Source organism: Hylobates moloch, unplaced genomic scaffold, assembly GCF_009828535.3.
Source record: "Hylobates moloch isolate HMO894 unplaced genomic scaffold, HMol_V3 SCAFFOLD_5, whole genome shotgun sequence".
Lineage (NCBI taxonomy): Eukaryota > Metazoa > Chordata > Mammalia > Primates > Hylobatidae > Hylobates > Hylobates moloch.
In genome coordinates, this window is record NW_026652280.1 from 103,191,503 (window position 1) to 103,329,139 (window position 137,637).

Here is a 137,637-nt window from a genome sequence, read left to right on the forward strand (position 1 = left end):
CGCCCGGCCTTAATTTTTGTATTTTTAGCAGAGACGGGGTTTCACCATGTTGGCCCGGCTGGTCTCAAACTCCTGACCTCGGTGATCCACCCACCTCAGCCTCCCAAAGTGCTGGGATTACAGGTATGAGCCACTGTGCCCATCCTATGTCAACTACACCTCAATAAAGCTGTCTACAAAATTAAAGAATGGTGAGAAGACTATTAAGTTTCATATCATTGGCTTATTCAAAGGCTAGTTCTATCAAGATTGAACATTTGTTCCTTGCCTAAACCATACAAGCTTCAAACTCCTCCACTTCCATAGACTATCAATCCTATTTCTAGACTGTAACCTGCCCTTCCTCTTCCAAATCTGACCAGACATTTTATATGCGCTGTCAACACGAATATCCCAGAGTAAGCCATGCAAGAATGTGGATGACCTAGCTAAATGTGCTGCCGCTACTTGAAAAATTTAGAGTTAAAATTTAATGAAGTTTAAACTCAGTGTAACTGACCTATAATTGCCCTAAGTCTAAGGTCTTTTAAGAAGCTGACAGGTGCCGAGTGCAGTGGCTCATGCTGGTAATCCCAGCACTTTGGGAGGCAGGCAGATCACTTGAGGTCAGGAGTTCGAGACCAGCCTGGCCAACATCGTGACACCCCGTCTCTACCAAAAATATAAAAATTAGCCAGATGCGGTGGCACGCGCCTGTAATCCCACCTATTCGGCATGCACAACATGGGAAGACAACAGACACCAAAGATACTTTGGATTCTTGCTGCTAAGTATTCAAGCACTACGTGCGCGTTGTTACAATTAATAAGGCAATCTGACCCCATCCCTGCCACCAGGAAACTGCAATACTATTAATATATTAAAAAGGAAGACAACTGAGATAAAGGGAATGTGGGAGGTGGGGGGGGGTGCTTAGGAGATATCAGAATACAACCTCTTAGAATTACAGAATCTCAACAACCATCCTTTATGCCTGATCTTCGGTTCAGTAGCTCTAGGATTCCAAGGGACCCCTCCTAACTGCATTGCCTTCTCTCTCCAATTCCCTTTGTCTCAGAATGTTACACCCTCCCCCAGTTAATAGTGTGGGCTTAAAATGTATCTATGTGTTCTTACCTACTGACAAACTGCTGGAGTTTTTCATGGGAAAGGAATCAAGGCAAAATATCTAATGCATTCAGTTCGTTGGAGTTTTCTTTTTAATTTATTGCTTTTTTGAGATTGGGCATCAGTATGTTGCCCAGGCTGAAGTGCAATAGCAATATCTCTGCGAGACTCTGTCTCAAAAAAAAACCATTAGAGTCTTCACCTTAGGATGGACTAGGGCTATGGCATACTGGTAAGCATTTAAAAATAAAGGGGTAAGGTGGCCCGGATTTGCAGTATCTGAGTAAAGGGAATACTCCAACCCAGTCCGATTTCAAGGTCCCAGTGAGGTTACTGAATTCGAAGCTCAGAAGGTATGCGCCTAGTATTCCCACCATACGAATATAAGACAGGTAAGTAACCTCAAAAGCATTGATAACAGTAAAATAGTTACAATACCTCTATTGCCCCTTTAGTATCCATTACCTTCGTTTGTAATATAATTTAACTGTCAGTTTACATAACAAAAGAGTCTTTAAAGGCGCAAGCGCGCTCCTGGGGAGAATATGGGGCTGTTGGCAGGGAAAGCAGCTTTTCGATCCTATAAATGCTCTTTGTGCCCAGACTGCCCTCTATAAATCAGCACTATCAACCCTGTCCAGAGACTTGTCCACGACCTCCAAGAAAACACTTTATTCATACTACTCCTAGCGTGCGCTCCTACCCGCCCCAGGGACTTCAGTCTTCCGGGGGAGGGATAACTACTTGGGGACACGGAGCACTGCCTTCGTCCCGGGTCACGCGGGAAGGATGACCGCAAAGCCTCCAGTCGGCGCCGGGTTCCGGGGCTGAGGGGCTGAGGGGCCCAAGACGATAACTGGGATCCGCTCCGGCCGCGCTCCTCTTGCCTTTGAGAAGCCCCGGAAGTGGCCCGGCGCTTGGCCGCAGCGGGAAGTCTTCGGAAAGAAAAGGCCGGAACCAGAAGATAGACTCACAGCAATGCCTTACCCGGACCCCGCCCGCCTCACACCCGGGCCAGCCAGCAGCCAGTAGTGCGCACCGCCTCCTCGCCAAGCTCCGCCCTGCGTCCTCCCCAGGGGTTAACTCGCAATGCGCGGTCTTGTGGCGGAGGTAGTGTGGACCGTCCAGGGCTAGAGTAAGCGGAGCCCCGCGGCCCGGAGCCATGCTGAGGAGCTGCGCGGCGTGCCTCCGCACGCCGGGGGCCCTGCGCCGGCCGCCAGTAGGCCGGCGCCTGCCGGGTAGTGAGCCGCGACCCGCGCTGGTGAGTCTGGGCACCCTCGGGCATGGGGCGGGAGCAGGACTCACAGTCAGAAACACGCCTGCGGTAGCAGAGCCTTCGATTGTTATCCATACCCCAACCAGCCGATCTCAGAATAAAAGCTCACTTGGGCACCACACGGCAGCATAAGCAACAGGGGCCTAGGAATACTCAGTCCTGAGATTCAAACCGTTAGAAAATGGATGGAAAGGTGACCCCGTTTTTTTGTTTTTTAAGAGACAGGGTCGGCAGGGCGCTACCTGAACTGCATAATTTAGGCCATCTATTTATATTTTGACAACATCTATATTTTACCAATAATCTTTGAGGCTGTTTTTATTTTTCAAAGATTAAAGTCACGTGAACTAAAAGGTACCACAGCTTTTATCTTCCCTTTAAAAAAATACTTGATCCAAGCGCTTATCTTCCTTTAGGTCAATTAATTAGAGCGCTTTTTATAGACATCACACACAACACATATATAACTACACAGACAGGCAGAAGAAAACCCAGTTGCCATAAGATCTTTCATCACAGGGAGAGGGATCTATCTGCTTTTAATTCTTAGGGTTCCATGAGGAAAACAAAGGTCTCCCCTCTCATGCGGGCATTAAAAGTGGCAAGGCAAAATGGAGAACAATAACTCAGTTGACCGAAAAGAAACACTTTTTCCAGCAAAACAAGGTCCAAGAAAAGGAAAACATAAAGGCCTTATAAATATAATTACAACTTAGATATCCACTTTTAATTAAGCCGAGCACTCCTTAAGAAAATTCTTTTAACTCCCTTATTATCTAACTTTAGCTCCACCAAGCGGCCAATATTTCTGGCTTTCAAACTTTACTTAAAGGCTCAGAGAAAGGAAAATCCAAGGTGGTTGGTAGAGGGCAGGGGAATCGACAAATAGCGAAAGGGTATACAGATACCAAACCAGAAAGGACTCATTCCCTAAGCCAGGATGAATCTGGGCCACGCCAGGCTAAAGGAAGCTATGCTATGGGGTTACAGGCCATGCCCCCAAGGACGTAAAACAAGATGGAGGCCTGCAGCGAAGTTTGCTCTGGAGCATACAGAAAGACATGCAAAACACACAGATTGGCTACAGCTTAAGACTAACCTCACAAATCCTTTCTCACAAAACTCTACAGAAAATATAAACAATAATCCTCATCATTCCCAACAGAGCAAAACGTCTTCCAAAAGAAAAAGAAAAACCTCCTTTAAAAGTATACTGCTGATGGGGTGGATAGGAGATAAGGATGCCTGGGGGAAGAACTTCTTATTCCTATGCAAATTGTTCCTCCACCAGAGAGAGGAGCTTAATTGCTGTGGGACAGAGCTAGACTCCCTGGAATGGGGAGGGGGAGACTCTGCAGGCACCTGGTAGGGAACGCCAGCCAGCCATGCCGGCGCCTTGGGGCCTGGGCAGTGGCTGTGGCTCATTCCTGCCCTGTGTGGCTATTGGACACCACACACACATGCTGCAGACACCACCATGCACACCAGCCAGTAAAGAAGTGGGGCCAGGAAGCTACTCCACCCAAGTGTCTTGTGAGTGCACCCGTGACCACTGGGGTGGGTGTGGACCACCTCCAGTATTGTAAAAAGAAAAATAGGTGCCGTTGCTGTCCCCCCAAAAAGAAGAGGAATGCCATAAGACCAAAAGGCTCAGAAACGAAAGTGAGAGGTTTTGAGTTCCCATTTCACAAATCCTTCTGTTGCAGAAATGAAGGAGGACTGGAGAGGCCATGGGGTGAGACAGGAGAACTTTATTGAGTGCACTCAGACCCAGCAGACTAACATCCAAAAACTGGGCCCAGAACAAAGACAGCACTTGACTTTTATACACACTTCAAAAAGGGGGTGGGCTAGCTTGAAACAAGCTTACAGTGGCGTGAAGCGTAGTGGAGTGAAAGCAAGGATACAGAGGCAGAACAAAGGCAGTTAATCAAATTGTGACAGGTGCATAATTCAGGATTACATATTGTGTCTGGAATTGGTGGGTTCTTGGTCTCACTGACTTCAAGAATGAAGCCACAGACTCTCGCAGTGAGTGTTACAGTTCTTAAAGGCGGCGTGTCCGGAGTTTGTTCCTTCTAATGTTCGGACGTGTTCAGAGTTTCTTCCTTCTGGTGGGTTCGTGGTCTCGCTGGCTCGAGTGAAGCTGCGGACCTTCGCGGTGAGGGTTACAGCTCTTAAGGCGGCCTGTCTGGAGTTGTTCGTTCCTCCCGGTGGGTTCATAGTCTCGTTGGCTTCAGGAGTGAAGCTGCAGACCTTCGCGGTGAGTGTTACAGCTCATAAAGGCAGTGTGGACCCAAAGAGTGAGCGGCAGCAAGATTTATTGCAAAGAGCGAAAGAACAAAGCTTCCACAGTGTAGAAGGGGACCTGAGCAGGTTGCCACTGCTGGCTCGGGCAGCCTGCTTTTATTCTCTTATCTGGCCCCCACCCACATCCTGCTGATTGGTAGAGCCGAGTGGTCTGTTTTTACAGGGCGCTGATTGGTGCGTTTACAATCCCTGAGCTAGACACAAAAATTCTCCATGTCCCCACCAAATTAGCTAGATACAGAGTGTCAACACAAAGGTTCTCCAAGTCCCCACCAGAGTAGCTAGGTACAGAGTGTCGATTGGTGCATTCACAAACCCTTAGCTAGACATAGGGTGCTGATTGGTGTGTTTACAAACCTTGAGCTAGATACAGAGTGCCGATTGGTGTATTTACAATCCTTTAGCTAGACATAAAGGTTCCCCAAGTTCCCACGAGACTCAGGAGCCCAGCTGGCTTCACCCAGTGATCTCACACTGGGGCTGCATGTGGAGCTGCCTGCCAGTCCTGTGCCATGCGCCCACACTCCTCAGCCCTTGGGTGGTCGATGGGACTGGGTGCCATGGAGCAGGGGGCGGCGCTCATGGGGGAGGCTCAGGCTGCACAGGAGCCCATGGAGGGGGTGGGAGGCTCAGGCATGGCGGGCTGCAGGTCCCGAGACCTGCCCCGCTGGAAGGCAGCTAAGGCCCGGCGAGAAATCAAGTGCAGCGCCAGTGGGCTGGCACTGCTGGGGGACCCAGTACACCCTCCGCAGCTGCTGGCCTGGGTGCTAAGCCCCTCATTGCCCGGGGCTGGCAGGGCCAGCTGGCTGCTCTGAGTGTGGGGCCTGCCAAGCCCATGCCCAGCCGGAACTCCAGCTGGCCCGCAATCGCCGTGCGCAGCCCCGGTTCCCACTCGTGCCTCTCCCTCCACACCTCCCTGCAAGCTGAGGGAGCCGGCTCCAGCCTTGGCCAGCCCAGAAAGGGGCTCCCACAGTGCAGCAGTGGGCTGAAGTGCTCCTCAAGTGCCGCCAAAGTGGGAACCCAGGCAGAGGAGGGGCCGAGAGCGAGTGAGGGCTGTGAGGACTGCCAGCACACTGTCACCTCTCAATATGACCTTTGCTTATGCAGCCCAGGTGGCTGTTATCTAGGCTTGCTCAAAAGAGCCTTGCAAGTGCTTATCTCATAATCTTCGCTATGGTTCCCAGACGGCCGCAGCCTAGGCCTACTCAGGCATGTCTTACAACCTTCACTGTGCTGTTTAGATAAAACAGAATACTTGAAGTTACTAGTTACAGAAAACAGGAATCTATAAACTCATAAAACTTGCAGAGCAAGGTACAATCACACGGAAGAGGGATGGGATTCGAGGGGGACCTTTACTTTTTCTTATCCTTTTGTTGAGGGAGTGCTGGAAGAGTCTCCAGAGCACATCCTTTGAGCCCTGGCTTCTTTGAGAATGTTACCGAGACTACACCCGGGTCCGGGCTTTGCCTGTTACCGCCTTTGGGATGAGTCAGCCTCATATAGAAAGCTCGTTTTTCTCTTTTTTAATTTTATTTTGCTTTCTTTAATTTCCTGCCTCACTTCCTCAGGCCCCACATTTGAGCGCCAAACACAGTATAGGACTTTCTTCTCAATTCATCTAAAAACTAGGTTCTTGTCACACAACAGGAAAGATCAGGCTCATGGACACATAGAAGGGTGAGAATAATGGAATTTATTGGGCAAAAAAGGAAAAAGAGAAAAACCTCAGCAGAGGAAGAGGGAGCTGCTCCTACCTTGCCACACAGGAACCCAAGAGGCCGGGCTCCTTGCCTCTGCCAATGGCATGAACTTCTGTGGCTCCACCCTGTTCTCCCAGTCAAAGGCTGATGGGAGGTTCTCTAGGGAGCTCTTTTTACTTCACTGTCTTACCACTTTATAAATGTATAATCAAAGGTCAAGCAAGACCTTTCCTCTGTTCAGGACAACAAAATATAATCATTGTCCCTAACATTTTTACTTCATGTATAATCTGTGCTTTGTCTTTACTTCAGATATCTTAGTTTTCACCTCCTTGAACTGAACCCTTTATTATTTCTATTTCTACATTATTATAGTGTCCATCTGGAGTAACAAACTCAACCCCTGCCAAACTAAAATTAATAGTTCCATTCCTGTTTTCTCTCTCCTGATCCACATGTGCACACTAAGAAAAACCTTTCTTTTCATTCTATTCACCCTAGTTTTCAAAGCCACAGCTCTAGATAATCATTCAAGACTCTTCTGCTTTCTCTTTCCCAGTCAGTAACTCCCCACATCTCTCAGTTCCAATGTCCTAAATATCTTAAAACTTTACTTTTCATTAGTCAGTACCTAGTTCAGATTCTGACCATATCTGACCTGGGCCTTTGCAGCAGTCTTTTAACTGGTTTCCCTACCATTGCATTTCACTGTTTTAATTCATTTGTTACACCAGATGGAGCTTTCTAAAACCTATGTTCATATTACTCCCTTGCTTAAAACTCCTTAAGTCTCCTCATAAAGGAAAAAGGTGCTGTATCATTCAAGTACTTTCATGATTCTTTAAAGATGCCACTTCTTTAGTTAACTTAATCCTATGTAATAACACTGGTGAAATAATGTGTGAGTTTTCTTTTTTTTTTTTTTTTTTGAGACGGAGTCTCGCTCTGTCGCCCAGGCTGGAGTGCAGTGGCGCGATCTCGGCTCACTGCAAGCTCCGCCTCCCGGGTTCGCGCCATTCTCCTGCCTCAGCCTCCCGAGTAGCTGGGACTACAGGCGCCCGCCACTACGCCCGGCTAATTTTTTTGTATTTTTAGTAGAGACGGGGTTTCACCGTGGTCTCGATCTCCTGACCTCGTGATCCACCCACCTCGGCCTCCCAAAGTGTTGGGATTACAGGCGTGAGCCACCGCGCCCGGCCGTGAGTTTTCTACTTATGTCCTTTTATAATATATGAATATATTTTGTTATATTTTAAAATACATATATTTTTGTCCTTGTGCCACCTAAAATCATTTTTCATGCTGGTCTTTGGAAATGCTGACCTAGAAGATGAAATCTAAGCCCTATGGTGTGATCCCTCTTGTTCTTCACATCTTGCTGCTCTTTTTCTCTTTCCACCTAACATATATGAAGGCTGAAATCCTAGCAGTTCCCCAATGTGATATGATTGTTTCACTCTCCTATGCCTTTGCTTGGAGCAGGCCCCCCTCCTCATTCTCTCCCTAATGAACTTTTTATCCATAGGAAATCACTCCATCATTTCAAAGTTTTCCCTGAAAGTCATCCCTTCTATGCCTGTATCTACTTCTCTTGTAGTATTTTTCACATCCAGGGCTGCTAACACTTGAAGGCAGGGTCTAAGTCTTCTCTCTGTTTTACCTGTCCCTCACATAGAACCAGGGCATATAGTAGGACTCAAAAAAAGTTTCTTGGATTTAACTGAATCCCAGACTTTAAAAGTTAAAATCAGGAGAACTCACAGTTAAGGGAGTCATTCTAATTCCTAAAAGTATTTAATTAGCTCTGTATCACTGGTCCATAAAAGGACAGTGGAACTGATGGATCCTAGAGTTGCTTGTTTGAGACCAGTGGCTAATGAAGTGAGTTCAAATTCATAACTCCAAAGCTTATACATACTATTCTGCCTCTCAGTTGACATGTTTTGGTCAATACATAGTAATCTGTGATGAATTGTCTTTGTTGGGTTCTTCTAGATTCATATTCTTTAAAAGTTACATAATCAAGACTGGATTCTAAGGAAATAATCCAAAATAGAGGAAAAGCTATATTCATAATGTTCCAGTGGGCATTTTCATTTAGAGCAGCAAAAGATGGGAAATAATTTAAATGTCTACCTTAATGGCTAATTATATAGTATATCAGTTTAATGGACTATTTTTCTGCTATTGAAAATGGTGGTGGGTGGAACCCAGATGGCCGAATAGGAACAGCTCCGGTCTACAGCTCCCAGCCTGAGTGACACAGAAGATGGGTGATTTCTGCATTTCTGTTTGAGGTACCAGGTTCATCTCACTAGGGAGTGCCAAACAGTGGGTGCAGGACAGTCGGTGCAGTGCACTGTGCGCGAGCCAAAGCAGGGCGAGGCATTGCCTCACTTGGGAAGCGCAAGGGGTCAGGGAGTTCCCTTTCCTAGTCAAAGAAAGGGATAACAGATGGCACCTGGAAAATCGTGTCAGTCCCACCCTAATACTGTGCTTTTCCAACGGGCCTGGAAAACGGCACATCAGGAGATTGTGTCCCGCACCTGGCTCGGAGGGTCCTATGCCCATGGAGTCTCGCTGATTGCTAGCACAGCAGTCTGAGATCAAGCTGCAAGGCAGCAGCGAGGCTGGGGGAGGGGCGCCCGCCATTGCCCAGGCTTGCATAGGTAAACAAAGCAGCCAGGAAGCTTGAACTGGGTGGAGCCCACCACAGCTCAAGGAGGCCTGCCTGCCTCTGTAGGCTCCACCTCTGGGGGCAGGGCACAGACAAACAAAAATTCAGCAGGAACCTCTGCAGACTTAAATGTCCCTGTCTGACTGACAGCTTTGAAGAGAGTAGTGGTTCTCCCAGCATGCAGTTGGAGATCTGAGAACAGACAGACTGCCTCCTAAAGTGGGTCCCTGACCCCAAGCAGCCTAACTGGGAGGCACCCCCCAGTAAGGACAGACTGACACCTCACTCGACCGGGTACTCCTCTGAGACAAAACTTCCAGAGGAACCATCAGACAGCTGAATTTGTGGTCTCACGAAAATCCGCTGTTCTGCAGCCACCGCTGCTGACACCCAGCCAAATAGGGTCTGGAGTGGACCTCTAGCAAACTCCAACAGACCTACAGCTGAGGGTCCTGTCTGGTAGAAGGAAAACTAACAAACAGAAAGGACATCCACACCAAAAACCCATCTGTACATCACCATCCTCAAAGACCAAAAGTAGATAAAACCACAAAGATAGGGAAAAAACAGAGCAGAAAAACTGGAAACTCTAAAAAGCAGAGCACCTCTCCTCCTCCAAAGGAACGCAGTTCCTCACCAGCAACAGAACAAAGCTGGACGGAGAATGACTTTGACGAGTTGAGAGAAGAGGCTTCAGACGATTAAACTACTCCAAGCTATGGGAGGAAATTCAAAACAATAGCAAAGAAGTTAAAAACTTTGAAAAAAAAATTAGATGAATGGATAACTAGAATAACCAATGGAGAGAAGGGCTTAAAGGAGCTGATGGAGCTGAAAGCCAAGTATCGAGAACTATGTGAAGATTGCAGAAGCCTCGGTAGCCGATGCGATCAACTGGAAGAAAGTGTATCAGTGATGGAAGATGAAATGAATGAAATGAAGCGAGAAGGGAAGTTAAGAGAAAAAAGAATAAAAAGAAACGAACAAAGCCTCCAAGAAATTTGGGACTATGTGAAAAGACCAAATCTACGTCTGATTGGTGTACCTGAAAATGACGAGGAGAATGGAACCAAGTTGTAAAACACTCTGCAAGATATTATCCAGGAGAACTTCCCCAATCTAGCAAGGCAGGCCAACATTCAGATTCAGGAAATACAGAGAATGCCACAAAGATACTCCTCGAGAAGAGCAACTCCAAGACACATAATTGTCAGATTTACCAAAGTTGAAATGGAGGAAAAAATGTTAAGGGCAGCCAGAGAGAAAGGTCCAGTTACCCACAAAGGGAAGCCCATCAGACTAACAGCTGATCTCTCGGCAGAAACTCTACAAGCCAGAAGAGAGTGGGGGCCGATATTCAACATTCTTAAAGAAAAGAATTTTCAACCCAGAATTTCATATCCAGCCAAACTAAGCTTCATAAGTGAAGGAGAAATAAAATACTTTACAGACAAGCAAATGCTGAGTGATTTTGTCACCACCAGGCTTGCCCTAAAAGAGCTCCTGAAGGAAGCACTAAACATGGAAAGGAACAACCGGTACCAGCCCCTGCAAAAACATGCCAAATTGTAAAGACCATCGAGGCTAGGAAGAAACTGCATCAACTAACGAGCAAAATAACCAACTAACATCATAATGACAGGATCAAATTCACACATAACAATATTAACTTTAAATGTAAATGGGCTAAATGCTCCAATTAAAAGACACAGACTGGCAAACTGGATAAGGAGTCAAAACCCATCAGTGTGCTGTATTCAGGAAACCCATCTCACGTGCAGAGACACACATAGACTCAAAATAAAGGGATGGAGGAAGATCTATCAAGCAAATGGAAAACAAAAAAAGGCAGGGGTTGCAATCCTAGTCTCTGATAAAATAGACTTTAAACCAACAAAGATCAAAAGAGACAAAGAAGGCCATTACATAATGGTAAAGGGATCAATTCAACAAGAAGAGCTAACTATCCTAAATATATATGCACCCAACACAGGAGCACCCAGATTCATAAAGCAAGTCCTGAGTGACCTACAAAGGGACTTAAACTCCCACACAATAATAATGGAAGATTTTAACACCCCACTGTCAACATTAGACAGATCAACGAGACAGAAAGTTAATAAGGATATCCAGGAATTGAACTCAGCTCTGCACAAAGTGGACCTAATAGACATCTACAGAACTCTCCACCCCAAATCAACAGAATATACATTTTTTTCAGCACCACACCACACCTATTCCAAAATTCACCACATAGTTGGAAGTAAAGCTCTCCTCAGCAAATGTAAAAGAACAGAAATTATAACAAACTGTCTCTCAGACCACAGTGCAATCAAACTAGAACTCAGGATTAAGAAACTCACTCAAAACCGCTCAACTACATGGAAACTGAACAACCTGCTCCTGAATGACTATTGGGTACATAATGAAATGAAGGCAGAAATAAAGATGTTCTTTGAAACCAACGAGAACAAAGACACAACATACCAGAATCTCTGGGACACGTTCAAAGCAGTGTGTAGAGGGAAATTTATAGCACTAAATGCCCACAAGAGAAAGCAGGAAAGATCCAAAATTGACACCCTAACATCACAATTAAAAGAACTAGAAAAGCAAGAGCAAACACATTCAAAAGCTAGCAGAAGGCTAGAAATAACTAAAATCAGAGCAGAACTGAAGGAAATAGAGACACAAAAAACACTTCAAAAAATTAATGAATCCAGGAGCTGGTTTTTTGAAAAGATCAACAAAATTGATAGACCACTAGCAAGACTAATAAAGAGGAAATGAGAGAAGAATCAAATAGATGCAATAAAAAATGAAAAAGGGGATATCACCACCGATCCCACAGAAATACAATCTACCATCAGAGAATACTACAAACACCTCTATGCAAATAAACTAGAAAATCTAGAAGAAATGGATAAATTCCTTGACAAATACACCCTCCCAAGACTAAACCAGGAAGAAGTTGAATCTCTGAATAGACCAATAACAGGCTCTGAAATTGTGGCAATAATCAATAGCTTACCAACCAAAAAAAGTCCCGGACCTGATGGATTCATGGCCGAATTCTACCAGAGGTACAAGGAGGAACTGGTACCATTCCTTCTGAAACTATTCCAATCGATAGAAAAAGAGGGAATCCTCCCTAACACATTTTATGAGGCCAGCATCATCCTGATACCAAAGCCTGGCAGAGACATAACCAAAAAAGAGAATTTCAGACCAATATTCTTGATGAACATTGATGCAAAAATCCTCAATAAAATACTGGCAAACTGAATCCAGCAGCACATCAAAAAGCTTATCCACCATGATCAAGTGGGCTTCATCCCTGGGATGCAAGGCTGGTTCAACATACACAAATCAATAAATGTAATCCAGCATATAAACAGAACCAAAGACAAAAACCACATGATTATCTCAATAGATGCAGAAAAGGCCTTTGACGAAATTCAACAGCCTTCATGCTAAAAACTCTCAATAAATTAGGTATTGATGGGACGTATCTCAAAATAATAAGAGCTATCTATGACAAGCCCAAAGCCAATATCATACTGAATGGGCAAAAACTGGAAGCATTCCCTTTGAAAATTGGCACAAGACAGGGATGCCCTCTCTCACCACTCCTATTCAACATAGTGCTGGAGGTTCTGGTCAGGGAAATCAGGCAGGAGAAGGAAATAAAGGGTATTCAATTAGGAAAAGAGGAAGTCAAATTGTCCATGTTTGCAGATGACCTGATTGTATATCTAGAAAACCCCATCGTCTCAGCCCAAAATCTCCTTAAGCTGATTAGCAACTTCAGCAAAGTCTCAGGATACAAAATCAATGTACAAAAATCACAAGCATTCTGGTACACCAATCACAGACAAACAGCCAAATCATGAGTGAACTCCCATTCACAATTGCTTCAAAGAGAATAAAATACCTAGGAATCCAACTTACAAGGGATGTGAAGGACCTCTTCAAGGAGAACTACAAACCACTGCTCAATGAAATAAAAGAGGATACAAACAAATGGAAGAACATTCCATGCTCTTGGGTTGGAAGAATCAATATCATGAAAATGGCCATACTGCCCAAGGTAATTTATAGATTCCATGCCATCCCCATCAAGCTATCAATGACTTTCTTCACAGAATTGGAAAAAACTACTTTAAAGTTCATATGGAACCAAAAAAGAGCCTGCATCACTAAGTCAATCCTAAGCCAAAAGAACAAAGCTGGAGGCATCACGCTACCTGACTTCAAACTGTACTACAAGGCTACAGTAACCAAAACAGCATGGTACTGGCACCACAACAGAGACATACATCAATGGAACAGAACAGAGCCCTCAGAAATGATGCCGCACATCTACAACTATCTGATCTTTGACAAACCTGACAAAAACAAGAAATGGGGAACGGATTCCCTATTTAATAAATGGTGCTGGGAAAACTGGCTAGCCATATGTAGAAAGCTGAAACTGGATCCCTTCCTTACACCTTATATAAAAATTAATTCAAGATGGATTAAAGACTTAAATATTGGACTTAAAACCATTAAAATCCTACAAGAAAACCTAGGCAATACCATTCAGGACATAGGCGTGGGCAAGGACTTCATGTCTAAAACACAAAAGCAATGGCAACGAAAGCCAAAATTGACAAATGGGATCTAATTAAACTAAAGAGCTTCTGCACAGCAAAAGAAACTACCATCAGAGTGAACAGGCAACCTACAGAATGGGAGAAAATTTTTGCAACCTACTCATCTGACAAAGGGCTAATATCCAGAATCTACAATGAACTCAAACAAATTTACAAGAAAAAAACAAACAACCCCATCAAAAAGTGGGCGAAGGACATGAACAGACACTTCTCAAAAGAAGACATTTATGCAGCCAAAAAACACATGAAAAAATGCTCATCATCACTGGCCATCAGAGAAATGCAAATCAAAACCACAGTGAGATACCATCTCACACCAGTTAGAATGGCCATCACTAAAAAGTCAGGAAACAACAGGTGCTGGAGAGGATGTGGAGAAATAGGAACACTTTTACACTGTTGGTGGGACTGTAAACTAGTTCAACCATTGTGGAAGTCAGTGTGGCGATTCCTCAGGGATCTAGAACTAGAAATACCATTTGACCCAGCCATCCCATTACTGGGTATATACCCAAAGAACTATAAATCCTGCTGCTATAAAGACACATGCACACATATGTTTATTGCGGCACTATTCACAATAGCAAAGAGTTGGGACCAACCCAAATGTCCAACAACGATAGACTGGATTAAGAAAATGTGGCACATATACACCATGGAATACTATGCAGCCATAAAAAAATGATGAGTTCATGTCCTTTGTAGGGACATGGATGAAACTGGAAAACATCATTCTCAGTAAACTATCTCAAGGACAAAAAACCAAACACCACATGTTCTCACTCATAGGTGGGAATTGAACAATGAGAACTCATGGACACAGGAAGGGGAACATCACACTCCAGGGACTGTTGTGGGGTGGGAGGAGGGGGGAGGGACAGCATTAGGAGATAAACCTAATGCTAAATGACGAGTTAATCGGTGCAGCAAAACAACATGGCACATGGATACATATGTAACAAACCTGCACACTGTGCACATGTACCCTAAAACCTAAAGTATAATAATAAAAATAAATAAATAAAATAAAATTTAAAAAAAAGAAAATGGTGGTAACTGATATTACGGAGAAAGTGAACACTAAATAATTTCAAGTGGTAAAAGCAGAAAGCAAAATTGTGGGATTTTTAAAATTTTGTTTGTTTTTGTTTTTACTGAGATTACAAGTATATTAGGAAAAATTATATTTAAAAAATTTGGAGGAAAGAAAATTTGCCATTAGCTAAATGAAGAGGGAGAGATGGATGGGTTTAAAACTTTTTCTTTTCTTTCTTTCCCAAATTTTCTGAGCTGGGTTCTGAAAGGATGAACCAATAAAAAAATATATATATGGAAAAAGATTACAAATCCTGGGCTAAGGGCAAAGTGGTTTCAACCCTGATCATGTATCCCCAACCCTCTGATACTCCAAAGTCAGGACTTCCTTTTGTTCATCCAGGACGTTTTTATTCTGTAGAGTTTTTTGTTTGTTTGTTTTTGTGACAGAATCTCGCTCTGTTGCCCGGACTGGAGTGCAGTGGTGCAGTCTTGGCTCACTGCAACCTCCACCTCCCCTGTTCAAGCAATTCTCATTCCTCAGCCTCCCAAGTAGCTGAGACCACAGGCACACACCATCAAGCCTGGCTAATTTTTGTGTTTTTTGTAGAGATGGGGTTTCACCATGTTGGCCAGGCTGGTCTCAAACTCCTGACCTCAAGTGATCCACCCACCTTGGCACCCCCAAAGTTCTGGGACTACAAGTGTGCCACCATGCCTCAGCTTCCATAGAGTTTAGTTTTGATTTGTTTTGTTTAATTTTTATTTTTTAATTTTATTTTTCCATAAGTTATTCAGGTACAGGTGGTATTTGGTTACATGAGTAAATTCTTTACACTAGTGATTTGTGAGATATTGGTGCACCCATCACCTAAGCATTATACACTGCACCATATTTATAGTCTTTTATCCCTCATCTCCCTCCCATTCTTCCCCCCAAGTCCCCAAAGTCCATTGTATCATTCTTATGCCTTTGCATCCTCATAGCTTAGCTCTCACATATAATTGAGAACATACAATGTTTGGTTTTCCATTCCTGAGTTACTTCACTTAGAATAATAGTCTCCAGTGTCATCCAGGTCACTGGGAATTTGGGTTGGTTCCATGATTTTGCGTTGGGCATTTGGGTTGGTTCCATGATTTGCAATTGTGAATGATGCTGCTATAAACATGCATGTGCAAGTATCTTTTTCGAATAATGACTTCTTTTCCAAACTGTTTTCCATAGCAGCTGTACTAGTTTACATTCCCACCAGCAGTGTAGAAATGTTCCTTGATCACTGCATCCACGCCAACATCTACTGTTTTTTGATTTTTTTTTATTATGGCCATTCTTGCAGGAGTAAGGTGGTATTGCACTGTGGTTTTGTCTATTTGTGCTCTTTCAGACTTTTTGAGGTAGGCATTTAGGGCTATGAACTTTCCTCTTAGCACTGCCTTAGCTGTATGCCAGAGGTTTTGATAGGTTGTGTCATTATTGTCATTCAGTTTGAAGAATTTTTTAAATTTCCATCTTGATTTTGTTTTTGACCCAATGCTCATTCAGGAGCAGGGTGTTTTTGTTGCTTTGTTGTTTTGTTTTTTTTTTGCTGAGACAGAGTTTCGCTCTTGTTGCCCAGGCTGGAGTGCAGTGGTGCAATCTCAGCTCACTGCAACCTCTGCCTCCTGGGTTCAAGCAGTTCTCCTGCCTCAGTCTCCTGAGTAGCTGGGATTACAGGCGCATGCCACCACTCCTGCCTGATTTTTGTATTTTTAGTAGACACGGGGTTTTGCCGTGTTGGGCAGGCTGGTCTCGAACTCCTGACTTCAGGTGATCCTCCCGCCTCAGCCTCCCAAAGTGCTGGGATTACAGGCGTGAGCCGCAGTGCCTGGCCTATTTGCGTGGTTTTGAAGGTTCTTTTTGGAGTTGATTTCCAGTTTTATTCCACTATGGTCTGAGAGAGTGCTTGATATAATTTCAATTTTCTTAAATTTATGGAGGCTTGTTTACAGCCTATCATGATCTATCTTGGAGAAAGTTCCATGCACTGTTGAATAGAATGTGTATTCTGTGGTTGTCGGATGAAATGTTCTGTATATATCTGTTAAGTCCATTTGTTCCAAAGTACAGTTTAAATCCATTGTTTCTTGGTTGACTTTCTGTCTTGATGACTTGTCTAGTGGTATCTGCCAAGACCAGCTCAGTTATGGAGACCCTAACCCAGCGGTGCTAGAGGAATTAAAGACACACACACAGAAATATAGGGTGTAGAGTGGGAAATCAGGGGTCTCACAGCCTTCAGAGCTGAGAGCCCTTAACAGAGATGTACCCACATATTTATTGACAGCAAGCCAGTGATAAGCATTGTTTCTATAGATTATAGATTTACTAAAAATATTCCTTAGGGGAAACAAAGGGATGGGCCAAAACAAAGGGATGGGCTCTGGCTAGTTATCTGCAGCAGGAACATGTCCTTAAGGCACAGATTGCTCATGCTATTGTTTGTGGCTTAGGAACACCTTTAAGTGGTTTTCCACCCTGGTTGGGCCAGGTGTTCCTTGCCCTTATTCCGGTAAACCCACAACCTTCCACGTGGGTGTCATGGCCATCATGAATATGTCACAGTGCTGCAGAGATTTTGTTTATGGCCAGTTTTGGGGCCAGTTTATGGCCAGATTTGGGGGCCTATCCCCAGCAGCTGTCAGTGGAGTATTGAAGTCCCCCACTATTATTTTGTTGCTATCTATCTCATTTCTTAGGTCTGTTAGTAATTGTTTTATAAATTTGGGAGCTCCAGTGTTAGGTGCATATATGTTTAGGATTGTGATATTTTCCTTTTGGACAAGGCCTTTTACCATTGTATAATGTCCCTCTTTTGTCTTTTTTGACTGCTGTTGCTTTAAAGTTTGTTTTGTCTGATCTAAGAATAGCTACCTATCCTGCTTGCTTTTGGTGTCCATTTGCATGAAACACCTTTTTCCACCCCTTTAAGTTTATTTGAGTCCTTATGTGTTAGGTGAGTCTCTTGAAGATAGCATATAGTTGGTTGGTGAGTTCTTATCCATTCTGCAGTTCTGCATCTTTTAAGTGGAGCACTTAGGCCATTTACATTCAATGTTATTATTGAAATGTGAGGTGCCATTGTGTTCATTGTGCTCTTTGCTGCCTGTGTACTTTGGGGTTTTTTTGTTTGTTTGTTTTTTGGTTTTGCTTTTTAACTTGTATTTTTGTTTTATAGGTCCTGTGTGATTTATGCTTTAAAGAGGTTCTGTTTTGATGTGTTTCTGGGATTTGTTTCAAGATTTAGAGCTCCTTTTAGCAGTTCTTGTAATGGTGGCTTGGTAATGGCAAATTCTCTCAGCATTTGTTTGTCTGAAAAGGACTGTATCTTTTGTTCATATATGATACTTAGTTTCACTGCATACAAAATTCTTGGCTGATAATTGTTTTGTTTGAGGAGGCTGAAGATAGGGCCCCAATCCCTTCTGGCTTGTAGAGTTTCTGCTGAGAAATCTGCTGTTAAGCTGATAGATTTTCCTTTATAGGTTGCCTGGTGCTTCTTTCTCACAGCTCTTAAGATTCTTTCCTTTGTCTTAGCTTTGGATAACCTGATGACAATGTGTCTGGGTGCAGATCTTTTTGTGATGAATTTCCCAGGTGCTCTTTGTGCTTCTTATATTTGCATGTCTAGATCTCTAGCAAGACCAGGGAAGTTTTCCTCGATTATTCCCCCAAATATGTTTTCCAAGCTTTTAGAATTGTCCTCTTCCTCAGGAAGACCAATTATTCCTAGGTTTGGTAGTTTAACAAAATCCCAGACTTCTTGGAGGCTTTGTTCATATTTTCTTGTTCTTTTTTCTTTCTCTTTGTTGGATTAGGTTAATTTGCATTTCTAAAAGTGCGTCCAAAATTTCCTGAATTTTTTACTGTTTTTTCTTTAAGCTATCTATTTTCTTGAATATTTCTCCCTTCTTTTTTTTTTTTTTTTTTTTTTTTTCTGACGAAGTCTCACTCTGTTGCCCAAGCTGGAGTGCAGTGGCACAATCTTGGCTCACTGCAACCTCCGCCTCCCAGGTTCAAGCAATTCTCCTGCCTCAGCCTCCCGAGTAGCTGGGACTACAGGCGTGTGCCACCACACCCAGCTAATTTTTGTATTTTTAGTAGAGATGGGGTTTCACCATGTTGGCCAGGATGGTCTTGATCTCTTGACCTTGTGATCTGCCCGCCTTGGCCTCCCAAAGTGCTGGGATTACAGGTGTGAGCCACCACACCCGGGCCTCCCTTCACTTCTTGTATCATTTTTTGGATTTCCTTGCATTGGGCTTTGCCTTTCTCTGGTATCTCCCTGATTGCCTTAATAGCTAACCTCCTGAATTCTTTTTCAGATAAATCAGGGATTTCTTCTTGGTTTGTATCCATTGCTGGTGAACTAGTGTGATTTTTGGGGGGTGTCGACAAGCCTTGTTTTGTCATATTACCTGGGTGGGTTTTCTGGTTCCTTCTCATTTGGGTAGGTAGACTCTGTCAAAGGGAAGGTCTAGGGCTGAAGGCTGTTGTTCAGATTTTTGTGTTCCACAGGGTGTTCCGCTGATGTAGTACTCTTCCCCCTTTTCCTGTGGATGTGGCTTCCTGTGAGCCGAACTGCAGTGATTGTTATCTCTCTTCTGGGTCTAGCCACCCAGCGAGTCTGCCCAGCTCTGGGTTGGTACTAGGAGTTGTCTGCACAGAGTCCTGTGATGTGAGCTGTCTATGGATACCAATGCCTGTTCCGGTGGAGGTGGCAGAGGGTGCAGTGGACTCTGTGAGGGTTCTTAGCTTTGGTTTAATGCTCTACTTTTGTGCTGGTTGGCCTCCTGCCAAGAGGTGGCACTTTCCAGAAAGCATCAGCTGTAGTAGTATGGTTAGGGACCGGTGGTGGGCGGGGCCCTAGAACTCCCAAGATTATATGCCCTTTGTCTCCTGCTACCAGGGTAGATAGGGAAGGACCATCACGTGGGGCTGGGGCTAGGCACATCTGAGCTCAGACTCTCCTTGGGGGGATCTTGCTGCAGCTTCTGTGGGGGATGGGGGTGAGATTCCCGTGTCACTGGAGTTGTGTACCTAGAAGAATTATGGCTGCCTCTGCTGAGTCATACAGGTTGTCAGGGAAGTTGGGGAAAGCCGGCAGTCACAGGCCTCACCCAGCTCCCATGCAAACTGAAGGGCCGGTCTCACTCCCACTGTGCCCTTCCAACATCCCTGAGTCTGTTTCTAGGTGGAGGGCAAGACGGGATTGAAAACTTGTCTGAGGCTTTCCACCTCCCAGCTGCAAAAGAAAAGGGCTTTAGTTCTTCCCCGACCTGTGAAGTCTGCAAGCTGGGTTCACGCCCTCCCCAAGTTCTGGCCGGGAGGCTTCTCCCCAGTTCAAACTGTTACAAAGTTCAGCTGCAGAATTTCTTCTCCCTGTGGAATTTTACCCCCTGCTCCTTTGGCCACCCACCTGATGGATCCCTGTGGTGCCAGGCAGGTATGGGCTGCTTGGGGACTCAGTGAGCTCTCAGGGCCTTTCTGCTGCTTCCCCTACCCCTGTATTTCGCTCAGCTTAGCTCTCTAACTTGACTCAGGTCCAGGTAAAGTCAGAAATTTCTCCTGCAAACAGACCAGCTTCTCCAGTGGGGGGTGTGTGTTCAGGAGAGGAGGGTCTTTCTTTCCCACTTCCACAGTTGGGGCACTCACAGTATTTGGGATGTCTTCCGGTCCTGCAGGAGTAGTCTGCTTCCTTCAGAGGGTCTGTGGGTCCTCTCAGGATTGCTGGTTCTTGCAGTCAATCTTGAACTAAAATTCACAGTGCAAGCCTCCACATGCTCAGCTAATACAATTTTGAAAAAAGTTAGAGGAATCACTCTGCCCAATCCAACACGTATTATGTTCCTACAATAATTAAGAATGATCACAAGGTCCCACAATAGGCTGTTTGCAAGCTGAAGAGCAAGGAGAGCCAGTCAGAGTCCCAAAACTGAAGAACCTGGAGTCCGATGTTCGAGGGCAGGAAGCATCCAGCATGGAAGAAAGATAAAGATTGGGAGGCCAGGCTGTCTCTTCTTCCATAGAGTTTTTGAGACAGGTTCCCTGTATTCTTCCCACCAAGCCAGCATTGGAGCCAGCCCCTGCCAGCAGAAAGCTGGTTCTCCCATCATACTGTGACCTCCCTGTTTTGGTTTTATGGTGCAGTGTGTGTATTGTAGGTACATTAAATCTGAATGAATTGATAAGGGTGGCTGAAAGTAGAATGCCGTGGAGTTAATAGTTTCTGTGATCCTACATGTTCCAAGATATCTACAGCAGTCCAAAAAGCCAGTTTTCCTTTCTGGTGTCTATGGGCATACACTTTGTTCTGTTCCTTAGTAAGTCACACTTTGTCTTCCAGGTCCTCTAGGATCCCTGCAATGTTCCATTTGTTGCCTGGGCATTGGAATAATAGCAGTGCTTGGTGCTACAGAAATAGATGGATGGAAGCTGTGGTTACTGTGACACCAAAAACTTGTCCCTTGAGCTCCCTACTCCTCTTTCTCCTATATTTTTTGGTAATTGGCTCTGTCATTCACCTCACTGCAGGATTCAGAATCCTGGTACTGGGTCTTATATTTCTTTTTCCCTTACCCTCCTCATCCAAATAGTCACCAGTTCTGCTTCATGCTCTCATGATTTCTCACCTGAGTTACCCTAGTAGCTTCCAAATAGGGCCCTCTGATTTCAATCTTGGACACTCCCACTATCTTTTATATTATGGAAAGATGTAATCATGTTACTCCCCATGTAAAATCCCTCAGAGAGCACTGCAGATACAATTCAAGCCAGTTAGCTTAGTGTTAAGGTTTTACATGCATTTCTGCAGCCATCTGCCCCTACTCTTGCACCCTAATAATGCCAAATTTCTTTTAGGCCATAATTTCATCATCTGCAAAATGAGGATAATAAATAGTACCTACTTCATATGATTGTAATAAGGCCCCTCAAAACTGTTTCATGCCTCTTTTGCCCACTGCATTAGGCTGTTCTCATATTGCTATAAAGAAATACCTGAGACTGCATAATTTATAAAGAAAAGAAGTTTAATTGACTCACATTTCTACAGGCTATATAGGAAGCATGATGGTAGCATCTGCTTGGCTGCTGGGGAGGCCTCAGAAAACTTACAGTCAGCCGGGCACAGTGGCTCACTCCTGTAATCCCAGCACTTGGGGAGGCCGAGGTGGGCAGATCACCTGAGGTCAGAAGTTCGAGACCAGCCTGACCAACATGGTGAAACCTCATCCCTACTAAAAATACAAAAATTAGCCGGGTGTGGTGGGAGGGCACCTGTAACTCCAGCTACTCAGGAGGCTGAGGCAGGAGAATCACTTGAACCCAGGAGGTGGAGGTTGCAGTGAGCCAAGATCGCGCCACTGCACTCCAACCTGGACAACAGAGTGGGACTCTGTCTCAAAAAAAAAAAAAAAAAGGAAGCAAGAAAACTTAGAGTCATGGCAGAAGGCAAAGCAGGAGCAGGCACTTCACATGGACACAGCAAGAGCAAGAGTGCAAGGCACAAGGTACTATACACTTTTAAACAACCAGATCTCATGAGAACTCACTATCATGAGGACAGTACTGAGGAGAATGGTGCTAAACCGTTCATGAGAAATTCACCCCCATGATCCATTCACCTCCCAGCAGGCCCCACCTCCAGCGTTGGGGATTACATTTCAATATGAGATTTGAGCAGGAACACACATCCAAACTATATTCCAGTGTTTGTTTGTTTTTTTTCTTGCCTGTAATACTTTTTCCAGCTGGCTAATTTCTGCTTATCTAATCAATATTCAAGTCAAAGGACCCCTTCCTGAACCCCTAATCCTAGATGAATACTTCTCCTTTATCCCCTAACTTCCTGTGCATAGCCACTGGAAGCGCTTTTAACATAGAAGATAATGCCTGTTCTTCACCTCCATCTCCAGTGTGCTGGGCTTACCTGTGCTTGATTAAAGTTTGGAAAAAAAAGAATGGAATCAGCAGACCTGAGCATAATCCTGGCTCTGTCAATAGCTCGCTGGGTGATGTTGAGCAAATCATTTTCCCTCTCTCAATCTCTCATTTTCCCAAGGAGGTTGGACCAGGTGATCCCTGAAATTCCCTTCCATTTTGAAGTGACAAGCTTATGGGGAGAAGAAAAGCAGCAAGATAATCTTAGAAATTGGGAGAATATGTTATGAAATAGAATGCACCTCCTATTACTTACTTTTCTTTTTCTTCTGTCTTTTAGAGGTCATTTTCTTCTGAGGAAGTCATTCTTAAGGACTATTCTGTCCCCAACCCCGGCTGGAACAAGGACCTAAGACTGCTCTTTGACCAGTTTATGAAGAAATGTGAAGATGGCTCCTGGAAACGTTTGCCTTCATATAAACGTACACCTACTGAAAGGATTCAAGACTTCAAAACCCGTTTTCTTGGTAGAAACAGCCACTTTCCCATTAATATATCTGAGCATCAAATATAAAGCTAAGAACAGATTGAAGTACTAGTTATTACCTGAAAAAAAGAAAGGGTATAATGCAGGATTATGGTTCTATAGTCACCAGTTTTATAGACCAGAAATCACAATAAATTTTGCAGATTGGAGAGCATAAAGCCTATTGCCAAGAATAAGACTGCTTCCACCCTGGCATTCTTATCACCATTAGCAAGAGTGAAGAAAGGGTCCCAGAGAGCTTCCACCCTTTTACAGCCTCATCACCTCTCCGTCTTGAGGCTGTCATCTAATCTCATTTCACCCTTTATCCCATATCTGATTATATCACCCTAAGAAGCTCAGAACACTCAGGTTACACCCACATCTCCCAGTATCTAAATCCCCAGGGCAACCCACCCAACACCCAAAACACACACATGGCAATTCCTATCCTTCCGTGTTTTTTTACTAATATACTTTTTTAGCATTATAATTTTATAGAAAAATTAGCCTAAAGTACAGAGAGTTCCCATATACCCTTTATCCCCTCCCCACCCCTAATTTCTCCTATTATTAACATCTCACATTACTGTGGTGTATTTGTTACAATTGATGAGCCAATATTGATATATTATTCTTAATTAAGGTCCATAGTTTGTTTTAGGGTTCACTCTTTGTGTTGTGTTTTCCGTGGGTTTTAACAACTGTATAACGACAGATGTCTATCATTATAGTATATTGAATCATTCACAGATATTTCTGAGTTACTCATTATCTTTTAATCATCCAAACACATCTTTAGGTGGTGGGTGGTTTTTTTTAACTGACTTTTAAGAAGGCCCTTGGGCTGGGCACCGTGGCTCGTGCCTATAATCCCAGCACTTTGGGAGACTGAGGCAGGCGGATCACTTGAGGTCAGGGGTTTAAGACCAGCCTGGCCAACATGGTGAAACCTCATCTCTACTAAAAATACAAAAAAAGTTAGTTGGGCGTCGAGGCGGGGACCTGTAATCCCAGCTACTTGGGAGGCTGAGGCATAAGAATTACTTGAAAGGCAGAGGTTGCAGTGAGCTGAGATCACGCCACTGTGCTCCATCCTGGGTGATAGAGTGAGACCATCTCCCCCCTACAAAAAAAAAAAAAGAGAAAAAGAAGGCTCTCAATATTGCCCAGCAACCATACTTCATGTTTCCCTAGTTTATTCACTCTCCTCCTTTACTGGATGAGTATTTTCTGCCTTTTTCTTTCTTCTTGTGCCTCTAATACTTTCCCTTCACACCCTCAGTTGGTCTCGCTTCCTATCTCACCAAGAGGAAATAAAAGCAGTCAGAAGAGAACTTCCAGTCTCCCATTGCCTCACATATCCTCCTCCCTGCATCTGTGCCTGATGTTCTGCTTCTTCCTGCTGTGAGTGAACCATCCACACTCTTAGGGAGACCAAGCCTTCCATTTGTGCACTGCATTCCATTTTCTTTGGCCTACTGAAGGACATCCATCTCTGCTAGATGTTTCTTATCAGCATATAAACATGCCACAGCTGCATTTCTCTCTTCCCAGTCTCTCTCTCTCTTTTGTTTTGGGGGTTTTTTTGTTTGTTTTGTTGGTTTTTTTTTTTTCAGTTTTGAGAATGAGTCTCGCTCTGTCACTCAGGCTGGAATGCGGTGGCGTGACCTTGGCTCACTGCAACCTCCTCCTCCCAGGTTTCTCCCACCTCAACCTCTCAAGTATCTGGGATTACAGGTGCATGCCACCACACCCGGCTTATTTTTGTATTTTAGTAGAGACAGGGTTTCACAATGTTGGCCTGGCTGGTCTCGAACTCCTGAATTCAAGTGATCTGCCCCACCTTGGCCTCCAAAAGTGCTGGGATTACAGGCATGAGCCACTGTGCCCAGCCTATCTTGAACCCACTCCCTCAAAACAGCTCTTGCCAAGGGTACCAGTGACCTTCATGTTGCCGAGTCCGCTAACTCTCAGCTTTTGGCACAGCTGGTGACTCCTTTCTATTTGAACGTAACTTCCAGGACACCACATTCTCCACTTTACTGGTCCCTCCTTTTCAATTTCTTGGGCTGGTTCTTCCCCATCCTCAAACCCTTCATATTAGGGCGCCCTCAAGTCTCAGTCCTTAGTACTCCTCTCTTCTCCACACTCCATTGGTAATCTCATGCAGTCTGTCAGCTTTAGAGACCATCCAAAAGTTGACAACTTCTTAATTAAATGGTTGAAATTTAGTGCCTGGGTTCAAATTCTGGTTCCACAATTTAAAGCTGTGGAACTTTGAGCAAGGCACTTTACCTTTCTGTGCCTCAGTTTCCTCATGGTAGATACTTTAGTATTTGCTGAAGGAATGAATAAAAATAAAACTAATCAAGAAAAATTATAGAGTTCTTAAGTTTCTTTGCAGAATCTCTGATATATCTCAAGGGAAGCATTATTCTGTTTTATAAATGAACAGGAAGAATGTGTGGTTTGTATTACTAATTCTTTTCCAACTATTAGCACATCGCACAACTGACTGTCCTTACCCCAGCACAATCTGGCTTCTACCCTAACAGCTCTACTGAAATGTCTTCATTGAAGCCACTAGTGACGGAAGTGCCAAATTCAGTGTGCATTCTTCAGCACTTACCATACTAGACCTCCCTGTCTCATTCTCATTGAAACATTTTCTTTTGGCTTTCATAAACCTTTCAGACCAATCTTCCCTCCTCCTTCTACTTGCTCCTTAAATGTCAATGTTTTCCAGGGTTCCATTCCTACATTTTCTCATTTCTTCATCCAACCCTCATTCGCTCTTGACTAAAATTTGACCCTCTCAGAATCAAGAGGAATTTGAGGTCCTCCTTGCTACCCACACTTGTTTTCAAACCATTACTTCCCCTCATCTTAAAAAGCCCTCTGGGCTGGGCACAGTGGCTCAACACTTTGGGAGGCCAAAGTGGCAGATCACTTGAGGCCAGGAGTTTGAGACCAGCCTGGGTGACAGAGCAAGATTCTGTCTCAAAAAAAAAAAAAAAAAAACCTCTGTTTCTTTCAGTTTATACCATCTAACTTTGTCACCCTCCTCTTCTTCTCCTCCTTGTTGCTGTCATCTGTCAACTTCTCTCTCAGTGTTGAGTATTTCAGCAGCTGGTCTGCTATCTACCCAACTCCATTCAGCATTCTCAGCAACTCGAGCATCCACACAGTGGCTCCTCAGTTTATGTGCTTCCTCATCACTATGAACTTTTCTTATCCCCCAGTCACAGCCACACACTCCCATGAACATCTCGAGCCTTATCTTCATGCAGTACACAGCCTCCAGATGCATACATTTAAACATCCTGTTTTCTGATGACAGCATTTTTCCTTTCAGCAGCTTACTTGTTCAAAGGCCTCTCAGAAACAATTGTTATTTCATTAAGACCTCCTGAGTTCATTGAATCCTTTACTTTCTCATGGTCCCATAGCCCTCATCTATCTGACCTTTTGTAGCCCACCTAACCTAGGAAAACCCCAGCCCTGGATGAATCCAACCATCTGCCATCTTTACTTTGAACAGGCTTTCACATAGTTAAGCATTGCTAGAGAAAATCACCCCATCTAGCAGATAGGTTTGGTGATTGTGACCTTCGTAGTCTCATCTCCTGTCTCCATTCTTATCCTCCTCAAAGCCCTTCTTCCACTCAACTGTCAGAATGATTCAAAATGCAAATCTCATCATGTTATTCCACTGCTATTTTCAGTGCTATCCCATTTCTTAGAATACTATTGCCTTTCAGACTTAAAAATGAATATGAAGCACCTAGGAATCTTGTTAAAATGCAAGTTCTGCTTCAGAAGGTCAGAGGTAGAACCTGAGATTCTGCATTTCCAACAGACTTCTTTCACCATCACAAAGGACAAATGCATCCTCTTGAGAGCAGTAGCTTTTGGTCTTTATTTTGAAATGACCTACATTTTAACTCAACCCAGACCTTATTTTTCTCATTTTTATGAAATAAGCTCAAGGTTTGCCAATCTAGACCAGAAATCTCGAACTCCTAAGTAAAAAAATTATAAGTGCTTGACACCCATCTTATCCTGAAGTCCTGGAATGTCAGAGTTGGAAGAGATCTTAGAGCTCATTTTGTTTTATCTCCTCATTGTATGGATAAAGTGTGCAAAAGAGTGAGTTCTAGGCCAGAGGTAGGCCAATAATTTAATTTTCCCAACTCACGGGCCAAGGTTCTTTCCACTGCACCATAATACTCATCCCCAATTTTAAGTTTCCTTGTCTGTCCTTCTAAACCATCAATTCACTCAACAACTGCTTAAGTGTATATAGTATGTGCACATCTGTGCCATTTGTTGGGTATGCAAAGTCTAAAAGACAGGATGCCTGCCCTGGGATGCTCATGACCTAATTAAAAGGCATCCTTCCTGTCCCTCTCCCCACTTCTCCTGGATCTTCTCATCTGTATCCTTTTCCACGTTTGTAAATATAAATTCAATAGAAACAAAAAAAAACAGTTTTATATATGACAAATCATGATGAGCTATGAAAGAAAGGTGAGTAGGGGGATTAAATTTTAAAATAGATACAAAAGGATAAATGCATTTCTTGAGAGCAATGGCTTTCAATCTTTATTTTGAAGTGACCTATATTTTTATTCAATCCAGTTCCCCCAACTTGCTCACAATTGTGTAAGTGAAAAAAAACTGTGTCTAAACAAGTGCACTATTACTTACCTGTTAACTAAGTGTTCTGTTTCTTTTTAAAGCCTGGTTAATGGCCAGACTCTGTGGCTCACACCTATAATCCCAGCACTTTGGGAGGCCGAGGCAGGCGGATCCCTGAGTTCAGGAGTTCAAGACCAGCCTGACCAACATGGAGAAACCCCGTCTCTACTAAAAATACAGAATTAGTCAGGCGTGGTGGTGGGCGCCTGTAATCCCAGCTACTTGGGAGGCTGAGGCAGGAGAATCGCTTGAACCCGGGAGGCGGAGGTTGCAGTGAGCTGAGATCACGCTATGGCACTACAGCCTGGGCAATAAGAGCGAAACTCTGTCAAAAAAAAAAGAAGCCGGGTTACAACCCACAGTCTGATTTCATGAACCCTAATGGTTCTAACTGCCAGTTTTGGGGGCTTTGAGTATTGGGCAGAACTGATCCTGTTGCTGATTCAGACTAAACTCATGTCTGCCAGGGAAACCTCCTTTCTGTTACATTTTTTATTTTCTGTAAATTGCATTTAAACCACAGTTCTTCCAAGAAGAATTTCCATCTTTACCGTACCATTTTATTCAGTATATTGTTAGCATTTATATACTATATTCCTGATTGCCACATGTAGGTACTTTGTTTTGATTTCATGTCTGTTTACTCTGTCCCCAGTTGAACTGTTAATTCCACAAGGGCAAAGATCCTATTTTCTGTTTCATTGAGACCCTCCCATTCCTTTCAATTTTGCACCCTGTGGACATTTGAGTCAATCATCTATTGACATGTGATTCTAGCAGGGTACAGGTGCTTGGCTCTGCCATGGCATTTCTCTCACCCTTGTTTCTCATTGCCATCCACCTCATTTTCTATAGACCCAAAGCTTATGAAAGAAGAACAAATGTCACAGGCCCAGCTCTTCACCAGAAGCTTTGATGATGGCCTGGGCTTTGAATACGTGATGTTCTACAATGACGTTGAGAAAAGGATGGTTTGCTTATTTCAAGGAGGCCCTTACCTGGAAGGACCACCTGGGTAAGAATGATAGCCTGAAAGTGTGGATCTAAAAGATTTTTATCTTACACTGCCCCCATGTGTTCTGTCCATGGACTACAATTAAGAGTTTCAAATGGTCACATAGATGTATATTTATTGACATGGAATATAATACATTATTAAAGGACATCTTATCTATATTATTAATATTGATTAAATATATATATGAGCATTATAATATTATAGGGCATAGGGCAATAGAGTATAATTTTAGAGCATATCATTAATGTGTTAACAGTGGCTTGTCACTGACTAGGTGGGTAGTATTATGGGTCCTAAATTTTTTTTTCTTTTTTTTCATATTTGCATTACCTAAATTTCTAAACAATGAATATGTATAGTTTGTTTTGTTTTGTGAGACAAGGCCTTGCTCTGTTGCCCAGGCTGAAGTGCAGTGGCATGATCATAGCTCACTGCAGCCTCGAACTCCTGGGCTCAAGCGATCCTCTCACCTTAGTCTCCTGAGTAGCCAGGACTGCAGGCACATGACACCACACTTGACTAATAATAAAAACATAATATAAATTTTCTAAATTATATTTTAGCTTTTTGCTTGCTTGTGATCTGGTTACTATTAAATTCTGGTTTTATTACAAATACTTAAGACTATACTATTATGCTGTGAACAAAGCAAAGTTGGGGACATAGATAGTATTTGGCATTCAGTACACTGAACATGGGCTAAGTGGACCTTTCATAAGTAAATTGTGTGAAGATGCTTGGATAATTTCTCTCTTTCAAGAGGCTATCTTTGAACTTCTGAAAACATTTCTCCTCCACTCCTGTTGTAACTAGATTCGTTCATGGAGGTGCCATTGCAACCATGATTGATGCTACTGTTGGTATGTGTGCAATGATGGCTGGGGGAATCGTCATGACTGCCAATCTCAACATCAATTATAAAAGGTAAATTCACAGTAATTCTCTATTTATCCTTAGGTGTTGTTAAGTCAGGTTCCCAGTTGCAGATCTTGACACCATAATTTGTGTTCAAGTGATTATTAAAGAAGTGCTCCCAGAGGAAACTAGCAAGGGAGTGGGAGAAGCAGGACAGGGAAGATGAAGAAGTCAACCAAGGCTGAACTCTCAAAAGTCCAGCAAAGCATAGCTTTAGCTGGATCATACAAGGGAGCTCTAGAATGAAATTTATGCCTCAGAATTGTCTGTATCTCAGATGAGGGAGCTAGAGTCTTTATACTCTCGCATGTATCAGTCATAGGATCAGGGCCATCCCAAGGACCATAAATTTCCAAGTACTTCTAAGGGTCTCTGTGTTTGAGCAAAGCACACTCTAGGGAAAATAACCAAAACAAGTGAAGAAAGGATCCAAGGGGCTCTGGGTGGAGCACCAACATCTACTACATAACAAAATTAATTTTTTAAAAATTTAGCTGGGCCCAGCAGTGCACATCTGTAGTCCTAGCTTCTTGAGAGGATTGCTTGAGCCCAGGAGTTCAAGGCTACAGTGAGCTAGGATCATGCCACTGCACTCCAGGGTGGGCAACAGAACAAGACCCCAACTGTAAAAAAAAAAAACAAAAAAAACAAACACACACACACACACACACACACACACACACACACAAAACACCAAGTCTTTTCAGTCCACAAGCACAGATGTCTTTCCATTTATTTGTGTCTTTAATTTTTTTCATCAATGTTTTGTAGTTTTCAGTGTATAAGACTTTTGCTCTTTGGTTAAGTTTATTCCTAAGTATTTTATTCTTTTTGATTTTTTTTTAATTTTTAATTTTTTTATTATTATTATTTTTTTGAGACAAAGTCTCACTTTATTGTCCAGGCTGGAGTGTAGTGGCATGATCTCAGCTCATTGCAACATCCACTTCCCAGGTTCAAGCTATTCTCATGCCTCAGCCTCCCAAGTAGCTGGTATTACAGGCATGCACCACCACACCTGGCTAATTTTTTGTATTTTCAGTAGAGACAGTGTTTCACTTTGTTGGCCAGGCTGATCTCAAACTCCTGGCCTCAACTGATCCGCCTGCCTTGGCCTCCCAAAGTGCTGGGATTACAGACGTGAGTCACTGCACCTGGCCTTAATTGTTTTCTTAATTTCCTTTTTGGATTAGTCATTGTTTGTGTATAGAAATGCAACTGATTTTTCTGTGTTGATTTTACATCTTGCAGCTTTGCTGAATTTGTTTATTCATTCTAACAGGTTTTTGTGGAATCTTTAGGATTTTCTATATACAAAGTCATGTCATTTGTAAACAGATCTTTGTACTTCTTCCTTTCCAATTTTAATACCTTTGATTTCTTTTTCTTGCCTAATTGCTCTGGCTAGGACTTCTAGTACCATGTAGAATAGAAGTGGCAAAAGTGGGCATCCTTGTCTTGTTTCTGATCTTAAATGAAAAGGTTTTAGTCTTTTACCATTTAGTATGATGTTAGTTGTAGGGTTTTCATAAATAGCCTTTATTATGTTGAGAGAGTTTCTTTCTATTCCTAGTTGTGCCTTAGATTTTTAACCTTTAAACCCAGATTGTCATTGTACCTCCTTTTAATGATTTTAATGGCAATTACATTGATTCTAGAGATTAATTTGGGGAAAGTTGACATATTTACAGATGGCCAATATTTCATATTACTTATGACTATAAATTAATTTCTAGAAATCTGGGTTTTCTTAACATGATAAAGAATATATTAAAAATTGTTTTTTATATTTTTCCATGTCCTATGTTTTAAAAAATATTTTTCCATGTTCAAATAAAGTTGAATAATGAAGTACAACATCCTTCCTAAAAAATAAATGTAAAAGGTTACTTTGAAAACAAGCTGAAACAAAGTATTTAGATTGCCGTTTATCTCAAAAAGTGTTTGTGTCTTAAGCACATACTCAAATGCAAAATGGGAAACAGAACCTGCCAAACTCTATGCTTAGTGCTTGTCCCACCCAATAAACCATCCACAAAAATCAGTTGCGTTGCTGTTCATTTGTTCCCCACAATTGGAAAACATACTGAAAAGAAATTTTACCTGAAGTCATGTGGATAGAGAGCAATTTAGTCAGAATTAGAACTCACATCTTATGACACCAAATCTGATGCTCTTCACTACAACACACAGCCTCCATTGTCTTCTGTTAGTTGATGACTAAAGACCAGAATAAAGTATTGGATTTTATAAGTAGTTTAGAATTTAATATTTATCAGGCTCTGTTTTTTTGTATACAGTTATTTAGGTTCATAATAATAGTAATAATAACATTAAATTTAATATGATTACTTGATGGCCCTTCAGGATGCTACAGGTAACAACCTGGGATTATATTTTAATTGAAAATAATTTGCGGTGTCAATTAATCATCAGATGCCTTAATCTACTTTGCTTCCTTTAAGAAGCAAGATTATTCCTTAATGATTTCAAATAATTTCCAGCCCTCTGATCCAAATATCCCACTTGATTTATTTCCTTGTGCCTAGCACATTAAGATAAATAGACAAAGCAGGTCTAACTAGTGATGACTAGCCAGCTGAAAGGGTAAGTATCTCAGCATGCCAATGACCCATTCATGACACATGAGTTGAGAAGCTCCGATTCGATTTCTTCATGCAACATGGCAAACAAGAAATGCTAAAGGACATTCCTCCTTCAAAACAAGTAGATCCTGTACCAAATACACAAGGAAAGAAACTACCAAGGGTGACTATCAACAGAAACAATAAATAAGATTTAGACCTCAGGGATTTAAGATATCATGATAATCAAATATACAATATAAATGAAGAAAGTATGAGATGTTTAAAGAAATAAAAGATGAGGCTGGGCACGGTGGCTCACGCCCGTAATCCCAGCACTTTGGGAGGCCAAGGCAGGTGGATCACCTGAGGTCAGGAGTTCAAGACCACCCTGGGCAACATGGCAAAACCCTGACTTTACTAAAAATACAGAAATTACCCAGGTGCAGTGGCATGTGCCTGTAATCCCAGCTATTTGGGGGGCTGAGGCAGAAGAATCACTTGAACCTGGGAGATGGAGGCTGCAGTGAGCCAAGATTGTGCCCCTGCACTGCAGCCTGGGCAACAGAGCGATACTCCCATCAAAAAAAATAAAGAAAGAAATAAAAGATGAAATCACAAAAAGAGAAAACAACGATAAACTATAAAAATTATTATGCAGGTTTGCCACGGAACCTAATAAAACTTTGAGAAATGAGATTGTAGGCCGGGCGCAGTGGCTCACGCCTGTAATGCCAATATTTTGGGAGGCTGAGATGGGCAGATTACGAGGTCAGGAGTTCAAGACTAGCCTGACCAACATGGTGAAACCCCGTCTCTACTGAAAATACAAAAATTAGCTGGGTGTGGTGGTGCCCACCTGTAATCTCAGCTACTTGGGAGGCTGAGGCAGGAGAATCACTTGAACCCCGGAAGCAGAGGTTGCAGTGAGCTGAGATTGCACCATTGTACCCCAGCCTGGGCGACAGAGTGAGACTCCATCTCAAAAAAAAAAAAACAAAAACAAAAAAAAAGGAAATGAAAGTGTAATTGTTTAAAAACAAAAAAATACCTCAGTGAATAGGTTCAAGGACTATTTAAACACAGCTGAAAGTGAACAGAAATATAGAACTGAATAAGTTACCGTGATAAAAAGGTATGCTGGTAAAGGTCAGAACATTTCCTCTGAATTTGCTAGAAACTCAAAAGCTGTGGAATGTCATTTCTTTCTCTCCATTTTCCTATTATAACTACCCCACCTTGTGGGCAGTCTATATAGAAAGGTTTCTTTGATACCTGACTGATGTAAGAACAAGAGGGGTAAATGTGAATTCTTGTGGATAGATAACATAGGAGTTACTTGAGTTACTTCTAAATATCACTCCACTGCAAGAATTTAAAAAGAAAGCTTTAAAAATACACTCAATAGGTTTCTTGAAAAGGGAAAATGACAATCCCTAGGCTTCTGGTTTTTGTTTGCTTTTTAGAGTTTCGATTGCTTTTCATTCTGTAATTTTTTTATCAGAAGCTTAGATCACTTTAATAATCTTGTGGCACTGTGTTTCTAATTTGTAGCCAACATATTCTGGAAGCTTGTTCCTTCCTTCCTTCCTTCCTTTATTTATTTATTTATTTATTATTTTGAGACAGAGTCTCACTCTGCCACCCAGGCTGGAGTGCAGTGGCATAATCTCGGCTCACTGCAACCTCTATCTCCTGGGTTCAAGCGATTCTCCTGCCTTAGCCTCCCAAGTAGCTGGGATTACAGGCATAGGCCACCATACCCGGCTAATTTTCGTATTTTTAGTAGAGACGAGGTTTCACCATGTTGGCCAGGCTGGTCTCAAACTCCTGACCTCAGGTGATCCACCCGCCTCAGCCTCCCAAAGTGCTGAGATTACAGGTTTGAGCCACTGTGCCCAGCATTTGTTCCTTTAAAATGCACAATTAAGGCCAGGCTACTTGGGAGGCTGAGGCAGGAGAATTGCTTGAACCTGGGAGGTTGCAATGAGCCGAGATCGTGCCACTGCACTCCAACCTGGGCAACAGAGCAAGACTCCATCTCAAAAAAAAAAAAAATGCACTATTAAATCCTTTATTTTCACTAAAAATTTCGTTAGACATTTTATAACTGATAATGGTTTGGCTTTGTGTCCCCACCCAAATCTCATCTAGAATTGTAATCCCCATGTGTTAAGGGAGGGACCTGGTGAGAGGTGACTGGATCATGGGGGCAGTTTCCCCCATGCTGTTCTAGTGATAGTGAGTTCTTACAAAATATGATGGTTTAAAAGTGTTTGGCAGGCCAGGCACCATGGCTCACGCCTGTAATCCCAGCATTTTGGGAGGCCAAGGTGAGTGGATCACCTGAGACCAGGAGTTCAAGGCCAGCCTGACCAACATGGTGAAACCCCATCTCTACTAAAAATGCAAAAAAAAATTAGCTGGGCATGGTGGTGTATGCCTATAATCCCAGCTACTCAGGAGGCTGAGGCAGGAGAATCGCTTGAACCTGGGAGTTGCAGTGAGCCGAGATTGTGCCAGTGCACTCCAGCCTGGGCAACAGAGCAAGACTCCATCTCAAAAATAAATAAATAAATAAATAAATAAATAAATAAAAGCATTTGACAGATCCCCCCTTGCTCTCTCTCTCTCTCTCTCCTGCCGCCATGTAAGATGTGCCTTGCTTCCCCTTCCCCTTTCCCTTCACTTTTGCCATGATTGTAAGTCTCTTGAAGCCTCCCCAGCCATGCAGAACTGTGAGTCAATTAAACCTCTTTTCTTTATAAATTACCCAGTCTCAGGTAGTTCTTTAGCAAACTCTCATGATTTTTATAATCTCACAGCCCGGTAAACCTTCAAATCATTTCTCCCTACAAGTTATTTTCCCCTTCCATTGAAATTTAATCAAGAGTTCATTTGTCAGATCCATATGCTCGGTGATGGTGGTGGTGGTTGTATTACTAAAAACACTAAATTAGTCACCAGCTCCATTGTTCTAGTGCAGTATTGAGATATATCCCATAAATACATCAACATGCCCACCTCAACTAAGTCATTTGGCAGATAAGACAAGCTCAAATGCAAAATGGGAAGCAGAACTTTGAATCAGACTGTTGGGGATTTGAATCCCATGTGTGCCACCAAATAGCCATATAGCTTTAGCAAATTACCTAACCTCTCTGGGCCTCAGTTTCCTCATCCATTAACCAAAGACAATAATACTTTTCTTAAAGAGATATTTTGAGGATCACAGTTAATGTGTTTGGAGCCAGCAGTTTAATATGTTAAATGAAGCTTTTTTTTTTTTTTTTTTTTTGTGAGATGGAGTCTCTCTGTCACCCAGGCTGGAGTCAGTGGTGCAATCTTGACTCATTCCAACCTCCGTCTCCTGAGTCACTGACATTACAGGCACATGCCACCATGCCCGGCTAATTCTTGTATTTTTAGTAGACATGGGTTTTTGCCATGTTGGTCAGGCTGGTCTTGAACTCCTGGCCTCATGATCCGTCTGCCTCGGCCTCCCAAAGTGCTGGGATTACAGGTGTGAGCCACCATGCCCAGCCTAAATGAAGCTTTTTAATTATTATTTTCAGATCTAGGTTTAGCAGAGAGAAAGAGAGAAAAAAAAGATTATCCTGAATCCAGCACAGAGAAAAAAGGAAATGGAAAATATAGAGAGCGTAAGCTATAGTGGACAAATAAAAAGATCTAACATGCTCTAATTAGAGTCCTAGAAAAATAGAATAAACAGAATCGAAGAGATCCAGTATTTAAGGAAATAATGGGTCAGCATATTCAAGAGCTAAAGAAAATCATGAATTGACAATATAGGAAGCAATATATATCAAGCTAGGTTTTAAAAGTATATCTAGAGACATTATAGAGAAATTGGAGAATACTTAAGACACAGATCTTAAAAGCAGAGCTAAGATAGAGCAGCCATTACAGAGCAGTCTTGCTTTTTAGAAGCAAGAGGGCACCATTACACTGGCAGTAAACCTCTCAATAGCAACAGTAGAAGCCAGAAGACAATAAAACGTCTGCTGAAAGAAAATGTCAATCTAAAGTCATGCTCTCAGCAAAGCTAAAGTTCAAAAATGAGCGCAAAATGAAGGTGCTGTCATTCAAACAAATGGAAAGAATTTATGGAACAGCAGGACAACACCCAGGGAGCTCTTCAATGGTGGACTTCAGAAAGAAGGAAAGCAATCCCAACAGGCGGGAGGATGAAAGGAGGAATCATGAGCAAATTAATTGGTAAACATGTAGATAACTAAAATCTAAATAGAGTCTATAAGTAATATTGATGTCTAAATTCTGAGGATTGGTGTGTTGCAGTGGCTCATGCCTGTGGTCCTAGCTACTTGGGAGGTTGAGGCAGGAAGATCGCTAGAGCCCAAGAGTTCAAGGTTGCAGTAAGCTATGATTGCGCCACTGCACTCCAGCCTGGGGACAGACTGAGAACCCATCTCTAAAAATAATAAAAATAAAAATTTACAATAAATAAATTATAGTGATTAACAAAAGGACAGCTAAAATACTGGATAACAATAGCATGTAGTTTGGGAGGAGATGAACAGAGTTAATGTTGATACATCCTCATATTTTTCAATGGAGAGAATGATTAAAATAAGAGAAAATGAGTGTATAACTAATATCTGAAACAATACAAGATCAAACAAGTAGTAAAACTCAATTTTTAAAAAGGCAAGGAAAAAAAAGAGGGTCAGAAAAAGGGAGTCAAATAATAAGCCAAAATAAGATGACAGAAATACGTCTAAATAAATCAGTAATGACTCTCTATAAATAGACCAAACTATCAGTTCAAAGACAGATTATAAAATTGAACTTTTAAATGTAAAAAACTAGAAACTGTATGAGACATTTTTGAAATGACACCAAAAGTTTAAAAGGAAGAGAAAATATGCTACACAAAAGTTAACCAGAAGAAAGCAGGGATCAGAAAAAATAATGAACTGTCAAAAAAGTAATATTGGGGATAGAGAAGGCTACTTCATAGTAATAAAAGATTCAGTTCAATAGTAGGTAATAATAACTAAATCAATATGCATCTAATAAACAATATAAATAAAATTGATATAATCATAGGGAGAAGTTGACTAATCCACCTTTATATAGTGGGAGATTCCAACACATTGTTCTCAATTTTCTTTTTCGAGACAAAGTCTCGCTCTGTCACCCAGGCTGGAGTGCAGTGGCGCGAGCTCACCTTACGGCAACCTCCGCCTGCTGGATTCAAGCAATTCTCCTGCCTCAGCCTCCCGAGTAGCTGGGACTACAGGTACCCACCACCATGCCTGGCTAATTTTTTTCTATTTTTATTAGAGACAGGATTTCACCATGCTGGCCAGGCTGCTCTCGAATTCCTGACCTCGTGATCTGCCCACCTCGGCCTCCCAAAGTGCTAGGATTACAGGCGTGAGCCACAACACCCAGCCTGTTCTCAATTGGTAGGTCAAGCAGACAAAAAAAAAAAAAAATCAGAGCCAAGTGAGGTGGTGCACATCTATAGTCCCAGCTATTTGGGAGGCTGAAGCAGGAGGATCGCTTTAGTCCGGGGGTTCAAGGCTGCAGTGTGCTATGATAACTCCTGTGAATAGCCACTGAACTGCAGCCTGAGCAACATACTGAGACCCTGTCTCCAAAAAAATAAAGAACAATTAGAAAATGGAGGATTTAGGCCAGGCACGGTGGCTCAAGCCTGTAATCTCAGCACCTCGGGAGGCCAAGGTGGGTGGATCATGAGGTCAGGAGATTGAGACCATCCTGGCTAACACGGTGAAACCCCGTCTCTACTAAAAATACAAAAAATTAGCTGGGCGTGGTGGCATGCGCCTGTAATCCCAGCTACTTGGGAGGCCAAGGCAGCAGAATCGCTTGAACCCAGGAGGCGGAGGTTGCAATGAACCAAGATCGCGCCACTGCACTCCAGCCTGGGCGACAGAACAAGACTCCATCTCAAAAAAAAAAAAAAAAAAGAAAAGAAAGAAAGAAAATGGAGAATTTAAACACTGCAAGATAACAAGTATGGTTTATTAGACAAACATAGAACTCTGCATCCAATAATTAGAGAACAGCACACTTTCTTTTTCCCAGCACACATTTGCAAAAATTGATCATGTATTGGCTTATAAATTAAGTCTTAATAGATTTTACAGAATCAGAACCTTACAAGCCAATGTTCTGGCCACATTGAATTTGAGGTAAAAAAAAAAAAAAAAAAGAACTTTTTAAAAAAAATCTATAGTAAATTTGAGTAACATTAGCTAGTGTAACTCCTACATTTCACTACTTTAAACTTATAGGCTTTTTTGGTTTACCTAATAGTCCCATGTGGTTATCCTGGTCAGTGAGGGTTTTACCCCCATGAAGTGATTGAGAGACCCAGGCTTGTTTCAGAGTGAGACTCCTCCTTCCTCTTAGTGCCTCAGTGTCTTATTTATTCAACTATTTAGGCTTTCTAATCATTTTATTCTTAGTTTTAATAAATTTTTGAAATTTTTTTCTATTTCATCTGCATTTTCAAATGTATTGACATAAAGTTATTCATAATATTCACAATATTCTCAATTTTTTTAAAATTTCAGCTAAATCTATATCCTTTTTGGCCTCAATAGTATTTATGTATGCTGTCTCTCATTGTCTTGATCTATCTTGCCAGAGATTATTAGTCTTTTCAAAGAGTTATCTTTTGGCTTTGTTATGCCTTTCCAGTGTGTGTGTGTGTGTGTGTGTATGTGTGTGTGTGCATGTGCGCGTGTGTGTATAGACATATAATAAAACAAATTTTTTTCTTTTTAAATGCTGCTTTTATCTTTGTTATCACTTTTCTGCCTCTAATACAAATCTAATTAAGTGTCCTAGCTAAATGAAGGAAAACAAGCTAAAGCCAGTTTCCTGTGCCAACCAAACTGATCTGTGCCTAAATATTAGTTACATTTAGAAAATTATACTCTATAGTTGTTCCATTATTTTGTATTTTCTGAAACATTTTCTGTAGTCTCTTTACTAATCTAGGAGTTTCTGTTACAAGGGCAACTCTTAACTCTCACTAGCTTAAGCAAAAAAGGAAACATATTGGCTTGTATGGTTGAGAAGTCAGGTGTGGCTGAGTGCAGATATTCAGTGATGTCATTAGGAATCTCAGCCACATTTTCTTCTAGATCTGCTTCATCCTTATGTAGCCTTTCCCAGTGTAGTGGCACAATGGACACCAGCCAGGCCAGCCAGGCTTGTGTCTTGTAAGCCTAGCACCTCAGAGAAAAAGAACCCAGCCCCAAGGGCTCCAGCACAAGTTCCAGGATTGACTATTTCAGCCTGTGCCCACCCCCACAACTGGTCACTATGTGTATGTGGAGCAGAGGGATCATTATTCAATGCCAGTCAACCTACATGGGCTAAGAATGAGGGAGACGTGGTTCCCTGACAAAAGGGGTACATGAGTGTATCAAAGAGATATGAAGAGAATGAAGGGAGGGTAGGGGATGGATAAATGAAGAGAGTCATGTTAGTAGAAAAGGGAGTTGCTAGGCAGGCGAGAACACCTAATGTCCCCTGGGTCTTAGTAAATGTTGAATTGGATCAACAAAAGAGCAAAGGAAAAGCTAATGGGAATGGAAGTATTAAAAGGTCATTGAAAGGAAAACTGGGCAGAGAGATCATCACAGTGATAACTTCCTTTCTACCTGGAGTAGTTCCGTCATCTGCTTGGTAGTACCATAGGAGCACAAAACACATTTCCGTGCTCTACCTTCTGTTTCAACCAACTGAAATTTCACCTTTAAAGAGATACCCTTTTCATTGTGATATGTATCTCCAGGATTCCCAGAAACGTCTATAGCCACTAGTCACATGTAGCTATTTAAAGTATAAATTAATTCAAGTTAAATAAATATAAGGACTCAACTTCTCAGTTATGCTAGCCACATTTCAAGTGCTCATTAGGCACATGTGGCTACCATATTGGACAACTCAGATATGGAACATTTGTATCATCACAGAAAGTTCTATTGGACAGTACTGACTTAGAGCAGTAAGCTGTTACCAGCAATTTGTTGTTATTAGGTGTCTTTCTAGTGACCATTACTCAGAATTGAATGAGAAATGTTGATTATGACAGAAGAAATGAGAGCAGCTGCCTGGGACCATCTGTTGGCCCTGTTTTCACTTCTTTAAAGCATTTCAGCTCCCTTAGGACTTTGCAGTGGATCTCCAGATGGGATAGTCTCTGCCATCACAGAGCTGGAATTCCTGATGATCCCTTTGAAACAAGCCCAGAGAGACATCCAGGGACTGTAGCCCAGGAGCCACCTGAGAGCAGTGGTGCTTGGGAGAAGGGGAGCTTGAGAGGCTGTTGGTGTCAGAGTCCTTGAGGAATGTATTGTCTAAGGCAGTCAGTGCTCATTGTTGTCAGGTGTCATAAATTTCTACCGCTTGTCATGTACTTGATCATCTTTTAATGTTATATAAGTCAGATAAAAACTGATTTTTTTCCTTTTTCTTTTTATTCTGCAGACCTATCCCTCTTTGTTCTGTTGTTATGATAAATAGCCAACTTGATAAAGTTGAAGGAAGGAAATTTTTTGTTTCCTGTAATGTTCAGAGTGTTGATGAGAAGACCCTATACTCAGAGGCGACAAGTAAGAAGCTGGTCTTATCTCTTTCTTGGGGTTTAGTTGGGTTGGGTTGGGTTGGGAGTTTTGGTTGGTTGGTTGGTTGATTTGGGTTTTGTGGGGGTCAGAGGGGTGTTTTGGTTTGGTTTGGTTTTTTGCCCTGGTACCCATACATGCCAAAAAATTCTTTTTTTTTTTTTTGAGACGGAGTCTCGCTCTGTCGCCCAGGCTGGAGTGCAGTGGCGCAATCTCGGCTCACTGCAAGCTCCGCCTCCCAGGTTCACGCCATTCTCCTGCCTCAGCCTCTCCGAGTAGCTGGGACTACAGGCGCCCGCCACCACACCCGGCTAATTTTTTGTATTTTTAGTAGAGATGGGGTTTCACCATGGTCTCGATCTCCCGACCTTGTGATCCGCCCGCCTCCGCCTCCCAAAGTGCTGGGATTACAAGCGTGAGCCACCACGCCCAGCCACCAAAAAATTCTTAATTCCCTGTCATGCAAAGAATGAGTTAAAGATATTCTTATACATTGCTAGTAAAGGGCAAGTTGCCAGCATCTATCAAAATTACAGCCCAATGCATAAGCTCATGCCTGTAGTCCCAGCACTTTGGTAGGCTTAGGTGGGAGGATCACTTGAGCCCAGGAGTTCGAGACCAGCCTTGGCAACATGGCAAGACCCCATCTCTACAAAAAATACAAAAAATTAGCTGGGCATGGTGGTGTGCGCCTGTAGTCCCAGCTACTTGGGAGGCTGAGATGGGAGGATCCCTTGAACCCAGGAGACAGAGGTTGCAGTGAGCTGAGATCACACCTCTGCACTCCAGCCTGGGTAACAGAACCAGACCTTGTCTCAAAAAAAAAAAAAAAAAAAAATTTTACAAAGTGATATGCCCTTTGACCCACCTCCAGGACTTTATCTCACAGGTATAATAACTGCAAAATTATAATGTGTTAGATTGCTAGCGGGTTCCAGTGATTGTGTCACTCACGCAACATTATTTGCAATAGCAAGAAAAATGGCAAAACATAGCAAACATAGCTATCCATCAATAGGAGACTGGTTAAAGAACTACAGCTCACCTATAAACTATATTGTATGTGTGTGCCATTACAAAATGGTGAAATATTGTGATACCATAAATAAGAAAAATATGTCTATACTTATGTGTGTGTAGACTGTCTCAGGAAAGTCACACACATGACCTGTTACTTCCCCGGAGTACTGAGGTTCATCCATGTTGTTGGCTGTGTTCACTTGTTTGTACCACTGTGTAATACTCCATGTGTGGCTATCCCACAATGAATGTCTCTCTTCCGATGACAGGCCTCTGACTATTACAAATGGGGCTGCTATAAACATTCTTGTTCATGTCTCCTGGTGGTGTGCATGGGCAAGAGCTTGGCATATACTTAGGAATAGAATTTCTGGGTGGTAGAGTATTGTGAGTATTCAGCTTTACAGAGGGATGCAAAATTGTTTTCTAAGCCTGTACCAAATTAAACTCCCACCAGCAATATATGAGATTCTTTAGATTCCCATCTTCTCTAGCAATTAGTGAGGTCAGACTTCATGATTTTTGCCAGTCAAATGATTATAAAATGACTTTTTGGTGTGATCTTGATTTGCATTTCTCTGATTACCTGTGTGGTTGAGTGTTTCTTCATAGGTTTATTGACCATATTTTTTCCCATTCTGTGAAATTTTTGTTTGTTCAGCTTTTTTTCCATTTGTTCTCATTTTCTTACTGATTTATAGACATTCTTTACATATTTTCTATTAGAACAATTTTTTTATTGGATATATAAGTTGCACATACCTCCTTACAGTGTGTAAGTTGTCTTTTATTTGCTTTAAGGTATCTTCTTTATGAACAGAAATTTTTAATGTCAATTTAGTTGCATTTATTACATTTTTCCCTTTATGGCTAATGTTTTTTGTATCTTGTTTAAGAAATTTATTTTTCCTCTTAAGTATGAAGCATTTGCAGTAATGATGGATATAAGGAGCAGGTAGAAAATAATAACTTAAATCCACAGTCAATTTAAGAACTGCATTCCAGGCTGTGGTTTGTACTTCCTGTCTCACTAAACCTTTCGATATCATAAAGGTGCCAGATGACTCACTTGTAATTTTAGTTCTTTTCATTTCCCTGGCTATCTCTAATGGAAGTAGTAAGGAACCATGAAATGGCCAAGTGGTGAGGACCTGGTTACCCAGGGAGAGGTAATACAGTATCGTGATAGTCAAAAGTTGATTCTTAATTTGGCTGAAAAATGAGAGTGGACAGATAGACTGAAGGTACAAATGTGTATCAAATCCTTCTTTTGTATATGTCTTTCTATTTAGAGTAGTCCATCAGATTGAAGTCAGTTGACATATAATCATCTGCTGTTATTTTGTTTGTTTAGGCTTATTTATAAAGCTGAATCCTGCTAAAAGTCTGACATAAAGAGCTGCTGGTGAGCTCCATTTCATTCTCTCCCCTCCAGAAGAAGCAGTTGTCCCCCAAATACTCTGCTCCCTCACTGCTGAATCCCTGTAGGAGAAGCCTGTCAACAGTGACCTTCCGAAACAGCCTTCTGAATACAAGGAGGATTCAGTTTCCATCTTCTCAACTTTTTAACACAGAAACACTTCCTGCGAGCATATCGACAACTCTCAGGCCAGGCGCTGTGGCTCACGCCTGTAATCCCAGCACTTTAGGAGGCCGAGGCAGGTGGATTGCCTGAGCTCAGGAGTTCAAGATCAGTCTGGGCAACTTGATGAAACCCCGTCTCTACTAAAATACAAAAAATTAGCCAGGCATGGTGGCGTGCACCTGTAGTCCCAGCTACTCAGGAGGCTGAGGCAGGAGAATTGCTTGAACCCAGGAGGCGGAAGTTGCAGTGAGCCAGGATCATGCCACATCACTCCAGCCTGGGCAACAGAACAAGAACCCATCTCAAAACAAACAAACAAACAACAAAAAAAAACTCTGTCTCCTTAGGTACCTGCTCCACTGCGGACTAGAGAAATAAACATGTATTGAAACTTTTACTGCAAACTTGAAAATGCTAGAAAACCAGGCATGAAGAATAAATACATGGCGAGGAACACACAGGCATGTGCATATGCATATACATTGTAAGTAAGTTAGAAAGCTAGCTTTGTTGTATCTGAACACATGAATCTTTTTTGGTCAGTGTAGGAAGCACAGCCAGATCCTATAGGAATGAATACCTCAAATCTGTTGTCTGAGATTCTAGAGCGTAAACCACTGTGCCATTTTTAACCCAGGCTGTACTGTTGTTTCTTACCAACAGCATAGGTTTTCATCACTGGAAGGAGCCTGTGTTCATTTCCTAGGGCTGCTGTAGCAAAGTAGTACAAACTGGGTTGTTTAAACCAACAAAAACTCATTGTCTGTCAGTTCTGGAGGCCAGAAGTTCAAAATCAAGGTGTTGACCAAGGCCATTCTCCTGAAGGTGCTAGGGAAGGAGCTGTCCGTGCCTCCCTCCTGGCTTCTGGGAGCCTCAGGTGTTCCTTGGCTTCTAGATGCATCATTCCAGTCCTCCATCTTCACATGGCATTCCCTCTGTGTGTCTCCACAGTGTCTTCCCTCTGTGCAGATCTATCTATGTGTCAAAATCTCCCCTTTTTATAAGGAAACCAGTCATAATGGGCCCACCTGAATGACCTCATTTTAACTTGATTACCTCTGTAAAAAATGTATTTCCAAATAAAGTGATGTTATGAGGTATTGGAGATTAGGACCACAACACACCTTTTTTGGGAGGACACAATTCAACCTGTAAAAGAGCCTCGACAAGACTAAAAAATGAATGGAGAGACTTGAAGGGGGCCAGCCCCTCCACACCTGTGGGTATTTCTCATCAGGTGGGATGAGAGACTGAGAAAAGAAATAAGGCACAGAGACAAAGTATAAAGAAAGAGCCCTGGGCCCAGGGGACCGGCGCTCAGCATACGGAGGACCCGCACCGGCCCCAGTCTCAGCTCCCTCAGTATTTATTGATTACTATTTTCACTATCTCGGCAAGGGGAATGCAGCAGGAGAACAGAGTGATAGTGGGGAGAAGGTCAGCAGGAAAATATGTGAGCAAAGGAATCCGTGTTACAAATAAGTTCAAGGGAAGGTACTGTGCCCAGATGTGTACGTAGGCCAGATTAATGCTTCTCTCCACCCAAACATCTCAGTGTAGCAAAGAGTAACAGCAGCATTGCCGCCAGCGTATCTCGCCTGCAGCCACAGGGTGGTTTTCTCCTATCTCAGAATGGAACGAACATAGGATCGGGTTTTACACTGAGACATTCCGTTCCCAGGGGCATGCAGGAGACAGAGGCCTTCCTCTTATCAACCACAAGAGGCCTTCCTCTTTTACTAATCCCCCTCAGCACAGACCCTTTACGGGTGTCGGGCTGGGGGACGGTCAGGTCTTTCCCTTCCCTCGAGGCCATATCTCAGGCTGTCTCAGTGGGGGGAACCTTGGACAATACCCAGGCCTTCTTGGGCAGAGGTCCCTGCGGCTTTCCACAGTGCATTGTGCCCCTGGTTAATTGAGAATGGAGAATGACGATGATTTTTACCAAGCATGCTGCCTGTAAACATACTGTCAACGAGGCACATCCTGCACAGTCCTAGATCCCTTAAACCTTGATTTCATACAGCACGTGTTTCTGTAAGCACAAGGTTGGGGCTAAAGTTACAGATTAACAGCATCTCAAGACAAAGCAATTTTCTTAGTGCAGATCAAAATGGAATTTCTTATGTCTTCCTTTTCTACATAGACACAGTAACAGTCTGATCTCTCTTTTCCCTACAGAGACTAATGTTCTGGAAAATATATTCTGCTTCCTAATGCAGGCAATAGATTATTTGGGCTTCCATTTCTTTCCTTTCTTTCCCCTTATTAAAAATTTAAGCTGAACCATATGAAATCACTATTTTGAAGATCAGAATGGTCAAATATTTTTTTTTCTTTTTTTTGAGATGGAGTCTCGCTCTGTCGCCCAGGCTGGAGTGCAGTGGTGCAGTCTCGGCTCACTGCAAGCTCCGCCTCCCGGGTTCACGCCATTCTCCCACCTCAGCCTCTCCAAGTAGCTGGGACTACAGGCGCCCGCCACCACGCCCGATCTGAGATGACAACACCACCATGCCACTGAATGGTCAAATTAAAATTCCTATGGTTCAACTAATTAGGGCACCTTACTTCCACAGCCAAAAGATCAGCTGGAGCCCTCCATTGCCAGAGCTGACTAACCTGGGATGGCCAAGCCAGAAGAAGACCCAGGTCCTGGAAGCTCTGTCTCTAGTGCCCAACTCCAGTTCTCAAGCTGCAAGAAGGGCCCAGCAGACATGGGGGCACTGCAGAGGTGAAGCTGGCAGTTCCTTCTCCCGGAAACTCTGAGAGTGCCTGGGAAAGTGCCCCAGAAGATGGCTGGGCTCACAGCTCTACAAGTTACAGGTCTGGCAACAGCCACCCTCTATTCCCAGTCTTCCAACAAATCCTGAAACTTAACAGAGTGGACTCTTACGATAATTATATTTCACATTTAAAAAATATGATTCCGAAGGAATAAGCCAGCACTGCTCATTTAGCTAGTTTCACTTAACTAGTTGGGAGGAAGTTTAGACAGTGAAGGTACTGTACTCTCATCGTTAGATTTCTCTGGCAGGCTTGCAGAACTGCTATGGCACAACAGACCTCCAGCCAAGTGAAAGAACCTAACTGAAAGAGTGCCAAATGACCAGGTTTTCTTCATGTTAAGTATGCCTGCCTCCCTTCCTATCCACTTTTTTCCCTTTACAGTTTCATTTCTTACACTGGTTTGCTCACATCCAGGTTAGATGCTGCGCAAGATCAACTAAGGAAAAAGCTCAGTCACTGTTAACATAGGGTTCCCCATAGCCAGTGAGGGAAAAATGGCTTCCCTGCTTTGCAGCAGACTATTCCTAGCCTTCACCATGCCCCGGCACTCGCTTTCCACAGGTTGTATTTTGACAAGTATGTAAGATAGCAAAAGGTGGCAGAAGAGGCAGAAAGAAGGAGGGAGATGCCATCAGAATTGCCAGCTCCACTCCATCACTGGCTTGCTGTGTGACCTAATGGAACTATTGCTCATTTCCTGTTTCCTTCTTTTTCCTTTCTTTTTTTTTTTTTTTTTTTTTCAAGACAGGGTCTGGCTGTGTCGCCTGGGCTGGAATGCAGAGACACGATCTCAGCTCAATGCAACCTCCACCTCCCAGGTTCAAGCGATTCTCCTGCCTCAGCCTCCCAAGTAGCTGGGACTATAGGCATGCGCCACCAAACCCAGCTAATTTTTGTGTTGTTTGCAGAGACAGGGTTTTGCCATGTTGCCCAGTCTGGTCTCAAACTCCTGGGCTCACGTGATCTGCCCACCTCAGCCTGCCAAAGCCACCTTGCTCAACCTGTTTCCTTCTTTATACCAAGTGCTAACATTTTGAATGAATATTAGGAATTGATGCTGGTTAGTGCTAAAATATCTTTAAACTATTGGTGTAAACATAATTAGGCCTTGAGTTTTTGCTCTTACTCCCAGGTTTCTAAATGTCTAAGAAACAATAAAATGAGAGTCATGTACAGAAATATATTGTTGGAAGAATTTTTTAAAAAAGCAAAATAAGACTAAGTTTTTTCTCTAATGGGAAGATGGAATGAAATATATAAGTTAAGAAAAATCTTTTCTTCTGTATTAAGGAAGCTCATATCCTACACGTTCCTATGTTCCCTACCCCATTACCTTCTCGGGACCCTTAACCCCTTCTGGGAACTTACTAAGCCAAATTATTGTCTTACCTAATGGATGACCATCATGGAACCCTAGTCAAACATATTTTTCAGGACCAAGTATACAGCATCCTCTGTGATGGAGACAATGAGGCAATCTTTCAAATTTAAGTCACTAAAAATAAGTCATGAATTTTATGTCTCAGAAAAGTTTGAAATTTCACTTGATAGTATTCTTCGTCTGGCACTACTCTGACCAGTTTAGAATTACAGAATTAGTTTATTCCTTCTCTTAAATTATAGATTTAAAATTAAGTGGGCTGCAGACAAAGATACCATAAGAGGGAAAAAAAGTCAAAACTACAGCTCAATATCCCTTACGAGTATAGATGCAAAAATACTCAACAAGATAACAAGCAAATCTAATAGCACATTAAAAAGATTATATGCTATGACCAAGTGAGATTTATCCCAGAAATGCAGAGGTGGTTCAACATAAGAAAATAAATTAATGTAATACACCACATTAATACTTCAAGAGAGTAAAACCACATGATCATCTCAATTGGTGCAAGGAATGGCATTTGACAAAATCCAACACCCTTTCATGACAAAAAGCACTGAGAAAACTAGGAATAGAAAAAGACTACCTGAGCATAATCTAGAAAAATGCACAGCTGGTATCACACTCAGTGATAAAAGACAGAAAGCTTTCCCCTAACATTAGGAACAAGGTAAGGATTTCCATCTTCACTACTGCTATTCAATATAGTACTGGAAGTCTTACCCAGAGGAATTAAGCAAGAAAAACAAAAACAGCTTGCAAATTAGAAAGGAAGATGTAAAATTATCTCTATTTGCAGATGACATGTCTACATATAGAAAATCCCAAAGAATTCACCAAAAAAACAAAACTAGCACTAATAAATAAATTCAGCAAAATTGCAGGGTACAAAACTTCATTGGCTGGGTGCGGTGGCTCAAGCCTGTAATCCCAGCACTTTGGGAGGCCGAGGAGGGCGGATCACAAGGTCAGGAGATTGAGACCATCCTGGCTGACATGGTGAAACCCCATCTCTACTAAAAATACAAAGAATTAGCCAGGCGTGGTGGCGGGCTCCTGTAGTCCTGGCCACCTCAGGAGGCTGAGGCAGGAGAATGGCATGAACCCGGGAGGCGGAGCTTGCAGTGAGCCGAGACTGCACCACTGCACTCCAGCCTGGGCGACAGAGCAAGACTCCGTCTCAAAAAAAAAAAACAACTTCATCTTTTGTGCATTAAAGAATATTATCAGTAAAGTGAAAAAATCCCTACAGAATGGGAAAAAATTTGCAAATTATATATTCAAAAAGGCGTTAGCATTCAGAATATATAAGGAATTCTTACAACTCAACAACAAAGAACCCAGTTTAAAAATGGGCAAAGAACTTGAATGGACATTTCTCCAAAGATATGGAAATGGAAATGGCTAACAAGTATATGAAAAGAGCCTCAACATCACTAATCATTAGAAAAATGCAAATCAAAACCACAATGACCACACCTACTAAAATGCCTATAATTTTTTTATTTTATTATTATTATTATTTTTTTTTGAGATGGAGTTTCACTCTTGTTGCCTAGGTTGGAATGCAATGGCGGGACCTGGGCTCACTGCAACCTCCGCCTCCCAGGTTCAAGTGATTCTCCTGCCTCAGCCTCCCGAGTAACTGAGATTACAGGCACCCACCACCACACCTGGCTAATTTTTTGTGTGTATTTTTAGTAGAGATGGGGTTTCACCATGTTGGCCAGGCTGGTCTATAATTTTTCATTTTTAAAAACAGTGTCAAGGAGGATGTAAAAAAAATAGAAACTTCATACATTGCTGGGTGAATATAAAATAGTGCAGCTGCTACGGAAAATTTGGCAGTTCCCCAAAAAGACATACAATTACCATATGACCCGGCAATTCCACTGCTAGGTATAAATACAAGAGAAATGAAAACATACATCCACACAGAAGCTTGTACACTAGTGTTTATAATAGCATTATTTGTAATAGCCAAAATGTGGAAACAACCCAAAAGGCCATTAATGAATGAATGGATAAACAAATTGTGGTACACACACACATGCACATAATAGATTATTATTCAGCCATACAAAGGAATGAAATACTGAAACATGCTGCAGCTTGGATAAACCTCAAAAGCATCACATTAAGTGAAAGAAAACAATACTATATTTAGAATAGGCAACTCCATAGACACAGAAATGGGTTAGTGATTGATATGGTTTGGCTGTGTCCCCACCCAAAATCTCGTCTTGAATTGTAATCCAAATTGTAATCCCCATGTGTTGGGGGCAGGACCTTGTGGGAGGTGATTAGATCACGGGGGCGGTTCCCCCATGCTGTTCTCATGGTAGTGAGTGCATTCTCATGAGATCTGATGGTTTTATAAAGGGCTTTTCCCCGCTTCGCTCAGCACTTCTCTCTCCTGCTGTCAGGAAGGATGTGTTTTCTTCCCTTTTTGCCATGATTGTAAGTTTCCTGTGTCCTCCCCAGCCATGCAGGACTGTGAGTCAATTAAACCTCTTTCCTTTAGAAATTTACCCAGTCTCAGGCAGTTCATAGCAGTGTGAGAATGGACTAATACAGTGCTTGCTAGGGGAATGAGTGTGGTGGGCATGGAGGAGAGAACAGGAAGTGATTTAAGTGATTACTTACAATACTGTTTTTCTAGGGTGATAAACTTTTAAAACTAGAGAAAGGTGGTAGTTGCACAACATTGTGAATGTACTAAATGCTAATGAGTTGTACATTTTTAAATGATTCGGCTGAGGGTGGTGACTCATGCCTATAATCTTAACGCTTTGGGAGGCCAAGGCGGAGGGATCCCTTGAAACCAGGAGTTCAGGTCCAGCCCGGTCAACATGGCAGACCCCATTTCTACAAAAGAAAAATTTTGAAAATTAGCCAGGCATGGTGACATGCGCCTGTAGTTCCAGCTACTTGGGACGCTGAAGTGGAAGGATTGCTTGAGCCCAGGAGTTCATGGTTGCAGTCAGCTATGAGCATGCCACTGCACTCCAACCTGGGCAACAGAGCAAGACCCTGTCTCAAAAATAATAATAATAATAATAATAATAATCAGAAATTGGAACCCTCATACATTGCTGGTTGGAATGCAAAATGATGCAACCATTCTAGCAGTTCCTCCAAAAGCTAAACAGAATTACCCAGCAATTCTAGTGGTAGGCATATTCAAAGGAATTGAAAAGAGGGATTCAAACAGATCGTTGTACTTCAGTGTTCATTGCAGAATTATTCATAATTGCCAAAAGGTAGAAACAACCCAAATGTCTATCTACAGATGAGCAGATAAACATCATGTGATATATACATACAATAGAATATGATTCAGCCATAAAGAGGAATGAAGTTCTGATACATGCTACAACATGGATTAACCTTGAACACATTATGCTAAGTGAAATAAGATTTTAAAAGGACAAATATTGTATGATTCAATTTATATGAAATATCTAGAATAAGCAAAATTGTAGACAGAAAATATATTAGAGGTTACCAGGGGCAAGGGAGAGGCAGGAATGGGGAGTTATTGTTTAATAGGTACAAAGCTAGGATGATTACGTTTTGGAAATAGATAGTGGTGATAGTTGTACAATATTGTGAATGCAATTCCTGCCACTGAATTGTACACTTAAAAGTGGTTAAAATGGCGAATTTCATGTTACATATATTTTACCACAACGTCAGAAGGCTATTGTAATATACCAAAAACCATTGAATTGTACATTTTAAATGTGTGAATTGTGTATTATATGAATTTTATCTAAACGAAGCTGTTTAAAAAAACAAAAAAGATAATACTAAAACTGCAAGTACAGGCCGGGCACAGTGGCTCACACCTGTAATCCTAGTACTCTGGGAGACCAAGGCAGGTGGATCACTTGAGGCCAGGAGTTTGAGACCAGCCTGGCCAACATGGTGAAACCCTTTCTCTACTAAAACTACAAAAATTAGCCGGGCATGGTGATGGGTGCCTGTGGTCTCAGCTACTCGGGAGGCTGAGGCAGGAGAATCACTTGAACCCAGGAGACGGAGGTTACAGTAAGCCGAGATCATGCCACTGCACCCCAGCCTGGGTGACAGAGTGAGACCTATCTCAAAAAAAAAAAAAAAAAAAAAAGTGCAAGTACAAGCAAACAATAAGAAGATGGCAGAGCTGACACTTGTACTACCAGGAGCCCTTTGCCAGCCATGTTACAAAGATAAAACAGTGACTGACATGCTCAGTTTCACTGATCTCACTTTAAATACTACTGTAAGATTTTTCTATTGAAAGCAAAAATAAGCTGGGCGCGGTGGCTCACGCCTGTAATCCCAGCACTTTGGGAGGCCGAGGCAGGCAGATCACAAGGTCAGGAGATCAAGACCATCCTGGCTAACATGGTGAAACCCCGTCTCTACTAAAAATACCAAAAATTAGCCGAGCATGGTGGCAGGCGCCTGTAGTCCCAGCTACTCAGGAGGCTGAGGCAGGAGAATGGATAGAACCCGGGAGGCGGAGCTTGCAGTGAGCTGAGATCGCGCCACTGCGCTCCAGCCCGGGCGACAGAACGAGAGACTCCGTCTCAAAAAAAAAAAAAAAAAAAAAGAAAGAAAGCAAAAATATTATTTGTATTGATACTAAATACAACTTTTAATTGTTAAAATTAAGTGGTCTGGAAACTATCAATCTCGTGTGTGTGATATTTTGTTTTAAAGTGTTTTGTAGATCTTGTTTATTGCTTAGGAGAAATTAAGATTGCCCAACCAAGGGACCTTGAAAAGATTTCACTTTTTTTTTCCATTTCTGCCTTCTCAGGTCCTTCCTAAACATTCCCTTCACCAACAGAACTTTTTCCAATTCATCCCACTTATCTTTAACTCTCTAAAATCTTACAGTACTATGACCTGAATCTTACTTAATTCTCTAATTTTTTAACAAGCTAATAAACCAAAAAGCTCCTCTGTATGTATGTATGTACGTATGTATGTATGTATTTGAGACAGGGTCACACTGTGTTGCCCAGGCTGGAGTGCTGTGGCACAATCACAGCTCACTGCAGCCTCAACCACTCAGGCTCAAGCGATCCTCCTACCTCAGCCTCCTGAGCAGGGGGAACTACAGGCAGATAGCTTGAGCTCAGGATTTCGAGACTAGCCTGGGCAACATAGTGGCGGCTCCATAGGAGGAGAAAAGATGGCAAAAAGAAGCGATTCAAAGTTTTTGGAACGTGTCTAGAAGCACCTAGGTGGTGTGAGGGAGTTGCAGCAGGAGGGAGGAGGGCAGAAAGAGGCAGGGGCAGGGGACAAGAATTGGAAGGGGAAGGGGTTTGTAGAGTCAGGGCCATGAAGTGGCTCACCTCCAACATGGGCCCCATTCAGCCCCTTTGGGTGGTGGAATCTGAACTGGAAGAAGCGGCCGTGTGTGACCACAACTGAAGAACTGTGTCTGTGTGTTAAGCATCATAGCAATGGGAACCCAGGCCCACCTGATGGGAGCACCCGGAGGTGAGCCTCACTCTTGGGAGAGGAACTTCTTCTTCACCCCATCCTGAGAAAGCAGTGGTGGCTGTCATCATGGAAGCAAGGGTGTGCTTGGGTGGCCATCGCCGTGGAAGAAAGACAGGCTCAGTGGAGGACGTGCCTCAGTCACCACAGGAAACTGTCGGAGACATGGCAGAGGTGACAGCAGCACCAGCATCCACAATGGGCCCCTCGGCAGCCTCCCACCCTGTTTTCCCTGTGAGGAGCTGGGGCTGCCGCCTTGGCCCTAGTGGCTCCTGGCTTCTTGGGCTGCCTACAGGAGGCCAGGAGGAGCAACCCTGAAGCAGGGTAAGAAATGATACATTGCCTGCCTGCACAGGTTGGAGGTGGCTTTGCAGCTCATGCACTAAACTTGGGGCACCTTCTGTTAGACCAGTATTCACACCCCAAATAGTGTATGCACAATTATGAATGACTTCAATGAAAATGAAGGTCCCTGCTGGCTGCCCTGGGAATATGTGCCCAACCTTGAAAGGTGGCAGTTCACTCGCCTCCTGCCAACCCTCCCCAGTCCTCACACTTGTGCTTCCAGAGCACAGCAGTCTGGCCAAGTGCAGACAGGGAGGGACAAAAACCAAGGAATGTCAACTTCCAGGAGCAGCTGACCTTAAAGAACCTTTTCATGAGCATATGTGCAATAGATTTAATGCAAGGCTTTTGCCCTACTTGAGAGAAGCAGTGTTAAAGAAGACATACAGAGGCTGTTTATGAAGAGGCAGTATCCATCTGCAAGTGAAAAAAAAAAGATGAATTGGCCCATAACGCTTCTCTTGAGTTGTTCAAACCTACTGCAATACAAGTAATTAATTGTGGAAAAAAAAAGTGATAGCTATTACTCAGTTACAGTTTGCTAGGCATTGTGTAAGCACATTATTTGTGTCACTTTCTTTACTCCTTAGATACTATTGATAGCCTCAATTTACATGTGAACAAACTTTGTGAGGCTTAAGTAAATTCCCAAAATCACACAGCTACTCCATTAAGTAGGTACTTTTATTATTCCCATTTTACAGATGCAGAAGTTGAAGCAAACCTGGGATTTGTATCTGGGTCCTCCTGGCTTCAGATCCCAAACTTCCAGCATCAGGATTCACTACCCCTCCGTGATGACCAACACAGAAGTGCATAAAGGTGTGATGGTGTAAGTGGAGACAGATCCTGGAGAAGGCAGAGGTGGAAGGGACATTTCCTTTATCACTGCACTTAAGGCCAGAGTTTCCAATTTGCAATTTTGAAAATGTTATATTTTATAAAGAATAATACCCAATCAAGAAATTGATAAAGTTTTAGGCCAGGAGGCCAAGGTGGGAGGACTGCTTGAGCCCAGGAGTTCAAGACCAGCCTGGGCAACACAGCAAGATCTCATCTCTACAAATAATTTTTAAAATTAGCTGAGCATGGTGGCATGCACCTGTGGTCCCAGCTACTCAGGAGGCTGAGGCGGGAGAATCAATTAAGTCCAGGAGGTCAAGGCTGCAGTGAGCCATGATCACACCATTGCACTCTAGCCTTGGTGACAGAGCGAGACCCTGTTTCTAGGAGAAAAAAAAAAAAGAAATTGATAAAGTTTTAATAATAAGGAAAATTTTGATAGTGGCATATCATTAGTGTCAATTTTAGGATCAGAATAAAACTCCTCTAGAATAATAAGGTAATGAGTAAATAAAAGTGTAAAGGACTGGGGTGGATGTTACAGAGTGGTCGCTAATTATACATTAGCCTAATGTACATTAGCCGAATCAGGAATAGAAATGAAATAAGTGTTCTAATTTAGGAGACAACACTTGGGCTGTTGATTGGCTCTGAAAAACCTTATTGTTCTTCAGAAAACAAAAAAACTCATCACAGCAGGTGTAGATAAAGGTGACAAAAGGAAAATATACTAGAAACAAGATTCAGGAATAATATCTACCTCACCCAAATCTAAAATATAAGAAAAATGTTTTCATAAAGTCACCCAAGTCCTCAGTTCATTTATAAAACATGTCCCCCTGCAAACTTTAGCAATTTTCTAAAGAATTCTAGGATTGAAACACTGAACTGTAGCACTTGGAAATGAACCTCAGCCAGAAACACCACCTTCACCCCTCCTCTCTCTTATTTTGTCTCTGTTTCATCCCTTCTCTCCCAAAACACAATGTTCACAATGGGGACTTGCCTCCTCCGTCACCCCCACCCTATCCATCTCTGGGTCAGAAATGTCTAGGCTATTACTAAGATACAATCATGGACACCAGTTGTTTTCTTGTCTATCATCTTCTATCCCTTCCTCCCAGTCTTCTGAAAACAGAACCATGCTGACTTGGCAGAAAGCCCTTAGAGTCAAGCTGGGTGAGAGGACTGCCAATCAAACCTGGCCACTTGACAAGCTTTGATCATCATAGCTCCCCACCCCCTTGACCACAGACATTAGTCCAAGGAGGAGGCACATAACCTAACAATAGAGTCTTCCCTGGGATTTCATATGTGGATGATAGGTGAGGGAGAAAACAGATTGGGATGAATTTTGGAAATGCCATCCATGAGGCTTGATGTGTGGATGGACAAGTCACATAACCTCAATGAACTTGAGTTTTCTTCTCTTTACAACAACAGACTTGAACCAAAGGCTCTTGGAGGCACCTCCAGATTCAGTCTGAGGGTTCTGTGGGGCTTCACCTATGATGAGGTCAGTCTGTCTGGTCCATCCATGCCCTTTCAGGGCCGAGATATCTGGCAAAATTATGCATCCAGGGAAAATCTCTCTTTCATAAGCTTAGATACAGGGTTGTCCCCTTTGCCATCATTTCACCCTTCTCCTTATCAAAATCTACTTTTAAGTTCCCATTTAAACTAAGAAGTAAAATACAATAACTAATTTTATTTTATTATGTAATACAATAAAATAATGTAATATACTCTTACAGTATGACCCTTCACAAGAATATTTATATTTTATTTTATTTATTTATTGTAACAGAGATGGGGGTCTCACTATGTTGCCCAGGCTGATCCTTGAACTCCTGGGCTTGAGCAATTCTCCTGCCTCAGCCTCCCAAAGTGCTGGGATTACAGGTATGAGCCACCCAACCCAGCTAGAATATCTACATTTTAAAAGAAGCAAAACTTTATGAAGAACAATGCATGATGCAATAACTGTCAACATCACAATTTATTAAACTCACTCCAAGCTTCCCCCACATAGAAACATACACACAGTCTTCTTCCCTTCACAGCCTTTGGAAGGTCTGTGTGTGCTTGTGTGTGGTATTACAGAGTCAATGTGTGAGTGAGCATATATATATGTGAATGTGTGTATGTGCATGTATGTGCATTTGTGTTTATGTGTGTAAGTTTATATATGTGTTTGAGTGTGCATGTATTTGTCTGTATTTGAGTGTGTGCACGCACCTGTGTGTATATTGTATAGACATGTGTGAGTATGCATGCATGCATGTATGTGTGTGAGCATGTATATCCACATCTGTGGATGTGTGAGTGTATCTATGTCAGTGTAGGTGACTGCATGTGCCTGTGCATGTACTAAAAGAGCCAGTTAACTTTGGAGCTGCAGTTGCTGAAGGTGGGGGCAGAGAGGAAAGCCCACAGTGCCAAGAAGTCAGGCCAGCTCAGGCTAACAGAGGGTGCTGGGGAGAGCACAAGGCTTTCTTTCTCACCCTGGCACCAATAAACTCTACACTGGAGCAGCTATAGCTGATGGAGCCACCAAGGCACAGTCCATGTGCCCAGTGCCCAGCTGTGGACAGCAGAAGTGCCCCTCCAAGGAGGCCACACCTCCAGAGTTTCCCTGCGCTACTGAAGGCCAGGAGCCACAGTCATAGGAAGGAAAGGACTTCCCAATGAATTCTTTGTATGTCTTCATAGACAGAACCGAAGACAGCCTCAGAGCCAGACACTTGCAGACAGCCCAGCTTCCATGAGGGAAAGCCATGGTCAGGCTGGTTTAGTATGACCCAATCTTTTCAGGGCACTCAAAGAATGGAGTGTCATTGTTTTCCCTCATCCTCCAGAAGCCCAAAGATAGAGCCCTACCAGCCCCCAGGGGAAAAAGAACCTGTTTTTCAGTTGCTAATTATTCCTGTCTGGGCTCAAATGGGAAGAATTCTGAGAAGAAAAGGAGTCTCCCCAGCGCTGACGGAACAGAGGCCTGAGGACTGACTGGGGAGAGGGGAGATAGAGAACCTTGGCTACGGGGGATCTGGCAGGGAAAGGTGCCCAAAGAGGGAAAGGGCTCCTTGTCTGGGGAGCACAGAGATAGGGGTGGCTGGGGGAGAACCTTGGGAGGCTCCCCTGCAGGGACAGTGCTCAAGAGCTCCTTGGGAGCCTCCTGGGGCCTGAGGAGGACTTGCCTGCACCCCACCCTCGTCCCGGCCACTGCTGTGACTATCAGCAAGGACAGTGCCCTACTGGGGCCACGAGACTTGCTCCATAGCCATCTGTTATCCTGTGTGGAACACACTCCACCCCTGGGATGTCCCTGACCTTGAGGGAGGGGGCTGGTTCCTGGGCGTCCTCAGCGGCTGGTGAAGTCCATATCACCTGTACTTGGAAGCCTCAGGAGCTTGGCCATTGAGCTGACTCAAGCACCTAAACACCCCTGCTTCAGAGTTCTCAGAGGAGAAAGGGGCTCCGGATGTCAGGGGTGTCAGTCATTTAATATGCTTCTTAACAGGAAAGTGGCCTTACTTTGTACCCCAAGCTGGTAAAGCAGATATGCCAGTGGCACTGTGTGGCTGTCCCACTGGTTTGAAAGTATCCCCTCTCAAGCTGTGATCTGGATTTGAGGTGGAGGGGATTGCAGTACAGGGCTGGCCAGGGCCTCTGAGCCCCACCTCAGCATGTGCGTGTGCGTTCACACACACACTCCTTCAGGATGTCACCACAGCTTTCTGAGCTTGGAGGTCCTGCCTCGCTGCCCCTTAACATTTCACAAATAGGAACTCAGTTCTAGTTGAGCAGTGGTCAGGGCTCCACATTTGTGGAATGGCCTCGGGCTTCCCCTCAGTCCCAACACAGTTCCTGTTTCTGTTCCCTGCCGAGACCCCCTCATCAGCCCTGTGATCACACCGGCAGCTGCCCACACAGCCAACACCTGCCTACCAGCTGTGTGGCTCCCCTAGGCAAAAGGTCCCTGTGCCATGACCCAGGGGCCCTTCAAGCCCAGCCTCCCAGGGTTCCTCTGGGCAGAGTGCTCAGCAACCATTTATTTTAGCTCCCATCCTGTGCCCCATGTTTTGTCAAGACAGTCTTTTCCCCGGTCGTGGTGAGTCCTCACCAGCCCTGGACTGTCTGAGGGTGGGTTTGTGCCTTTCCCAAAGCTGCCCATTGGCACCTTTCTCCTGTAGCAAAGACCAAACACCTTAGAAACCAGATGAAGCACAAACCCTGAGGCCCCATAGAGCCAGCTGATTCATTCGTTTCAACATGTAACAGTTACTTTCCTTTTCAAAGAGTCCCCTGTGGGTGTCCAGGTGTAAAACAAATCTCAAGAAGGTCCCTCCCAGAGGGAACCAGGAAAAAAATGGCTAATCTGGGAAGAGTCAGAGACTAGATCTGGGGCAGACAGGCAGCAGACTCCTGGAAGGCCTGGGAATGAGCTGAGAACCAGGGGGCAGGACCGGCAGCCCACAGGACAGGATCTAGTCAGAAGCATTTGGTTTGGCTCAGGCAGTATTTTCATAAATTACTATTGCAGCATCTAAAAGTTAGAAGTTTTCACATAAAAGTCTAGATTTGTGCCAGCTTTTCTTGAAAAAGCAGAGGTGCCGGGAGCTGGGCCTATATCATGCTAACTCCCACATGGATTGAGGCCAGGTTTGCCCCCAAGTCCCCTTGGGTCTGCCCACCACCCCTATTATGCACAGCTGCTCCTGCCCAGCTTGCCTCTGACCCTTAGTTCTGCAGATCAAGGAACCCAGTTTTCCTGAGGGCAGGGCAGCCTTGGCGGGAGTTTGACAGGGAGCCTTCCAGAAGTTGCCCGTGGTAAGCCTCCGGGGCTGAATCTTCAGGTGGGATCTGACGTCTAGAGAAGGTCCTTCCTCATCCAGAATGGCCAGATGGGAATCAGCCCAGACAGCACCACTCCAACGTGCTGGGAGTCCCACGATCCCATGGGGAGCCAGCCAGTCCACATCAGGGTAGCTCAGCACATGTCCAAGGTGATCTGAGAAGGGCTCCCAGGGCCACCCAAGACAAGGAGGGATTTGGGAGATTTCTGGGAATGTTAATCATCTTCCTGTTTCCTCTTAGTGGTTAACAGTAAATGTCTTTGAACAAAACATGTCCTATGAATTTGTTTGTGGGGCAACAAAGAGGACAAGGTGGGGAGACTGAGTACTCCATAATCAGCCTTACAAGGGAAGGAAACTTCAACTCCAAAAGGTAGAGAAGTGCGAGTGAGTTTAGATCTGGAAACGAGCTGATCTGCTGAACCTACCAAGGCCTTGGTCACTCCTGCTCTTTCACTGTGAGCCAAAGAGTTTGCTCATGCAGTGGTATGCTGGAGCCGGGTCCTACTGGTTTGCAAAAGCTGATTGGGCTCACCTCCTCCCAACTGCACAGTGACTTCATATGGATAGCTAGAAATCAGCCACCATGGGAATATTTACACTGCAGAAATGGGCAAATGCTACAAATCAGAGCTTCTCCCACCTTACCCCCAGCCCCAGGGCAGACTGTTACATGTTTGACTGCACACCACTGCTGGCTCTGCTGTGGACCACAAGCAGATCAGGCCCAAGACGTGCTTCTGGGCACAGGTCATACCCCAGGAAGAGAAGCTTTCAAACTCAACATGCACCCACATGTCCCAAACTGGAAATGAACCAGGCCAGCAGTAAGCTAAACCAAAACTCAGCAGGAGTTCTCAGTTGTGCTTAACTGGCACTGGCTTCCTCTTTTTTCTGACTGTTTCTCCAGAGACTCCAGGCCTGAGGAGGGCTTTCTTGTCTCTGAGATGAATTTCTTTTTTTTTCTCTGAGCTAAATTCATACAGAAGGAGAAGGGAAAGGTTGGGGCTAAAGTTCATGTTGTCACAAAACCCATTCAAAGTATTAGCTGAGCACCTTTCCACCTCCCTGGAGAGTGGACCACTTGACCCACATCCAGGAAGGGCTCTGCATTGCAGAAAGCATCCACAAGATGTGTGGAATGGTGGGAGGAGAGTTGGAAAGGGAGAAAGGAGCACTTTCTCAATAATCCTAATCTTTCTCTTCCTAGATGGCCTTGGAAACCTCCTTCACTCTCCTCCAGCCAGCCTAATTCGGGGCCACATCCATGGTTGTACCATCAGTTATGGATGTTCTTCTCAGATATCCTAATTTTTTCCATCTGTCATGCCCTTGATCCAACTAGAGCTGCTCTGCAGTATCACAGACAGCGCCCGAGCCTCGTCTCTTTTATTTTCTCCCTCCTAGATGCTCTTCCCTCCTAGCAGAGAAGTGAAAGTTGACCTCGACCAGTTGTCAGCTCCTTCCCTTCCTCCGTTTTCCTCTGGACCACATCATCCAGCTGAACCTTGGTAATTATCCACTCAAGAAAATAAAGTGATACAGGAAACAAATGTAACTGTAGTATGTGGCAAGGCTGACAGCACAAGTTACATAATCATAATTATGTAAATATTTGAAAGTCGATTTAACCAAAAATCGTCAAACAACCAACATAGGAGGCAACAAGAGATTCAGACCCCACTGGGATCACCATGGGAAAATCGCTGAGTGACAACCCAGCTCCCAAGTGGCACTAAGCCAATGAAACAGCAATTTCCTTTCCCAGGTGCACCTATCAACTTTTTTTTCTTTTAATTGAGACAGGGTCTCACTCTGTCACCTAGGCTGCAGTGCAGTGGCACAATCTGGGCTCACTATCGCCTCAAACTCCTGGGCTAAAGTGATCCTCCTGCCTCAGCCTCCTGAGTAGCTGGGACCACAGGCACACACCACCACACCCAGCTAATTTTTTTTTCTTTTTTGTAGAGTCAGGGTCTCACTATGTTGTCCAGGCTGGTCTCGAACTCCTGGGCTCAAGCGATCCTCCCACCTCAGCCTCCCAAAGTGCTGGACTTACAGGCATGAGCCACTGCACCCAGCCACCTACTGACTCTTTATATTTTTTGACACAGAGTTTCACTCTTGCTGCCCAGGCTGGAGTGCAATGGCACAATCTCAGCTCACCACAATATCTGCCTCCTGGCTTCAAACGATTCTCCTGCCTCAGCCTCCCAAGTAGCTAGGATTACAGGCATGTGCCACCATGCCCGGCTAATTCTGTATTTTTAGTAGAGATGAGGTTTCTCCATGTTGGTCAGGCTAGTCTCAATCTCCCAATCTCAGGTGATCCACCCGCCTTGGCCTCCCAAAGTGCTGGGATTATAGGCGTGAGCCACCGCGCCTGGCCCTACTGACTCTTCTTAGGAGGACAGCTCTTTCCGCCTGAGGATCCCCTCTTGCTCCCCACTCACCTGTCCTCTGACTTCTCTCCAGTTCACCTACCCTTCCTAGGATTTTTCTTTTCTATCCTGTCTTCTCAAGTCCATCCTTCCAGATCAAGGATGGACCCAGGGAATGAAGGGACACCAAGTGCCAGGGGAGGCCTGGGCAAGCCACAGGCACAGGGTACCAGCTACAGCTATTGCGGTAAACTGAGGACCAGAGAGACAGATATGGAAAAACAGGACGATGTTTATTTTAAGGTAGGCACTGGCTCAGTGGATTCACATCCAAAAAGCTGAGCATTGAATAAAGACTGAGCAGGATTTTTATAAGCGGGCTTACAGAAGCAAAACAGGCAATTAATCATATAATGACAGGTCACATAATCTATAGCATAACTGATGACTTGGCATAACTTGTGGCTTTGCATAGCTGGTGGCCTTGTAGCTGCATGGAAAGAAAAAAACAAGAACTGGCTAAATACAGACAGACATTTGTCCTTTTTTCTTTTTCCTTCGCCCTTGCTCCAGACGGGGGATGTCTGAAGCCTATTCCTTTGGTTTCAACTTCTCGAACAGCGTTATCTTATAATTGTCTTTGAAGTGAGCTTGCTAGGCAGAGAAAAACTTGTTCTTCCTTTCTTTTTAACCTTTGCCTTGCCACATTCTGGGCCTTGGCTTTTACTTCTCAAACTAGGTCACTATGACCTTCTTATAGCCTTGTCTGTTACTTTTCTTGGAGTGAATGAATGTAGTACTTACTTTTTTTTTTTTTTTTTTTTAATTTCTGCCTCACAGCAATGGCTGCGGCCCAGAGCTGAAAATGAGTGCTGCCAGATATTCTCACTTATCTGGGGATGGCAACCAACTCAAATATCTTTGCTTAGACCCAGAGCCTGAATCAACCAAAAAAACTGGTTCCAGCTGGGTGTGGTGCCTCATGCCTGTAATCCCAGCACTTTGGGAGGCTGAGGCAGGCAGATCAGCCAAGGCCAGGAGTTTGAGACCAGCCTGGCCAACATGATGAAACCCTGTCTCTACTAAAAATATAAAAATTAGCCGGGTGTAGTAGCAAGCGCCTGTAATCCCAGCTACTTGGGAGGCTGAGGCAGGAGAATTGCTTGAACCTGGGAGGCAGAGGTTGCAGTGAGCCGAGATGGTGCCACTGCACTCCTGGGCAACAAGAGTGAGACTGTGACTAAAAAAAACAAACAAAAAAAAAAAACAAAAAAAAAACAAAAAAAACAAACTAGTTCCCCCAGTCCTTGAGGAAGTTTAATTCAAACTTTTGCAGGAGGTGAGGGGAAATATTTATATTCTAGTCTTCTTCTAGGGCAACAAAATACAGAGGGTGAACCAAATCTTTTAAATTTCCGCATTAAATCAGTTTCATCTTTTGGAACCTGCCAAAATGTCATAATCATCACAACTATTATTATCATCATCATCACTGTTAATGATTCCACCTTTGCACAGTTCTGATTTTTTTTTTTTTTTTTTTTTTGAGACAGGGTCTCACTCGGCCTCCCAAAATGCTGAGATTACAGCCATGAGCCACTGCGAGAGGACTGATCTTTAGAACATGCTTTTATTTTAGTCAATTTAAAACTGAGACTTTTCATTGAAAATTGGCAGTTTAAATTCAATAGAAGACACAACGCCACCAAATCCCACTGCCTTGCAGATGTTGGCTGAGTGTCCCTTCCCACTCACAAAGCCTCACTACCGCACCCACCTCACTCCCAGCACTGCCTGCTGACATCAGCCACTCCCTGGGCATGGGGTTCCCAAAACATGAGAGTATCCCTGCCAAGCTGTTTCCTCCCAAATTATTTTCTGCCCTCCCTGTCAAGCCCTCCCCGACCTCCAACTCCTATCCCCAGCCAGAGACCAGCAGGTGAGACTCTCCTGTGCTAACCCTTGTCTGGGATATAAAAAGAGGTGTTGGCCGGGTGCGGTGGCTCATGCCTGTAATCCCAGCACTTTGGGAGGTCACCTGAGGTCAGGAGTTCAAGACCAGCCTGGCTAACATGGCAAAACCCCATCTCTACTAAAAAAAAAATACAAAAATTAGCTGGGTGTGGTGGTGTGTGCCTGTAATCCCAGCTACTCAGGAGGCTGAGGCAGGAGAATCACTTGAACCCAGGAGGCGGAGGTTGCAGTAAGCCGAGATCACACCATTGCACACCAACCTGGGCAACAAGAGCGAAAGTCTGTCTCACCCCCCCCAAAAAAAAGAGGTGTCTAAGGCTGTGAGTTGGTTTTCTTTTTTTTTCTTTTTTCTTTTTTTTTGAGACAGAGTGTCGCTCAGTTGCCCAGGCTGGAGTGCGGTGGCTAGATCTCAGCTCACTGCAAGCTCCGCCTCCCAGGTTCATGCCATTCTCCTGCCTCAGCCCCCTGCGTAGCTGGGACTACAGGCGCCTGCCCCCACGCCCAGCTAATTTTTTGTATTTTTTTTAGTAGAGACGGGGTTTCACCGTGTTAGCCAGGATGGTCTCGATCTCCTGACCTCGTAATCCGCCGCCTCAGCCTCCCAAAGTGCTGGGATTACAGGCGTGAGCCACCGTGCCCAGCCTGTGAGTTGGTTTTCTGAGTCACAAAATCATACCAGAGTTTTCAGAGTCCGGTATACACTGCAGAGCACATACCAAGAACACTCCACCAGCACCCTCCAATCAAGGGACAGGCTTCCCTTATCCTTCTGGAAATATTCTTGGATTCTCCCTCAGAACCCCCAGGCAGCTCTCCAAGGCTCTATATACCCCATACTATTTGTTTATGTACTTGTTTACTCCTTTTGCAACTCAAGCCAGTCCTGCTGCCTTTTCATGCCCAAGCAGCATCTGTCCCTCCCCAAGCACTGGGTGGGGCTCTTAGACCAGCTAAAGGCGCCGAGCATCTGTGGGTGTTGCAGCACACCAGCCCAGCCTTGCCTAGCTCTCTGAAAGAAAGCCTGCAACAGAAGGGAGAGAAGTGGCCCCAAGTGCAGCTGAAAGCACTCCTGGGGAATCAGCCAAGACCCTCCATCCAAGCAGGGCCGGATCCTTGCACTTGGCCATGATAAGGAGAGGCTTCCAGGTGGCAGCAAGACTTGGCCACCACAGAGGCCTTCTTGGGGCCCCCCGTATCCTGCCCAGACTCAACCCTGCCTCAGCATTTGGATCCTCCACAGACTCCATGGTGAGTTCCCAGCTCAGCCAGATGGGCAGTGTTTTCCCAGGAGCCTAGGGCTTAAGGAGCACCCCAAATCTCCTCTTCCCAGCCCACAGCCAGGGCAGGTGGGCAGTGTTCGGAGGAGCTATTTGATTTGGCAAAGAGAAGGTGCTCTGGGATACCAAGTCGCCCCCATTCAAAACTAAAACCTCCAGGAGACCTGCATCTGGCTCTGAATCTTGTGTGGCCACCAACAAATGACTTTCCTCCTGTGGGACTCAGACTATTGCAGCAAAGCTGGGGTGTCCCCAGACAGAGGACCCCATCTGTGGCATTGGCAAGCAGCTCACATGCTGTTTACAGTTGTGACTGGTGTGTGAGCAGGTGACGCTACAGAGGACTTCCTTACGTCACACAGATGGGCACATAGTCTGTGCCCCAGCCATGGCACCACACCTCTGTGGGGGCCCAAATGTGTTTCAAAGGAGCCACCCTGCCCAGGCAGGCCCACAGCAGTGGGCAGAGCTGGAGTAGCCCCTGAGGTGGGGGTTGCTAGAATGGTCCTCAACAACTGTGACCCTGCCCTGTAGAGGAGACAGCGTCTAGTGCGACCACCAGCTCTCACAGTCACACGCTTGGCAACCTTGGCCATATTCCCTGAGTTTCCCCATCTGTACAGTGAGGCTAATATGAGCAGTTGTCAACTTTAAAGAACTGCTCACATGTTTTAAGCAGAACAAGGGTAAAGCACCGCATCGAGCAGAATGCCCATCATCTCTGGCCCCACTCCCTGCCCGCCCTTCCCTTGCTCTTTAGCATCCCTGTGCCCCGTCACCCATAGGGGTCCGCAGCCCCCCTGCAAGGAATATGGGCCCTTTCCCTTGGATCGATATTCTGGCAGAAGGGATTGAGAAGCCCCAGCACCCAGGAACTGCTGTTTAGAGGTCCCGAGCCCAGGCAGCAGCCCCCCTCCAGGATGCTATCTAGTCATTCTGATTTTTCCTGCCCAGTTCTCAAGATTCTTGCCAGAGAAGACAGACTTGAAGGATTATGCTCTTCCCAATGCCAGCTGGTGTTCGGACATGCTGAGCCTGTACCAAGAATTTCTGGAGAAGACCAAGTCTAGCGGCTGGATCAAGCTGCCCTCCTTCAAGTCCAACAGAGACCACATCCAGGGACTCAAGCTCCCATCTGGACTGGCAGTTTCCTCAGGTAAGGACAGGACCATGAGCACACACACCCCAGCCGCCCTTCCCTGTGTTCTAAGACTGAGAAGCAACTTCACAGACCGCCTTCCAGTTCTCAGCCAAGTTCTTCCTGCTGTCCAACTCCGCCCCTGATGCTGCAGCCCCAGGCAATAGGCGGCGGGTGTCCTCTCAGGTCTCCAGCTCCCCTCCTCCCATCTGAAGCAGCACACCCTGGTGGGCCCACCTTTGCTCCCAGCCAAGCATGTCCCCACTGGAGGACAGCCAGCCCAGCTCCTGCCCTGACTTCTCACTGACTGCCCCTCCCTAACTATCAAGCCTCATCCCAAGCCTTCCACCCCAACCCCATGAAAGCCCTTGGACCCCACACCCCTTCCACTGGAGGCCCCTACACATCATCCCTGCTGTGCGGGGTCTGGAGCAGCACCCCTGAAACACCTAATGATCCTAATGGATCCTAATGATAGAGCTTCCACCTTCTTGTGTGTGTGTGTGTGTGTGTGTGCGCGCTCGCGTGTGCACGCACGTGTATCTTCCTGTCTCTCTCATTCATATATGTGGTCTTCCTGCCTAGTGATGAAGGAGTGGTACAGGGGACAGACTACCCTTGGGTTTATGGCACAAACAAAGCAGGAATACCAACATAATTTTTTTTCAACGAATTTGGTACTTCCAAAAAAGGATGTAGTAGTGGTAGCTGTCTTGGAAAAAAAAAAATCAGAACTTCGATGGACTTTTCTGCTCTTATTTTACTGTTTAGTATTATTCTTTTGAATTATATGTGAGTTACATGAGTAATTACATTTTCAATTTTCAATGCTTATGGTCTCTTAAAGTCTTGCCCTGGCCCTGATCCTATCTCCATTCTCAGCCAGGGCACTTCCTGCATGTTTCTCCCCTAGACAGAAAGGCTGTGTGAGGACAGCAACTGTGCCTCTGCTCCCAGAGGGAAGGCTCCCTGGGGGTGGACCTGGTGTCCTCTGGTTTTCTCTCCTTAATCTTGTACCAGAGGCAAGACTCAACCAAATGGTGCTGCATCCTGACCATACCCTCCCTTCTCCGGCTGCGACACTGTCTATCTCTCCCCAGACAAAGGTGACTGTCGCATCTTCACCAGGTGCATGCAAGTGGAAGGACAAGGCTTTGAGTATGTCATCTTTTTCCAGCCATCCCAGAAGAAGTCGGTCTGTCTTTTCCAACCAGGTCCCTACCTGGAGGGGCCCCCAGGGTAAGGTCACTGGTAGGACTTTGGCTGCCTCCTGGGCTTGGCTCAGCAGGGCAGGTTCAGCACCCACCAGGCTGGCCCTGGAATCTCTATCTTTCTCTAAGGGGTGAGGATGGGAGTGTGGGGCACTGGGCTTCAGCCTCATAATACCAGGCCTGGAAGGACACACAGGGTTATCTGGCCTAATCCCCAGTGTGCAGATATGGGCTTCTCATCAAAGTCTCAAAATTTTCTAGACAAAAGACCTGAGAGACCACTTTGAGAAGAATGTGGTACACTTGGAGGAGGGCAAGATCTGGAATCTAGACTCTGACTTGGTGTCCTGCCTGGCTGCTGCTGGCTGTGGGACTCTGAGCAAGCAATTTGACCCCTGGTCTTTAGTCTTCTTACCTGACACCTGGGGCAATAATATCTACCTCCCAGGGTAAACAGAGATATGATATTATGGGCCTATGTGTGCGTGCTCATGAACCGTAAAGCACGGTACAGCTATCAGACACTTCTATCCAAAACCCATGTTCTATCCATGGGGAAATGGAGGTGCACACAGCTAAAGGAACTTGCCCAAGGCAGCACCAGCAATCAAAGTCAGATCCAGGACTCTAATCTGGGAGGTGAGATTCCAAGTCCACTGTTCTCTCCACTCTACTCTGCTGCCTCCAGACTTGGAACAGACCTCGGGAGGAATGCACACTGGGCATAAATGTGTCCACAAGGGAAATCAGGCTGACCCTGGGTCACCAAGTTCATGGTTGTCCCCCTTCTCCTCCATCCCGATCCCTGCTCCAGATGGTCACTGAAGGCTGGAGGTGGTGCTGGAGCTCCTACAAGGGAGAGACAAGAGAGGGCAGGAGTGGCTTTAGGGTCCTGAAGCCTGAGAGGGGCTTAACTGGGGTTAAATAGAATCCAGAGTGCTAAATAGATGTCAGGGCCTCCAGAGGCTGTGGATGCCAACTGTAGCCCTCAGTCACCTTGGCCATCCCAAAGGAGTCCTCCACAGGGACACTGCTCCACACACTAGGATGTGCAGATACTAGTAAATTGCTCAGAGCCCTGCCCAGGCCATGGACTCCCTCCCTTCTGAAGCATGGCTGACTTTTATTTAGGGGCTGATGGAGGTGAGGCCAAAGAGGCAGAGGAGGACCATCCAACACTAAGGCCAGTGGATTGAGGGGTTGGGGGTCTAGAGAAGAGATTAGTATCCACCAGGCCCCTAGACCATGGGGAGTGGGAAGGAGGAGTTACTCGTTGGCCAAGAGCTACTCTGTAGATCCACATACTGGCCAATGGGTCCCCAGGCTGGCCAGTGAGGACAAGGAGGAGAGAGTTGGTTTCGAGTTCTTTGACACCAACTCTTTTCACTCTCTTTCAAGTAATTTGGGAGGCAGAGAGGGAAGTGCCTAAGAAGTGTGTAAATTATGTTTGCAAACATTTGTTTATTTAATCTGCTGAGATCGGAATTGTGAAATTCATGGTGGAAAAACTAAGGCTCAGGAAGGTTTAGCAGTTTGCTCAAGATCAAACAGGTAGTCAGCTGTGGGACAAGGAGTCCAACTGGGTGGATAGAGACCAAAGAAGCAGGGAGGGAAGGGTCTGGAAAAGCCACTGGTCACAGGAGCAGGAGGGTAACCCATGACAGTACAGTGTGGACAGCTGATCTGGCTCCGTGGAGAACGGGCTGTGCTTTTGAAAATCAGGAACTCAAATCTGTTTGGTGTTATTTGAATTCTAAAATGGGTGCCTATTTTCCCCAAATTAGCCAACCATGAAGTAGCTGACATAAAGCTTGCATAAGCAAGAATGAACATGTTATGCTTTTTTTTTTTTTTTAATTTTGAGACGGTCTTGATCTGTTGCCCAGGCTGGAGTGCAGTGGCGCAATCTCAGCTCACTGCAACCTCCACCCACTGGGTTCAAGCAATTCTCATGTCTCAGCCTCTCGAGTAGCTGAGTTACAGGCACTTGCCACCACACCCGTCTAATTTTTATATTTTTTAGTAGAGACGGAGTTTCACCATATTGGCCAAGCTGGTCTCGAACTCCTGACATCAAGTGATCTGCCCACCTCAGCCTCCCAAAGTGCTGGGATTACAGGCGTGAGCCACTGCGACTGGCCATTCTATGCATTCTAAATAAAGCAAATGTCTGCAGTATTTGAGCATTTCAGCTCAATTTCAGCATTGAGCCTGCTGAAGCAGGCGCTCTGCTTTCTGTGGCAACGCTGCTCAGAAGTGTGTCATGCCAGCCCTTGATAGGTCATAAGTTATGTTTCACATTTACTTATCTTGAGATGTGGGCCTCGCACTGGCTGTAGTGACTTAAGGTAAGGTGAGAAACAGCCCAGGGTTGTGCCTCAAAGACTGAATCAAAAAGTTCAGGGACTTTTTCATTTCCTGTATATGCCCATCCTTCCAAATTATGGCAATTATTGCCAGCAATTAGGTAATGAACCAGAAAAATGTTTTCTATTAACTTTATCAGAAAAAAACAATTTTCCCTGATGAAATAAAATGTTGTATCAGTGGCTACAAACGCATGCTGAAGCAAAACAGAAAAGCTCAGCTGATTTTGACAGGTTTGATCAGATGGGATGCAGCTGTTTCCTTCTTTCCTATTTGGCTGCCCTGAGGCTGAAGGTCTGTGTTTGGAAGGGTCTAGGGAAAGGGAGAGGTAGGATCACCACAGGAGGGAGGGAAGGCCCACTGAGGGGGTCTGCCCAGCAGCCCCAGCCCAGGCCTTGCTCCTCACCTTACCCCCACCCCCAGGTTTGCTCACGGCGGGTCCCTGGCAGCCATGATGGATGAGACCTTTTCTAAAACTGCCTTCCTGGCTGGAGAGGGGCTGTTCACACTAAGCCTCAACATCAGGTTCAAAAAGTAAGTATGGGCCCTTGGGGCATTGGCCAAAGTCACAGACCTTTTCATCCCTGGAAGTGGCCATCCTCGGCAGCTGGGGTGTAAGGAGCCCTGCCTGCCACTCTCCTTCTCCAGCCCACTCCCAAGCAATTCCTCTAGTCCCTGGCCAGGACACAGCCTCTGCTATCCAACTTTGGGAGCTGACAAAAAGGCCCTGAGCCCAGGGCCACTTATGCGTCCTCTAGGCAGGGAGGGATGAAGACAGGGAAGAGGACACAGAGGGTGAAGGGATGGGGGACCGGGTTCACATGAGAGATGGGCTAAGCTGCCTCCTCTCCCAGCTTGATCCCCGTGGGCTCTCTGGTCGTAATGGACGTAGAAGTGGACAAGATTGAGGACCAGAAGCTTTACATGTCCTGCATCGCCCACAGCAGAGACCAGCAGACAGTTTATGCCAAGTCCTCAGGTACAGGGGCCCCCAGCCCAGCCCCAGGCCCCATCCTGCCACCACCAACCCCCAGAACAAACAGGAGGAAGAAAAGATGCCAAGGATTCATCCCAAGCTGCGGTCCAGCTTCTTTAGGGGTGGGATAGGGCACCTACTGGGGACACAGATGAAGTGAGGGAGAGCAGAACTAAGATTTTTTTTTCTATGTATGAGTCATCCAACCTGTAACGAAAGGACAGGACCCAGGTAATGGGTAATTTGCAGCCAAATGCTCAGAGTGTCCATCAAGCTCCTGCCATCTCAGTGCAGCTCTTGCAGCTCAGCTCACCCTTCTCTTGCAGGTGTTTTCCTTCAGCTGCAGTTGGAAGAAGAGTCTCCCCAGTAACAGCCACTGTGCCTGCAGGAGAGCCTCCCACTGCCTCCCCTGCCTGCCTGGGACCCACCAAAGAGCAGGGAGGGGTCCTCAAGCAGCCATTGGTGAGGCGAGGGAAAGGACTCTTTTCTCTGAGTAAATAAAGTCTCACAGTCCCATTCTCGGCCCAGGGCCTTTCTGTGGTTGGAAATCAAAATCCTTCCAGGGCATCCCACATACCCACCTTCCCATTCAGCACCGACTGAAAAGATTTACTGAGTACCCGCCAGGTGTCAGGCACTGTGTGAGGCACCCGGCACCCAGAAGTGAAAGACAGGGCCCCGGTCTCAAGATGCACAATGCGGGAGCCAGGTGCCAAGTCAGAGTGCCCTATCACACTCCTCCCACACCCACCCTGGCTTCTATCATAAGTGCAGTGTCATCTCAGCAGGAGGAAGGGCTAATTTTACTCTACAAAAGCAATCAGAAAACATCTTCTAGAAGAAGCTCTTCCTGAACTGTCTCAAAAGTTAAGTGGTGTTCATTAGGCAGGCAGGGGAGAGGAGGATATCCCAGGCAGAGGGGAAGTAAGACAAAGGTGCAGAGGTGTGAAAGTGTACAGGGACTTTGGAGAAGAGCAAGGTGTTGAGGAGGACAAGCATTTAGGGAAAGAGAAGGTGGGCAGGAGCAAACCACAGGAAGGCTTCATAATTCCTGCTGCAGAGCTGGAACTTTGTCTTGCAGGCAACAGGGAGCCTCTAAAGGGCTTGGGCTGGGGAGTGACAGCTTTGTTATTTAGAAAGATGACTCAGTGGTAGTAAGGCATCAGCAAGACTGAAGGCAGGAGCACTAGTTAGGAGATCCCTGCAGGCTTTACACTAGAGACAGTAAGGGCCTGCAGGGGTCAGAGCTGGGAAGCTGAGAGAGATGAGAAAATGTTACAAATACAGGAAGTGCAGGACTTTGCCACTAGTTATACAATGCGGATCTGTGAAGACGAGCTGTCTAGGATGACTCCAAGTTTCTGGCTTATGAGTTTCCAGGTGGTTATCACTGGAAATACAGAAAAAGGTGGGGGTAAACAATGAGCTCAGTTTTACATGCATCAAGCTTGAAGTGCCCATGGAACTTGTACCATGTGGCAAGTGCCAGCAGGAACATGGATATTGTGATATGGAGCTTGGAGAGATAAGCTACTGACTCAAATTGTGAGCCAATATAAAATGTGACATGAGGCCGGACGCAGTGGCTCATGCCTGTAATCCCAGCACTTTGGGAGGCCGATGCGGGCAGATCACCTGAGTGATTCCAGAGTCAAGAGGCTGGTCGGGAGTTCGAGACCAGCCTGACCAACATGGAGAAACCCTATCGCTACTAAAAACACAAAAAATTAGCCGGGTGTGGTGGCACATGCCTGTAATCCCAGCTACTCAGGAGGCTGAGGCAGGAGAATCACTTGAACCCGGGAGGCGGAGGTTGCGGTGAGCCGAGATCACACCATTGCACTCCAGCCTGGGCAACAAGAGCAAAACTCCGTCCCAAAAGAAAAAAAAAATGTGACATGAAACCCCTGGGAATGCCTTATGCAGAGTGGAAGTCAGGAGGAGGCAAGGGGAAAGACAGAGGTGAGTAGGGAGGGGGAAAGGGGAGGGAGGGAAGGAGAAGGAAAGAGGTCAAAAATAGAACCAGAACCTTATGTCACACTAAGGCTTAAAGTTGGGATAGAAAACCAAGGATCGACTAAAGAGGCTGAGAACAGGACAGGAGTAACCATCCTTAAGAGGAAGAGGTCAGCAGTATCAAATGCTGAGGAGAAGGCAAGGAAGATGAGAATTAAAAAGAAGCTTTTGAGTCAGGAGTGGTGGCTCAGGCCTGTAATCCCAACACTTTGGGAGGCCAAGGTGGGAGGATTGCTTGAGGCCAGGAGTTTGAGACCAGCCTGGGCAACAAAGTGAGACACTCATCTCTACAAAAACAAAAAAGGTAAGAAACTAAAATAAATAAGTGCATAATAAAATTAAAAAGAGACCTTTGGATTTGGTCATGAAGAAAATGTGGTTTCCTTTGCCAGAGCAATCTTAGGAGGTGGGAGAAAAATCCAGATTACAGTGGATGAAAATATGAACAGGGAATGAGGAAATGAATGTAGATGCTTCTTTCTAGGAATGTTGTTGTTATTCAAGGAAAGATATTTGATTGTATTTTAATTGCTAGTGGAAAGAGGCTGAAACTTTTAGGAGAAAGAGGGACAGAGATGTCATCCAACAGAACAGCTCTCTTAGAGCTGTCTTGGGAGCCATGGGAGAGCGTCAGCATGACTCTGAGACCGAAAGGAGGGAGGTAGAGTACAGAGCAGGACAGGAAGTTGAGGGGATTCAACCCAGGGTGCTTCAACTTTCTCAGTGAAATGGAAGGCAAGGCCATCAGCAGGGAAAGAGGTCTGGAAGAAGGGGGATGGTTTGGAAAAGCCACTGTAGGGATCAGGAAAACAGGTACCAGGTACATGTGTGACCAAGACATCCTGAGTGCCCAGCTGCTGGTAGAAAACAGGTCTCTGGAGTGGCACCAACCTTAGGAGAAAGGAAGATGGGAGCCAGCTGGCAAAACCCAGGGGCAATGGTGGATGAGTCAGGTGAGAACAGTGGAAGGGGAGGAAAGACGGCAATATGGCTGGTACACATTTCTAAGGAGAAACGATTTGCTGTGAGGGAGAAGAACAATGGAGGAGGCAATGGCTATCCAGAAGAAGTCTGTAGCTCCTCTGAGCCTGGGGAGGAGAAGGGTGGGACCAGCTTCCACAGGGACAGCTGTAAGAGGTGTCCTGTCTTAAGACAACCAGAATTCCACTGAGGCTAGTAGGTGGAGGGGATGTTCAGCAAGAGGTCAAGATTAGGGAAGGTTTACCAAAGAATTAGAGCTTCCCGAGCCGTATCATAAAGGACTTTGTTATTAGGTATGGTAAAAACAAATGTTGAAACAGATAAGCCTTTAAATCTCTGTAGCTTAACCCATATCTTCAAATAGAATGTATTTCTCACTCACATAAAGTTCAGCCCGTGGTGTCTAGCAGTCATTCAGGAACCTGGCTGACAAAAGCTTTGTGATCTCCAACACATGACTCCAAAATCACCCTTGGTGTAGGCATCCAGTTGCCAGATGAGAGAATCCACAGGAAGATGTTCTGGGCCAGGCCTCCAAGTGGTTCCATTGGCCAGAATTCAGTCACAAAGCCCCACCAAACTGCAAAGAAAGGTGGTTAGAAAATATGGTCTAACCCCAGCCTGACCAATATGGTGAAACTCCATCTCTACTAAAAATTTTTAGAATACAAAAATTAACAGGGCATGGTGGTACTCGCCTGTAGTCCCAGCTACTCATGAGGCTGAGGCAGGAGAATCGCTTGAACCCAGGAAGCGGAGGTTGCAGTGAGCCAAGATGGCGCCACTGCACTCCAGCCTGGGTGACAGAGCAAGACTCCGTCTCAAAAAAAAAAAAAAAAAAAGAAAAAGAAAAAAGAAAATATGGTCTAACTACATGATTTTTGTCTGTTTTTTTTTATAATCTACAAACTTTATTCAGATTTTGCCAGTTGCCCACTAATACCCTTTCTGTGGTTCAGCATCCAATTCAGAATCATATGTCGCATTTAGTTGTCGTTTCTTTAATCCCCTTTAATTTGAAACAGTTCCTCTTTCTTTGTCTTTCATGACTTTGACATGTTTTTGTTTTTGTTTTTAATTTCCTTTTTTAGAGACAGGGTCTTGCTCTGTTGCCCAGGGTGGAGTGCAATGACGTGATCATAGACCACTGCAGCCTCAAACTTCTGGGCTCAAGGGAGCCTCCTGCTTCAGCCACCCAAGTAAATGGGACTACAGGCGCATGCCAGCAAGCTCAGATAAATTTTATTTAATTTTTTATATAGATGGGGTTTCCCTATGTTGCACAGGCTGGCCTCAAACTGCTGGCCTCAACTGATTTGCCTACCTTGGCCTCCCAAAGTGTTAAGATTACAAGCATGAGCCACTGTTTGGAATCCAGTCCACTGATATGTTTCTCAGAGTACGAGTTAGTTGTTTTGTAGCGTGTTCCAAGGTTTGGATTTCTCCAATGTTTCCTCATCATTAGATTCAAGTTATGCATTTTTGTCAGCAATATTTCAGAAGCAATGTTGTGGCCTTCTCAGTGCTTCACGACATGAGAAACATGATGCTGATTTGTCCCATTAATGCCAATGTTCCCTTTGATCAGTTGGTTACTATGGTGTCTGCCATATTTCTCCACTGAAAATTACCATTTTTACTTTTTTAATAAGTATCTTATTGGGAGGCACTTTGAGATTGTATAAATATCCTGTTTCTCGTCATACTTTTGCCCATTAATTAATTAATAAGCTTTTATTGATCATTCTTGCCTAAAGCAATTGTTACTGTGATAGTGGCCAGTGGTAATTTTCTAATGCCATCATCCCTTCAACATGTTTTCATTCAAACTACGTTAAAGAAGAAAGTAAAATAGGGGGCCAGGCACGGTGGCTTATGCCTGTAATCCCAGCACTTTGGGAGGCTGAGGTGGGTGGATCACTTGAGGTCAGGAGTTCGAGACTAGCCTGGCCAACATAGTGAAAACTCCATCTCTACCAAAAAATACAAAAATTAACTGGGTGTGGTGGCACACACCTGTAATCCCAGTGACTCAGGAGGCTAAGGTGGGAGAATCACTTGAACCTGAGAGATGAAGGTTGCAGTGAGCCGAGATCACACCACTGCACTCCAGTCTGGGTGACACAGCAAGACTCTGTCTCAAAAAAAAAAAAAAAGAAAGAAAAGAAAAGAAAAGAAAAAGAAAAAGAAAGTAAAATGGGTTTGGTTGGTGAGTAGCTAGCAGCCGCTGCCTCAGTTTAAGAGGAGGGCCAGTAGAAGATGACAGAGTCTGTGTAAAAACTCTTACTCTGGCAAGTAAAATATTCAGCTTCAGGCATATGCTAGGGCTCCAGGATCTGGGGCTGGAGCTGGGGATTCAGGGAATCAGAGAGAATGAAACCCTTTGTGACATGGAACCAGGTCAGAGAGTTGTGCACAAATTCAGCAGCAGCAGCGAGGTAGGTGGGTCAGGCTCCCTCTCTAGTACCTAGACCACATGCTTCCTAAGCCATCAGTCTCACGATGGGCAAAGGATAGGTGGACGTGGATTTGAATGGCCTCAATTTAGTGCCTTCCAAAAGCTAGAGATGTACCGGAGGCCATAGCCAAAAAGCTTATGACAATCAACTATTTCCTCTCCCATATACTCCCATAAAAACCTTTTCTCCTTCTGTGCTTTCACAGTGCCCATGATATCTACACTCTAGACCCAGAGTCTAAATCACTGTATACTAAAAAACTGGTTGCTCTTCATTCAGGGTCAAGGAGAGTCTAATCTTCATTCAAACACTCCCAGAAGGAAGGAAATACATTCCATCCTTCCTATGCAGTCAGGAAAAGGAAGAGGTTGGTCCAAGTGCAGTAGTGTTTACCACTAACTGATCACAACCAGTTGCAGATTTCTTTGTTCCATCTCCACTCCCACTGCTTCACTTGACTAGCCTAAAGAGAAAAAAGAAAAGGAAGAAAAATAAAACAGTTGTGTTCCCTGGGTCCTACCTACTTCTGGACTTCTTCTTATGGAAGTCAAGTGTCCATATTGTTAAGTCAGACTGAGTTGGGTTTTCTGTTTTCTCACACTTTTAGTGGATGTCAGCCTAAATGATGCCCACATGTTATCTTGTTTAATCCTCATACCAACTCAGAGAGTTTTATTCTTTCTGTTTTCCAGATGGAAAAGGTAAGCCCCAAAGAGATTAAGTTACATGCTAGAGGTCACACAGCTAGTCAGTTGCAGAATCCAGATTCCCAGCCCATCTGACTGATGCCAAAGCCATGAATACTACAGCACTCCAAGAAGATGGACCCTCCCCCAGAAACAACACCAGGGCTCAGCTGAGTCAGAAGCCACAGGAATGGAAGGTCTGGAGGCCGCCAGGGATCGCCACAAAAGAAACACTTGCTTTGTTAAAATCTTCAAGTATCATATGACACAATAATCATGGCATTTAGGTTTGTTTCATCTTGTTTCCTGCATTACACGATTTGTCTTATTGTTGTTTGTATGTTTATTGTCTGTCTCTCCCCTTAGACAGCTCTCTATTCTATGTATCCCCCTAGCACAGTGCCTGGTACATTTTAGGCACTTCAATGAATGGATGAACAGAATGATTCAAGTATAATTTTGCTTACTACTTCACTCATCAAATACATCCTGATTGAGTACCTGCTTTGCACCAAGCACTGTTTTTAAGATTCTTAGTCTAGTAAGAGAGGTAGACATTAAACAAATAACCACATAAATAGAGGGGGGAAAACTGTCATCAATGCCATAAAGGAAAAGTATGAGGTACTATGAAAGTGTACAGCAGGTGCCCCTAATTGAGATGGGAGGGTGTCAATGAGGGCCTCCAGAGCTGAAGCATGAAGGGGAAGAGTGGTCCTAGGCGAGGAACTAGCCTTGCTTCCTTTCAGAGATTGAAGGATGGTAGGTGTGTCTAGAGTGCAACTGATGGTCTCATCTTGTTTGTGGTGGCCTGTGCTTCCTAAGATCTGTCAGGGATGGAGGGCATAGGCCAGCTGGATCCTGACTGTTGGATCCAGCTTTATCTTCAGTGTTTCTAAGTCCAGAAATCCTGAGTCTGGCCACTTTTCCTTTAGCCAGAATAATTCAGAAAACTATTAGCCAGAATAATGCAGAGAACTGATCACTGCAAGTCACTCTGCCTTGGAGCTGTTGGAATGGCTCCAGAACAGGGCACTGGGGGCCAAGGCAGGATTTCAACCAGGAGGGTTTTACAGAAGACGGACTTCACCTGTGAGGGCTGGGGTTGGAACCGAGCACCAAAGAAGTGGCCACTGTCCACTGATGGCCGTCTGCCTCTTCTCCGTAGCCCTCCCCCACCCCTAAGCAGCCCAGCTTCAGCAAAGGAGGCCTGGGCACAGGAATGGATTGTTGCTAGAAACCTGGCTTCAGCTGGAGGAAGTCAGAAGACCGGGCTGATGGCCGCGCAGACAGAGCTGTGTTTATCCAGGAAAAGAGGTAGGACGTTGGCAGCGGAGGCCCCTGCCAGCTCCTCCCAGAAGGACTGCGCTGGGGGAGCAAGCTGCAGAGAAAGCTGCTCCCCTCTGGCTCTGAAAGTGTCAGGGCCTGAGGCCAGAACCCAGAGGCGACCCACAGGTGAGGCCAGCAGTCCGGGCGCGCGACGGAGAGGGTCGCGAGCTCGGATCCCAGGGCAGAAGGTCGGAATACGGTGCTCTTGGTGGCTCCGCGCAGGGGTGAGGCGAGCGCGTGGTGGCGGAGCCTTCCGGAGACCGCTCTAAGGGTGGCGGAGAATCAATGCTGCCTTTGTGCTCGGTGGTTTCCGAGGGAGAAAAGGAGTGGAGAGTGGGAGGGGCAACCCAACGGCCCGGCCCCGCCCTGCAGACGCGGGATGCGGTAGGGCTGGGAGGCGCGGGAGCTGGACGGTCAGGGCTACCGGGGGTGGGATTCTGTGCCCTCGGGAGGTGCGTCTCCTTGGACCAGCCCAGGGTGTCCTGAGGTCAGCAGCTAGGTGTGTCCCCTGGCTGCCAGGAGCAGAAGTGAGTCCTCTTCTGGCTTGGAGCGGCTCGAGGAGGGGAGGGAGGAGCCAGAGGAGGCAGGTGGGGCTAGGACTGAGGGATGGCTCAGGGCCAGAGAAGCTTGCGCCGGGGCAGCCTGGCAAAGGGACGAAGTCCCGAGGGGCGCCAGACTGCATCCCAGAGGAAAACCCAAGTCTTCGAAATGGGCGGGGGAGAAGGGCGTGAGCCCGCCTAGGGCGCGGTGTCCCAGGGGGTTTGGGATCTGGGTCCTTTTGGTATAATGCGGTTATTATCCAATTTGTCCTAATAGTACCCTAGGGTTCTAGTGGGTACTATATGGGCCCTCTAACTCTAAGGTGAATGGGGTATCTTTAGTACCAGTGGGAGAATCTGTGTACTTGGTGACGGAGGCCCGTATCTGAAAACGTGACTGACTGGCCCTTCGCTTCCTCCATTTCTCCCCAGCCCCCCAGACTTCGCCGCCCTTTCTTTTTCTGCTCAAATAGGGGCCCGCGCTCCCAGTGGGTCCGGAGACCGGGGCGCGGTGGCTGACCGCCCGGTGTACGCCAGCATCACTCACCTCTGACTCCTCTTCTCTCCTCGCCCAGCCCCGCTCCGCCGAGCACTCCCATCTGAGACGAGATTTGGACCCTCTCGACCCTGCGGAATTCGGAATTCCATTACCCCACCCACCGCATGTGGCTCTTGGAAAAAGCTGGCTATAAGGTGGGGGCCGCGGAGCCTGCGGCCCGTTGGGCGCCTTCCGGCCTGTTCTCCAAGCGTCGCGCCCCGGGCCCGCCCACGAGCGCCTGCCCCAACGTCCTCACCCCGGATCGCATCCCGCAGTTCTTCATCCCGCCTCGGCTCCCGGACCCGGGCGGCGCAGAGCCCGTGGCCCGGCGGGACGTGGCGGGGCGCGGCCTCCCCGCGACCTGCTCGCTGCCTCACCTGGCGGGCCGCGAAGGCTGGGCCTTCCTGCCGGAGAGCCCGCACACGCGCCGGCGGGAATCCCTGTTCCACGGGCCTCCACCCGCCCCGGCCGGGGGACTCCCCGCGGCGCAGTCCCGGCTGCACGTCTCCGCCCCGGACCTGCGCCTCTGCCGGGCCCCCGACAGCGACACCGCCTCGTCGCCGGACTCGTCGCCCTTCGGCTCCCCGTGGCCAGGCCTCACTCTCTGTCCCCAGAAAAGGCGAGCTCGGCAGATACCAGCCCGCAGCCGCCGCGCCGCGCCGGGCCGCCCACGCCGCCGCTCTTCCACCTGGACTTCCTGTGCTGCCAGCTGCGGCCCACGCGCGAGAGCGTCCTGCGCCTGGGGCCCCGCGGCGGGCAGCTGCGGCTCTCCACCGAATATCAGGCCGGGCCCGGGCGGCTGCGGCTGCGCCTAGTGAGCGCCGAGGGCCTGCCCCGGCCGCGGTCCCACCCCGGGAGCGGCGGCGGCGGCTGCTGTGTGGTGCTGAGGCTGCGGCCCCGCGTCCGGCCGCGGGAGCAGCAGAGCCGCGTGGTCAAGTGCAGCGCCAACCCCATCTTCAACGAGGATTTCTTTTTCGACGGGCTCGGCCCGCCGGACCTGGCCGCCCGCAGCCTGAGGGCCAAGGTGCTAGACAGGGGCGCGGGACTTCGCAGGGATGCGCTGCTGGGGGAGTGCGAGACGCCCCTCATTGCGCTGCTGCCCCCGCTGGGTGGGAGACTAGGTCCCGGGTCATCCCTGGCGCCCACCCATCTCAGCCTGTAGACTGATCCCCTGGCTTCCTCAGGACGTCTCCACTGTGTCTGCAGTCCACATTCTTTCCACCCTGCCCGGCTTGTATTTATTTTTGCTAATAAAATGTCCGCTTGTCCTTAGCCAGATTTTTCCCCTTACTGGCACCTTACACGCTCGGGCATAGAGCCTACCCATCTTCCCTCTATCCCGGCCATACGCGGGGGGGAAGATGCTCATTCAGACGGTCTGAGTAGAGCAGACCTTAAGCATTGGTTCTCAAGCTTGAAGGAGCATCAGAATAACCAGACATCAGAAATCCTGGAAGAGCTTGTTAAATATGCGGGGTCCTGGGCTCCATCACCATGAGATGCTCCTTCAGTAGATCTGGGCCAAGTAGGTCCTAAGGTCCCCGTCCAACAAGGCCCCCGAACAATCAGGGAGCCCTGCAATCACTGAGTCACTCTGACAGAAACCAACACAAGCCACCTTCCACTTAGGGGTCCCTTGAGGCTGCACAGAGGAAATTAACACTCCCTTCCTGTGCCCCTCTAAAACCCACATCTGTCCTGAAGACAGATGAAATTTCTGGGTCTTGGGAGTGAGTCAGGGGATGTCAGATGAACACACAGTGCCCTTTAGTCTTCCTTCTTCCCTCTTGCCTCTTCCACACCTGTGCCTCTCTTGAGGGGTGGGGCAAGTCTGGAGCCAAGAACCAGAGAGGTGCTTGGGTACCAAATGAATGAAATATAATGTCCCAGGGATTGAAAGGGGGGAGGTGGGGTACTACCAAAGTGTGAGAACTGTCCTCAGGAATGCCAGAAGAGGCTCCTCCAGCCAGGAGGTGGGGGTGGGGGGAGGTGGATAATTGTAGGTCACATTGTGTTTACCTCTACCTGAATGTCCCTGACGTCAGCAGTGACCTTCTTCTCTCTCCCTCCACCTTCCCAGGAGCCGGTTCCTCTGGACTCAGGCCAGGCTTGGAGGAGGGAGGGAGGAAGTGAGGTAGGCACTAGGCTAACCCAACTTCTTTCTCCCTCTCCCTTGGGCCCTTTCTCATTTTTCATGGTGCCAGCGGTGACCTGCACTAGGGCTAAGCTTGCTGGATCTGACAAAACCTCAGCACCTGGACATGCTAAATTCCAGCGCGCGCGCGCGCGCACACACACACACACACACACACACACACACACACACACACACACACACACACGGCTTCATTCAGACAGCTCTCCAGTTCCTTCTCCCTTCCCTGATCAGGTCCCCACTACCTAGCCCTAGGCCAGAGAACTCTTGCTCCAGGTGTCCACCAGGTGGTGGCATTGACCAAACAATCCTAAGTGCTAACTACTACTACACATGGATTATAACCACGTGAGGAACTGTTCCAACAATTAGGCCAGCCATTTATTCCTCCCAGCACCTTCTATAAGGGTGTAAATACTATTGTTATCCAATGGGACCTTGGGCCTCACATAGCTAGTAAAGGGAAGAACTAGGACTCACATAGCTAGTAAAGGGAAGAATTCAGGGAGTCTGGCTCCAGAGTCTGGACTCTTAATCACTTCAAGATAATACCCCCCACTGCCAGCTGCTGCCTCCCAATCAAGTCACTCTGAAAGGGGCCTCCTTCCCTAAGATGGTAGCTCTGCAAAGGTTTCGTACCCTGCCGGTTTAAAATCCCATGTTTGAATTCTGGGAAGTCTACCTATAGATTTAGGTCTACCCCTACTACTGGATTTCTATTTCAGCCCCCAAATTCTCCCATAACAACCCTTGGTGAGAAACTGGATTTGATGCCCATTTGAAAGTATCTGGAAAGAAAGTTAGAGGCCGTAGAACCTTCATGCATTCCTTCAACAAATACTTCGGGAAGGTCCATCAGGTGGCAGGCATTGGATACAGCAGTGATTAAACAGACATGGGGATCAGAAAAGTGATAAAATAAGCCATTAAAATGTAAAGAATGCTACTTGGTGATATGTTACAGAGAAAAATAAAGCAAGAAAGGGAATAGAAAAGAGGGGTCAGATAAAGAGAAGGGAAGATTATAGGGACAGAAAGAGGGAGGGAGGAGAGGAAACTTTTTTTTTTTTAACCATAGTACTTTGGACCAGGTCCTGAACTTTATCTGTGTTATCTCAGTTAATCATCACAACCACTCAGTAGAGTAGGTATTATTATTCCTCTTTTTTGGGGTGGGGGGATGGAGTCTCACTCTGTTGCCCAGGCTGGAGTGCGGTGGTGCGATCTTGTCTCACTGCAATCTCCACCTCCCAGGTTCAAGTGATTCTCCTGCCTCAGCCTCCCGAGTAGCTCCCACTACAGGCGCATGCCACCACACCCACTGGTTTTTTGTATTTTTAGTAGAGACGGGGTTTCACCGTGTTAGCCAGGATGGTCTCGATCTCCTGATCCGATCTCGTGATCTCGGTCTCGGTCTCGTGATCCACCCGCCTCGGCCTCCCAAAGTGCTGGGATTATAGGCGTAAGCCACCGCGTCACAACCCCTCAGGAGAGTAGGTATTATTATTCCCACTTTACAAAGAAAGAAATGGATCAGATAGGTTAAGTAAGCTTGCCTGGGGATCAGCCTTGGCTAGAGGGAAAGGTTCTGACATGACTCCACCCAGACACCCCCACTGCCACCCCAACTGCTTAGGGGAAGCTGTGAGGAAATCCAAGGCCACTCCTCCCAGGAGCAGTTCACTCAGCATTCACAGCCCTGAGGCTCTGTGATGGGGGCCCTAGCATTGCTGGAGGAACATCCTGGGTAGCTAAAGTACAGAAACAGGGGAATGAGGAGGTCCTAAGAACCCCTCCAGTGTGCAGATTGCTCTGGCCCCAAAGCACCTCTATAAACACTAGTCAGAGGCCAGGTGTGGTGGCTCACGACTGTAATCCTAACACTTTGATAAGTGGATAAATGTGGGAGGCTGAAGTGGGCAGATTACCTGAGCTCAGGAGTTTGAGACCAGCCTGGACAACATGGTGAAACCCCCTCTCTACAAAAAATGCAAAAATTAGCTGCATGTGGTGGCATGCACCTGTAGTCCCAACTACTTGGGGGGCCGAGGCAGGAGGACCTCTTGAACCCAGGAGGTCAAGCCTGCAGTAAGCTGAGATCACGCCACTGCACTCCAGCCTGGGTGACAAAGTGAGACCTTGTCTCAAAAACAAAACAAAACAAAAAAATCCACTAGTTAGGACAGGTATTATTGCCCCATTTTTACTGATGTGGTAGCTGAGGGCTGAGATTTCCCTCAGGGCCTACAGCTAGTAAATGGCAGACCACATTCTTAAAAGTGATTCTGCTCCAGCATTTAAACCCTTCTTGCCGCCTTCAAGCCTGTGTGACTATAAATGTTAATTGGTAGAGAGGAGAGGTACAAGCAGGGTCACTGTGGAAAGTTCAAGGCCAGGAGCTAGGGTCAAACTCCCACTGTTCCTCCACCCACAGTGGCCTTTGTGACAAGAAGGGGGAGGGATGGGGACTGTGAGATCTGGAGGCTACCGAAGGTTACAGAGCCTGGGCTGTCCTTTTTCAACGGTTGAGGCACAACCCATCCCTGAGTCACTCCAGTGGGTTGAGGCGTCTCCAGGCATGGAACCCCCTAGAACCCAAAGAAAGGTGGTCCCTAATCACTGGATCAGGCATCCCAAGGAGAGGGCCCTCCAAGGATGGGGCTGGGGAAGTGTGTGCCACCGCAGAGTACCCAGGCTCCACATATTTTCCACCTTGACCCCCAGGCCCTCCCTGAAAGGGCAGACTTGTGCTGAGCTTTAAGTGGTTTCTGTGGTTTAGGGGTGGGGAGGGAGGGAAAGAGATGTTGGGGACTGCTCCCCAGTTCCAAGCCACCACCACCACCTCCCATCCCTTCCAGAGTGTTTGCCCCCAGCATGGAGATTTCCCTGATAAGGGGACTGGGCACGTGGGGATGAAATGATTCTCTAATCCCTATCAGCCCCTTCCTTACATAAGATTGTATTTGAAGAGGAAATAATCACCACCCTGCTTTGAAAGGACGATTCCTCCAGATAAGGGGCTGTGATTGCAGCAAGAGGGAGAAAGTTTAGACAAGGGGGGGAACTTCCCAAAAGGATAACCAAGGGACCTTCTTGCCCTGGGGAGAAAAAAAACTCAAGCTATCCATGCTTAGGGCAGGGGAGAGGTAGAGAATGCCTAGGAAGCATGTGACACTCGTAGGCCTAGAGGCCAGGATACTGTCTTCTAAACCTCCAGTCACTTCCTCCCCACCCTACACAGTAGCACAAAGTGGCACAACTGGGGAGTCAGCTGTGCCTGCAGTGTCTGGGGATGATCTGTGTCCATCCACAAGCATTCTACGTGACCTCTGCTCTGTGCCTGCGATTGGTGGGTTGTAGGAGAGGTAGTCACGAAGGGCCCCTGGGAGACTCAGAGTTAAGAGAAAGAGAGGCCTAAAAAGGAGAAAAGATAGAGAGGGGACAGTTGGAGAAGAGCCACAGACAGGCAGGAGCCAGCAAAGAGAGACAGAGAGATGGGGGATAACTGAGGAGTTCTGGGGAGGAGGGGAGCAGAACCACATCTCCCCTGCACTCCCACCCCCGGCATGTTGCTGGCTCCTCCTGTCAGCTGGAGGGTGCTGGGTGGGGGAGGCAGGGTGCTGCAAAGCACTCTACCTCTCATTCCAAACCTGCCCAAGGGGCAGAGCCCCCAAACAGACCAACATCCTGTTCTGTGCAGAGACGCATACATGGATGAGTGGGCCCACATTTACCAAAAGAACACGGGGATAATCAGAACCTCAGAGGCATAGACACATACCCTCAGACTCTCAGTGCAGAAGATCCCCAAAACTTCCCCTCCTCTTTCTCACTACTCATCCACTGTCAATGACCCTAGGAGTTGAAAAGTCCTTCTCCACTTCTACCTTTATCTCTCAATCTGCAGCCATGGGGAGACTCTGGGAGCTACCTAAGAACAGAGGTGCTGATGGTAGCAGAGTGTGAAGCTCCAGGGTTGGGCAGGAGTGGAGGATGGTGAGACGAGACGGCACAAGAGGGAAGGGACAGCTGCTTGCCCTCTCCATGCCAGGTGCCACGTGCACCAGGTGGGGGGGAGTGGGCGAGTCACGAGGCTGTGGCATGGCTGACTCCTGCTCTGCTGTTTACCAGCTGGGAACGAGAGCAGGAGGAGGTGCCAGGGAGCCTCTTGCTGCAGCCTGGCCCCTGGCCAGTTGCCTGTTGGGTAACCAGGAGAGCCAGGCCCAGCTAATCAAACTCTGGGCCCAGGCCATGCAGGAGAAAAGCAGCACCAGGATCCCCAGAAGCCTCGTCCTCTTGGCCCCCCTCAGAGCCTTCACTGCAGGCCTCAGTGTGGGCCACTAGGTCTGGGAGCCTCTCCTTCTCCCAACGAATCCAGTGCAGCATCTCTCCTCTCCTCTTCCCCACCATGGCTTCTCTGCCTCCAGGCACTCCTCCAGGCCTGCCCCTTGCCCCAACAGATGAGGAGCTCGTGGAAGCATCAGGGGGTCAGGGAGTCCTGACAAGAGCAGGAAGGGTTAGGGGCAGGGGCCAAGCAGGCAGAGGCCTCAGGGAACTGAACAGTCACTGGGAGGAGTCTGATTGCATCCTAGAGAAGAGACGCAGTCCCCCAAACCTGCCCTCTCCATCTCCCCTATGCCTGTCACCTGTCTTAGGTAGAAATCACAGGATTCTGAAGTCACAAAGACTTGGGTCCAAATCATAGCTCACCCATTTATTGTTCTTGTGTGAGTCCTTGAGCAAAATCACTAATATCTCTGAGACTCCCTCTACTCACTGATCAATCTGGAATAATAATGTTTCCCTGTGGTGGGTGTTGTGAATATTTACACAAAGTAAAAGCATGGACTTACATAAAGTGTCCTATAAAGGGCCCAGCACACAGTAAGTGATTAATAAATGCTAGTTCCCTTCCTTTCTCCTGTCCTGTTTCTCCTCAAGGCTCCATGCGCTGGTCCACTGGTCTCTTCTCATGTCCCCTCCTGGTGCCAGGACACTCTGCCAGCCACTCCTTTTCCCTGCCTGCTGGAGGGCCAGGTGCTCCCGCCTTCCACCCTCCGCCCTCCTCCCTCCCCTGGGCCCTGCTCCCTGCCCTCCTGGGCAGCCAGGGCAGCCAGGACGGCACCAAGGGAGCTGCCCCATGGACAGGGCCCCACAGAGACAGCACCGAGCCTCACGGGGTAAGAGGCCCATGGCCCTGCCTGCAGGTGGAAGAGACTGCCGGAGGTTCAGAAGAGGGCAGAAATGGCAAGAGACTGGGCAAGAAGTGAGGAGGGGAGGGAGGGACAAGAGTGCTGAGGAGAAAGCCCTGGGTTGGCAGGGAGGGAAACTGGAGGAGAAACAGGAGGAGGGGCTAGGGTGATGACAGAGAAGAAATTGCAAAAGGAGAGAAACAGGAAAGAAAGGGAGAAGTGGGAGAAGGAAGGAACAGGTTGGAGGGTAGATGGGGAGGGAAGAGCCAAGTCAGGGGAGCCAGATCTAGACCCAGCGAGGGGTCAGAATGTGGACAGGCCCTCCCAGGTGTGGGCCTGCCCCAGGAGGCACAGGGACACTGCTTCCTTGATCTGGCCAGGACCCCAGACAGCAGTGGCCGGGAGGCTGGCTGCTCCACCTTCCGTTCATTCACCAGTGGAGAAACCTGTCCTTTAAGGAGTGACAGACTTGGGGAGTGTGGCAGGGGGAACCACACCCTGTCAGCTGCCCACGACCATGTAGCCTGGTCCTTTCCTCGCCACTCACCCAGGGGTGTGGGATTTCATCTCTGCAGAGAATGTGGGGCACTGGGCCATCAGCAGGGAAGGACAGAATGTCAGGCCGTCCTTGGCCCCACCCATGGTCCAAGTCAGGAACCCCCTCAGAGCAGGATCCCAGGGCCATAGGCTTGGTCAGCTGTGAGCATGGAGGAGGAAAGTTTGAGGGCCAGAGCCACCAAGCTCCAGGGCCACCTGGTGGAGGAAGAACTGGCTGCCTGGGTGAGCAAGGGGAGCACCCCCACCACAGGACTGCTCTGAGGTGCAAGGCTACAGGCCAGGAGCCGGTGCCACGTCAGGGAGGAAGCTGGGTGGGGCCAGGCAGGAGCAAGGGGAGGTGGGCGGGGCTGGGTGGGGCCTTGCCACCTCGGGGCAGTCTTTTCTCCTCCCTCACCCCAGCAGAGCCCAGGCCATGAGGCCACTCGCCTCCACACAGCCCAGTGACCATGGCCTGCCAGTGGGGAGCATCTCCCGGGCAGAAGGGCATTGTGTGTGTGTGTGTGTGTGTGTGTGTGTGTGTGTGTGTGTGTGTGTGTTGTGTGTGTGTGTGTGTGTGTGTGTGTGTGTGTGTGTGTGTGTGTGTCGGGTGTCAAGACTGAACAGCAGAAGGAAAAAAATAACAGAACAGAGTCAGAGGTTAGGGAAGCTATAGAGGGTGTAGGGCATGGTTGAAGCGCTTTCTGAGACAAAAGACTGGCCCTGTGCTCTGTGATGAGCTGCTATGTGGATGTAGGAAATGGGCCAAGGTCTGGCAGGGGAATCCTCTTTCCAGGGGCTCCCTGGCTAGGTGTTTCATAGATGCTAACTGCATGAATGGGTGACACCCCCCCCCACCAAACATGCTCCAGCTAAGGCCCTCCCCTCAAGGGCTGCTCCTCCTGGAGGTCCGAGTATCCGTGTGACCCCATCAACCCACTCATGCTCCCTACTGCCCAGTCTCCACCCAGACCCGGCCACGCAGCAGCAGCAGAGAAGGGATGCCTTCCTCTTCAGGCTGGTAGGCCAGGGAAGCCTGGCCCATGGAAGCCAGAGAGGGGTCTGTGTTTGCAGCTCTCCCCTCCTCTTCCTCCAAACATCCTCTCCCCCTACTCCCAACCCCCACATCTCTGAAGCCCTGGTGTTTTCAGGCATAGATAAGCAACCAAGAGATTTCAGTCCCACAGAGATTTAACTCTGGCTGTAGGATATTTCTTGTGCACCTCCAATGAAATTGCAAGGTGAATAAGACCGACACCTCTGGAAATTACAAGGTGAATAAGACCGACACAGTCCCTGCCTTCACAGGGCTTTACAATTTGGCAGGGAAGACCCATTTCATAGACAATGACACAATTACAGCAGTTAGGTGACAGTTGGTGACATGGTGAGTGCCAGGAAATAAAATGCAAGGAGCTAAATGTGTCAGCACAAGGGCAGGGGAAGGGGGTGTGTGTGGCTTCTCCAAGGAAGAGACATAATCAGAGACCTGAGGGAGAAAGAGAAGTTGGCTAGATTAAGGGGTACAGGACGGACGGGCATTCTAGGCAAGGAGCAGCTTGGGGGAGTCCCAGAGGCAGTGAGGAGCCTGACACTTCTGGGTACCTGGAAGAGGGCCAGTGTGGCCCAAGGGCAGAGGAGGAGAGAGGGACAGTGCAGGGGGTGGCCTGCCTGCCCTTCAGACGCCAGGCTCTGAGGGAAGGAGTGCGGCAATGGGATCCTAGGAGTGGGGGAAGTGTCTCAGCCCCTCATGGTCTTCAACCTTTGACGTCAACCCCCTCTCTTGTCTTTACAGAGCTGCTGGCTACAAAGAAGACCCACACCTGTGAGTAGGGGGTCCGGGGCAAGAAAATGGCTGGGGCATAATGAGATGTAGAATAATTCAGCAAGTGATCTGTGGGGGGACTGAGGTTGGACAGAGGTGGAGGAGTCAGGAAGAGATGGCAGGCAACAGGAAAGCAAGGGGAGGTGCGAGGAAACCACAGATCAGGGCAATGGGAGGAGATGAGGAAGAAGCCTGAAGCATGAAAGGAAACACTGTAAAGAAACCAGGAAAGAACAAAGGAAAAGGGAACCACCTTGTGAAAAAAGGCGAGGAGAGATGCTGGACAGAGGCAGGGAGATGGGAGGGGGTGGGGGCCGACTGCCAGGCCGGGGAAGGAAGGAGATAGAGGTAGGGGGGCGTGCAGAGGCGGGGTGGCCTCAGGAACTCAGCGCTGCTGCCAAGGGAGACAGGGAGCCTGCACCAGGCTTTTTTTTTTTTTTTTTTTTTTTTAAGACGGAGTCTCGCACTGTCGCCTGGGCTGGGGAACAATGGCACAATCTCAGCTCACTGCAACCTCCACCTCCCAGGTTCAAGCAATTCTCCTGCCTCAGCCTCTCGAGTAGCTGGGACTACAGGCACCCACAACCACGCCTGGCTAATTTTTGTATTTTTAATAGAGACAGGGGTGTCACCATGTTGGTCAGGCTGGTCTCAAACTCTTGACCTTGTGATCCACCCCCCTCAGTCTCCCAAAGTGCTGAGATTACAGGCATGGGCCACCGTGCCCACCCTGCACCAAGCTTTATGGTGCTGAGCCAGGTTTGGTGTTCGTCTCTGTGGTTAACACATCCTGAGGTGTGAACAAGCCTGGAGCCAGCCTGTGCAGGACTAGAGAGCAGGAGAGCTTTATCTCTGTAGGAAACAAAATGGACAGGGGCACTCTGTGTCCTGGGGCCCTGAAAGCCAGATTACAGCAGGTAAGAAGGGCACTGGAGCTCAGAGAGGACTTCCCAGTGGATGCTAGTGAATAAGCATCGTCTCTAGGGACCACTCAGCACATCAGCTCTCCTCTCCTAGTTTGCGGCAAAGGCTAGTCCCCCAGAGAATGCACACAGTCCCAAAGCTATGCCCATCAGGGCTATGCGTGCCCTTCTGTGAGCATGGGTCCCTGAATCGAGAGGATCCCTCCAGGGTAGGAGTGGCCACACCATTTCTCCGTAGCCGTCCCTTGACTGCCTTGCCAGTTCCTCCTGAGAGCTCACTGCCATCTCGCCCACTGCCAAAATTGTCTAGAGCCTCCCTGTTCCAAGTAGAGACATCTCAGAGAGCAAAGCATTGCCCTTCTCCCTGAGCTGGGCAGCCCAGGGCTGAGGGCCATCCAGGATGCTACCTCCTCCTGGGTGGGGGTTGCTTTGCTCAGCATAATCCTGATCAGTGTCTCGCCTGCCCTTAGCCACAGGGCCCCACGGAAATGCTGAGCAGGGCCCCGGGAGGAAAGCGGGTCAGGGAGTGACGCGGGTGAGCTGGGGGAGGGGGGTCACGGACCATATGTGGGTGGGGGGAGTAGGGGGACTTTCGGAGCAGCAGGAACTGGGAGAGGTCAAACCCTATTCCTACCCTTAACCTCTGACCTCAGAAACCTCAGCCAGGACTATACCTCCTTATCCCTTTCCCAACCCACCGGTCCTCATGTCCCCACCCCAAGAGTGTCATCCTGAGGATCCAGGCTGACAGCCTCTCCCTCACTCCACAGCCCAGCTCCTGAAGCCCCAGGAAGGCCCAGGAAGGCAAGGAAAGGCCTGTGCCTGGATGACAGGGTCTAGAGTCCCAGCAAGATCAGACACCTCTCAGGAGTTTGCCCCACAGAATCTAGGAGACATTAAGGCCTCCCCCAGGCCGAGAGACTCTGAAAATTGGCTCCTGAATTGAGACAACCCCAAGATGGGGGTCCAAGATGGGGAACCCAGGGGAACTCCCCAGACCAAGAGGGAGCCTGAATACTGAGGGGCCCTGAAGAGGGACTCTCAAAGCCAACATACCCCACAGAGCACCTAAGAAGCTGAGAAGGTCTCTGGAATTGTTTGGCCCCTCCCCCAGGCCAAAAAACACTCCAGAGAGACTCATATACCCAGGCTGAGACACCCTCAAAAGCAGACTTGAACCAGAGAAACCCTCCCATCCTTCAAGTGGGATCCGAAGCCAATCTGCCTGGGCTTGAATCCTGACTCTGCCACTTACTAGCTGTGTAACCTTGGGCAAGTTACTTAACCTCTCTGTGTCTCACTTTCCTCCTCGAAATGAGGATAATGGTAGCTACTTCACAAAGTTTTTTTATTTTTTCTTTTTGAGACAGTCTTACTCAGTTGCCCAGGCTGTAGTGCAGTGGCATTATCTCAGCTCACTGCAAACTCCGCCTCCCAGGTTCAAGCGATTCTCCTGCCTCAGCCTCCCGAGTAGCTGGGACTGCAGGCGCTCGCCACCATGCCTGCCTAATTTTTGTATTTTTAGTAGAGATGGGGTTTCACCATGTTGGCCAGGCTGGTCTCGAACTCCTAACCTCAGGTGATCCACCCGCCTCGGCCTCCCAAAGTGCTGGGATTACAGGCGTGAGCCACCGCCCCTGGCCCACATAAAGTATTTTGTGAGGATTAGATAATCCACATAAAACATTGGGAACCATTTCTGACACACAATAGTAAGCACTATTATTATGATTATGAGTATGACGATGGTGATGATGATCATTATCTACACTCCAATTTCAGCAGTTTGGCTCCTAAGGAAATTTCTGATTTCCTTCTGTGGATTGTGGGTATTTGCCTGGTGATTATTACTGCTTCTATCATTTCCATGTATTCCCTAGCGCAAGATATATGTGGTGTCTGCAGGGAGGAGCGTGGGCATGGGGGTGGTGGGACAGCCCCCCAGGCTGCACCACAGTGGGTATGGCTGTTGGCAGTCCACAGGGTGTCAGGTGGCAACATGCCACCACCCCAGGCAGACATCCTATGACTTACCTCTGAAAACATCCCTGTCCCTGAAGTCACCTGGCAAAGAGGGTCAGGCTTGGAAGGTCCTCAGGGGTAGCAGGAGTAGAAACCTGGCCTCAGGCTCGTGTGAGCTCCATTCCGGCTCCCCAGCCAGAACTACCCCGGCGGGTGGAAACAGCTTTTACCGCGTGTGGCTGTCGCATGTGGTTTTGGAATTTTCCAACGCCCCCTACGATTGGCTGCCCCTCCCCTCACACCGTGCCCCAGGCCCAGATTGGCCACGTGGGGCGCCTGTCATCCTACTCACTGCACCCCTTGGGGGTGGGGTGGGGGGTTGTCACTTGGCCACCTGTGTGGTGCAGAGCTTAAACCCCCCCAGCCCAGAAGCACTGGGGGAGAGAGCTAGGTGCAGAGCTTCAGGCTGAGGCGCTGCTGAGAGGGCCTCGCACCGCCTCTGCCGCCAGCTGCACCCCACTCCTGGACCACCCCCTGCTGAGAAGGACAGGGAGCCAAGGCCGGCAGAGCCAAGGCTCAGTCATGAGAAGTAAGTGAATGGGGCCACCTGGGGGCGGGGGAGCCTGGACCCTGTCGTCACCCCTCTGGAAAGGAGGATGTCTTGGGAACAGTGTGAGCAAAGCTGGGTGCTCCTTCCTGGCAGGGTGCGTCCTGGTCAAGGTCAAGATCTGTTGGGAGATGGGTGGAGCAGCTGGGGAGTCCTGCTGGCCAGGCAGCTCCCTGACAGCAGCAATGGTAAGAGGACTGTTGAGGAATTCCTGAGTTCCAAAAAGAACCTCCAAGAGTATCTGAGGTATCCAGGCCCCTCATTTTACAAAAAGACTGAGAGCCAAGGAGGCTGCGTACTTCACCCAACGTTACACAGCTGGTATCTGATGGGGGCTGGTAATTACCAGGGGCCCTGAACGCACTCTCCTGGCTCTTGTTACAGTGTTTCCCTCTGTGCCTCCAGCCTGCTTGTGAGTAAAAGGAGGCCAGAGCAGTTGCTGTGCTCTGAAGCAACAGGACCGCGAGAGTCAACTGAGGTTGGCAGGCAGCAGGGCACAGAATCCCCACATCCAGGCCTCAAAGCCACCAGGCTTTCTGCCCAATCCAGGGACATGAGGACTATGTGGAATCCAGTCAGGGTGCACCCGGACACATGCCTGCGTGTGTGTGCGTGTGTGTGTGTGCGCGCGTGTGTGGGGGGGTGTGTGTGCGTGTGTGTGGGGTGTGTGTGTGCACGTGTGTGTGTGCGTGTGTGGGGGGTGTTTGTGGGGGGGGTGTGTGCGCGGGTGTGGGGTGTGGGGGGGGGGGGGGGGGGGGGGGGGGGGGGGGTGTGTGCGCGTGTGTGGGGGGTGTGTGTGTGTGTGTGTGTGTGTGTGTCTGTGGTTCTTCAGGGTCAGTCACCCATTTGACGGGGGAAGCAAGGCAATGGAAATGGGATTGGAAAGACCTCAGTCTCACTCTTTTCCTGGCTTGGAGCCTGGGCCAACAGTTGGTGGGCAGATGTCTGGGGTTCCTGTGCCTTCCAGCAAAGCAAGGGTGGGCAACCTCAGGAAGTCCCCTGTACTTGTTGTGAAGGGAAGTCAGGGAAGCCAGAGAAGCTCTCAGAGCACAAGGTGAAGGAGGAAAAAGGAAGCCCCATGCCCCTATGGCTGAGGACTGAGGCAGCCCCAGCTTCAACCTGGGGTCTTCCCACAAGCCACAGAAGGGAGGCCGTATTGAGTCCTGGAAAGACCCCTGGACTGACAGTGTAAGACCAGGCACTTATGCCGCCTGTCACTGGCTAGCCATATAGACTTAGACAAGCCAAGTCACTGGGCCCTGGTCTACCATCCGCAAAACAAGGGAGCTGAATTTTAAGATAGAACAACAAAACCAACTATGGAGAGTCTCCCAGTTCCAAAGGCCCAGGGCCAAGAGAGAGCCCAGTGCCCTGAGGCGGGCATCCCCAAGGGTGATGAAGGAGACTCAGCTCTCCCAGAGGTTAGAAGGAAGGGAAACCAAGGAAAGAAAAGAATTCCACTTCTGTGATGGGGACTGAGGCCACAGTGCAGGCATATGAGCTGGGGTGGATAAGGAGGGCTGGAGAGAAGAGTCAACAGCTTCTACACAGAGGAAAGGGCCCCTTGGAGCTTCAGTTTCCCTTCTAGCTTCTCTCTATTAGCAGCAAATGCTGGCAGACTGGTCTTCCCAGAGATGGCGCCTAATGAGCAGATCAACCCTGGGATGAAATGACTACATGTGCTTCTAGCCCAGCAGTGCGGCAGGAGTCCCCAGCAGGGGCTGAGGGAGACGCTTGTCCAGCCCTCCATTATTCCCACCCCCACCACACACACAGCCCCACCCAGGCTGGGAGGTAGGAGACAGGGCCTCCTCCAACGAGGGGGTCGGTGCCACTGGTCCTTCTCACTTGGACATTTACAGGTATCTCATAGCCCCAAGTTATCTGACCCCAATGAGTGCCAACCACCACCAGCCCCTCCAACCACCGATGGCGAGAGTCAAAGCACATGGGGCTTGGGACTGTGACACACCCAGAGACCAAGGGCCCGACAAAAGGAGCAGAAACAGATCAAGAAATAAGGAGAGATGCAGAGACCCAACTCAAAGGGCAGGTTTCTGGAACACCTGGGGAGAGAGTAATGTCCAGCTGGAGGTGTGGATGGAGAAACACCAATAGAGCCAAACGCATAGAGGTGCGGCCGGGCACGGTGGCTCATGCCTGTAATCCCACTTTGGGAGGCTGAGGCTTGAGGCCAGGAGTTTGAGACCAGCCTGGGCAACAAAGTGAGCCCCTGTCCCTACAAAAAAATTTTTTTTAATTAGCTGGGCATGGTGGCATGTACCTGTAGTCCCAGCTACTCAGGAGACGGAGGCAGGAGGATCGTTTGAGCCCAGGAGTTCAAGGCTGCAGTGAGCTATGATCAATGTCATGGCACCCTAGCCTAGGTGACAGAGCAAGACCCTGTCTCTTAAAGAAACAAACAAACATGAAGGTATGAAGCCCAGAAACAGAGCTGGAGTGCAGAAGATCACGAGGCACATAGACACAGGGAGAGGCGGAGAGAAAAGATAACTGGCAGTAAAGGGAAGACAGGGAGACACAGGGTCTAGGAAAGCGGTAAGGGGGAAGTAGGGTGGCTCTGACAAGGATGGCACCGGCGCCCTGCCATCCGACCTGCTGCTGTCAAGTGGAGGTAATGTGTCTGTCTATACACCAAAGAGACTCCCAGCCAGCCAGACGGAGGGTAGCCCAGACATCTTCCCCTAAGGGCATGGCCAGCATGGCGCCAATAGGCACTCAGGCCCTGGCATTTGGCCTGGATGGGGAGGTGGGAGGCTGAGGGGTGCGAGGTCACTGTCTATGAGCTGATCTTTCTTAGGTTTGGTCATGATCATGAGGAACAGTGGGCCAGAAAGGACTCCAAGTCCCCAGGGTACATAGATATCACCCTGAGAGCCAGGGCCATCTTAGGACTCCGTGAAGGGCTTCTTCCTTCCTTGCATGGCTCCAGCACACTTCTCTTTCCCCGTCTTCCCATTCCTAACAGAAATACCAAACCACCGAGCCCAAGGCGCTAGACTCTGAAAAGACTCAGCTTGTCCCAGCACAATGAAAATATTCGGTCCCTACCAAGGGCTCCTCCCTGTCCCCTGCCTCTGTGCTGCTGACTTAAACTAACAGGAAACAGGACTTTCTAAGGGCTAAGGTCTCTCCCAGGCAGGCAGCCCAAGGCCCTTGCTCCTGTTCCCATACAGCTAGTCCTTTCTGAGGTCTCACCTCCACGCCTGCTGCTGCAGTGCAGCCCCTTCCCTGGGGCCCTGAGGCTCAGAAAGAATGGAGATGTCTATTTTGGGGGAGGGACAGTAACAAGGCAGGGCCTCAGGGTCAGAGCCAAGGTCTTTCTGGGTCCACTACCCTCCCGGAGCAGCAAAGGTGCTCTGGGATGGGGGACAGATGGCCCTGAAGGCAGGGAAGGCGCTGATGGTGACGTCTGGGCTCCCACTCGCCAGAGCTTCCTCCTAGTGATTCATCCCCTCCCCCATTCACTAGTTGTTTTCACTCGCCTTTCTCCAGTCCCAGACTGCGGGGGTGGCGGAGGCACCAGGAGGGGGTTTCGGCTGGCTGGCTGGCTGTCATTCATGGCTTTTCAAAACCCCAGACTCTCCCTCGCCCACCTGAGTTTTAGCTTCACTATTTTCTCAGCCCTAGGATCTGGGTGTTTCAGCAGAAAATTCTCACCAGGAGCTGCGATGAGGGCCTTGGCCTGGGCTGGGGGTAGTGTTCACCAGGTAGAACCACTTCTTCCCCAGCCCCCACCCAGCCCTCCCACTCCTGCTCCCCTGTGGTGGCACCCACCACCTTGGTTTCCAGCTTTGCAGAAGCTGGGGGAACTAAGAGCTGAGAAAGGAGGGAGGCTGGTGACAGGTTGGGGTGTGCAAGGGACCGCTGACCAGAGCTGTGGTCTCGGTGCGGATTGAGACAGAGAGTTCTGCCTGTGGGGAGGGGAGGAGCTCAAGCTAAGGAAAGAGATGCATTCCTCTTTCTCACTCATTCATTCATTCTGCAAAGAGAGGCATACCAAGATGTATGGAAACCTAGTCTATACCCTAAAGGGGCTGTGGTGTTCCCGAGGAGTCCCCGGGAACCCTGTTGGGATATATAAGTCGTCCCACTTGGCCTTAGAGAAAGGGGTAGGGCAGGAGGAGACTGCGACCTCAGAGGAAGAGTTGGGACAGAGGGAATAATATCTCTTGGGATCTTTATACAAACAGGAGTCCTGGCTTTAGTTCTGTGGGTTTCCTCTGTGAATTCTGTTCCTAGACCACCACACTCACCTCACACTTTTTCCCCTACAGCCAAATAACCATGTCCTCTACCCAGGTCTCCGGTGTGCATTTGGGCGTCTTATCCTCATAAAGTATGTAGCTTAAGGCTTGAGGGCACTGGCTGCAGAATTACAGAGATCTAGGTTCAAATGCTGGATCTGCCACTTCTGGCTGTGTGACCTTAGTCAAGCTGCTTATTCTCTCTAGGCCTCAGTCTGTAAGATGAGGATGATACTAGCAGGGCCTACTTCACAGGGTTGTTGTGATCATTAAATGAAAATGCATGTAAAGCCTGGCACAGAGTAAGAATTCAGCCAATGCTTATGTCTATCATTATCCTTTCTCCTTCGTCAGTATCCACTGGAGAAAAGGGAGAGAGAAAGAGGAGAGGAAAAGGCCCATCTCTAAATTGACGAGGCACCAGGAGGAGGAGATGAGGACCCCGGGGTTTCTCTGTGTGAACCCATTCTCTACCATGATGGTGGGGGGTGGTGGTTCTGGGGTTTGAGGGGAGAGATCCCCCTGGGTTGCAGCCCCTCCCCTGCTCCTACCACTTCCTCTCTGTGGCATAGGGCACCTGGACAGGGCCCAGGGTTGGCTTCCTAAGCTGGCACAGGGCCAGGCTCTGGAAGTACTCAAAGCACTATCACTGAATCTCGCAGCTGTGAGAGGCTCGATTAGAGGAGGATGGAGGACTTTGCCTCTACCGTATTTCCCCTCATAGCAGGAGCTACTAGGATGCTCCTGGGGGTACTTCAGTCTCTAAAGCAATCCAGAGGAGATTCAGTTTCTTTTTCTAGTATTGTCTCGGAATGAAGTTTTAGAGGTCACACTGGATGGCAGAAAAGATACAAGAATGAGCTCAGGAAAAGATCGCCAACCCCAGCCCCACTCCCTGGAAGGAGCAAACTGGCAAAAAGACAGGAATAGGGATTAAGTTCTTATTACTCAAAGTATAGGCTGAAGACCAGTAAGCTTAGGCACCAACTAAGAGCTGACCAAAGTGCAGAATCTTGAGCCCCACCTCAGATCCCCAAGTAATCTTGTTTGAGATGCAAAAAGCCATAGTCATTCAGTTATTAGATGACTTAAGGAGCTGGCGGGTGCATTTGGGCATTTGTCTCTCCTTTTGGAAGCATGTGGAATTGGAGTTTTCTTTTGGAGAAAGCTCTCTCAGGAGAGAGCTACAGTGAGAGAGCTGTAGGTGAGATCAAAGATCTTTCCAAGACAGCAGGTGAAGGTAGAGTTAGGGCTGCCATGGGAGCAGTGGTGCAGGGGCTGGCTCGAGGTTCCTGACCTTTGCTTGGCTCTAGTTCCTGGCACTGGCAGGCCCTTAGATGGTAAGTTCCTGGCAGGCCTGGCTCCTGGGCAACAGTTTGAGTAATCCTGTGATTACTCAGCTCCTTCTCCCCAATCTGAGTTCCCACCACCTGCTGCTTCAGGGACGTGTCTCCCAGGGGTAGCTTTTGAAGGTGAGTTATCATCAGAGATGTTTTCAGCTCCTCTCACCAACCCCCAAGTCAACCAGCCCCCTTCCCGTTCTCCCCCACCCCTTCTGTACAAGTAACACACACCCTCATGTACACAGCACTGGTACTTTCTTTCTGAGGTTTGGGTGGATGGCATTGAAGGGAGTGCAGGTGGCAGGGGAAGGAGGGGGGAGCAGGACTAGAGGGCCTGAAGTGCTGAGGGGGCCATGGGTTGGGCAAAGGCCAGGATACAAGCGTGGATTTTCTGTGTTTCAATGTTTCCGCAGCCATCTCTCCATCCCTAGATCTATGTCTCTGTTTTTCCTGGTCCCAAACCTCTTGGTCTTTCCAGCTCAGTGAGGCTAGGGGGTCTGACATTCTAGCTCAGAGTCTTTGGCCTTGTGTGCCTGTCTCACTGGGTACTTCTGTCTTGGACTGGGAGGATTGAGGATGGGCTGACCAGGTGGCTGGAGTCCAAGGCTTTGGTGTCCCCCAAACATGGGTATCTGCGAAGGGGGTCCTTGACTGGCCACATCTTCCTATGAGAAGGTCAAGGTCTTGGTGACACTGTTGTGAGGTTCCTAGGGCCAGGAGCAGCAGTGGATCAAGCATGGGGCAGGGAGATGTGTCTGGGGTCACCCATGTGGTCAGCACACACACGCACGCGGATGTGGCTCTTGGAGAAGGGAAGAGGCAGGGAGGCCTGTGGTTGACTGCTGGGCCAGAGCCCGAGTTCCCACTGTGGCTTGGCCTAATCTCCCTCCCGCTTACTTTTTTGGGTGGCCCATGTTGGTTTCTCCCGTCTCTGGTCTTAGGCCAGTGAAAAGAGAGATGCCACAGTGTTGGAGGGGGAGGTGTTGGGCAAGAACAGAGTCCACAGGGCCCGAGTGCTCCTCTCAGCCTTGCCAGGCCCACTGGGCTTCTCAGCCTGACCTTTGCTCAGGAGTAACTTGAATACACAGTGCTTTCCATGGGTGATATCATTTCATTACTCTCTGTTACCTACAATCACCCCATGGACAGGCAATAATACTTTTATCCTGATCTTGCTGACAAGAAAACGCAGGTCTAGAGGAAGAATCTAAGTGACTAGAAGTAAGGGGGCCCCCACATTTTCTGCCCCTGTTCCAGACACCCAGTGCCCTCTTATTCTCTCTTCCCCTCCATGCATTAAAATCTGCTCTTAATTTACTGGAAAGAATCTGGAAAACTCACTTACCACCTGGTCCTGGGGGGACCACAGCTTACAGTGTGAGCATTGGAAGCTTGCTGCTGGGCAGGCACGTGTGGCTGGGGGTTGGGTGAGGAATTGAGTGCTAACGAAGGGATTTCAGATACCCATGTGCCCTGTCCCCGTCGGGGGCAACTACTGCCTCTGACTCACCTCAAGTCTGGCCTGAGGGATGATGGTTTAAGAGTGATGGAAATAATATTTTGGGGAATGGCGGGCAAGCCATGGTCTCCCTGCCCACTTCACATCATCAGGCCGGATATGTGACCAGTGTCCAGGCCAGGGACTGGAGGTGAGCTCACAGCAATGTGCATTCGCCCTCCAGAGAGGCTGCCACTTCTTTTGCCCCTTTGGTGGGAGACATGTCATAGATTAAAAGGGGCTTTGGCCGTTCTCTTTACTCTTCTGGCCTGTCCTGCCCCAGGACTCCCCACTCAGAGGGGAGGCAGCAGGTCAGTGATGGTGGAAAAGAGACCCATGTGCTCTGGGAAATGCTAAAAACACCTACAGTAACCAGGGATCCCAAGCTTTGCCCAGCTACCTTTCAATGAAGAGCTGGGAGAAGGCCTCCTGTGGTCCCACAGAGCTCATCAGAGAGTTGTGGGCATTGACAGGAACAGGGCAAAGCAGAGATGAGCCTAGGGCCAGCAGCAAACCACAGGGGTGGGGAAGCAGGTACAGGTTACAGTGAGTTCGGTGGGAGACAGAACCCGGGGTCCTAGTGCCCCATGAGCAGACGCTAACATACAAATATGCACGTGTGGACGCAGGAGCAACCAGATATGTCGTAGGCTCACAAATGACACGTACTTTTCATGCATATGCACACGCACAAACACACCTTCAAACATGCCCACTGAAATGTGTACCCCAAAAGACAGGTACACAGAACAGCATAATGGAAAGCTCAGGGGAACTGGGATGTAGACCCAGCTCTCAGGCAAACTAGCCTATGACCCTGGCCCAACCGCCTTGCCTTATCTGGCTTAGTCCTTCATCGGTAAATGAAGAGGTTGAATGAGATGGTCTCTAGTCTCAGCCATTTTTTTTTTTTTTTTTTTTGAGGCGGAGTCTCCCTCTGTCGCCCAGGCAGGAGTGCAGTGGCGCGATCTCGGCTCACTGCAAGCTCCGCCTCCCGGGTTCACGCCATTCTCCTGCCTCAGCCTCTCCGAGTAGCTGGGACTACAGGCGCCCGCCACCACGCCCGGCAAATTTTTTTTTTGTATTTTTAGTAGAGACGCGGTTTCACTATGGTCTCGATCTCCTGACCTCGTGATCCGCCCGCCTCGGCCTCCCAAAGTGCTGGGATTACAAGCGTGAGCCACCGCGCCCAGCCAGTCTCAGCCATTTTTAACATTGATGATTCATGTTCACACAAATGGATACAGATACCCTTGTACAAACATAAATGTTCACACTCAGACACACGGATGTACACAAAGCCACACTCTCTCTGCTCTGGGGCCAAGAGCCTAAGAACCTTTCTTTCTGGCTAATTCTGGCTAATTCTTTCCCTAGGCTCTCAGGCATCCAGCAGAGCTGGGGTGTTGAGCCCCAGTTTCCTGGGCTCCTCCCTGCCACCCCCTCACCCCGTCTCTGTATAGCACCTCCCTGAGCCTTCACTGTCTGGCTGGGAAGGACTGGCATCTCTGCCTATCCCCCACCCCCTGTGTACCACATCTTCCTGCTATACCCTACACTCTGCCCATGGGAGCTGAGCCCCAGTGGGGGAGGCAGGCACAGAGAAAACCCCTTGGGCGGGAAGCAGGTGTTGTGAGGCAGTGAGGAGTCCTATGTCCCAACGCGGGAGGGAGGCAACTGGAGCTTTTCAACTCGAAGGACTGAGCAGGTGGCCCCTCTGCAGCTGCTTTCTCTGCCTCCATAGCAGATACAACTCCCGGCTGCCCCTCGACACTCCCCTCCTCTGTGAAACAAACGCAGCTTCTTCACACCCTTTGCTGAGAAGCATTTGGCATTTCACTTCCCCTTCCATTTTGCAAGAGGGAAACAGCAAGCTGGAGCTGGTTGGAGAAGTAGGGGAAGCACCAGGTACCTGTATCTGCAGCCCAGGTACATGGTGGTTGAATGCAGAAAAGGCTCCTGGGCTGACCTACTTCTCTTTCTCTCTTCCAGCACAAATTGAAGTGATCCCTTGCAAAATCTGTGGGGACAAGTCGTCTGGGATCCACTATGGGGTTATCACCTGTGAGGGGTGCAAGGTGAGTCGTAGGCATGTGTATGCATGCATGTGTGCGTGTGCATACACAAGCACACACACACACACACACACACACACACAGCATCTCCTTAGAGATAAACAAGGGGCTTAATGGCCTTTGTTCTGACTCCAGGGATGATCTCCTGGGCAGCCAGGAAAATGCCTGAGTAGTGCCTCCCTGCAGGGCCCTCAACACTGGCAGGGCCCTGTCTTAAGCTGGGGAAATGACTACAGGATAAATTGCAATTACACAAATAGATGGAGGAGAGAGAAAACTGACAGGTGGTGGGATGTAGAAAACCTGCCAGAGCTTGTGGGCTGGAGGCCTTTGTGAGTGAGCTGGGCCTGACCAGGATAAGCAGTCTTGCCCTCCACCTGCTTTCCCCAGGGCTTCTTCCGCCGGAGCCAGCGCTGTAACGCGGCCTACTCCTGCACCCGTCAGCAGAACTGCCCCATCGACCGCACCAGCCGAAACCGATGCCAGCACTGCCGCCTGCAGAAATGCCTGGCGCTGGGCATGTCCCGAGATGGTGAGGCCAAGTCGACAGCCCCCTGGGGTTTTTTTGGTGTCTCCAGAGGGGCAGCCTGGCCTGCTGAGCTAGACAAGGCTTAACCTGCAAGACTGCCCGTCCTCTGGTCTGCTCTCCATTCCTCCCCCTTACAACCCCTTGTCTCCTCCCCTGCAGAGATGGATGGGTCACCCCCATCAAAATTCTTTGGAGCCCCCAACTTTAGGCTTTGCTAGAACAAAGCTCCTCTTTCCAAGGTCCCATACCTCTTCATCTCTTCTTACTTGGAACGAATTCTCCTCACTCTGCTTCCCTCTGGCCCAGCTCCCATGCAGCTCTGGCACCTTCCCCTGCTACCCTGTTGTTGTAGTTCTAGCTCTATCTCCTTTCCTAGTTCCCCATTCCCATAGTTGGACACAGGACTGTAGCCAGGAATGGAAACAGAATTGGCCTGAGAACAACCAGAGGGTGATCACGGGGGAGGGCTGGTGTTCCTGGTGCCTTATCCACCCTCCTCACCCACCACCTCCTCACCAGTCCCCCTGCACACCTCCACCACCACAGAAGGAGCCTAGGGTGGAGCTGGGGGGCCATGAGGTGATGAGGAGCCAGAAGGAGCCTGTCAGCACTTTTCAGTGCCCAAAATAACAAAGCAAAAGGAAGCACGCAGGGGTGCAAAGGGGCAGGCGGGGCGAGGGGCTGTGCCCCCACACCTGGGAGGGGTGGCAGGGGGAGTAAAAAGGCAGGAAAGAGAGAGCAGAAGAGGATGTTCAGAAACAAGCCGCGGAGCCCGGGTTGGGCTGTGGTGAGTATCTAGGTCACCAGGGAGCCTGCAGGCCTGACCACAGGGAGACCTGTGTTCTCAGCTCTCCTCTTCCTCCGACCCTCCCAAAAAGGCGAGGTGACCCCAATACAGCTTGAGGCCCTCTGCTCGACCACCCCCAGCCCCAATATCTGGAGGCCAGAATCCCCAGCCTAGACTCGTTGCTTGAATTCTGCCATGATTCAAATCTGATCTAGAACTTAGAAGATTTTGCTTAGCAGATTGAAATGGCAGGCTGGACAGACCCCAGAAGCAAACAAGAGTGAGAGGTGGATGGGGTCTTGAGCATAAATTCCCTAAAGGCGAGAGAAGCTGTGCTTGGAGTCAGCCATTCAGAGAGCAGCAAGTTAATCCTTTAATGACCAAATGCCTGCTGACCCTGCCCTGTGCCATGTTCTCCTGCCTCATAAACCCCTGGTCCCTGGACCTCTTTCAGCTGTCAAGTTCGGCCGCATGTCCAAGAAGCAGAGGGACAGCCTGCATGCAGAAGTGCAGAAACAGCTGCAGCAGCGGCAACAGCAGCAACAGGAACCAGTGGTCAAGACCCCTCCAGCAGGGGCCCAAGGAGCAGATACCCTCACCTACACCTTGGGGCTCCCAGACGGGCAGCTGCCCCTGGGCTCCTCGCCTGACCTGCCTGAGGCTTCTGCCTGTCCCCCTGGCCTCCTGAGAGCCTCAGGCTCTGGGCCCTTATATTCCAACGGCTTGGCCAAGGCAGGGCTCAATGGAGCCTCATGCCACCTTGAATACAGCCCTGAGCGGGGCAAGGCTGAGGGCAGAGAGAGCTTCCATAGCACAGGCAGCCAGCCGACCCCTGACCGATGTGGACTTCGTTTTGAGGAACACAGGCATCCTGGGCTTGGGGAACTGGGACAGGGCCCAGACAGCTACGGCAGCCCCAGTTTCCACAGCACACTGGAGGCACCCTATGCCTCCCTGACTGAGATAGGTGAGCAGCTGGGGAGGTGGAGAGGGTGGTAGAGATGAGGGAGGGGTTTCCACCAGCACCCCATATCAATCAAACATGCGCCTGAGGGAATTGAGGGGTCCGGACGAGGGGAGGAGGGAGGAGGCAGAGCAGGATAGGCCAGGCTGAGAAGTGCCCCTGCGTGGGTAGGGGCAGGAGCTGGCTGAGATCAAGCCATGCCTTCCTTCTCCGGCCCCAGAGCACCTGGTGCAGAGCGTCTGCAAGTCCTACAGGGAGACATGCCAGCTGCGGCTGGAGGACCTGCTGCGGCAGCGCTCCAACATCTTCTCCCGGGAGGAAGTGACTGGCTACCAGAGGAAGGTGAGGCCAGGAGACCTGCAGGAAGGGAACACATCCCACCTCCACGGGGAGAGTTCAGAGATGGCTACCTGCACACACCTGGGTCCTGGGGCAGGGCAGGACATCACAGACACAGGCTGGCCAACAAGCATGTGCACACCGTCTATGCACAGTTGTGAATGTGTATATCTGTCTACACCCCAGCAGATGGATGAGCGCTTTTCCTTAGTTCTTGCCTATTAAAAGAGTACCTGGCCTTCATCCTGCCTCCTCTACCATGCAGACCTTGGTGTACCCTCCTTCCTCCTCTTCCATCAACAATAACAATAATCAGAACCCTGATTACCATTTGTTAAACACCACTTCTCTGCCAGGCATTGTGCTAAATGCTTTATGTAAATTATCCTCAGTCCCTACCACAACCAACCTATGAGGGTGGCATTTATTCCTATTTTTAACAGACAGAAACTGAGCCTAGAGGGGTTAATAGATTTCCTCAAGGTCACAAAGTGGTGGAACCAAAGTCAAATTCAGATTCATCAGGCTCCAAAGTTTATGCTGCCTTTTCGATTACACTCTCATGATACCACCTGCTCTAAACACACTCGTTTGGCACTTCACATTTGCTTCTCTAGGTTATTGAGACCTTGAGCATAACCTTTGTGGGGGAAGGGGCAGCAGTATGTCCTGTTCACCTCAACAAGATGTACCTTGTTGGAGGGCAAAGCTGTATCTCATACTTTTTTGATTCCCTCACAGCAGCTAACTCGGTGTCAGCAGCCGGTGGGTGCTCAGTGTGTGGGACTCACTGGCAGGAATCTGTGCATTTGTGCTAAGACCAGGCTTTTGAAAATGCTAGTTGAGAACATAGGAGTTCAGAGCCTACCCCTTGCAGTTTATTAGGTGGGGCTCCAGGGCTCAGGAGGATCACGGGGCCACACAGAGCACTACAGCGGGACCCTCCTCCCTCCCTGCAGTCCATGTGGGAGATGTGGGAACGCTGTGCCCACCACCTCACCGAGGCCATTCAGTACGTGGTGGAGTTTGCCAAGAGGCTCTCAGGCTTTATGGAGCTCTGCCAGAATGACCAGATTGTGCTTCTCAAAGCAGGTGCCCAGGGATGGGTGGGCAGGCCTGGGGGCAAGGGGACAGAGCACGGCACGGGGCAGAGCCAAGTGGAGGGAGGTGGCTTAAGGAAATCAGGGGGACAGAGTCAGATCTGGCTTTGCTTGACACTGTCCCTGCATCTTCTCTCCCCACTGCCCAGGAGCAATGGAAGTGGTGCTGGTTAGGATGTGCCGGGCCTACAATGCTGACAACCGCACGGTCTTTTTTGAAGGCAAATACGGTGGCATGGAGCTGTTCCGAGCCTTGGGTGAGGGGCAGGGAGAAATGAGAGAGAAGATTCTGATGCCAACCCCAGGCAAAGCTTTGTGACCCACGGCACCCTCTTTTCAGGGCGAATTGCCCCCTCTGCTCTAAACACCATAAGGGCGGTGTCCTCGGGCACCACCACTCCAGCCACTCTCTCACTTTTCTCATTTCCACTCCATCAGGCTGCAGCGAGCTCATCAGCTCCATCTTTGACTTCTCCCACTCCCTAAGTGCCTTGCACTTTTCCGAGGACGAGATTGCCCTCTACACAGCCCTTGTTCTCATCAATGCCCGTGAGTGTCGCTGGGCTTGGGTGAAGGACATTCAGGTGGCAGGGGCATGGCAGATATCGAAGAAGAGTCTAGACCTTCAGATGTGGTTAAATCTGGGAAATTGCTTTAAATAGCAGAATGAGCCCTACTCAGTATTGCTATAAAATAAAATGAGTTAAAATAAAGATTCAGAGGATGCTCAGAGAGGGACAAGAGCAGCATAAGGTGGGGTTGTGGGAAGTGGGGAGAAATGAGGTTGAGAGGAAATGAGCCACTTTCCTGACGGAAATGTGTCTGTTAGTCTGTGGCAGTGATTTCATTGTAGCACCCATCAGAATCACCTGGGGAGCTTTAAAAACTATTGCTGCCTGGGTCCCACTTCCAGAGATTCCAGTGTACATGTGCTCCGTGACTTATGATGGGGTTATGTCCCAATAAACCTATCATAAGTTGAAAATATGGTAAGTTGAAACTGCATTTAACACGCCTAACCTACTGAATGTCATAGCTTAGCCTAGCCTACCTTAAACGTGCTCAGAATGCTTACATTAGCCTACAGTCTGGCAAAAGCATATAACACAAAGCCTATTTTATAATAAAGTGTTGAATAGCTCATGTAATTTATTGAATATGGTTCTAAAAGTGAACAGCAGAATGGTTGCATGGGTATTCAAAGTATGGTTTCTACTGAATGCAAATGGCTTTCTCACCAACATAAAATCAAAAAATAGTAAGTCAAATCATCATAAGACTGGGACCATCTGTAATTGATCAGGGGTGTGCTGAATTTTAACAGCCACGCCCAGGCCACCAAGATTAAGAATCACTGCTCTGTGTGAACTAATTTTAAGGCTGTATGCCTATAATGGGAAGACTCTGGATATCCTATCCACTCCCCTGGCATGGAGTAACTGGGCTGAGCCAGCTGAATGCTAAATATTCAGAGAACCTAGGGAAGTGGGTCAAGCTGCTAACCTGAGTTTGCAGATCGAGACTATCAGTCTTCTGGCTCTGCCAGTGAGTGGACACCTAAATATGCCCCTCAAACTAGAAGATAAAAACTTTAAAGATGACTTCTGGGTATTTTATAGAATCAGGGCAAAAGTTAGTCACAGATTGCTGCAAGCCCCCTGGTGCAGGCCTGGGCACCTTCAGGAAGGCCACCTCCTATCAGGAGCCTTTTTCGTACATGGGAGAGCTCTTTTCCAACTCTTGTTCCCCTTATGACAGAATCCTAGTGCCTAGCATTGAATGAGCTATGTGGAATATCAGGTTACCAGGGAGAAGGTAGCTTGGAGTCAGGAGATCAGAAATTCTCATACCTTTCATCTCTTCCCAGTTTTCCTTGTAGACAGCTAGCCAAGCCCAACGTCTCAGAGCTTACCATTATCAAACCAAGGCACACACATGCACGCGCTCAGCTGAGAAGACCTCTATCCAGCACAGATGTCCAAAAAGATACACCCTTTTGTTGGGAGTTAATGTCCATGTTCTTTCTTGTTCTCATTACGGTCCCACCCCCTCCTCCAGACCGGCCAGGGCTCCAAGAGAAAAGGAAAGTAGAACAGCTGCAGTACAATCTGGAGCTGGCCTTTCATCATCATCTCTGCAAGACTCATCGCCAAAGTATCCTGGCAAAGGTAGGAGCAGTCCCTGGGGTAGAAGAGGCCAGGCCCATCGCCAGCTCTGTGACATCAGAGTTTGCGAGGGCCGGGGTCTGTGGGTACAGAGGAGGGAGTGCGGAAGTACCACGCTGTGTTTGAGAGCTTGCATCAGCAGTGGGAACTAAGGGAATGAACGGCTACTTCCATGTGCATAAAGACTGGAAAGTTAGAGGGCCTGGAACTGGGAGGGACCTCCAGGGAACAATTCAGTTTAATATAGCCAGCACTTACCCAGCACCTGCTTGTACAAGGCACTGTGGAAAGATACAGAGATTTGGTTGCTGCCCCCACCAAGAGATTTTAATCTGGTATGAAGAAGAGATTGGTGTATCACTAACTCACACAAAGTAGAATGTGGTATGTGATATAATAATAATGCAATTAACAGAGTGCTTTTGCTGACATGCTTTCTCATCCTCATGGCAACCCAGTCAATAGGACGGGTGTTCAAATCTCCCTATGTAGCAGCCGGGCACAGTGGCTCACACCTGTAATCCCAACACTTTGGGAGGCCGAGGTGGGTGGATCACCTGAGGTCAGGAGTTCAAGATCAGCCTGACTAACGTGGTGAAACCCCATCTCTATTAAAAATAAAAAAAATTAGCCAGGCATGGTGGCAGGCGCCTGTAGACCCAGCTACTTGGGAGGCTGAGGCAGGATAATCGCTTGAAACCAGGAGGCAGATGTTGCAGTGAGCCAAGATTGTGCCATTGCACTCCAGCCTGGGCAACAAGAGCAAACTCTGTCTCAAAAAAAAAAAAAAAAAAAATCTCCTTGTAGCTATTAGGAGACTTCAGTGACTTAAATGCAAGATTGAATCCCAGTGCTGTTTGCCCTCTTTCTATCCCTGTGTCCCCTATGTATAACTATAATAAGAGACACCAGGAAAATGTTATGAGAGTATAAAACAGGGATTAAAAATAATTTGGGGGTAAAAGGAGTGGGTCATAAATACTTCCCAGGGCAGATGACATTTATACTAGGCCATGAATGATGTAAGATTTTAACAGGCATTCATGGGGGTGGGGCAGGCATTCCAGGCTTAGGGAACAATAGGAGCAAAACAAAAAAAAATGAAAAAAAATCCTTTTCCTGGGGGTCTAACCAAAAAAATGGATGAGATGAGTATGAGAGGCTGGGGATAATTGTTTTATGGGATTTGGGTGTGGAACTAGGGTACAATGAAGACCAAGAACAACAGGAGCAAAAATAAGGCGGCAAAATAGTGTGTATGTGGAGAATCGCTCATGGTACATCCTGCCTAAAGTGTAAAATCAGGAGCTGGGATAGACTGATGGGGCAGAAGAGCACCAGATGATCAGCCTGAAAATTAGGTCAGGGGCAAATCAGAGAGGACTTTCAATGCCATATAAGAGTTAAAGCTTTATTTCTAGGCCACAGGGAGCTCCAAAGGCTAGAAACATGACACAATCAGAGCTGTCATTTAGGCAATTTACTTTGGAACCAGTATAAAGGAACCATTTATGTAATTATTCAAGCAGGCCTTTGCTATGTGCCAGGCACAGGGCTGGGTGTTAAGGGTACAGCAATGACTTACACAGTCTGTGCTCTGAAGAACTTGAACTTTAATCTGCTACAGGATGGATTTGAAGGAGGAGAGACAGGAATCTGGGAGAGCAATTGGAAAGCAAATCTGGTTGGATCTGCTTTCAAAATACATCACCTTCCCTACTATTACCACCACCCCAGCCCCTACCAGCTCTCGGCTCTCACTTGGACTTCAAGAGAAGCCTCCTAACTGAGCCCGTGTTCCACCCTCATCTGCCCTGTAGCAACCACATCACACCTACTCAGCACCCACGGTAGCCCTTTTAAAAATGCAGTCTCATCATGCCCCACTCCTGTGGTTTTTTCTTGTTTTTGTTGTTGTTTGTTTGTTTTGTTTGTTTGTTTTGAGGCAGTCTTGCTCTGTCACCCAGGCTGGAGTGCAGTGGTGTGATCTCGGCTCACTGCAACCTCCACCTCCCAGGTTCAAGCGATTCTCCCGCCTCAGCCTCCTGAGTAGCTGGGATTACAGGGGTGAGCTATCACACCCGGCTAATTTTTGTATTTTTAGTAGAGATGGGGTTTCACCATGTTGGCCAGGCTGGTCTCAAACTCCTGACCTCAGGTGATCTGCCCACCTGGGCCTCCCAAAGTGTTGGGATTACAGGCGTGAACCACCACACCTGGCCTTGACTCCTGTTCTCAGCCCTCCTGTAGCTGCCTGTGATGCCGAGAATCAAATCTAGAGTCTGTGTCATGGTCAAGTGGCTCATAACATGATCCCTGCCTTCTTTTCTCACGTGATCTTCCACTGCCCCTTCAAACACCCATTGCAGCCACACTTGCTTCCTTGCTATTCCTTGAACACAGCAAACCCAGTCGCACGGCTTTTGTACCTGCTATTGTAGTCACCTGGACGGTTCTTTACCCAGTTTTCCAAATGGCTTACTCCATCTCTTCATTCGGGAGAGGTTTTTCATAACCAGTAACCCCATACAAAAAGCTTTAGTTTTCTTTAAAGAACTTATTATCTGACACATTACATATTTATTTCCTGGGTCCCTCACCAGAATGTAAATTTAATCAAGGTACAGATTATACTTTATTGACTGATATATCTGATATATCACTAGAGGCCATCACAGTGCCCAGCTCAGCTTCAGATGGGTTCTCAACAAATATTTGTTGAATGAGTGAAGGAAGCTATTGCCATAGCCCAAAAAAGCTCAGAACAAAGCAGTGGCAAGGAAGAGAAAGAACCGAGGAGATATGACGGGATCACACCCTGCTGCCTGCTTTTCCCTGACTGCCTCTTTCCAAGAAAACTAAGCTAGTGGGAGGGAGGCAATGGCAGGCAAGAGACATTTTTAAGCCCCTTGGTCATAGAGGAGACTGCAAGAGATAAATTGTTCTTTCAGTCTTGCTCCAGTGAGGTCTCCCCGTCTCCATCTGCTCACTGGTTTCTGTGCCCTTTTCATCTCCCGTTTGGCTGAGTGCTGGCGGCATTGGTTTCCTACTTGCAGTGTTAGGTGCCTGTTTAGAAAGTCTGTTTAGTTCAAAGAGTTATTAAGCATGTGCCATGTGCTAAGCATTATGATAGGTACAGAGGAGACAGGGAAAGAGAGACCTCAGCCAAGGAGCTGAAATCTAGGGTGGGACGGCAGACAAATTGGACTATTTTCCTGCAATGTAGTAAGTGCTACACAGAGGAAAGCCCAAACGAAGGGCCCTTAATCCAGATGGGGAGCAGTTAGGGAAATAGTCTTAGGAGAGGTGACACCAGAGGGTAAGGATTAGTAATGGGAAGAGGGGAACAACATGCACAAAGGCAGAGGCATGTGACAGCATACAACAAGAGTCACAGACAGTCACTCTTACAAAAGCATGAAGTGCACATTAGAGTCTTTGATGAGGTTCATTCTAGAAGTATTGGGAACATAAATTGAGGGCTTCACCCAGAAAACATTCACCTGTCCCCCATCCACTCTCACTTCCCTCCAGTGTCCTGAACACACACGTACTTCTACCAGCGGGATTTGGCTGGTGCCAAAGTGCCAAGTACATAAGGGGAAGGCAAGGAGGGTTGGTCCTAGCCCAGGAAGAACAAGTGGACTTCTTTGCTCTGAGGAGAGCTGAAGTATTGACCCTCCCTTCCCCATTAACCCATATCCAGCTGCCACCCAAGGGGAAGCTTCGGAGCCTGTGTAGCCAGCATGTGGAAAGGCTGCAGATCTTCCAGCACCTCCACCCTATTGTGGTCCAAGCGGCTTTCCCTCCACTCTACAAGGAGCTCTTCAGCACTGAAACCGAGTCACCTGTGGGGCTGTCCAAGTGACCTGGAAGAGGGACTCCTTGCCTCTCCCTATGGCCTGCTGGCCCACCTCCCTGGACCCCATTCCACCCTCAGCTTTTTCCTTTCCCATGAACCCTGGAGGGTAGTCCCCACCAGCTCTTTGGAAGTGAGCAGATGCTGCGGCTGGCTTTCTGTCAGCAGGCTGGCCTGGCAGTGGGACAATCGCCAGAGGGTGGGGCTGGCAGAACACCATCTCCAGCCTCAGCTTTGATCTGTCTCATTTCCCATATTCCTTCACACCCAGCTTCTGGAAGGCAGGGGGTGGCTGGGATATAAGGACTTCTGGGGGACCAAGACATCCTCAAGAAGACAGGGGCATCCAGGGCTCCCTGGATGAATAGAACGCAATTCATTCAGAAGCTCAGAAGCTAAGAATAAGCCTTTGAAATACCTCATTGCATTTCCCTTTGGGCTTCGGCTGGGGGAGATGGATCAAGCTCAGAGACTGGCAGTGAGAGCCCAGAAGGACCTGTATAAAATGAATCTGGAGCTTTACATTTTCTGCCTCTGCCTTCCTCCCAGCTCAGGAAGGAAGTATTTGGGCACCCTGTCCTTTACCTGGGGTCTAACCAAAACTGGATGGGATGAGGATGAAAGGCTGGAGATAATTGTTTTATGGGATTTGGGTGTGGGACTAGGGTACAATGAAGGCCAAGAGCATCTCAGATATAGAGTTAAAACTCAAACCTCTTATGTGCACTTTAAAAATAGACTTTAGGGGCTGGTACAAATCTGATCAGAGACACATATCCATACACAGGTGAAACACATACAGACTCAACAGCAATAATGCAGTTCCAGAGATACATGAACCTGACACAATCTCTCTTATCCTTGAGGCCACAGCTTGGAGGAGCCTAGAGGCCTCAGGGGAAAGTCCCAATCCTGAGGGACCCCCCCTCAAACATTTCCATGGTGCTCTGGTCCACTGATCTTGGGCCTGGGGTGATCCAAACACCACCCCAGCTGCAGCTGTCTTCTACCACTAGAAGCCCCAAGAGAAGCAGGGGTCGCTGGCACTGGTCAGTCGGAAGGCAAGATCAGACCCTGGAGGACTTTCCTGGCCTGCCCGCCAGCCCTGCTCTTGTTGTGGAGAAGGAAGCAGATGTGATCACATCACCCCGTCATTGGGCACCGCTGACTCCGGCATGGAGGACACCAGGGAGCAGGGCTTGGGCCTGTTTCCCCAGCTGTGATCTTGCCCAGAACCTCTCTTGGCTTCATAAACAGCTGTGAACCCTCCCCTGAGGGATTAACAGCAATGATGGGCAGTTGTGGGGTTGGGGGGCTGGGGGTGGGATTGTGTCCTCTAAGGGGACAGGTTCATCTGAGTAAACATAAACCCCAACTTGTGCCATTCTTTATAAAATGATTTTAAAGGCAAGAGGTGTGTGTGTCAGAGGGTGCGGGAGATCCTTAAATTAGATTACCTGCATGCCTGCTCTCCAGTCTCATTCCTGGGTCAAGACTCAGGTTTCCAGCTCAGCAATCCATCAGCATTATACAGATCCAACCCACCCTCACCCCGACCCTGCAGTTTCTCCCCAGGTGGAGCAGTCCCTCAGTGAGGACTGTGAACGAATCCTCAGGAAGCCCCACTGTAGGAGCCTCAAACTGATCCCCACGGGAGATGCTCTAGACTGAGAACTTCCCATAAATGATACCCACAGAGAACGTTTAGATTTAGAGGTTGCACAGAATTGCTCCACATCTGGGAGACCAAAAGACAATCCTCTGGAAGGTGGCTGGCCCGAGCTCCCCAGTGGGGGAATCAGGATGTCAGAGAGATCCTCTGGAACCTGCTGTTCTTGCTATTGCATGACCCCTCCCTGGCACCAGAGCCTCCCTCCTGGCTCCCTCCCCTGTCACTTGCCAGCCTGTAGTGGTGCTTGCTGCAGCCCTCCCTGGTTGCTTTATTTATTTATTTTGCACCAACAGGGTTGCTGCAGACTCATTCTTGCCTGGTTTAAAAAGAGAGAGAGGAAAAAAAAAAAAAAGGAGAAATGCTTTCTGGCTCTTTTCTCCACCTCAGTCTTGGCAGCAGCGGCCGCAGCAGCAACAGCAGCAGCAGCAGCAGCGGCAGGCAGCAGCCGGGCAGCCAGGCAGCGGGGGTTGAGGCACACAGGGAAGGTGCAGGGGCCTGAGGTGCAGCTCGAATGGGACAGGGCCCCCAGCGCTGGACAGATGCAGTGCCAAACTTGATGCCACCTTCCAGCTTCTCCGGTAAGTGCCCCCACTCTCTGTCCCAAAGATGCAGTGGCCCTTTCCCATAACATTCTCAGAGACAGGCCAGACTAGTGTGCCCCTCAAGGCAAGAGGGTTTGGGCCCCCACCCTGCTAACAATTAATCCTGGCCCCATGGGACTTTGAGGGGGAAACTCAAACATCCCAAGTACCCCTGGGTGGAAGCATTCCAAGGAGACCTCCCTTCCATCTCCCCAGTGCTCCCCCTTCCTCTGGAAGGGTTTTTCTTCACAACCAGTGTGGATCTTCCAGAAATCTTTCCCCCAGGAACCCTCTCCCCACACAGTTCCCATTTGTCAGTCAGTTGTGCTTTAAAGAGGATACAGGATACCCAGGTTCAAAAGTGTCTCTGGACTGCCACATAAAGACAAGAAAAAGGCTCCCTACCGTTGAGGGGTGATGCCTTCAAGGGTCATGTCTTGGTGATGTCCCCACCCCACTGAAGAGACAAAAAAGTGGTTCTGACATCTCTCTTCCTGCAAAGTGGCCGGAAGCCGGTCCTGCAGCCGTGGAGGTTGGCAAGGGAAGTTTGTGATTAAATTAGCCACCTTAGAAATAAAATAGGTTGCTCCAGCTCCCTCAGCCCCTGGCCCAGCAGGCTTTGGGACTCAGGGGAAACTCACCGGAGCAGGAAGGAAAAAAGCTGGGTTACATGCTTCACTGCACTTTTGCTGAATGCAGAGCAGAGGATGGGCAGGAACTGCAGCAGTAGTGATGAAGAGCTAGCTGTCAGGTGGACTTCCCAGAACAAGCCTAGGGAGAACGAGGGAGGCTGGGCCATCTTTCCCGGGAGAGCTCCGGGCATGCCACAGAGACCTGTTAGGTCAAGATGGGGCAAGAGGAGTCTGCTCTGCAGTCTTTGCCCCACATTATTCTTTCTCATCCCCAAGCCTCACACCAGTTTTCTGCATCCTTCTGCTCTTTTGGCCTCTTTCTTTAGTTTCCCAACTAGGACAATCCTCTCAAGTGGCTGTAGGATAGCCACTAGAATGATCCTTCTAGGAGGTGGAGTGTGGGAAGGAAAGGGGAAGAAATGACCATCTCTTAAACTGCCTCTCCTAAGTTCCACATGAGAAAAAATAGGGCATGTAGTAGAAAGCTGATCCTGTAGAGCCCAGAGAGCCTGAAGCCCACAAGCCCAAAGGTGATCAGGATTGCCGCTCAGGAGAGACTCAGATGTGCTGTATCCCAGAGAGCATCCGTAGGCTTTTGCTCCTATCTCTGTAGCCATCCCTTGCCAATTCCAGTACTTCCTCTGCCTTGGGGTCCCTGTTGACATCGAACAGGGTGAGTCAGGGGCCCTCATCACCTAGAGGGCCCCTTCTCCTCTGTCACCTCAGCCACTGTAGTCACCATCTTCCTGAGGGTTCCCGGACCCTGGTACCCAGAAACTGACTATAAGTCTACAGACTCTGCACACTGTCTGTGCCCAGATACCTGCTGTGCCATCCAACGGCTCCGTTCCTCCCCACCCTACAGAGCTCGGTCAGATGCTGTCTCTCCTCACTTATCTATGCTCCCTGGTCCACAATCTGTCTCTTGGGAATTTCTCAGGCAGCTCAGGCCAAAAGGGACATGAGCTCTCCCTCAGATCCACACACTGGACCAGAATCCAAACACCATTAAGGAGGGATATGAGGGAAGCCCAAGACTGAAAACCAAGCAACAGAACTCAAAACCTGGGCATCCTTTGGGTCCCTCACACACCCCAACTTCAACTGTAGTGGAGAAGCAGTTGCCCTTGGGCTCTTGCAGGGGATTCCCAGCTTCCCAGTCAAGTGCCCCCTGCATCCTATGCCACAGCTAATGTACAGCTTGGCAGTTGTCCACACAGGCATTTTGGGGAGATTGGATCTTGTTAGTCCAGGGCTCAGGCCCTGGGCCAGGCTGGAAGAGGGCTCAGCATGGGGGTGGAGCTGAGGCCTGCATGTTTCCCAGCCTTGGGTGAGCTAGTCAAGGTGAGGACGTCTCCAGTCAGGACAGGGAACTCTGGGCCAAGGACATGATCTCCCTGAGCCTTGGCAAAACTATGGGTACATAATGTGAAAGAATAAGCGTGAGCGGAGAGGGACAGAGCAGAGCTTGGGAAGAGCAGATATCAGGGAGAAGGGACCTGAGATACTCCTGGATCTCACAGACATCAGGAAACCCCATTACAGAAAGACTCAGTACCTCCCTGCTGTTCCCTGCCCCATTCCCATAAGCCTTTTCCCCACAGAAATCAGGCTTGGCTAGGGTTCCATGAGCCAGTAAGCACTTGGCTGGTTATCCAGGGCTGGAAGAGGGAGGAAAGCAGAGATTCCCCAAAGAGAAGCTCCAGGAAGCCCCAGGGAGGTGGCACACAAGAATTCTTCCTGGTTCTGTGCCCTACTTGTTGGCAATGCTGAGACAGATAGACCAATTTCTCTCCTCTCTAAGAAGGGCCAGGAAGTCCAGGGTCACCATCATCTGAAGCCACTTTCCAAAAAGGGTCATGTCATCATCTATTCCAGGACTGAAGAAGGAATGGTTGCGGCCACAGCTCCAAAGCAAGCCTGGCCCCCATGGCCCCCGCTCCTTTTCCTCCTCCTCCTCCCTGCAGGGAGCGGTGGCAGCTGCCCTGCTGTGTGTGACTGCACCTCCCAGCCCCAGGCTGTGCTCTGTGGCCACAGGCAACTGGAGGCTGTACCTGGAGGACTCCCACTGGACACTGAGCTCCTGGACCTGAGTGGGAACCGCCTGTGGGGGCTCCAGCGGGGAATGCTCTCCCGCCTGAGCCTGCTCCAGGAATTGGACCTCAGCTACAACCAGCTCTCAACCCTTGAGCCCGGGGCCTTCCATGGCCTGCAAAGCCTAATCACCCTGAGGCTGCAGGGCAATCGGCTCAGAATCATGGGGCCTGGGGTCTTCTCTGGCCTCTCTGCTCTGACCCTGCTGGACCTCCGCCTCAACCAGATTGTCCTCTTCCTAGATGGAGCTTTTGGGGAGCTAGGCAGCCTCCAGAAGCTGGAGGTTGGGGACAACCACCTGGTATTTGTGGCTCCGGGGGCCTTTGCAGGGCTGGCCAAGCTGAGCACCCTCACCCTGGAGCGCTGCAACCTCAGCACAGTGCCTGGCCTAGCCCTTGCCCGTCTCCCGGCACTAGTGGCCCTAAGGCTTCGAGAACTGGATATTGGGAGGCTGCCAGCTGGGGCCCTGCGGGGGCTGGGGCAGCTCAAGGAGCTGGAGATCCACCTCTGGCCATCTCTGGAGGCTCTGGACCCTGGGAGCCTGGTTGGGCTGAATCTCAGCAGCCTGGCCATCACCCGCTGCAATCTGAGCTCGGTGCCCTTCCAAGCACTGTACCACCTCAGCTTCCTCAGGGTCCTGGATCTGTCTCAGAATCCCATCTCAGCCATCCCAGCCCGAAGGCTCAGCCCCCTGGTGCGGCTCCAGGAGCTACGCCTGTCAGGGGCATGCCTCACCTCCATTGCTGCCCATGCCTTCCATGGCTTGACTGCCTTCCACCTCCTGGATGTGGCAGATAACGCCCTTCAGACACTAGAGGAAACAGCCTTCCCTTCTCCAGAAAAACTGGTCACCCTGAGGCTGTCTGGCAACCCCCTAACCTGTGACTGCCGCCTCCTCTGGCTGCTCCGGCTCCGCCGCCGCCTGGACTTTGGCACGTCCCCCCCTGCCTGTGCTGGCCCCCAGCATGTCCAGGGGAAGAGCCTGAGGGAGTTTTCAGACATCCTGCCTCCGGGGCACTTCACCTGCAAACCAGCCCTGATCCGAAAGTCAGGGCCTCGATGGGTCATTGCAGAGGAGGGCGGGCATGCGGTTTTCTCCTGCTCTGGAGACGGAGACCCAGCCCCCACTGTCTCCTGGATGAGGCCTCACGGGGCTTGGCTGGGCAGGGCTGGGAGAGTAAGGGTCCTAGAGGATGGGACACTGGAGATCCGCTCAGTGCAGCTACGGGACAGAGGGGCCTATGTCTGTGTGGTCAGCAATGTCGCTGGGAATGACTCCCTGAGGACCTGGCTGGAAGTCATCCAGGTGGAACCACCAAACGGTACACTTTCTGACCCCAACATCACCGTGCCAGGGATACCAGGGCCTTTTTTTCTGGATAGCAGAGGTGTGGCCATGGTGCTGGCAGTCGGCTTCCTCCCATTCCTCACCTCAGTGACCCTCTGCTTTGGCCTGATTGCCCTTTGGAGCAAGGGCAAAGGTCGGGTCAAACATCACATGACCTTTGACTTTGTGGCACCTCGGCCCTCTGGGGATAAAAACTCTGGGGGTAACCGGGTCACTGCCAAGCTCTTCTGACCTTTCCTTCCCCTGTGGGGAACCCACCAAGTCCACTTCAGATACCAAAGGGGAAGACAGAACCAAGGGTGCTTGAACCAGAACCTAGTCCCGAGCAGCACCGCTCTCCCGCACCTCCCACCTGCGTTGTGCCTCCTGCCGGAGAGTCTGCCTCCTGAGCTTTTCCGGTCTGAGAATAGCGTTGTCATTTCTTCTGTGAGGGTCCCAGGGAGCTGCAGATGCAGACCCCATCGTTAGTCCAGCCCCCCCTTCGCCCCCTCCACACACAAAACAGGAAACATAATCAAAGTGCTAGTCAGCTAGTCTAAACACTAGGCTTTCTTCACACACGCTTATATCCTTTAATAACCAAATGCCAACGACGGCTATAAGATTATTTCACAGGTGGGGCTGGGAAGTGCCACTTGCTCCTTGGAGTCTCTGTTTGTCAACCAGGCAGAATCCCTTTCTTTTCTGCTCCCCACCCCAACCCTGCCCCTAGGTACAGGAATAAGAGCAAAGGACCCTCAGGCTACAGAGGAGAGGATGGGGACAGAGTGTGGGATGGGGAGGACAGACCATACACTGCACTGTGTTTGCATGAGCCTCTACCACCTTCCTCTGTCTGCCAGATCATTAAACCTGCTGTCAAAGGGCCACAACAGTAGCAGCCAAAACTAAATGTCATCTCTGGAGTTTTCTTTACTGCAGTCTATTTCCTACCCTCATTTCTGTTATATCTCCCCGGCTCCTTCTCTTTCTGCTTGCCCATTGATTATGTGTCCCAGTGGCCTTGCCTCCATCTAACCTGCCTGACAAACAGGGTAAGGAGTGCCCCTCCCACCTTCACTTTCCTCACCCCCCTGCACCCCCACCCCCATGCCTGGAGGGATCAGCACTCCTAGACTCGGTTTCAGCCTCAATCCTTTCCCTTTCACTCCCCATCTCTGGAACTGGAGAAGGAGCGATCCTCTACCTTCCAGGGGACCCCTGCATAGAAATTCCACCTGGGACACCCAGCTGCTGCCTCTCTTTCCCATTTCTCCATGGGAGCTCCCCATCATTTTTGTGTCACAGATCCCTAGTGCCCTTGGGGAAAAGTCAGAACTCCAAGATAATGACTAACAAATGCAAGAATCCGCAGTTGTCAAAGGAGAGAGACCCAGGACACTGCAGAGACTAGGCTTGGAGGAACAGGGAGGAGGGCACAGCAGGCCGTAGTGAGAAGTGGAGGGAAGGGGGAGCAGCAGTAACTGCCTGCCTAGTTAATTTCCACCATCCTTCTGCAGCTTCCTCTGGTTCTGTGCTTAGTGCAGCCCCAGTGGGAAGCTGTCTCCGGATAGAGGTCACTGATTTACAGAGACCCCCAGATGGGGAGGTGGAGTAGGAGGTGAAACTGCTGAGTACCACTGACTGTGCTTCAAACAGAGGGCAAAGCAGAGCCCAAAAAGAAGAAGAGATACTGGAAGCTCAAGGAACAGAGCAACAACCTCACCATCACTGGAAGGGAGGAGTGACAGGGAGAGGAGAGGAGTGGGAGGAGGGACTGAGAAGGGAAGAATCACGTGGCCCTAGGGAGCCTTTCTGAGCAGCAGCATCTACCCAGCGTCCTTAGTTTCCTCCCACCCACCCCTACACCAAACCAGATGCAAGCATTGTGAGCTTTCTAGTTGATTCCTGCTGTTGTTGTCCTTGCTCTGAGGAGACTCCACTCATTAGAAGATTCCCAGCTCAAACTGCCCAACAGGTGAGACACTCAGAGCCACTGAGGAGGTGAAGCTGGACTTCACAGGCAGGCCGCTCTTTAGTGGGGCAGAGATAGGAATATGGGGGTAGTTAGTACCAGAGGTGAATGTGAGAACCAGGCAGACAGGAGAGTGAGGCTGGAGAAACTGACCTGCTTGAGAAACGAGTTTCCCTGAGCCTGCAATCTCCCCACCCACCATGCACACACAACTCAATCAGCATCCCAGCAACTTCCCCCTCTTTAGTGTATAACGTACCAGACAGATTTCCTGGGGCACAGCCCTCCCACTCCTTTCCATAACCTTCCACCAGCAGCTTATTAGGTTGGGACTTGGGAGTCAGACGCTGAAGGTTCTCACTCTAGTTGCCCTCTCTGCAATGCGGAAGCAGCAATGCTGTTCAGAGAAATCTTCTCTGGGAAGCCCCTGACACAGTGGGGAACAGATGACTGTCTGGCGCTGGGACATGCTGCTGCCCAAGGTCTCTGAAGTCTCAAAGTCTCCAGAGCAGAGCTACCCAACAGATACAGAATCTAAGTCACATATGTGATTTCAAATTTTCTAGTAGCTACTACATTAAAAAATCAAAATGAAACGGATACATTTAAATACTTATTTTATTTAACCCAATATACCCAAACTATTATCATTTCAATATATTATCAATATAAAAATCAATCATAAAGTATTTAACATTTTTTCATATTAGGTCTTTAAAATCCAGTGTATATTTTACACTTACAGTACATCTCAACATCGCAATTCAGTTACTAAGTTTTCACCAGAAAAATCTGTATTTCATACAGGTCACTGTTGAGAAAGTGGATTCACACATCGAAGTTTTTTCAAACATAAAACATTTTCCAATAACTGAATCGAATATCTGTCTTAAATTTTAAATTAAATAAATTTAAAATTCCATTCCTCAGCTGTACCACCTACCTTTATAATCATTCAATAGCCACATGTGGCCAACGGCTACCATATTGGACAGCAAAGCTTCAGACATTGCAACCGGGGCATAGACTAAGTTCTCCTTGGCAGTGGTGGGTGGATGAAGTATCCCTCAAGAAACACATTTAATCTCAAGGAAATGCCTACGGAGTTAGTCTCACCACAGCCCCTTTGTCTCCTTTCACAGCTTTTCCAGAACACTTTTGAGGGCTGAAGCCCATTCAGGTAACAAGCTTACTCTGATGAGCACTTCCACAGCTTGTCCAAGCGTTAGCATGCCAGTCCCTCATCTTACCTGTCGGGAAGACTGCCCTCAGCCCAGCTGTGATGGCACAGGCTGCTGTGTGTGTGCTGATGAGTGTGCAAATGCAGCCAAGGACATGAGTGGGTGGTGTGTGTGCAGAAGTTTTGTGGACCATGTGCAGGGATGTATGGTACCACATCATGGGGACAATCTAATGGAGGCACTGCCCAGGGTGGGACAGCAGTTCAAAGAGAAGAAAATAACATTTATTGAGGACCTATTCTCTGTCAGTGGCTTTATATATATTTTCTTATTTAATCCTTACATCAACCCTACAAAGTAGGGAGGCATCTTAGCTGATGAAACTAAAGGTCAAATAGAGTAAGTGCTCAAGTGCGCAGAGCTAGTTAGTAAATAGTAACTAGCTATTTGAGCTCATGGCAGTCTGCTTGAAAACTCCCCCTTTCCACCACACTGCCATCCTCACTGCCACACCCTCACGGGTCTCTCTCCCAGGGCCTTTCAGTCACAGGACACGACCTGTAAGAAAGGGGAAATCTTCCAACCCAACCACTCTGAACTTTCAGGGGGGACTGGGCTGAGTTATTGGTCCTTGCCTTCTTCATTAACTCTAATGCACCTGATTCAGGAGGTTGGGGTTTTTCTTTGTTTTTACTCTCTCTTCTCAGTCCCCTCTCCCAATGTCCTTACAGCCTCTGCCTCAGGGACTGGTAGAAAGGAGCAGAAATTCCAGGGAGTAAATGGACTGCAGTGAAATGCCTGGCTTCCAGCAAAGGATTCTCTGAGATGGAGGCTTCAGATTTCCTAGTTCTTTTCTGGGTTCTAACCTCAACAACCTCCTAGGTTAGAGAGAGGTTGCACAGATTGGCGGAACAATCTGTGAGCTATTTCAGATTGGAGAAGAATTTGACTCTGCCTACCTTCTGCCCACCCCTGCTTGACAGAACCCTTCTGAGGACATTCCATCCTGCCCTCCTTCTACCCCTCTCTCTTCCATCTCAGACATGGTCTTACCTGAGCTGAGAGAGAACTCTGGACCCAAAGATACTGTGGCACCATCTCAGCACTTCACATTTCCGTCCCCAATACAATCTTTCTCTATTTCTGACTTCTATTTCCTGTGCTATGCTGGATCCCTGATTCAGGAGATGAGAGCCCAGCTAAGCAATGATCCTCAACTTTTTTGAGTCACAGACCCCTCTGAGAATTCCTGATGCAAGCTATGAACAAAAATGTTTGTAAATTATCCAGTTATTCTGAAGCCATCACAGACTCCATAGAATATAGGTTAAAAATTCTGCTATAAGAAGCCACAGGTTGCAGCGGAAACTCTGAGGCCTCAGGCCACCTTTGCTCCCCAGGGTCCATTAGAGGCAAAGAGACAAGGCTGAGAAGGACTACTGTTCAAAGTGGATGTCAGCACAGGTAAGAGCAGGTATTACAATGGGCCCAGCAAGAAAACACACAAAAATGCTCCATCATTCTCTCTTCCCCTGTCCCCTTCTCCCACCAGCACTCATCTGAGGGACAGGCAAGAGACTTTGGGTGGAACTCTTGCTGTAAGAAGTCAGTATGGTGGTGACTCAGGCTGGAGAGTATCTGAAAACAGGGACTCCTGGGTCCTGTTCCTCCAAATTGCTTCGTAAGGGGAATTAAGTAGGAAGATAGAGCTGGGTGGTGGTGGTCAGAGAGGCTGAGGAGAATTCTTTCCTAGGGCATCTGCCACAATTCAATCTGGTCTAAAGATTGAATAGTAGCACCAGTATAAGTGAGGACACTAAGGCTCATGCTCCCAGTCGCTGGTTTCTGGTGAAGAGGCTTAAGTGGGGAGGAGGGGGTGACTCCTACGATGGGCAACAGGAGAGATGAGTGCTGTTTTTCAGACTCAGACAGCTGAACAGCACTTGAATGAATCATTCGTATGTTGTACAGGGAGGGAACTCTGTGGGCAGCCAAGGCTCTGGAGCCAGGCTCCTTGTATTTGAGAGCCCCTCACTGCCCAGATCCCTAGCTAAGATCTACTTTCCTGCTTCAGTTTACTAAAGGGAACACCTGCTCACTGAACCCTCTGGGCAACCCAGACCTTATCTTAACTCACTCCACCTAATGCCTCCCACAGCCTGCTCAGAACACCCTTCAGGGAAAGATAATAGAGTCTTAGGACTGGAGATGTTCACTCAATCCCAGCATCTCACAATTCAATCTTTCAATCCTGATTTGGGATCTGAGAGGAGAAATGAGATGACAAATCCCAAATGTACAGTGACTTGAGGGTGAGTTTGGCATCAGCTCACTCGAAGTTATTTCTTCTGCTCCCCAACCTCCCTACCCAGCAAGTTAGAATTCAATCTGATTTTAAAATAAGATCAAATAAATCTTATTTTAAAATAAGATCGTGGTGGCTCACACCTGTAATCCCAGCACTTTGGGATGCTGAGGTAGGTGGATCACCTGAGATCAGGAGTTCAAGATCAGCCTGGGCAACATGGTGAGACCCCATCTCTACTAAAAATACAAAAATTAGCTGGGTGTGGTGGTGTGCACCTATAATCCCAGCTACCCGGGAGGCTGAGGCAGGAAGATCACTTGAACCCTGGAGGCAGAGGTTGCAGTGAGCCAAGATCGTGCCACTGCACTCCAGCCTGGATGATAGAGTGAGACTCCGTCTCAAAAAAAAAAAAAAAAAAAAGGAAATTCCGGGAAAAGTGATGCCACCTGACTTTTCACTGCTCTGATTAAAAAATTCCTCCTGTGAGGCTGAGCACACTGACTCACTCCTGTAATCCCAGCACTTTGGGAGGCTAAGGCAGGCGGATGCCTTGAGCCCAGGAGCTGGAGACCAGCCTGGGCAACATGGTGAAACCCCATCTCTGCTAAAAAGACAAAAATTAGCCGGGTGTGGTGGTGCATGTCTGTAGTCTCAGCTACTTGGGAGGATGAGGCAGGAGGATCGCTTGAGCCTGGGAGGTGGAGGTTGCAGTGAGTAGAGACCATGCCATTGCCTCAAGCCTGGGCAACAGAGCAAGACTCTGTCTTAAAAAAGAAATAAATTCCTCTTGTGGTTTAACTATAAAGTGTAACCCCCTTTTTGGACTTCATTTCCTCTTTTTTGCCCATCCCACCTTCACTGGAGCTAGAAGAAGATGGACCCATAAAGTAGGTCTGTATTTTTATAGCAACACTGGACACATTCTTCCTTGGATTTGAGCTACCATTTTACCTTTTTTAAAGTAAAAATAGCTATAGCAATCAAGGCACTCAAATACCCAGGAATAATTTTAATAAGAAGTATGTAAATTCTACATAATGAAAACTAAAATTCTGTTGATGGGGCACCAATGACTTGAATGTATAGGAAGATTCTTATCATACATTCTCCTTTAGATAATCTAAAAATATGTGATTCGAGTCAAAATAACAGTAACAGAAAAGTAAATTATTGTTCAATATAGCCTCACAATATTATACTACACAGTAGTCAGAATGAAGGGACTAAAACTATACACAATATGGCTGAATCTCACAGAAATAATTTGAACAAAGGAAGCCAGACACAAAAGAGTACATACTCTGTGATTTTCTTTATATAAAAAGCAAGAACAGGCAAAATTAGTTTATGGTATCAGGAGTCAGAAGAGTGGTTGTCCTTGAGAAGAGCAGCGACTGTGAGGGAACACACAAGTGGCTTCTGGGGCACTAGCAATGTTCTGTTTCTTGATCTGCTGCTGGTTACACAAATGTATTCCATTTGTGAAAATTCATCAAGATATATACTTGTCATTTGTGCATTTTTCTGCATGTATATAAGTTAATTTTTTAAATTGTGATAAAAAACATAATGTACACAATTTTAAAAATTTTTAGGCTGGGCGCAGTTGCTCATGCCTGTAATCCCAGCACTTTGGGAGGCCGAGGCGGGTGGATCACCAGGTCAGGAGATCGAGACCATCCTGGCTAACACGGTGAAACCCCGTCTTTACTAAAAATACAAAAAATTAGCCAGGTGTGGTGGCAGGCACCTGTAGTCCCAGCTACTCAGGAGGCTAAGGCAGGCGAATCGCTTGAACCGGGGAGTTGGAGGTTGCAGTGAGCCAAGATTGCGCCACTGCACTCCAGCCTGGGTGACAGAGTGAGACTCCGTCTAAAAAAAAAAAAAAAAAAAAAAAAAAAAATTTAATGATCAATGGAACAAAATGAAAAAAATCCAGAAACAGACCCAAATACACATGGCAATGTGGTATTATAAAGGTAGCATTCAAAAACAATGGAGAAAACATGGGTTCTTCAATAAGAAGGATTTGAATAAAACAAAACAAAGTTGGATCTCTCACACCTTTACACCAAAATAAATTCCAGGTGAATCAAATATTTACATATACAAAGACACTATCAAAGTACTTTTTAAAAAACATAGGAGCTTTAAGAATAATCTTAAGTAGTGGGAGACTTTACTAAAAATTATATGAAACACAGAAGTCGGCCAGGCGCAGTGGCTCACGCCTCTAATCCCAATATTTTGGGAGGCTAAGGCAGGTGGATCACTTGAGGCCAGGAGTTTGAGACCAGTCTGGCCAACACAGCAAAACTCCGAGTCTACTAAAAATACAAAAATTACCCAGGTGTGGTGGTACATGCCTGTAATCCCAACTACTCAGGAGGTTGAGGCACGAGAGTCTCTTGAACCTGGGAAGCAGAGATTACAGTGGCCAAGATAATGCCACTGCACTCCCGCCTGGGCAACAGAATGAGACTCTGTCTCAAAAAAAGAAAGAAAGAAACCCAGAAATTAGCAAAGAAAATATTGATAAACTCAATTACGTAAAAATTTTTAAAATTTGCAAAGAATAACCATAAACAGGCTGAGGGCAATGGCTCAGGCCTGTAATCCTAGCACTTTGGGAGGCTGAGGCAGGCTGATCACCTGAGGTCAGAAGTTGGAGACCAGCCTCAAAATATACAATATACATAGAACAAACTTGGAAAGGGGAAAATACTTGTTATATGTATAAACAACATACATAGAACAAACTGGGAAAAGGGACATACTTTTTTTGTTTTTTTGGAGACGGGGTCTCGCTCTGTTGCCCAGGCTGGAGTGCAGTGGCAATCTTGGCTCACTGCAACCGCCGCTTCCCCAGTTCAAGCGATTCTCCTGCCTCAGTCTCCCAAGTAGCTGGGATTACAGGCGCTTGCCACCACAACCGGCTAATTTTTGTATTTTTAGTAAAGATGGGGTTTCAGCATGTTGGCCAGGCTGGTCTCAAACTCCTGACCTCAGGTGATCAGCCCGCCTCAGCCTCCCAAAGTCCTGGGATTACAGGCGTGAGCCACCGCACCTGGCTGGGAAAATATTTTTAACTTATATACAAACAGCAAGTATTAAGAAATGACCCTATAACCAATAAAAATATGAACAGAATTTACAAAAAAATTGTCATTTAAATATATTAAAAGATGCTCAACTTTACTTATAAGAGCAATGAAATTTTATCTTGCAATGAGATAGCATTTACACTATCAGATTGTCAAAAGTCAGAAAGTTTAACAGCACCAGTGTGCCATCAAACAGGTTCTTTTCATACATTGCTGACGGGAGACAAAATTGGTAAAATTTCCAGGGAAGGCAATTTGGTAATACTAACTAAAATCATTTTCAAAAATTGCTGGTGGGATGAAAATTATAAAAATCTTTGTGGAAGGAAGGGAATTTGCAAAACTTTATCTATCCAAATGAAAAAACAATGCACACATTTCTTTAACTTGGCACTTGCATTTCTAAGTATTTATCATACAGATATGCAAGAGGGAAATGAAGTATCCTTGCATATCAATCAAACGTTAAAGGACTGGTTAAATATATCTTCATATATCCCTCAGGCATACTATGAAACTATCACTATGAGGCAGATACGTATATGCTGCTATGGAAACATTTCCAGACTGTATCAAAGAAAGTTGCAAAATAGTATGTATGTTATCAACTGGGTTAAAAAAATATGTGTGTGTGTGTATATATGTGTGTGTGTGTGTATATATATGTGTGTGTGTATAGATATACACTTTATATATTACACATATACACACGTTAACTATAGAATATCTTGTGAAATTTTTCACAAGAAAGTGGTAACCCTAGTTGCCTTGAAGGAAGATTTATTCACTATAATAACCTTGTTTCTTCTGAATTTTGTAGAATGTAAATGTATTACTTATTCAAAACGCATACACATTTTTATATTAATAGAAAGCAAAACCTGAGGCCCAAAGGCATCTCCCTGATTGACAAAAGATACAATCTTGCGTTCTTTCAGCAAACTTATTGCTTATCACCTGCCAGGTATTGTGACGGAAGCTAGTGCGGAAGATCCCCCAATGACCAGGATCGCCCGACCTCTGTCCCCAGGGTGAGCCCCTAGCGCGGGGCGGGGACAGGGTGGACCGAGTAGGGCGCAGCGCTGGGCTCGCGAGGCTCCCCGCCCCACGGAGGCGGTAGCAGGACCCAACCGTTCCTAACGGTCCAGGGACCAGGACAGCGTCTGGAATAAAATCTTCCAAAGCAAACTTCCGCCTGCGGAGACCCGCTCCCTTCCTCGCCCCCACAGAAACGCCCCCCGCCACCGCCCCCCACCCCCCGGCGTAGGCCTTCACGCTGTCGCCTCGACCCGTTTCCTCGAATCCCCCGGTAAGGGTGGGCCCCTGGCGCCCCTACGGCCCGCCGCCCCCTTACCACCGCGGTCGGAGCTCGGGTCTCACTCTCCTGCCGCTGTTTCGGGCCACACCGTGTGTCCGTGCCTCGGCAAAGGAATAGAAGAGTGGGTCCTCGCTCTCTGCGGCGAACCGCTTGTCCCTTGACCTCCTGTCCATCTACAAAGCCTATTTCATGTTTTCCAGAAAGAAAACATTTTTCCGTGTCTCTTGAGTCCTCATCACCATATGCGGGGCCGGACCGATCTATGCAAAAGGTCGCAAGAGAAACAACTGATGGAGCATCGCCCATCATGAGGCTGCTCTCCCGATGGTCACTGAGTTGTGTTGTGGCACTCTCTTTGTACAAAGACACCAATTTTTGCGAACGATGCCACTCATGATTCAACGCTCTCACGCCTGGGTCGCAGCTGCTGGAGCGCGGATTTTCCCCCAAGGGTTAGAAGATAGAAAACTCCTCGGTAATTGGCCTAGAGGTGGTCTGCGAGAACGCCGGGAAGCTTGTAATTGGCTGTTTAATTCTCAGCAGGTGCGGTCTCAATTAACAACATCTGCTTTTCCTGGAGCTTATTGGCTGACAGGGTGGGCCTGCTTTGGATTCCATCCGGGTAATTGGGCAGTGGCTAGCAGCAGCCACGTCGCTCAGGGGCAGCCCGCGGAAGGATTGGTTGTGACGGGAGAAGGCGATTGGTCGGACTGCGAGCAGGGTGTTGATTGGTGCTGTCGGGCTGCGGGGGCGGGGAAGTGGCGGCTGAAGCGCCGCCGGCGGGGCTCTCTGTCGCCGAGTGAGTGGGAGGCGGCGGCGCTGGTGGCTGCAGCTGGGGTGAGGCGCGAGGCAGCGCACTCGACGGCTGACTGGAGCAGCGGTAAAGGCGGGGATGGAGAGCGAAGGTTTGGGGAGTGGGAAAGACAGGGTCATGGGCAGCCCTGGCCACTAGGAGACGGAAATGCGGGATCGATGGAAGGGAGGGGTCTGGCGTGCCCCGGGGCGAGGGAAGGGTGTGGGGCGCAGCGGGGAAGTCAGAGCCCTGGGCTGTGAGACGCCGCCCAGGGGCAACTTGACCCACTGGGAACTCGTAACTGTATCTGAGGAAAATGCTCCGGTCACCCGCTTACGCCACGACGGACCCGGTGCGGGAGCGTTTGTGTTTGCCCTGAGTCAGTTCAGACTCTTCCACTGGGCCTTTTTGAGACTGAGAGCTGCCATCCATATATCACTTTGCCTTTAACTTTCCCCAGCTTTTTCTTTGGTTATCGCTAATAGGATGGCTGTTTATAGTCGTCAGAATAATACATTGGGGTTTTTGTTTTTCCAGTATCCCTCATTCCTTAATGCAGGTATCATAGTGGGGGTTGGCTGGAGACCCCTATTTCAAAGACTGACTTTTAGACCCTTTCCTTGTTTTGAGAGAAAGGGGTTGACACTTTTTTTTTTCTCCTGAATTTAAAATAAACGTACCAAGGATGAGAACATTGAGCTGCTTCGATTCAAGCATGTCACCATGTTGTAGGTTCTTTGTAGGTTCTGGTTATTAGGAGATACTGGAATGAGTTATCTATGCTTTCATGGAGCTAACAATATGATTTGACTCCTGATCACATCCTATTTGACTCCTGTCATTTTAAATGATAAGGTAAGCCTTAGCGATGCATATCAGATAGTTTTTGGCAATTGTTCAATACAAATGTCAGAGAATTTCGAAGTTAGCTTTTACTGAAAACCATTATCTAACCATATTCCTCACTGAGCAATGATCCTCATCTTCTCTTCTTAGCTTCCCCTAGAAACGGTGGTCTTAAGTTCTAGTGTCTTCCTCCTTCCCATTCAATTTTTAAGTAATAAAATCAAACACAAGCTAGCAGTCAGTACTATGCAGTTATCCCCGTTTGCATTGTATTATTTTCCATTTCTCTTTAAGAGAAACATAACTGAAAGGATATGAAAATTGTGAACAAACCATAGTGACAGATCAAGTAGAGTCTCATTTTTTGAGACATCAGCTGATAACTCAATTAGCACAAATTCATTTGTAATGTTTGAAGAGGAGTTAGTGAAATTTACCTTTTGCTTCAAATAGAAGTCGGCCAAAACCGTGCCTATAATCTCAGCTACGCCGGACAACTGCGGGAGTTCAAGGCTGCAGTGAGCTATGATCATGCACTGCATTCCATCCTGGGTGACAGACCAAGGCTCTGTCTCTAAACAAACAACAACAAACTTTCCAATTCATCTACTCTCCATCTCCATCATTGACACCTGGACTAGTCCCTGATTGGTCTCCTGCAGCCACGGTTACTGCCTTCAGTTCTCCACCACGGACACAGATGTTAATCAAGAATGACAAGCATGGCATGTGTTATCAAGGGATATTGGGGATTCTGTGGAAGCCCATAGCAATGTAACTCAACCCAGTGTAGGGGGTTGAGATTGAGGGGCCTTGGCTACAGAGGCCTTTCTGCACTTGATCTTGATAGTGTCAGAACTGGAAAACAAAGGTGCTGCTAGTCCTTTGGGCCTCTGTAAAGAGGTGTGATTATGACTGGCCATCAAAACAGACTTATTTCCCTTGCGCACTGTATTGTGTAGAAATGACTAATGAGCTGTGTGACCTTAGATCAATCCTTTTCTATCCCTTAGCCTCAGTTTCCCAAATTGCTGCGTTATTAATGGAATCAAATAAGTTCTGTAGTCCCTTCTAGTTATAAAATCTTGTGATTTCTATGCCCCATAAGTATCAAGTATGGCCAGTTTTTAAAAGCAGACAGCATGAAAATACAAATCCAGTTTATTCTTGTTCACAGGGCTAGATTTCAGTTTCCCAAAGCCTTTAAGAGCTAAAGACTCCTGCCTGTCAAGATCTTCCTTGCCAGATGGGAAACTCCATGAAGGCAGCTGCCAAGTCTGTCTTGACTGTTGTGTCCCCAGGGTCAAGCACACATCAGAACTCGATATTTATTGGCTTGAATAAATGTCCATTTACTGCAGTTCATTCATGTAGTATAGGTTTGCAGAAAAGAGTTGTATTTTAATGAGATGATTTTCAACTATACACCATCTAAGAAATAAACCTTAAGGTTCTAGCTCCTTTCAACTGTCGCATTGACGAAGAATTTATACAGTCGTCCCTCCCTTCGTTATCTGCAGGGGATTGGTTCCGGGAACCCCGCAGAACCCAAATCCGTAGATGCTCATGTCCCTTGTTTAAGATGCATATTATTTGTATATAACCTACACACATCTTGCCCTATACTTTTTTTTTTTTTTTAACCCCTTGAGACAAATTCTTTCTGTGTTGCGCAGGGTGGAGTGCAGTGGTGTGATCAGTTTACTGCAGCGTCCACCTCCTGGGCTCAAGCCATCCTCCCACCTCGGCCTCCTGAGTAGCTGGAACTACAGGTGTGCACCACCATGCCCAGCTAATTTTTTTTTTTTTTTTTTGTAGAAACAGAGTCTCACTATGTTGCCCAGGCTAGTCTTGAGTACTTGGTCTCAAGCAGTCCTCCTACCTCAGCCTTTCAAAGTGCTGGGATTAACAGGCATGAGCTACTGTGCCCAGCCTGTTTTGGTGTTTATGTTTCCTAGACTATGAATGTTTCCAAGTAGAAATTCTTCTTCCTCCTTCTGTCCCCAACATGCTCAGCACACAAGAAGGAGCTAGCACTATTTAACCAAGACACATTAATAATGGAAACAAGCTTTGCACTTTAGTGGTCATATAAGAAAATACCTAAGCCAGGCGCAGTGGCTCACGCCTGTAATCCCAGCACTTTGGGAGGCCGAGATGGGCGGATCACGAGGTCAGCAGTTCGAGACCATCCTGGCCAATATGGTGAAGCCCTGTCTCTACTAAAAATACATAAATTAGCCGGGCGTGGTAGCGGGTGCCTGTAGTCCCAGCTACTCGTTAGGCTGAGGCAGAAGAATCGCTTGAACCCAGGAGGCAGAGGTTGCAGTGAGCTGAGATTGTGCCACTGCACTCCAGCCTGGACAACAGAGTGAGATTCCGTCTCAAAAAATATATATATCTAAAGTAATCGGGACAAAAGAAGTCAAATCCTTTCTAGACACCAAGAATAAACCATCTCAATGTAGGAAAGTAGCAGTTTGGGAGGTATGTATTCAAAAATTATTTAAGTCAAAAAACTCCTTTATGAAACAACTTGTTTCCTTTCCTTTTGTATATACAAAGACGCTTATATAATACCATCCAAACTTTCAGGATGGTGAAAGCTTTTATTTGCAGCCTATTTAAAAAAAGAGAAGCTAATGCTTATCCAATGAGTTGGGGAAAGAACCTCATAAATGAAAACAAACAGCCTACATTAAACTCAACCCTTTCTGTCCTACATTCTAAAAAGGTCGGGAGAGAACAGTATTCCCTCAGACTGATAGTCTCTAAAAATGATATACTGAATTTACTGAGTAACTAATGACCCAAAATAGACAACACACTTGAAAAGAGGTTCCCACCCCCCACCCCGGGTAGTAAAAGGCGGTTTTATTTTTTGCTCAGGCTGTGAGTCTGGGCAAGAAGGTGGATTAAATTTGTTTAAAACCAGGATATAGAAAAAATAGATTTGGCAAGCTTCTGGTAGTTCTCTGAAGAACTTTATTTGGTTCTATTGATCAGTAAAACTGTGAGACCAGATGCAAATTCTGGTCATCTGTATGACAGTGTAGTAGTCTCCCCTTCTCTGTGGTTTTACTTTCACTTACCCATAGTCAATCCTGGTCCAAAAAGATTAAATGGGAAGTTCCATAAGTAAACAATTCTTAAGTTTTAAACTGTGCACCATTCTGACTAGCATGGTGAAATCTCCATCCTGGCCCAGACGAGAATCCTGCCTTTGTCCGGCATATCCGTGCTGTATATGCTACCCGCCTCTTAGTCACTTAGTAGCCATCTTGGTTATCAGATTGAAAAAACCTATAGTTTTCAGTACTCCAAGGCATCCACTGGGGTTCTTGGAACATATTCCTCGAGGATAAGAGAGGATGACTGTTGTAAGAAATCTACCTCCAGCCTCCCTTACCTGACTATATCTGCCCTCAGTGAGATTTCAGTGCTAGATGTTCTCCTTTCTCTCTTTGCTCTTCCAGATTGACTGTGCTTTCCCCGAAAGCCTAAGTTTTATTCCAGAGTAGGTTTTGTATTAATGAGTATGTTTTTAGCCTTACCAGGATATAGCCAGTTTTTCCCCCCAGGGTGAAATACATTTTTGTTTATTATAATTATTTGGGTTGAATTTTTGTACCTGGAGGTAAATTATGGCATAAGTTACATTTACTAATTTTTAAGCAAATCTCATTTAAAGCCAGCTTGCTTTGTTCTACTAGATTGTAATATCTGGAAATACAGATATTTAGTTTTCAGTTTTTTATCACCTATCTTTGGTTTTTTAGTCTTCAGTGTTTTTTAACCACCTACAGTACTTTCTACCAGTATTAATTTTGAATTGAATATGTTGATCAAAATAAAGAATAAAAATACAGGTGCTGTTACCCTGAGAGTTTAGGTAAAAGGAAGAGTGGGGAAGGATTTCTAAAATCACTTTACAAGGTTTTTTTACAAGCACATAATAACCCAGACTCTGGGTTAGAGATTAGATAACCTCTTCAAGCATGGGTACTCTTCTATGGGATTAATATTTCCTGCCTTACAGGGTTATATGACTATAAAATAAAATTATGTAATTTGCCTGGCATAGTAGCTACTCAACACATTTATCTTTTCATTTTTGTGTCTTTAGTGCCACAGTAGCATCTAGCACATAGTACTTACCCCAGTTCTTGTGTTGAGAATAAACTGAATGGACAATGGCAAAGGCAGGCATGTAATTAAACAATGCAGTAATCTAGGGAAAAGATAATGGTGTTTTAGAGCAGGGTCATAGAACTGCAAAGAGAAAAAGTGGTCAGATTCTGGATAATTTGAAGGTAGAGCAAATAAGATTTGTTGACAGGCTAGGTGTGCAGTGTGAGAGAGAGGATGACTAAGGGAGTAAGAGAATGCAGTCGAGGCAGAGCACAGTGGCTCACACCTGTAATCTCGGCACTTTGGAAGGCTGAGGTTGGTGGATCACTTGAGCCCAGGAGTTCCAGACCAGCCTGGGCAACATGGTGAAACCCTGTCTCTACAAAAAATACAAAAATTAGCCAGGCATGGTGGCATGCACCCGTAGTCTCAGCTACTGGGAGGCTGAGAGATGGGAGGAGTGCTTGAGCCCAGAGGTTGTGGCTGCAGTGAGCCATGGTTGCGCCACTGCACTCCATATCACTCCAGCCTGGCAACAGAGAAAGACCTTGTCTCAAAAAAAAAAAAAAAAAGAGAATTGCCATTTGCTGAGATGGCAAAGATTATGGGAAGGGGGTGAATTAGGAGCTCAGTGTTGAGATGTCTATTAGACATCAAATGGAGATCCATGTAGGCAGTTGAGAAAGGTCCTACATGGATCTATTAATTTGGAAGTTATCAGCATATAGATTAGGAGTTAAAGCCAGTCTGCGAATGAGACTTGAGATCACCAAGGAAGTGAGGTAGAACAGAGAAGAGGGCGAAGGACAGATCCCTGAGGCACTCCAGTGTTTAGAGGTTAGAAAAATGTGAAGAAACCAGCAGCAACTGGGAGACTGATGGAATAGCCAGAAAAGAAAGAGGAAAACCAGGAGGGTGTGCTATGGAGAAAGTGTTTCAGAGAAAAGGGAATCACCAGCTGTGCCAAATACTGTGGGGACATCTGGTAAGATGGGAACTGAGCATCGATCTTTGGATTGAGCAGTATGAAATCATTGGTGACCCTGATGTGAGCAGTTAGAGTGGATTTAAGAAAAGAACTTGAGGACAGATATATTGACACTCGAGTTTTCCTTTAAAAGGAAGAAAAGAAATGGGAAATAGTTGAAGTGAAATCCAGGAAGTGTTTTCTTTAAAAATGGAGAATGTTTGTCTGCTGATGAGACTGTCCAGTAGAGAGGAAAGAAAATGTTAATCATGCAGGAGGAGCAAGGAGAACTTGTGGAGCAGTGCTTTTATGAAAGACTTCAGTGCTAGGAGCAGAGACAGTTCATCTGTGGTCACAGGAGAGAACAGCAAGCATTTAGGCACAGGTGGAGGAAGGTGGGCAAATGTGTAGAAGCTTGTGGATATTTTCTCTGAATGCTCTTCTGTTTTAGTGAAATAGAAAGCAAGGACCTCAATTGAGAGAGGTTGGAGGAGGCAGCACAAGACGTTTGAGTGGAGAGGGAGGCTGAGAAACTATGTGGAATAAGGAAATATAATGAGGAACATGTTAAAATTTGCTTGGCAGCAAAATGAAGATACAGTGTCAGAGAGAAACTCAGCACGAAAGCCTGTAAGAAGGCCACTAGTGGTCTAAATAAGATTTGAGCTTCTGAATCAGGCCAGATCCAGCATTGTTGATGTCATTAACATATAGGTAGTAATTGAACCCACATATGTGGATGAAATGGTCTAAAGAGAGCAGAGTGACATTAACAATTGATGGCACAAGATGAGAAGCCCAAACTTGGAAGGACCCTCCAGGGAAATAAGAGGAAACCAAGAGAAAGAGGGCAGAGAAACCAAGGAAAGAGTTTTGTAGAGGGAGTGGCCACCTTCCTGCTACCACAGAGAGATGGGCGAGATAAGGCTCCAGGCATGCCCTCTAGGTTGATTATCTGGGAAGTTACAGTTTTGGTGATGGAGCAGGGAAGAACCCCATTTCACTGTTCATTAAGGAGTAAATATATAGAAACCAAAAGTAGAGACAGTAAATGAAGACTGTACTTCCAACAAAGATAAATAGTAAGGCCTTTACTAAGCCTGGAATGGCATTTCTTGCAGAGGCAGCAGCTTCTGGAAAGCCCTGGAGGCATAAAAGGACTTAGATAAGTAATTTTAAATAATTTAATATGAAATCTAAGTATATATATTTTAAATATTTCATTCATTTAGTTTTTTTTTTTTGTCTTTTAAAACTGACTTGGGTGGGGAAAGTGAAGTATGCTTCTCTTTAATTCTATGTGTACCTTAGCTAACTTTTAAAAAATACCCTGAGCCCTTTTTATATGAAATAAATTTTGAAATTGCTGAAGCTCTTGAAATTGGAAGGTAGGCAGTAGTAGTCTTCTCAGTAATAATGTGCTCCCATGCCTCTCTGCTATTCATACAAGGATTGGATGAAACCTCCCTCTTTTCCCTGCTTTGCTTGTTTCAGGATATAAGTCAGAGTACAGCAGAAAATGTCTACTGAACGGACTTCTTGGACAAACCTGTCCACCATTCAGAAAATAGCCCTGGGCCTTGGGATCCCAGCCAGTGCAACAATTGCCTATATCCTATACCGCAGGTATAGGGAAAGCAGAGGTATGTGAACCCTATGACTGTGCATGTGAAAATGTTCAGACATGCTCCTGCCTTGTTAAATTGAAAAAAAAACTCTTTCCTTGCCAGGTATTGTGTGTTTTTTGTTTTGGGGTTTTTTGTGGGGTTTTTTTGAGACAGGGTCTCACTCTGTCACCTAGCCTGGCATACAGTGGCACAATCTTGGCTCACTGTAGTGTCGACCTCCTGGGCTCAAGCAATCCTCCCACCTCAGCCTCCAAGTAGCTGGGACCACAGGCCTGTAGTTTTTGTAGAGATGGGGTTTTGCCATGTTGCCCAGGCTGGTCTTGAACTCCTGAGCTCAAGCAACTCGCCTGCCTCGGCCTCCCAAAGTGCTAGGGTTACAGGCATGTGTCTCCATGCCTGACCCAGGTATTGTAATTGACTTTCTGTGAGGAATCTTTGACTAAAATTATTTGGTCTTTTTTTTTTCTTTGAGACAGAGTCTCACTCTGTCACCCACATTGGAGTGCGGTGGAGCAATCTCAGCTCACCGCAACCTCTGCCTCCTGAGTTCAAGCAATTGTCCTGCCTCAGCCACCCTAGTAGCTGGGATTACAGGCGTGCGCCACCACTCCTGGCTAATGTTTGTATTTTTAGTAGAGACGGGGTTTCACCACCAGGGTGGCTGACCTCAAGTGATCCACCTGCCTCGGCCTCCCAAAGTGCTGAGATTACAGGCATGAGCCACTGCACCTGGCCTAGTCTTTGCTATGTTCTTACATAGCAAAGTAAGCTAGTCTATGAAATGAATTCATTTTATAACTCCATTGATGTGTTTTCTTCAGCAACATCAACACAGCAAAGAGTGCTTTTTTAATTTCTATACTCATCTTTTTTATATATTCCTTTTCTCTAATTAATTGTTAGTAGAACGCACTTACCTCAAAGGCTAGATCTAGAGAAAAGGACCTAGAGAAATGACTTATGTACATATCAGTCAGGAGAAGTTCTGAGCCTAATGGACCCCTCAGGTAACTTTTGGCCTTCATTCTTCTCCAATAGTCATGTCTTGGGAGAAATAGTTGGCCCAAACCCCAGCACCTCTTTATTGCAGAGTCTCCTTTTCCCATTTTAGCATCTGAAACAACATCCCAGAGAAAATGCCCATCTCTGATCCTTTGGGACCTTCTAATTCCCATTCAGATGCCACTTTTCCTTGTTGTTATGGTTGAGATCCTCACTTTATCTCTTGGATCAGTGTCTCTTTGACAGCCAGATTCTGGGGAGGACTGGTAGTTATAATAGCTTTGGGTGTTATCTAAGTCTGATCTGATGAACAATGATCTGTGCAGAAGAGCGGCTGACATTTGTTGGGGAAGACGACATTGAGATAGAGATGCGGGTTCCCCAGGAGGCTGTGAAACTCATCATTGGCCGGCAAGGAGCCAATATTAAACAGGTAAGTGTGTGAGTAGGCAGTCTGCTTTCCCAAGGATTGATTCTGTTTACTGATTTCTTGTTTCCTTCCACTGACCCCATATCACAAAACATTCACATGCTGTGTGTGTGTGTGTTTGTGTGTGTGTGTACATATATATATATATATATATATATATATATAAAACAGGTACATGATGATAGTATATTTTAATATGCTAATCTTTTTTGTCCAATTCACCAGCCCACAATACTCATAAAAATT

General features: G+C 47.2%; 7 protein-coding genes and 1 long non-coding RNA gene across 19 annotated transcripts in view; 6 read left to right on the plus strand and 2 right to left on the minus strand.

Moving 5' to 3' along the window:
• Positions 1–1,908: 1,908 nt before the first annotated feature.
• Positions 1,909–53,397, plus strand: THEM4 (thioesterase superfamily member 4). Of its 2 annotated transcripts, XR_009213624.1 has the most exons (7): positions 1,909–2,368; positions 23,028–23,214; positions 28,773–28,932; positions 29,749–29,859; positions 40,953–41,077; positions 43,461–44,175; positions 53,315–53,397. XR_009213624.1 is itself a non-coding variant. In XM_032154604.2 (6 exons), the coding sequence occupies exons 1-6, from the start codon at positions 2,270–2,272 to the stop codon at positions 43,499–43,501; spliced, it is 723 nt and encodes a 240-aa protein (XP_032010495.1). In that variant the 5' UTR covers positions 1,909–2,269; the 3' UTR covers positions 43,502–46,175. The 2 variants fall into 2 exon arrangements, 1 of the variants encoding a protein (XP_032010495.1); XM_032154604.2 differs by lacking the exon at positions 53,315–53,397 and having other exon boundaries at positions 43,461–46,175.
• Positions 53,398–62,067: 8,670 nt separating this feature from the next.
• LOC116469428 (uncharacterized) lies at positions 62,068–79,775 on the minus strand. Of its 4 annotated transcripts, XR_004248263.2 has the most exons (6): positions 79,655–79,775; positions 79,287–79,366; positions 75,051–76,648; positions 74,109–74,306; positions 68,143–68,235; positions 62,068–62,276 (listed from the first exon to the last, which is right to left on the minus strand). It is a non-coding gene; the product is annotated as an uncharacterized LOC116469428 (long non-coding RNA). The 4 variants fall into 4 exon arrangements; XR_009213626.1 differs by lacking the exon at positions 62,068–62,276 and having other exon boundaries at positions 66,918–68,235; positions 76,579–76,648; XR_009213625.1 differs by lacking the exon at positions 62,068–62,276 and having other exon boundaries at positions 66,918–68,235.
• On the plus strand, positions 64,635–71,692 carry THEM5 (thioesterase superfamily member 5). Of its 2 annotated transcripts, XM_032154602.2 has the most exons (6): positions 64,635–65,008; positions 65,992–66,193; positions 67,276–67,414; positions 70,177–70,287; positions 70,608–70,732; positions 71,056–71,692. In XM_032154602.2, exons 1-6 carry the CDS (start codon positions 64,886–64,888, stop codon positions 71,097–71,099), a joined length of 744 nt encoding a protein of 247 aa, XP_032010493.1. In that variant the 5' UTR covers positions 64,635–64,885; the 3' UTR covers positions 71,100–71,692. The 2 variants fall into 2 exon arrangements, with proteins under 2 accessions (XP_032010493.1, XP_058295255.1); XM_058439272.1 differs by having other exon boundaries at positions 70,608–71,692.
• On the plus strand, positions 78,335–80,533 carry C2CD4D (C2 calcium dependent domain containing 4D). The gene is given in 3 exon segments (XM_032154600.2): positions 78,335–78,727; positions 79,315–79,862; positions 79,865–80,533. Coding segments are annotated over 2 exon segments (1,035 nt in total). The 5' UTR covers positions 78,335–78,727; positions 79,315–79,402; the 3' UTR covers positions 80,440–80,533.
• Positions 80,534–86,534: 6,001 nt separating this feature from the next.
• On the plus strand, positions 86,535–113,545 carry RORC (RAR related orphan receptor C). Of its 3 annotated transcripts, none has more exons than XM_032154607.2 (11): positions 86,535–86,612; positions 88,954–88,983; positions 101,577–101,662; positions 102,050–102,191; positions 103,430–103,942; positions 104,160–104,281; positions 105,238–105,370; positions 105,528–105,635; positions 105,817–105,927; positions 107,437–107,546; positions 111,250–111,425. In XM_032154607.2, the coding sequence occupies exons 1-11, from the start codon at positions 86,573–86,575 to the stop codon at positions 111,409–111,411; spliced, it is 1,557 nt and encodes a 518-aa protein (XP_032010498.1). In that variant the 5' UTR covers positions 86,535–86,572; the 3' UTR covers positions 111,412–111,425. The 3 variants fall into 3 exon arrangements, with proteins under 3 accessions (XP_032010498.1, XP_032010499.1, XP_058295257.1); XM_032154608.2 differs by lacking the exon at positions 111,250–111,425 and adding an exon at positions 113,462–113,545 and having other exon boundaries at positions 86,544–86,612; XM_058439274.1 differs by lacking the exon at positions 86,535–86,612 and adding an exon at positions 87,203–87,404.
• Positions 113,546–113,565: 20 nt separating this feature from the next.
• LINGO4 (leucine rich repeat and Ig domain containing 4) lies at positions 113,566–118,874 on the plus strand. Of its 2 annotated transcripts, none has more exons than XM_032154605.2 (2): positions 113,566–113,652; positions 116,166–118,874. In XM_032154605.2, exon 2 carries the CDS (start codon positions 116,179–116,181, stop codon positions 117,958–117,960), a length of 1,782 nt encoding a protein of 593 aa, XP_032010496.1. In that variant the 5' UTR covers positions 113,566–113,652; positions 116,166–116,178; the 3' UTR covers positions 117,961–118,874. The 2 variants fall into 2 exon arrangements, with proteins under 2 accessions (XP_032010496.1, XP_032010497.1); XM_032154606.2 differs by having other exon boundaries at positions 113,586–113,652; positions 116,255–118,874.
• A 5,308-nt stretch (positions 118,875–124,182) lies between these two features.
• Positions 124,183–127,903, minus strand: LOC116469431 (uncharacterized). The gene is made up of 3 exons (XM_058439281.1): positions 127,631–127,903; positions 127,234–127,412; positions 124,183–124,625 (listed from the first exon to the last, which is right to left on the minus strand). Exons 1-3 carry the CDS (start codon positions 127,901–127,903, stop codon positions 124,526–124,528), a joined length of 552 nt encoding a protein of 183 aa, XP_058295264.1. The 3' UTR covers positions 124,183–124,525.
• Positions 127,904–128,009: 106 nt separating this feature from the next.
• Positions 128,010–137,637, plus strand: part of TDRKH (tudor and KH domain containing) — a 20,677-nt gene continuing 11,049 nt past the window's right edge. For all 4 annotated transcript variants that reach the window (XM_058439276.1, XM_058439277.1, XM_058439275.1 and 1 more), the window contains exons 1-3: positions 128,010–128,137; positions 135,826–135,974; positions 137,288–137,394. In XM_058439276.1, the coding sequence (XP_058295259.1) occupies positions 135,851–135,974; positions 137,288–137,394 (231 nt within the window). In that variant the 5' untranslated portion in view covers positions 128,010–128,137; positions 135,826–135,850. The remainder of the gene's footprint in view (positions 128,138–135,825; positions 135,975–137,287; positions 137,395–137,637) is intronic.

Excerpts from the sequence above, each read along its gene's own strand:
- LOC116469431 (XM_058439281.1), bottom strand. The coding sequence starts at position 127,903 with ATGATGGGCGATGCTCCATCAGTTGTTTCTCTTGCGACCTTTTGCATA. Across the intron at positions 127,413-127,630 it reads CCCGAGCTCCGACCGCGGTG|GAACGGTTGGGTCCTGCTAC; the intron begins GTAAGGGGGCGG and ends CTGGACCGTTAG. Across the intron at positions 124,626-127,233 it reads TCCGTCACAATACCTGGCAG|CAGATCAAGAAACAGAACAT; the intron begins GTGATAAGCAAT and ends TGTAACCAGCAG.
- LINGO4 (XM_032154605.2), top strand. The coding sequence starts at position 116,179 with ATGGTTGCGGCCACAGCTCCAAAGCAAGCCTGGCCCCCATGGCCCCCG.
- RORC (XM_058439274.1), top strand. The coding sequence starts at position 87,203 with ATGTGGGGCACTGGGCCATCAGCAGGGAAGGACAGAATGTCAGGCCGT. Across the intron at positions 88,984-101,576 it reads TACAAAGAAGACCCACACCT|CACAAATTGAAGTGATCCCT; the intron begins GTGAGTAGGGGG and ends TCTCTCTTCCAG. Across the intron at positions 101,663-102,049 it reads TCACCTGTGAGGGGTGCAAG|GGCTTCTTCCGCCGGAGCCA; the intron begins GTGAGTCGTAGG and ends TGCTTTCCCCAG.
- THEM5 (XM_058439272.1), top strand. The coding sequence starts at position 64,886 with ATGATAAGGAGAGGCTTCCAGGTGGCAGCAAGACTTGGCCACCACAGA. Across the intron at positions 67,415-70,176 it reads TACCTGGAGGGGCCCCCAGG|GTTTGCTCACGGCGGGTCCC; the intron begins GTAAGGTCACTG and ends CCCCACCCCCAG. Across the intron at positions 70,288-70,607 it reads CTCAACATCAGGTTCAAAAA|CTTGATCCCCGTGGGCTCTC; the intron begins GTAAGTATGGGC and ends CTCCTCTCCCAG.
- THEM4 (XM_032154604.2), top strand. The coding sequence starts at position 2,270 with ATGCTGAGGAGCTGCGCGGCGTGCCTCCGCACGCCGGGGGCCCTGCGC. Across the intron at positions 23,215-28,772 it reads CTTCAAAACCCGTTTTCTTG|ACCCAAAGCTTATGAAAGAA; the intron begins GTAGAAACAGCC and ends CATTTTCTATAG. Across the intron at positions 28,933-29,748 it reads TACCTGGAAGGACCACCTGG|ATTCGTTCATGGAGGTGCCA; the intron begins GTAAGAATGATA and ends TGTTGTAACTAG.